We start from the raw sequence: 113,999 nt of genomic DNA on the forward strand, positions 1-113,999 counted from the left end.
AAATATTTTATATACTTTGAAACATGCACATTGTTAAAAATGCACATTGTTATTTAGCCCCATCCAGGCCTGGGTTTCCTAACATATTTATCCTGCTTTTCCCTGGAGCAACCAATTTCCACACACATGCTGCAGATTTTCTGCTTTGCCATTGAACCCATTTCCCAGAACAAGCTGGGCTGGTTCCTGGTTGTCCTTGAAGCATTTCCACACCAGCCCAGGTTTAATGAGCAGATACAACACAAAGGGCTCAGGTTTGCAGGTCAGGGAGTTGCAAACACTTGCATAATGCCGAAGATTTTTTCATGGAATCACAAAAAGTGGAAGGGACCTCAAAAACCACCAAGTTCCAATCCCCCACCATGATCTGCCCAGGTAACACATGCATTTTAAAACCCATCAGGAAGAATACTGAAGTATAAATATTTTTTTCCCTGAACTACAATCTCTCAAAGTTACTCCACGTTAAGGATAAGTAAATGCACACACTGACATGCAAAGCCCTGAGAATATTATTCAAGAAAAGCATCTCTAGGTGAGCCACGGTAGGACACACAGATGACCAAAATGTACATTCAGTGCTGTTCATTGCAGTTTGGAAATCATTTTACATGTTTAAAGTCAATTTGAATATGACTGTAAGGGGCAGCAGTAGCAATTCCCAGCATCTACAGTTTTGTTTTTGTATTTTATTGAATATATTTGGGGAAAGAATTGCCTTCCCTTGCTCCAGCAGGAAATGAGATTAAATGAAACTCACCCTTGCAGAGCACAGCAGAGCAGAAGCCTGGGTGTCAGAAGCCTCGTGTTGGACAGGAGATGGTGCCACCACATTCTCATCAGCAGGGACATCCATCCTGAAAATGAAATTAAATGAAACTCACCCTTACAGAGCAGAGGCCTGGGTGTCACAAGCCTTGTGTTGGACAGGAGATGGTGCCACCACATTCTCATCAGCAGGGACATCCATCCCTCCTGCAGACACTGCCAGGTGTGCACTGCAGGGAATGTGGGACAGCCGGAGAGGGTGGGACAATGCCAAAGTCACCCGTGGAGAGAACAACACAAGCTCTCCAATGCACTGGGCCTCCTCTGGGTGCCTCTTTTGGTGAAAAGACACTTCCTTTCCTCTCCACAAGTCCTGCTTTGCAGGAGCAGCCAGTCCCAGCTGTTTCCTCCAGTGTTTGTTCCACCCAGGGCAGGTCACAGCTCAGCAGGTCCTGGGCAAACAGATGTGCATCCAAAACACCTGCTGGGAAGCAGCTGGAGGCTGGGAAGGAGCTTGGCCACTGCTGGAGGAGCATTCCTCACACCAGGAATTTGTTCTGACCAGCAAATCCAAGCTCCAGGCGTGGGCTGCTGTCTTGGCTGTGTGAGTCAGAAGGCTGGAGTGGCCTAGTTCTAGTAAAAGAGGCACTTTGGGGGTGAAATGTTCAATCTTCTCATCCCTGGAAGGAAATGTCTCATCAAAATTTTATACAGCCTTGGGATCTTGGTGTTTCATCAACAAGGCCTTTCCAGATGCATAAATAAGAAAAGACTAGAATATCACAAATTGCTGGTCCAGAGGAAAACTGAAAAGTAGATTAAAAAAGGAAAAAAAAGAAAATCAAGCATTTACTCAAAATTTATGGACATTTATATACACATTTGGGAGTTTCACCCAACAGCAATACTGTTGCTCTTGCAGGAAATAAAAGTAACTGAGAATTTCCTACATCACTCCTCCTTTTCTCCCTGGGGTATTTCACAACGTGACCTTTGAGCTGAGCTCCTGAATGTGTTTGTGGGATAAGTAGTGCAGGGTGTGGGGGACAGGTCACCTCAGAAGAGGTTTTAGGGACCCTCCTAAACTGAGCATCCATTTATATGGCAACCTTGCATTTCATGGGATGGGAGTTGATGACCCAAGTGTCTTTTCTAGCTTCTTATTTAACAAACTTAGTAAAAGAAATGTTTGCTGTTCTGGGGTTCTTTTTAATTGCCAGGATGAAGCTCTCATATAATAGCGAGGGGATTTTAATTGGCCATAATAATGTAAAAGAAGGTTTGATCTCTTTGTACTCATCATCCACCTCCCTAGTGAAATAACAGATTTTTTTTTTTTTACAAGAGCAATAGACAAAAATTACTGCTGCTAGTGAGGTTTCTTCAGTCTATCTAAACAGAAAGTCCAGTTATACAATGCCCCATCCCTGGAACTGTCCCAGGCCAGGCTGGATGGGGTCCTGAGCACCTGATCTAGTGGGTGGTTTGCCTGCCCATGGCAGGGGGTAGGAACAGCACGAGCTTGATGTCCCTCACAACCCAAACCATTCTGTGATTCCATTAAAAAATGTAATTTTCCAAAATTACAAACTTTTAAGAAAATTACAAGCTTTTAAGAAAAGAGAGATTTGGGCTGTTAAAGTACTCTAGGGTGCCTCAAACACTGCGTTTATTTCTATGCATTATTTTCTATCCTTCCCAAATAGCCTTGAAATTATTTAGATTCCTCTGTTTCTCATGGCCCTGCTTGTTGGGCTAACACAGACTGGTAGAGAGGAATTATCAGCTGCAGGGTGGTTACCCCAACCCAGAAGACAAGAATAACCCAGGCTGCTGTTCATAGAGCCCTTGGGGTGGATTAGGGTGAAATGACACTGAACAATCAGTGTTTGTAAATATCCACATGGAGAGTTTTTAGTAGAAAAATTGAGTTGTGCAGGAAAACAGGTATGGAGCTCTTTGGGTTGTTGTTATCCATAGGAATATGACAACATAAAAGCATAAAAACATCACTTGAGAAAATGTAGAAAAAGGAAGGGATGGGAACAGAAAGATCTCACCACATAAGCCTTGTGATGAGACTTGCTGCAATTTTGGCGAGAGTTGGTCAAAGCCAGTCTGGATCCATGGGGTGGTGAGAGAAATCCCAAAGGAGCGGGGGACAGACAGCCCCAGGACCATTTCTATCACTCAGGTTTAATGGGAATGCCCAGGGAGATTCTCTGGATGATGGAATGCTGTGGATCAGACACTCAGGAACCTTTGACACCTTCTGAGGGGATACAGCTGATACCACCTCATTGCAGCTGAGTCAGCTGTGGCCCAGCAGAGAGGGCAACACCTTCAGGCCATGTGTGGATTTACCACAGCTGGGGACAGAGAATCAGCTCCTGCATGCCAGGGCTCTCCTTTTTCCTTATCTCGTCCATCACCAGCTCTAGTCTGACATGGGCTGAGCTCTGCACCATTCTACAGAGGATGGGATTCAGCCAAAGCATCCCTAGGACATTCATTCTGCACAGTACTGAAAAATGTCAGTTTTACTGAGCACTCCTGCACAAGGTTCTTTGTTCTTGGACCACGGTGTGTCTACAAGGCCAAAGAAGATCTCTAAAAACCATTTGGTCACATAAGAAATTCTATCCTTTCAGATCATTCTGGTTTAATTAAATGAAAAATATATTGTATAAAACATGTGAACTGCTGCTAATGCCATGTACTGAAAAATGCAAAGTCCAAACCCACGAAATATGAGATTAATTAAAATGAAACAGTGCTTTTTCTGAAACTTGCATTTCCCTGTTTCCTACTTCATTTTCATGTTTGCCTTCCCAGCCACGTAGGCTAGAAATGAACCTCTTTTTAAAAGAAAGCTGAGACTCTTACACATTAAATAAGTTCAGCTGACAGAACCCTAAAGAAAATATTCATTACCAGGTGAGCTGTAATAAAATCTCCCATGGCTGGCACAGGCTGTTCTCCAGGCTGGCTCCTGGGAGTGCTGGGTGGCTCCTGGTGCCTGGCTGATCTCCAGCCCTCTGCCAGGTCAAGGCAAACACTGGAGGCTGAGGCAGTGAATAAACCCCATGGATTGGCCTCATTATTGCCTCATTAGTTACCTCATTAGTGCTGCAGGTGATTCGGTTTCTCAGGTAGAGTTCCTCGAAAGCCAAGTATTTGCATTGATCTGTTTTCACAAGATTCTGCTCATTTTGACCCTAAAATAACACATTTCTGTGCTTTTACCATGACAAACACCATTTAAATAAAAAAAATGCCTTTTCTGTTCTAACACCTGAGACTCTCAGGAAATACCAAATCTTTGCTGAGCTAAAGGAGGAGGAAGTGCCAACACAGGAAAATAGAGCAGGCCTTGAATCAATTAGCACCACATGGTTTTATTTAATGCATTTATTATGGTTTCTACTCAAAAGCCAGCCCTTGCCCAGTTACATAAAGCTGTCATTTTCTGGATGGCAGGGCTGGAACTGTCTTTATAAAATCTGATATTATTTTGGTTCATTACTCCAAGAAAAGTTACTCTTTTCTTTTGCTAAGCTCAAGGAAGCAGAATGAGGCTGACACAGATAGTTTGGAAGAAAACAGACATGAATTTAGTAAAACAGTAATTGTATGGGTGAAGTGAAATGTGCAGAGAGACACTGTCACAATTCCAGGTGCCACTGTGTTGAGTTGGACACCATTCATGGAGAAAATGGGACAAAACCACAAATCAAGTGACTTTACAGCTCCTCAGGGAGCAGCACTGGCCAGGGGGCTTAATGTATTAAACCCCAAACTCTAATTTTTATCACTGCTCCTTCCCAGTCCCTCCAGGCAACCTTCTGGAGGGTGGTGGAACTGGTGAGGGATGTGCTGAGTCTGAGAGAGAAATCCTGAATTATCTACCAATTACAGTCTTCTTAAACTCTGAGGAAAATTTTGTTACATAGTAATTTTCTACAGATTAAAAAAAAAATTATATATAAAGCAAATTAACAGCCTTTGACAATTTTATCCAAGGTTTGTAATTTTTAAATATGCTTTTGATCCACACTGAAAGTGGAATCATGTAAATCCTGAGTTACCTACCTTGACACTGGGGAGCTGACACCAATGTACAGCCACAGATTTGTGCCAGCTGGAGATCCAGCCTTGGGGATGTTCCCATATCCTAAGAATATTATAGAGCTCATTGTGTTCCTGCCCTTCTCTTCTTATTTCCTCCAACTCCTCCTTATTTGTCCCAATCTTTCTTGCCACTTCTCTTCCCCCTTTAACACAAATTCCCATAATCAGTTACATCATACTTGTTTTTGAGTTTGTACTGTACCTATAATCTCAGAATATACATTTCCGTATATTTTCTATACCATATACTATATAGATATAGTATATGATATAAAATACATAAAATGCCATACTTCTCTAAACTCTGGCTTATATGGAGAATAAAAGGAATAAAGTCAGATGGTCAGAAATGTTGAAGTTGGGTTTAAAAATTAAAGGAAGAATACACATATTTTAAAAAAAGGAAGAAATCAACATTTGAACACATCCTCCTGAAATCTCCTGTCTCCTTGCTCTGTTTCATGGTCGAACTGTCAAAACCCTCTACAAAATGATCTGTGGATTTACTCTCTTTGCAGAGCTGACATTTTACAGCTGGAAACAAGCACAGAAACAGCAATTTGTGTTGCTGTTGAATATAGGACCAGTTTCACTGATTTCCAAGGTGTTACCCAAGCAATATGTAAGTTTTTGATATAATTTTTATTTAACAAAGAAAAGAAAATTAAAATTAAAATCTGAGCTGAAATCTCTTTTCTAATGAAAAACACCTTCAAGGCCTGACCCCACTCTGCCTCGTGCCTGACAGTGCTACAGACTGAGACCTTGTAATTGAGAAATTGTTTATATAAATTACCACAAAATCACAAATAACTGCAAATAAAGTACTTGAAGTTTCCAACTGTTCAGGACCAGAACCACAACCACAGCCGGAGTTTTGAGTCCATGGTTTCACTCCAAGTTAGTTAAATAGGACATGAGTTAGTTAAACAGAACAGTGGGGTTTTGAGGATATTTTCTTTGGGAATTCCTGCAGTAGTTACTGTGGAATAGCACATAACATAATCACAACCTTCCAAGTGTTAATTGCTCTAAAAAGCAGGATAAAGATTATACTCCTGACATGCAGCCAACTTGGAAATTATCCTCTTATTAAAGCTCTAACCTGAGAAGAAAAAACCTGTGACTCAGGACTCATGAGAACATAAAAAATACAGCAGGATCTTTTCTACTTTTTGTTCCCTCTTTCCTTCAGGGATAACAATAATAGCAATAACAACAACACAGGTTCTACCATTTTTAAAACTGAATATGTTTCCTTGGTTGCATCATAATGACTTTGCTTAGATTGCCTGGACTCAATATGGCACCTTATAATGAGCTTTTTTATTAGTGTTTAAGGTTAACCATCTTAATTTTCTTTCCAATCAGAAAATTGGAGTAATTTTACTTCTTTTTGATGAAAACCCAGATTAAATCGATGGCACATATGTCACTGACTGCAGCACTGTAACACCACAGGATGCTGTGTCACACCATGCGCTTGTTCTCCACAGACAGCACCATCTTCTGCTGGGCACCTCAGAGACTGCAGGGGTCAAACTGAGGAAGGCTTTGGTTCCTTTTCTTAGGGGAAGCAGCCAGGACCAGGATTCCAACCTGCACAGATTGAGGAATGCCACTGAAACCTGTCTGCTGGGCTGAACTTCTTTGTTTTTATTTACTTCACTTAACATATCTGGATGTGCTTTTTATTCCTGGGATAACCTCTGGAAAGCCTAGACTGACTGCAAGCAACAAACCATATTTTATTAATGTACCATGGGTTATCACCAAGAAATGGTAGCAAATTCGGAAAAATCTGTTCTTACTTAAATAAAATAAACAAGCCAGGTTTGAGATTTGCAAAAGCTTTTTAATAATATTTCTGTCTCAGAATGTGCATTTTTTCATCCTGATAGATATGAGGAATAACCTTATGGAAGTTGCTGGAGAAAAATGAATGTAGGGGGAGAAGTAAGGAAAGTAATCTGAAGCAGAAACCACAGCCTGATGGTAAGGGAAAAAAGGAAGTGTCTGCTGTTTCTTGTAAGTGAAATTTCTCTGCTATACTGACATTTTGAGGCTGCAGTTGGAGGTCCTTTGAGAGTAAATATTATTACACAAAGAAAAAGAAATGGTGGGTCCTGACAACACAAGTTGTCAGCAATTTGATTCATTGCCTCAAGTAATTCTTGCATGTAAACAGAAGCCCCCCAAACCCACTCCCACACACTGCTGAAAATGTTCTGTGTTTTGTTTTGTCAGCTGGATGAAAAGCCATGCCACAGTTTGTTTAAAGAAAAAGCTTTTTATTTCACAAAACATACTCCTCAGGAAGCCACCAGAGACCAGCCTGTAGAGCAGAATGTACAACAAACAGATCCAGGGTAATCCTTACCCTGAGAATACCAGGGTAAGCAAAATACATTTTCTAACATAAAAAATCTCTGCCTTCCTTGGACATATTGTGTGATGAAGCCACCATGGATTTACCTTCTGAAATATGAACAGGGATCTTCAAGAAAAGAAAGTTTAATTACTGTTTATCCTCTTGAGTGTGTTCTGGGGGTGTTATTGATTCTCTGTGTTTTTGTATCCACACCAAGAGTGGTTGAATTCAGAGATATTCCCACACAAGGAGAAACATCATGGTGCTTCTTGAAGACCCATGAGAAGGGACTTGTTCATCACAGTCAGCAGCTGACTGAAGACAAAACATGGGAATTATGGAATGGTTTGGGTTGGAAGGGACCTTAAATCCCATCAGTGCCACCCCTGCCATGGGCAGGGACCCCTTCCACTGTCCCAGGCTGCTCCAAGCCCTGTCCAGCCTGGCCTTGGGCACTGCCAGGGATCCAGGGGCAGCCACAGCTGCTCTGGGCACCCTATTCCATTGAAAAACCTCTGCCATTAATGTACTGGTGACATTTTCCGGGTGAATTGTGATGTCTTTGCCTTTAAATGCTCCGTACTCCACATATTTGTGTTCCCATCTTAGTTGGGATCTGCCAGACTCGTTTCAGACTCATCCTTTACTGCTCAGTGGGGAGGGTAAAGAAAAGTTGAAGCAGCCAGAAAGTTCCAGCTCCTCCAAGAGAACAGTAAATAGAACACCCCAACTTGAATTACCCTGTTGGATACTGGGAACATTTTGAATACTTCTGGCTTGGTGTTGTCCCAAAAAGTGGAAATTGTTCAGACGCATTAATTAAAAAAATAGAGAACAATCCATTTCATTTCTAACTGGAGCAGATCAAAAAACATTCTCACATCTATTTTTCTTGTCCAAGTCCCAGACAACATCCCTCAACTTTGTGTTCTTGGTTTTGTGTGACTGAAATCAGACAAAGAGTGAAAAGTGGCCAAATATGGAATAAACATTTTTCAGGGAAGGCGACTTTAAGAGTCAATCCATGATAACTTCCTGTATTGCAGTCTTCTTAAACTCAGAGGAAAATTTTGTTCCATAGTAATTTTCTACAATTTTTTTTAAAGTGATATATAAAGCCATTGAACATCAGTGTTTGACATTTTTATCCAAATTCTGTGATTTTTAAATATGCTTTTGATCCACTCTGAAACTGGAATCATGTGAATAATCTCTTCTTCAATTAACATTTTTTAAATTAAAAATGGGTGTTGCCATTAAATTTTTTTGTTTTTTCTCTCTTTTTTGCAATTGGTTCAAAGCCTGTAAAGGAAACTGCTTGTGGGCTGCATGGGCTTTGTCCCAAGACAGAATTCTGCCAGCTTATCATTCCAGTAAAGAATTCATATTAGAATATAAGGTACAGACAGGCAAAAAGAACTTGATTTTGATGTTTCTGAAGGAAAAAAGTCTTATGACAAGTCATCCAGGCTAAAGAACAATGGCCAGACTGAAAGGAAAAGTTTCTCCCCTGGGTAAAAGCCTAAGTTGGTGAGGATTTGCATGCAGAAGTTTCAAAGCACGCTCATTTTGGTTGGGCTTTTTGGCATAAAAGTCTGAATGTTCTGCAGAGAGATTGAAGTCAGCATCTCACTGAGTCTTTTTCAGCAGAGGTCTTTGCCACCATCTACTGAGGGGATTTTCACTGCCAGGGGAAGCAGGAGATTGCAGTTCAAACACAGCCCTCTGAAAAGGCAGCTGCAATTCCTCCCCTCATTTCTGACTGAACCTGAGATTGATCCATTTTCCCCTCATCTGTGGAAATATCTCCTGACTTCTGTAATTAAAGCATTTTAACCACAGGATGGGAGAGAGAAGAAAACAGAGGCAGATGGGGTAAAATCATTTGCCTAGCCTTTATTCCTTAATTCAGATGGAGACCCTGAGACCTGAGCCCCTTCCAGCACCAAAAGGGGCTGCAAAAGAGCTGGAGAGGGACTTTGGACAGGGGTCTGGTGTGACAGGACACAGGCAATGGCTTCCACTGCCAGAGGGCGGGGATGGATGGGATATTGGGAGAAAAATCCTTCCCTGTGAGGGTGGTGAGGCCCTGGCACAGGTACCCAGAGAGGCTGTGGCTGTCCCTGGATCCCTGGAAGTGTCCCAGGCCAGGTTGGACAGGGCTTGGAGCAACCTGGAATAGTGGAAGGTGTCCCTGCCCATGGCAGGGGTTGAAACTAAATGAGCTTTAAGGTCCCTTCCAGCCCAAACCATTCTGTGATTATATAATTCTATATTATAATACAGATGATACAATTCTATATAATTCCCACCTTCCCATCACAAGTTTCAGCAAGATCCCAGCATTTCTCCCAAACCACATCAAAGCATCTTTCAACCCAACAATGTCAACACACAGCAGAGCCCTCTCCTCCATCAGTGTCACCTCCACAAAGCTCCTGTGCTGGGACAAGCTGTGGGACAACCTGCTTGCTTTTATTCTGCACCTTTGTGACACTAGGGGGGACAAAAATGAACAAGGCAAAAGCCTGGGAATTCCTCTGAGTGCACATGGGGAAATTATCAGGTCTCAGATCAGCACCTCAGTCCTTTGGTATGGGAGAGGAATTGCATGGCATTTCCTGGCATTCCATGGCATTTCCTGGCACCCCATGGCACAGTTGGCTGATAGTGATGACCAGAGCAGCACAAGGTTGACAATGGATATAAAGAACTGTTCCCTGCACATTTCAAAACCTGTGCCACTTAGACAAAAATTGTCACGGAGTGCAAAACTTAGAGTGTAAGGGTTTAGAATGTAGTAATATGTATAAAGCAAGATGGAGGTTTTAGGGTGATGGCTGGTCCTTCTTCTTGACCTTCTTCACCATTTTCTCCATGGGTTTGGGTGATTTTGTGGAATTGATAAAAAAGTCCCCATTGCGGGCATGGGTGGTTGGTTATTGGGTTGAAAGTAAAAATAATTCAGGTGTCATTTCTTAATTGGACAGTTTATCCTTAAAGGGCCTTGTAGAGAGAGAGATGGGGCTCCGTTTTAGTTTGTTAGAGTGACGTGCTGTAGAACTCAGGGTTTGTGAGACTGTAACATAAGATAAGATAAGAACTAATAAACATCTGAGTCCCAACAAGAAATATCATCTTGCACATGTAATCCCAACCCTGCAAAAAAGAAGTTAAGACTCCACAAGGGACACTGCTGTTTTCTCCACCCCCTCTGCCTTTGTGCCTAACCCTACCTGCTGGAAGCAGAAAATTTCCTTTCCCCAATTTGCTCCTTCTAAGTGCCACCATTTTCAGCATGAGTGTTTTAATGTTAATTTGATTTTTGCTTCAGCCTTGCTGTTTTCTTCTTATCCCCTGAACTCCCTAAGCTTTTCATCCTAGCAGGGCTGTTGGATGCTTTGTTTCTGCTGGTAAATCTAAATTATATTCCCTAACCCCATTTGTATGGAAGATTAGTAGCAAAGCATGCTGAGGAGAGGGGGTAAGTCAATCAATGAATTAACCTCCTGGTTGAATGCCACAACATGTGACAGGACAAATGCATCATGGTTTAGAAATGCAAATTTCTACAAGGGGGATTAGTGCAGTTTATAATGACCCAGAATGTTTGCCTTTAAAAAATGATGCCCCAGATGGATTCAGCCTCTGGAGCTCCAGCAATGTGCCTGCCACATGAAAAATGTGCTCCCAGTGAGGAGTGCAGACTCCAGGCTCAGTATTGATTGAAATTTATCAGCATGTTTCACAGGCAGCAGAGGGTTCATCTAGTGCAGACAACTGGCTGAAAACAATGTTTAGTTGCTCCCCAGGGCCGAGCAGAGAGGTGTATGGGCAAAGCTGTGCATGGGGAAAACCAAATCCTTCCTTCCAAGTCATAGAGAAGGGAGATCGCTCCTGAGCCTGAAGGAGCAGCTCTGGCACAGGAGATGTGATTTGTGGCATTGGGAATGTGGAATTGGGAATGTGCAATTGGGAAATCAGCCATGGGACAGCTGGAGTCTGGGAAACTCTGCAGTTCTGCACCTGGGGCAGAGGAGCTGCTGATCCCTGGGGCACCTGGAGGGGCTTCCTGCTCCTTACTGAGGGAAGAACATCCTGTTCCTGTCCTGGCACTCCTGAAGAAGGGACTGCTTAAGAGAATGATGAGTGAGGATCAAAGATTTGCTGTAAATGTCCCCATTTCCCTGGACTGGCCAGCTGGGGCCAGAAACTCTTTCTGAGGATACACAATTCCCTATTTTCCATCATGGATTGTCTCCTGGCATCCCCTTTGGCAGGCTCACACTTTTCCTTTAGCTGTGTTTAAACTGTCCCACAGGTCAATTAAATAAGAAATTAGGTTGAGGGAAAACCTCCAGCTTTCAGGAAAACTCCTTTGGATTTTACTATTCATTAACTGGCACAGACTTATTTCTATTTTAAAATGGAAATTTTGTCAGTTAAATATTTCTGCAACTCAGAAAACATTGACTAAAATGATTCTGGTCTGACTGGAAATAAAGCACTTCATTAAAAAAGCTGCACTCAAGTTCTGCTTTAGAGTGTATGTACCTGTCCCATGTATGAGAAAAACTTCAACCATCTGTGGATATATCAGAGGCAAATGTGACAGAAAATACAAGATAAAACTCATGGTTTAGATTTACACTGAGATGCAGCATCTGGGGATTTAATCTAAATTAAGCTTTTGGAAAGACAGAGCAGAAGGGACAATGACTTTTCTATATTTTCAAAATAATTTCATTAATCAATTAATAATACAATCAAGATTATCTCAATAATTTAGCAACTATTTCTTTCCACTACTTACAATATGGAAAATAAAAATCTGGCATCTTTCTAAAGTCATATTTTCTCGTAGCAAATGCATCTGTAGTTCATGCAGACTAATGGAGTAGACAAAATTGAGATTAAAAACACAGAAGAAAAAGTTAAGCTTGTTATTTAACAACTACATAATAAAAGTTCTTGCTGCTCATATGACACTCACTGTTAAGTATAAAATGTGTTTTAAATTGGGATCTTTCTCCTCACCCTGGAAGTGCTACAGCATGAAGATACTGAACTGAACTCTGCAGAGACATCCATGTTATATACTCCACTCTATTTTGCAGATAGACCCTGAAGAAAGAATTTCTCACTTAGAGGGAGACTAATTATATGACCTTTGCATTTTGAGGATCCATCTGGAGAATTTTAATCACTCAGACAGCATGAATGGTTCAAGTCAGCTCAACTTACAATCAATTACAGCACATAAGCAGTTTTATCATTTGCACAAGCCAGAAAAGAGGCACCTTGATGGAAAAAAATGCTGTTTACATTCATACTGTAATTCACTTCAGATTCATCTTTTCCCTGATTGCAATCAGATCAGGATGCCAGTTCTGATCAATATATAGCAGCAGGGACAATGTTTGGACAAGCTGGGACTGAGAACAAGGATCAAGAAGAAAGGCTTCGATTGATTTTTGGAAAAAAACCCCAAAAAAACAACCAACATTTAGTGGGATATAAAGCACTATGCTCTTTTACACAGCAGTGCAGCGCCATGAAACTCCCAGAGCTGCTTAGTGAAATCATCCTGGTACATCCTCAGAAATACTGTGCCTTTGGACAGAGAAACAGAGCCAGGTGGGAAAGGCAAAGAAGGAGATGGGATGCATAAAGGAGAGGCACTGAGTGGAGAAAGTGCATTGGGATGGCAATAGAAAAGGAATGAAAGGCATCAGTGCAAGTGTTCTGAAATGCTTGTGCTTCCTCAGCTCTGGGGAGGTTTTATATGTGCATTTCTCACAGTCATTAACTGCCATCAGGCTCTGGAGAAGAGCTCTGCATGTTTTTCCATGAACTTGACAGCTGAAGAGCCCAGTAAGATCACTTCTCCCCTTCCAAAATGCAAATTAGATCAGAGATAACTTGATTATCTCTGCAACTTGCAAAGATGTTTTCAGTGCAAACAAGAGGCTCTCAATCTTCACTTTGTTAAGCAGAACAAACGTGAAGTTTCTCATTAGAAGGCATCTCTTCTAGGCTTTAAATTATGTATTGCTTTTTAAAAGTTCTGCTTCATTTCCTTTTCTTTGCAAAACTTACATTTTGCTATGGAACATCACATCATACTGCCAATTCCCATTAAAGTTAGGGCATCAAAACACCACTGAAGATCCTGGCTGAAGAGTTTACAGGTTTTACCAGTGATTGTCACAGTTCTTGTCAATCATCTTTATCTTTTGCCACCTCACATTTGATAATATCCAGCTGTCTCAGCCACGTGGGCTGAGATTCACTGAATTTTAATGTTAAGCTTATTAAAAGATATCGCTGCTATGGCTGCTGCTCAACAAAGGGTTAGTGTGGGCTTTCTGTGCCATTGCTCTGTCAGTAAAGTTGTTTCTTATTAAAACACTGTGAGTGAGGATGTGTACAAGGCAAAGAGCCTTTTACAGCACCAGAAATGCAAAGAAGGTGCATTCTTTAGTTCTGGAGCAGTTCAGTAATTTTCCCTGAAGTACTAACTCAGCCTCTTTTTATTTACAAAGATGAATAGATTTCACTGCTCATTATCAGAGAAGCAAATACTGACTCAGTACTGACTCACAGATAAGAAAATACTGCAAAAGGACAAATCAAATTGTTGGCATTGTTGGGAGTTTCAGACATAGAAACTCTTGCCTTGCTATTGCACTGATGTCAAATATCAGCTTTGGGAAGCACAAGGCAGGTCTGTATCTCCAGACTGAATGAAATGAATATTGCAATATGAAATTGAGCTCTGCTCAGAAATGAGTTATCTCACGTTTGGGGCATGGCAGATCCTTAAACACGGGCTCATGTGGTGTCTTGCTTCCCAGAGGAATCCAAGAGCAAGGGGAATGTATTCCATGATTCCTCTTGGACCACAGGTCATGAATCAATCAATCAAGAACTCATTCTTAAGCTTTTAGTAGAAGATTTTATATATCTGCATATTACCAGCTGGTATTTGCCAGAGGTCCTTTGTTATTTTCTTAAATATGATCAGTTCAGTCACAGGAAAAATTAGGAAAACATTTGGGGGATTTTGTTTCAAGACTTGGTTTTCAACCCAGTATCTGAAGCTGAACAAAACCATTTCCTTTAATTGCAAATCCCCTCCAAGATATTTCATCACACTTTGGACCAACTGACCAGAGCCTGACAAAGAATCTCTGCCTCTCCATGATTTCTCCTTTTTTCTGCTTTTCTACTGAGAACATGAGGAGGCAAGACATAGATACCTACAGATGATCCCTGAAAATTCATGTGGAGGTGATCTAAAAGATTATTTCTTCACCAGCCCACTGTCCCCTTTGCTGTAAGAACTTTCCATAGGACATTACCAAGCTTCTTCCAGCTCTGCCACAACACTGGTGACCTGTGGTGGCCATGGAGCCTGAACATCTTGGCCCCTGGGGAGTCTGTGGGGTGGAAGTCTCTGGGAATACCTGGTGCCAGGTATCTGCATAAATATGGAGACACCAGCAGCAAAAACTGTGGACACTGACAGCCTGGTCAGAGAGAGAAAAAGTCAGATAAACTTTCCCAGGAATTGTTCTGGGGAGTTTTGAGAAGGCTGAGAGAAAGGATTAACCAACCTTGCAGCTGGTGTTTTGAACAGTTGTTTTCTCATAAGATGTTTTACCAAAGGGTGTTTCCTTAATTAGTCAGTCATGTGAGGTGTCTTGATTAAAGGAACAATTAGGTCCACCTATGTCAGAACAGTGTATAAAAAGGAATGGGTTCCTAATAAAATTATTATTATCCTCCTGAAGAGATCTGGACTGTGTCACTCATTCATCAGTTCCTGACTCAACAGTGACAAAAAATTGGGTGGGATATTCCCTGGTACAGAGCACCAAACCTGTTCACATTGCAGGAGATGAGCACTTCCCCTTCCTGAACCAGCAACTTTGATTTGATCAACTTCTGCATCCAAACCTGAAACCAGAAATTTCTGCGATGAGCTTAGGAAAATCTATAGTAGGAATAAAAATTAGTAACACACTGCTGATGTGAAATGCATTATGGTTTTATTTCCAGAGACAGACTCTGCTATCAGATGACAACAGCCATGAGTGAAGCCAGGAGGTGGTTAAAAGCAGCATTTATGGGTAAACATCACCCAGGCCTTCTGCCCCTACTGCTGATCATGTGGGAAACATGCTGGTAGGGCTGGGAGCCTTACAGAAGTTTTATTTCTATATTCCTATATGGGGGAAAATTAAATATTTTTCTGTTGTGACAGCTGCAGAAAATGTTTAGAGTACCCTTTAATTTCCTCCATCGATCAGCTCAGATTGTTTTTAAATGGGGATCTTAGGGGAGCCATATGCTCAGAGACATTCTCAGTACATTGCTCAGTCGAACCCAACTGCACTTGCTCCTTAGCAGGCTAATTTTTCACTGTAATGCTGATTTCTGATGGAGCTTTCCCAGCAGTTGGTGGCCTGCTCATTGTGCAAGGGCCACTTCAGTGAACTCCAAGCTCATGTGGCAGAAGAGCTCTTCCCACTTCCTTCTAATTGCTGCAGACCTCTCCAAATGCCAAGGATGCACACGGGTTGTGAGCAGTGACAATGCACACAGGTTTTCTGCTGCTGAGCAGATCAAAGCAGAAGATTGTTGTGAGGTGCTGTATTCATTATCTGCAGGAAATCTTTCCTTTGTCACAAGACTCATAAACGTGGCTGGATCTGCCTTTTGCTCCCAGAGGGACAATGGGTCCTTCTCACCCCCCACCACCGAGCACTCAGCAAAGTCTGTGAGTTCCCCCCTACCTTCCCCTTTAATCTGTAAGGTTTTCTCAGTGGAATTCAAGCTTTGCAGAATTCAGAATTTGAAGAAGATCCTGCCTCAGATCCCTTTGTGTGCAAAGAGCTGCACCTTTTTTATTTCCAAAAGGAGCAGTTAGCTCTGAGAAGTTGCTGGCATTGAAATGCCACAGTTGTTATGAGAAATAAATACTCACAAATGCCCTTTTTTCTTTTTTTTCTCTGCCCAGCCTTTTATTGCTCATGAAGGAGGCCCTGGAAACAAAAGGAGGGTTAATTGAGATGAGATAAAATGATTAAAATTAGACAAGGATGAAGTTTTTTACAGTGAAGGTGGTGAGGCTCTGGAACAGCTTCCCTCATCCCTGGAAACATTTGGGTTGGATGGGGCTCTGAACAACCTGGTCTGGTGGAAGGAGGATGAAAACAAGATAATTATTCAGGTTCCTTCCAGTGCAAATCACTCTGTGATTCCATAACCTGCTCATTTTCAGGGATGTGCAGTTGGACCCTGTTCCCTGGGCTTTTTTCATGAAAAGGAACAGGTTTCTGCATGAGGCTGAGCCCTCCAGTGCCTGGGAGTTAAAAGGTAGCATCACCTCCAAGGTAGAGGAGAAAGGGTAGCTTTTAAGGCTGATGGAAATGCCAGCACTGGGCATTGCATAAATACCACCTGCTGCATTCTGGGTGTGTGAATCAAGACGGGATCCATTCTGAGTAAGAGACGAAATGTTATATAAAGTGCTGTACCTGGAAGGAAAAAAGGCAAGAACTCTTGTTTCTTTTGCTCTCTGCAGCCTGTAGTAACAGCCCCCAGCATGGGAGATATTTTATAGAACAACATCTGGTTATAAAGTGCAAACAAACCAACAATTTACACAGGGGCATGTGAAAAGGTTTGACATATGGTATTTATTTATGAAATTCAAAGAGCTGCCTGTATTCAGTTTACATTCTAATATTCCCTATGTCCCACAAAGAGACCCCACGTGTAGGCTGAAATAATTTTGCTGTATTCACTCATGATGCTGAGCTAAGTAACCTCTAATTGGCAGACTCAGATTATACAGACATGAATCACAATTTTCCCCATAGAATAGATGGATACAGCAATATTTTCCACAATAAATATCAGCAACAAATTCAGAACTGAGAAAAAAAATTCACTCAATAAAATGCGAAAATCCTGTGGACAGCATTTGCATCAAAACAAATTTCTAGAATACCAACGTATAAAATGCAAGAATTAAAATTATATTGACCACCCAATCCTTAACTTTTAACATTTCTCATAGAGGAATAAGAAGCTGTAAATTTGGAATGAATTGTTATGATAATCCATTTTGATCTACTACATAATACTGGCTAGAAGGAGTGTTTTATTAGGTTATTTCTACAGCAAAATTCACTTTTAAAGACATTCTCCCTTCTCTATCACATCTGTCAGCAGTTGAGCTGTTCCAATAAAGTTTAGCCTTGCTGTTTAAATTCACAGCTCATTTCTGTTCTGCTTTTAATTTGTTTTATCAGTTAGTTTCAGCTACTAGGGCGGACAATTCCATCATTTGCTGAGCCAAAAGGGCCCTCTGCTGTTGGAGACCTACTTCCACCCAGGGGACTTCTAACCCACAGCCAAGAGTCCAGTTGCATAGTACAGAAAAACAAATTTTTAAGCTTTTGGAAGGCAGAATTTCTTATGCTGGCAACCTTCTCGTAGCTGTGTTCTGAAACATTTCTAAAAGCTGTCAAGAGGCGTGTGGGTTGGCATTGCAAACACTGGCATTTCAGCTGCGGTGGGATGCAAAAATGCCTTCTCCCCCATCTCCCTTCCTCAAAGTTTTGAAGTCTCAGATTTCACCTGGAACTTGTTTTTCATCAAACCAATACTGAGAAAAATGGCTCAAGCTGAGATGTTGTGTTTGGTGAGAACCAGGCAGCCACAAGTTGTGGATTTGGCACTCGGAGAGAAGGTCAGTTCTGTGGTGTGTTGGTGCTATTTTGGATTGTGTGTCACAGCATCACCATTCAGAGCAGGAGAAGGACATGAAGTTTTTAAAATGTACAATTAAAGTGCCTGCAAATGCCACCAAAGCTAGAACCAGTCCAAAGGCTGAAGATTTCTGATTGATTTTCACAGCTCTTATTAAAAATGTGTGAAGGGCCCTTTAACAAAAACTCTGCTACTGCAAAGTGGAAGCAATGTGATGGTTGAAACTCCAGGTTTCTGTGATGCCTTGGGAAGGCTGCCCTAGAACAGAGACTAGGCAGAGTTAAAAAATAAAGCAGGGATTTATTCAAAGGATCTCCTCCATGGATCCCCCTTGGGCAGCACCAGAGCCCAGCCAGGGCTGCCCCCAGGATGAACCCAAATGGCCCCAAAATGCACGAGCGCTGCCGGGGTCTCTCCCTGGGCTCAGCTCTGCTCCATGTGCACATTGCAGTTCAGTGTCCAATCCCACTGCAGCCCCTGCAGTCCCACCCTGCTTGTTTTTCTCTCTGCAGCCCACGGGCTTTGTGCTCCTGGGCTGAGATTGGGATCATTTGTCCTTGGTGCCCAGCTGGAGCAGGAATTGTTTTGTCTCCCTGCTCTGTGCACAGAGCTCAGCCTCCCCTCATGTCAACCCAGCCCCACACACTAAAGCAGCCCAGAATGTGAAAAATATAAAAGCTAAAATCTGAGAAATCATCTGTTCGGTGAACATTAGTTGTGAAGGTTTTTTCTATTCTGGCTGCTGCTCCCCTCACCCTCATAGACCTGGATCCCCATGGGCTTTTCCTGGGGCTGCTGAATCCTGCAGAGCAATCCAAGGTGAAAAAACAAGGATCCTTCCTGGTGGGTACAGGGAGTGTCCCCTGACTAGCACAGGCATTTAGGGACATCTCAAGAAAGAAAAGGAGGGAGTGGACCGGGGAACCTGGCTGCAGATACATCATTAAAAACAGTCCTTGGAGAGTAAATTCACTTTGTGGAAGCCAGGACTGGGTCATCTATTCCAGCCAGAATGAAATGCTAATTCTGTCTGCACCAGATTTACAGCTATTTACAGCTGCACGTGCTCCAGCCTGGCAGGATCAGCTCAAACCAGCAGGCCCAGAGCACTCAGCTGTGGCAGCAGTGATGGGGCTCAGCATGAGCCACCTTGGGGCTGGAGAAATGAGCAGGGATGGTCCTGGCAGCTGCTTTTTTATTAATTATAGTGAAAATTTCTGTGCAATCTCTTGTAAATGGATCCATGGAAATTGAGACATCTTCAAGACATTTTCAAGAAGCTGAAATAGGCTCCCCTGAGACAGAGGCTGACCTTGGCTCTGCCACTTTCACCAGTGGCACTGCAGAAATCTCTTTAGAGATTTCTAAAAATCTCTAAATTTTTTTTGAGAGATTTCTAAACCTCTAAAAATTCTAAAAGTGGGCTCTCTGCTTTAGAGGGCCTCCTGCACTAACTGATGCCCAGTTGATCTGAACCTGATCACCAGACCCCTCTCGTCTTTTCCTGATGTTCAAAGGAGATTCCAGAATCATAATCTCTTGACCCAAATCATCACAGCATGTTGATTGCAGCCATGTAATTAATTTTATTAGTGCTCTGGATGTGGTTACCAAATCCCAGTTTGATTCTCTAATTAGCCTGTTTTGTTAATTAATTAGGTTTTTATATCCATACTGTGAGGGTGTTTTCTCTAATAAACTTTTGTTTTAACTGGCCTCACTCATTGGATTTTGACAGAGAATATGGAGGCTACAGACATTTAAAATTACTGCTACAGATTTCCTCTCCCATATTCTTAATTTTATGAAATATAGATTATTGAGGCTCTGGGTGAGGGACATTCCATAGCTTGATTTGTTAACAGCCAATACAGAATTTATGAGGGCAGACACATCATAAGCAGCTCAGTCACCATAAAACATTATTAATTTTAAATTTTATCGCAATGGGTTATTATGCAGTGTATATTACAGTTTTTGTTCTGATTTTGAAACAGGTTTTGGCTCCATATTTGAACACAGCTACTTCTTGGTGACTGCACAATGATGCCCAGGGATTTTAGGGAAAATCAGGATCAGTGAGACAAACACCCCTGGGAATCTCCCAGTCAGCCCTGCCCACATGGTGAGCCCACAATAACATACAAAGAGAAGAAAGAACAGTTTAAAAAAGGAAAAAGTAGATCACCAAATGAAGGAAATGATGGAAACCCAGAGGCCCTCAAAGCAAACAGGGAATCACCCTCCTGCAGCTCCTCTCCCAAGCAGATGCTCCCTGGGCTCACTCACTGCCTGTCTGGGGGATACAGAAACATTTGTCTGGGCATCTAAAAATTCCATTTACAGCTTCAATTAACCCTCCCTCCCTGGGATATGTGCTGGGGGTATCTGGGGACTCAAACAGGTCTGGGCAGGAGGGAGGGCTTGTAGAATTAATATCAATACAAGCCAGAAGCAAGAAACTCCCTGAGAGGGCAGCTACCTGTCCAGAGAGGTGCACTCACACCCTCCTCCTAATTTAGGGTCATCATTTGTAATGAGCTCATTTGCATATTATACTTAAAGGTCAGCTTGGCTGCTGCTGCTGTTTATTTGGTATTATGACCTGCATTTATTTAGAGATGAAACAGGAGCAATTTGAGCTAATCTGTTCTGACCACTATCATGCAAATAGAAGTGGTAATCATTAACTATCCAGAGCCACACAGAAAGAACAGTTAATTAATTGTAGGCACACACACGTATCAACCTTTTATTTTAAAAAGCTGCATGATGACATCAGCCTTTGAGAATGTCAACAGACATTTTAAAAAGTTTCTGCTGCTTTTGTCCAAGAGCATTCAGCTCCCCAGAGCTTCTGGAAAGGGAGTTAAATATCCAATTATAACAATTTTTACCATCCAGATCATGAGCCTATTCTTCAGAATTAGCCTGAATTAATGAAAATTGTGGAGAAAGGAGAAGTTACACATCATTACCAGACACATGTTTTTTTTCCTGGACAAACCCAAATCCCCCACCTCAGTTTTAAACCCTCATTAGCAGCATTTGCAGAGGAGTTCAGGCTGCTCCACACCCACCAGCACAGCTCCTGCTGCATCTCTTCCTGGTGCTTCCTGGGCAATCCCTCTGACATCCCAAAGGACACAGGGATTCATGGCCAGCACCACCAAAAAACCAGTGCTGACACAGCCTGTTATGAGAAGTCTACAAATGCTCTTGGGGTACCAGCCCTAAATTCAGGAACTGTGGAGCTTTTTTGGAAAGTAACTAATCTTCTACCTTTCTTTAAAAACAGAGCTATGTATCATATATGCAGAAATTGGTATTTAAAGTATAACTCAAATTTCTGCACACCAGATTTCTCCATTAGGGAAATGTCATAATTTCAGTGAAAAGTATAAACATTATTTTTTTCACCTCATTTTCTTTGGAAAGTACCTTTTTATTTGAATCAACTATAAACATAACTGGCATTTCAGGTGTTCTTTTTTATTTTTCTTTTGTGGCAAAGGAAAACCATGATTTCGCTCTATCACCAGTTTAACCAGGAAATTTGCAGAGATGAAACCTCAAAAGCTGCCTTAGCAGGAGGGAGGCTCTTGCAATCCCTTTTGTAAACATGCCTGTAAAACTTATCAAAAGTTTACAGGCTGTAGTTTCTTCAAGAAATTACAAAACAGAGTGAGTGCAGGTGATGCTATTGGAAAGATGCCAAGAATTTTCCTATCTTCTCATTAGGATCGTGGAGCACCATTTATAATCAACTTATTAATGGTTACTCTAAATATCAATTTTAAAAAACCCAACAAAACCACAATTATCTGTGTTCAATATACAAACGCACATGAAAGAACAAGTGAATAATGCTAATAAGTCTCCTCAGCTGTATAAAAATGGAGAATAAATAGAGGAAGTGAGTTACAGAAAGTTTAAGCAACACAGGCAGAGTTCAGAGCAACACTCAGAGCTCTGCTATTCCTCAGCTTTCTGTGCTCGTGGTTGGACCTTGTGTTGTTGCAGTGCAAAGAAAGGAAAATATGCAAGAGGCTCTTCTGTGCCTGGGGGAAAGGGAGTAACTTATGGAAAAAAGAAAGTTTTCCTCTCTCTTGAGTCCTAAATCTGATGTTTAAGGAGTGCAGTTGCTGCTTATCTGTTGAAAGATGAACTCACATTTTTGGTTCTCTAGAATGAATAGTTTCCAACAGTTTATAGAAGCACAACACTGTCCACTCTGAAGAGACCACGATCACAGCTGTGCCATTTTAAACCCTTCTTCGTAGCAGAGATATTTATTTTCTGACAAGGAACTGAACGAGACTGACAGAGCAAGCAGAAATGTCTGTCTGTAAAGGCAGTGTTGTCTCAATAGCTGGATGTTTGGGCTGATAATGAAACCTCCTGGGTTTGTAGAAAACCTCCTATTTCTGTAGAAAAACAGCTATTGGAAAAACTGGCACTGAGAACACCAACACTGTAACAAACAGAACCAGAAGCCACACGAAACGATGGCACAGGCATGGAGGCCCAAGCTACAAAATAACTGGGCTGTCTGGAAGGGAATGGGGCCGAAATCCATGGAATCACTAACTGAGATGTCCTGAAGGAAGATTTTTGGGGCTGCTGGAGGCCGGAGCTGGCTGCAGGCCCCGGCACCGCGGGGCAGGGCCGCTGCCGCGCAGGAGCTCTGTAAACAGCGTCTCATTAGAGCTCTCTGAAAGGAAAATCCCTGGGAATTCGAGCTGGGAGTGATGTTTTAGAGCTGGGGGCAATGTTTGCAGCCAGCAGATTTCACATGCCCAGCAGGTCGCAGGAGGGATGAGGTTGGGGCTGGGTTTGAAGCCTGGCTTGTGGTGCTCTCTCTTGATACCTTGAGTTTTCACTTCTAATATTTTTTAATTCTGTGCTGCTTTGGTATGTGGGTCTTGGTTTCACTTAAGGGTGGCAGGCTCCCTTCACAGAGAGGGAGATAAAACAATTTCTTCTCTAGCTGGAGACCAAGGACAAATGATCCCAATCTCAGCCCAGGAGCACAAACCCCGTGGGCTGGAGAGAGAAAAACAAGCAGGATGGGACTTAACAGGCTGGGGCTGTAATTGGACAATTATGTCCAATATGCTAATGAACCAAAACTTATAAAAATGTGAGATCTTGTGACCAAGCTCTCTTTGTCTTCCATCTTGGAGCCATCTGGGCAGGGCCACGACTGTGGCTCTGGTACTGCCAGGGTGTGACCTATGAAGGCTCTTCAATAAATATTCACTTTATTCCCCCTTCACTCCATCTAGCCTCCGTTCCAGCTGCTTAAGGCTGGAACTCTGCTCACTCTGCTGTGGCTGAGGCAGGTGAGCAAAGGCTGGGCCATTCCTGCATCAGGAAGGGCAGAAATACTAAAAAGAATTGAAATACAGGAAGTCGAAGTCTTAGAAATTGCAAGGATTTTTTTTTTCCAGTTTAATGTTTATCTGTGGAATTTGGCTGTCTGTCTGGAATTCACTGTGTCTTGCTTTGCCTTTCGCGACCCTACTGGCTTGTTTTAAGCTTCTGGTGTTTTCCAGGGTATTTTAAACATTGCCTTTTAAGTATTTTTCTCCTTTTGTGGCAGTCTTAAACAAGTAGGCAGGAGGAATTTGCACATGATTGGGCGAAATAGCAAGAAATAAATATTTTCCATTGCAACTACAAGGTTGGTCTCCTCCTGTAAATTATTTATGGAAAAATACACTTAATGCCATTACCCAGATTTTCCAAGATAAAGGAAGATGAAGCTAAGGTTGCTGCACTGCAATCCATTAGTCTGGTATGTGTGATGGATCACAGTCAGAAGCAAACCATGTAGAAAATAGCTGTAAGTGATCCTCCAGCTGGACTTTTGGAGCTTATTTTCCACTACCAAGGTGTGGATACTTCTGGTAGAGCAGAAGAAAACTTTCTAGGCACATAACATCCTTTCCTCCCTGCTGTGTTATTGAGAGGGAAGTTTCCTTCTCCCTTCCCACTTGAGGTGAATATATGTGATTTAAACCAAACGTGCCTCTAAAGCTCCATTCCCAGTGGCGATGTGCTGCCTACATGTCTGGAAGCTCACTCAGGAAGAGCTTTTGGCATTCTGCCCTCCTGCCCAGCCTGTCAGCCTTGCCAGGGCTGTGCAAATCACACGCCAGAGATGTTGGTGCAGTACTTAAAGGAGGCTTACAAAAAAGACAAAAAGTGACTTTTTACAAGGAAAAGTTATGGTAGGACAAGGGGGAACAGTCTCAAACTGACAGAGGGAAGATTTAGATGAGATGTTAGGAAGGAATTGTTCTCTGGGAGGGTGAGGAGGCCCTGGCACAGGGTGCCCAGAGCAGCTGTGGCTGCCCCTGGATCCCTGGAAGTGTCCAAGGCCAGGCTGGACAGGGCTTGGAGCAGCCTGGGACAGTGGAAGGTGTCCCTGCCCATAGCTGGGGATGGAATGAGATGATTTTTGAGGTCCCTTCCAAGCCAAACCATTCCATAGATACTATCATTCTTCTCTGGGGACTCAGTGCCTAGGGCTACTCATCACTCTGAGTTCAGTTTTTCTTCACATCTCCAGTTCCCCTGTCCTAATTGAGTACCTTGGCTCCCTTCCACATCCTCAAATTGTCATTTTTTCAAGACAATTCCTGTGCTGGGGTTGGTCTGCAGCTGTCTGTATGTTGAGAAATCAGCTAGCTAAAGAAAACAGAAAATTGTTAAATTCACCAACACAGTTTTCCATCCCTGGGGTTATTAACTTGGCCGTGTTTTTACTATTCAGCCAATTTTCATAACATGTGATGGGAATTTCTTTGCCATCTTGATTTTTCCATTCAGTTCAAATGAAATCCATCAGGAATTGCAGCATCACTAGAGATGAGGGCACTGCAGATGGACAGACTTCTGGGAAAATGAGCAGACAGACAGCTTGGTGACAGGGCAACACAATGGTACAGACATTTCCAAAGAAACTACTAAATCATTTGTCTTCCATGGGGCTTGAGGGAGAAAAAAATGAAAAAAATTATGCTTCTGTAACAGTTTGGATTTGCTGGCAGTGTTCGAGATGTGTAGGAAGGGTGTGGCATTTTTGTTAAGACCAGTTTTCAAAGCAACTTCTAAAATGTATAAAACATTTTGACCTCACGTGACTGTAATCTCATCTAAAATACATGAAAAGTACCCTTAAAACCTAAAGCTGTCACTCAGCATTAAATAACCAAAATTTGTGATTCCATGATGGAGTTCTCTGGAGAAAGGGGAGTCACATTTTCATTTTTCCTTATTTGCCAGCAGAGGCCTTGGTAACACTCCCTGCAAATGCCTCTTGTGAGGCTCCAGATCTTGGGAGTTTCTGCTGGGATGTTGTCTGAAGTGAATAAAACACAGATGATGAATGCTTTTGAAAATGTTCAGTTACATTTATAAAACACATCCTATTTATTACAGCTCCAAATCACCCGTGAAACAAGATGGGGAAGATAATTATGGGATGGTGTTGGCCTGCACAAACACCAGGCCAGCCTCAGGCTCAGCTCTGCAGATGTCTGTTTGGGATACAGAAGGACAGGGTCGACTGAAGAGGTGTTTAAAATATGTTTTATTGCAAATCAGTCCCATGGAAAGGTGAGATTCTAAGGTTGTTACATCCAAAGCCATCACATTAGAAGCCTGGCACCAGAAGCCATTACAATTCTAGTTACAATGTCTTTTATAAATTTCTTTTCCAATCAGCTACTTCCACAAAGCTTGCTAGCATCTCCATAACCAATTGCTAATTGCTATGTTTTACATATTTATCACAATGTGTCTTTTTCTATCCAATCATAAAACTCTACAGAAACTTATTACTGTATCTTGTACTTTCTATTGTTAAACTCTAAAATCTTCTACTATCTTGCTTAACATATTTGTTCACTTACATGAGGACTATATCTAATTGCTTAAAGCATATTTCTGCTTAAACTACAAATCTTTATTCTTACTTTGTGTCTGTTTCCCTATTATATTCCAAAGTTCCAAGCCTTCTCCAAGGCCTTAGGTCAAACCCTGTATCCATCTCTATCTCTGAGCTTGTGTGCTCGAGGCCTCGGGAGCTCTCAGTGCTTGCATTTCCCACAGATGTCCCATTCCCCAGACTGCCAGCCTTGCAGGAGCTCTGCTGACCTCATTCCCAAGCCACTGCAGATTTGAAATCTCCCGTGATGTGGAGCCCTGAGCCTGTGGTCACTGGGAAACAGAGGAGCCATAAAGCAGGGCACAATCCCAAGCGTGGGGGAGGTCTCCTTAGCAGTATTTGTGTGGAAATCCGGGAAAGTGGCACTGGGAGCCTCCCTGAATCCACCACCCCTCACCATGTGGAGGAGAACCTTGGCCCTTGCTCAGCCTCTGGGCTCAGCCTCTCCCCTGACACACTATGCTGAATATCATAAAATATCAATAAGAGGAGGCCCTTCCCAGGCTAAATGTGTAGGGACCACAGGAAGGAAAGAAAGAGGAGATCATAAGCAATAAAAGCACATAACAGCATCTCTAAAATGCCAGGGAAATGCTGGAATTGCTTCCAACCAGATTTGTTATCAATCCAGTTATGGCAATAAATAGAGAATAAGAAACTCCCTTGTCTAGGTGCTTATCAAAGGAACCAGCAGATCTTCATCCTTTTAGTCAAAAGTGGTTTCCTTCCAAAAATATTATCATTATTTCTGAGATAAAAACCATTTAAGTCCTGATGGATTGTTCTGGAAATTACTCCCCACTCTGCTGACAAGTTTATCTGGCCTCAAGCGAGGCTGAGGTGTTTTGCTTGGACTGAGTTTGCCATAACCAGTAGGAAGCAAACAAAACCATATCTGAACAGCACCATGGGGTGCATTTGGCTAATTTTCAGTATTTCCAAAACCAAATTCAGTAACCTAAATGATAATGACATTCTTTAGGGTAAAACTGTTGGACTCAAGAGTATCCCTAGCACTGTTGATCCCATTAATGAATTGGATATAAAACCACACTGTGAGAAATACACTCTGCCTTAGAGATCTTATATTTTAAACATATAAAGAAGCTTTAGAAAGGGAGATGTTGATATCACAAAAATCTCTTTCAACCTAAGCTGTTCTATGATTTTTGGAAAAAAAATTACTTTAGATAAACTTTAAAGTGCAAGATAATTTTTATATCCTGCTTTTTTGGGCAAAATTAGTGTGATGTCCTGTGTGGAAAAATATATTAGTGCTTTTCAAACAGTGAAACTTTATAATTTATGTTATGCCACCTATTAGCAAGAATCTGCATAGCATTAAAACTTCACTGGGCCTTTAAATCCTATCATTTCACCTCTCAAATAGCCTTGTCCAGCATGCTGGCACAAGCCCTTCTTTAATGGCTACAAGTTAAGTTCAAACAAGTTTATTACACAGCTGTGAAATTACATTGGCATATCTGGTAATGTAAGTCTGACATGAATCTCTGTGTGACAAGTGAAAACTCATTTCATTGCTTTTCTTTCACATTAATTCTTGCATTTTCACTGTTTTCATAAGTGAACAAACTGTGGAAGGTACCTTCAGTATATTGTCAAAATATGTGATTATGAAGATAAAATTAGATCTTTAAATATTGGCTTTAAATATCACTAAATTAATCAGTCTGGGAATTAAGCTATGCAGAGACATTGTTATCATATGAAAATGTTAAATTACATTAAATATTTCTTCACCCAAAGTAATCCCCGCTTGTACCTGAAAGGAATAACTCCTGGCTCTTCTGTCTTTAAAACACCATCTTTAAATACAGAACTTTAAGGACTACTCTCCGATGATGCATTTGCCAGCTCCATCACAGTGAGCATAACAAATATTTCTACACTTATGTGCCATCCTCACTTCCCACTGGACTTTCATCCACGACTTCTCAGGCTACACTCAGGCTGTGGATATTGAAGAAATCCCAGGAAAAAAATGACCTTTCAGACAAACTCCACACTGCACTTCCCTGCTGCTGCCTGGGATGTGTTAAACATGCTGCTCACACTCCACATGGCACATGTGCAGCAATTTCAGTCCAGGAAATACCAGACTGAAATGTGAGAGTCGTTACTTTTTGGGATTCAGCTGTTGGCAGGTAGATGATGTCCACGGGGACTTGCTGGAAGTGGCTGTTTTCATCCAAGTGAACCAAAAAGGGACGTTCCAGACAGGCTGTGAGCACAGCAGGGGAATTTCATCCCATTTTCTCCAACTGTTCCATATAACCACTGTCATCCACTCATCTCTGTTGTCTCACTGCTGTCTCGGTTTTACAGTTAAAATAAAATTTACACATTAAACATGCCCATTTTTGGACAATAAAGACAACTCTAAACCACTGACCAGGGCAGAACTACAGTATTTCCAATGCTGATGAATCAACAAAATACTAACAGTATCAGAAAAGAATAAAATATTAGTTCTCCTTTTTGTAGTGTTAGTATTAGAGAATTAATCCCAAGGCTGCCTCTCCAGTCCCTTTCCTAGTCATAATCCTGCTGGCTTTGGTCCAGCAGTGGCTGCCAAATGCCAGGGCAATGGGATGTTAACACAAAATCTACAGACATTCTAGGGCATGAAGAAATGTAGTTACCATAATAATAAAAAACCCCCAAAAAACTATTACGTTCTTTGCAAAAAATGCCAGAAATTCCTTTTCTGGCTTTGTTTAAGTCACTGGTTAACTCTGCCTTTCTTAAAATTCTGTTTCTTCTCATGTGTTCAGCACAGAAGGAAAAAGTAAAGAAAACTCTGGGAAAGTGTAGGTAGAGAATTTTCATTTCTGCAGCAGAATGGGGCTGATGCAGATGGATCTGATGTAAATATCCCCAAATAATGGTGATGGTGGGTGCAGCCTCTGCTTGGCATTCACAGCATTTGTACCATGAACTGATCCATCACTCTGAGGTGCTCAAAACAGGAAAATCCCACAATTCCATTTCTGGCTTGGAAAAGGGCTCATATAGTGAAAATTATATCAAAGCATGGGGAAGTATAAGAGAACAAGGAACTTTTGTTTCCATGGCAATCTGAGATCCTTCTCCAGACACAAGCACAAAAGCAATATGCTTAATGATTATCTGAAGGTCATGTTGTTCTTAGGAGAAAAAGTTAGGGAGAATGCACTGGGATAAATTCCCCAGCCAGGATGCACACTGCATTTCTAACCAGTTCAAGTAAACAACTGCTGAAGGAAATAATTGCCTTCATTAATGGCATCCGTTTATTTTAAAATCTGCTTGCCCAAAGGGAACAGCAGCCTGCTCAGGATGATATTTGTACTATTATTTGATATGTTCAGAGACCAGTCTTGAGATTCTGGGTATATTTGGTGTTCCTCACCTGGTAAAATAAGTATATTCCCTTTAAAGTTAAATGCATCTTAAGACTGAGTAAAATGTCTCCATGTAAGAGCTTGTTTATGTTTTCAGTAATTTTTTTCTGTGTTAAGAACCACTCTTTTAAGGATTTGGCTTATCAACAAGTGCAAACAGGGCTTTAAATGCCAGGATAGTCAGGGTGAACAGGTGAGCAGAACCTTAGTACCTATATCTGTTACACGTGTAAGAAACAGGCATCACAGAGCCACTAAATGTTCAGTGCAGCTTCCTTTGTACTTCCCAGTGTCATTTTTAGGTTTCCATTTCCTCTGAGATGGTTTGACCTTGTTGACAGTAGGGGTAAATGCTTTATGCAGCAAAGAAAATGACTTTAGAAAGTGTAATTCTCTTTTCTTGCTCCATTGTGTGCTTCATGATTTACTACTGAACTGATGTACAAAGGAACAGAAACTTCACTGGTGTTCAGGAGGAAAGTTATTTTTAGAGTCATTCTGTTGCCAAAGCATATAGAAACCTCATGTGCTACCTCAGAAAGTTACCCTGGAATGGCAAGGAAAACAGAGATGCCTGGTTTTTTGTCTTTTTTTTTTTTCCAACCATGAAGCTTTGCTCCAACTAAAAAAATGATTTTCCAAATGAGAAGTTGCAGGAGTCACTGAGCTGTTTGAGTTAAACCTAAATGTGTGGTCACTGATTGTGGGGTATAAATACAAATCAAGATCATCATAAAGAACTTACAGGTACAATTTTACTTTCTCCTCAGTGAAAAGCATTCCTGAATCTGCACTTTCCCAAGTCATTTAGGTTGGAAAAGATCTCTAAGATCATTAAGTCTATCCATTAACCTGCTAATCCCACACATGTCCCCAAATGCCACATCCACAAAACTTCTAAATCATTCCAGGGATGGGGACTCTAGCACTGCTCTGGGCAGCTCCAATGCTTGTTCACCTTTTCCATGGTGAAATCTCCCTTAATATCCACTCTAAACCTCCCCTGGCAGGTCCAAGGAAGAGCTGGGAGTGCCTCTTTTTACAGAGGTGTTGTTGAAATTAGCCCAGCTTAGAAAGCAAACAATCATCTTCCAAATAAATCCTTCCTGGGAGCAGAGGGGGGGAACCCCACTCATTCACAGACCACAGCATGTTGTATCTCACTGCAGCAGGACAAGCATTTAAAGCAAAGTGTGGGATGACTTCTACACTCTCACTGGCATCGTTTCAGGGAGGGAGGGTGATGCTAGTTACAGCTGTTTTCTACAAAAATCCCAGTTTGTTTTATCTCCTTCCACATCAACGCAGGTTTTTATAAGCTATTCTGATATTTCCCAGGCAAAGAAAAGAAAAAGCCCTTAGGCCCAAAACATCTGAGCCCTCAGTCATCTTAATACTTCTGTGCCAGTCTTAGAAGAAAAACCTCCTTTCCTGTAAGTTGTTTCTAGGATGCTGACAGATAAAAAACATTTTATGGTAAGTAGATCAAAATTGTGCCTAGAGACAGACTTTTGTGTGGTCTCAGCTGGCTGAATTCATGCACATCCCAAAAAGAGAGGTGGGCGTGGAAGGGGAAGCAGTGAATCCATGCCCACACCCACAGAAAGTATTAAAACCCTAAAAAGGAAATACAGGAGAGCTGGTTATTTTCTCAGGTTGATACCCAGGAATAGGTATTGATGAATTAATCTTTCTGAAGGGTAATTCGAGACAGAGAGAAAAGAGGGAGTTATTTGTGGTGACTGCAGGAGGAGCAGCAATGGGTTTAGTGCTGCCTCATGTCCTGCAAAGTTCTTCCCAGTGGAATGCAAAATTTCCCCAAATCACATTCCTCTGGTCTTTAATTAAAGTACACTCAACTTTATATTTCATGAAAATGCTTCTTGTTATCCTTGAAAATGTAAATACTTGTCTCTCTGTCCATCTTTTAAACACCACAGCAAGTTAAATAATGATCTGCAGCTAAAGCTCCTTTAGTCACCAAACAGCCAACTCCTTATTGACGTCATGGAGAAGTTTATTTTTCTACTACTTCTTTAGGTATGGGAATATTCATAATGTTTTCAGAAGATTGGCTGTGCTGCAAATGGCAGCAAAATTAAACACATTTTCTGTAGCTTGTGTTCCACCCTCAGAAATTAGGACCAAGAAGGGAGAGGACTCTGGAAAGGGAAAATGAAGTCAGAATATTTGTGAAATCACTAAGAGGGGATTTCCAGGATATTCAGCCTGCTCCCACACTGCTCCCAGAGGCAGAGGTGACAAAGCCATATATTACAGATAAAAGGGCCTGGAAGTTTCATGGGAAGCAGCTTTTCATCAAATAAAGCTTATGTACATATATAAAATTCAGCAAAGCAGTGAAAAAGAAAAGTACATTTTATTCCTGTTTTAAAACAAAAAAAAATCCTATATTTAAAATAGAAAGGTGCATAGTTTTCAGATTTAAAGGGGGAAAAAAAAAAGTTCAGGATAAAAGTACAGCTGCACTTTTATAAAAGGCGGGACAACAGACACAACAAAATCATTACATTCCTTTTGGGACAGCAACTAAGAAAGCAAGGATGATCATTGCATACATGGGACAGGATCACCCACAGCCTGGAAACCAAATATATAAACATACAGGTACCAAGACATGAAATTATGCTTATTATGGTATTAAAATTATGAGAAACACACCAAAAATGTGAGCACAAAGCCAGAAGAAAGACTGAGGTAGCAGATGTAATACTTTCTCCCAGCTGACTGGACCGTGGCAAGAAATACAATATACATGATGAAAATATAAGCTGGTATTTTCAACACAGGAGTAAGAATTCATATTTCATGTGAGCCAAGTGTTGCACATTTCCTTCAGCACTGAAGGTTATTTTAGAGGTATGAAAAAGATGAAAGATAAGATTTTGCTCTCAGACAAATTGATTTCATTAACAACACTGGCTTGCGTGTGTGTAGCACAAAACATCCTGGTCTGCTGGGAAGATGTTTCAGGGGGAGCAAATAGCAGGACTATCCCAAAAAGTGTGAGAAAAAAGGGCCACAGATGAGCCATGCTCTTCCTGGTTTTCAGCTGGGCAGAATCCAGGGAGCTGCCAACTACTCCAGAAGAAGCCTCTTATAATTTGGCACGTGATATGTGTTGAGATGTATTAGTTATAAATGTAGTTAGATAATATAGATATTAATTATAGATATAGTTGTATTAGTTATAGTTGTATTTCTTATATGGCACATGATATGTGAGTTGTATTAGTTATAAATACAGTCAGTTAGTATAGATATTAGTTATAGTTGTATTAGTTATAGAAAACTTGCTGCAAATTGCTATAAAATAAGGTACTGCAATGTATAAGTTTATCTAAAGTGATATAATTTAAAGTGTATTATTTAGACAATAAACTATAAGTTACTATAAACTAATATAACTATATATACTATACTAACTATATATATAATTACATATATATATTTAAATATATCTATAAACTAAAATGTAGTTTTAGCTCTATAAAATAAAATGAAATTTTGTGTCTATAAACAAAAATACAGTTTTAGATCTACAAGTTATATAGAAATTTTGTTGTCATATGGATGTAAACTGATATAAAGAAGGGGGGGCTGAGATCGATGCTTACTGGAGACAGATCCTACTTTGTGAAAGTTAAAAGGGGGGGAGGGAAAAGCACCGCGGAAGGGAATAACTTCTGTGGATTGAGTTCTTTGTGCCGCTGTCCCGCACCCCCGGTACCCTGCGTGCCCAGTGCCAGCAGGTGACCCCAGCCAGGCTCGGGCTCTGCCTGCCCACCCCTCTCCCGGGGGAGGGAAACGCTCCGGCCGCGGGCTGGGAGGAGAGGGCTGCCTGCCAAGCCGCCTTTCCTTGGAATCAGCGCTGCCTTGGATGAGCTGCGCGCAGGAGGAGCGGGGAGCCCGGGCAGGGAGCGGAGACGGGACACGGCGGCACCGGGAGCTGCGGGCACCCGCCTAAGGGGGAGCGTCCGTCTGTCCGGGTGTCCGTCTGTCCGTGTGTGCGTGTGTCAGAGTGTGTGTGAGTGTCCGTCTGTCCGAGTGTCCGTCTGTCCGAGTGTGCGTGTGCTCGAGTGTCTGACTGTCCGTCTGTCCGAGTGCCCGTCTGTCCGAGTGTCTGACTGTCCGTGTGTCCGTGTGTCTGAGTGTCCGTCTGTCCGAGTGTGCGTGTGCTCGAGTGTCTGACTGTCCGTCTGTCCGAGTGCCCGTCTGTCCGAGTGTCTGACTGTCCGTGTGTCCGTCTGTCCGACTGTCTGCGTGTCCGTCTGTCTGCGTGTCCGTCTGTCCGAGTGCCCGTGTCTCCAACTGTCCGAGTGTCCGTGTCTCCGTGTGTCCGACTGTCCGTGTGTCCGACTCTCCGTGTGTCCGTGTGTCCGGCGGTGCCTCTCTTCTCGCTCCGCGCAGCCCCGTCCCGGCTCGGGCTCCATCCCCGCCGCTCCCGGCGCGCTGTCCCAGCTGCCCAAACTCCCTTTGCCCGCTCCCCGATAAAGCTCCGGGACCCCCGCGGAAGGCAGCCCGTGATGATCGCCCGTGGCCGCTCTGGGCTCGGCCTCGCCCTCTGCGCCTTTGTGCTGGCTCTGCTGGGGGATGTGTCCCGGGCTGTCCCCATGGACGATCAGGATTATTACCTGCAGGAAATTACCAACAGGGACCATTATTACTCCTTTCCATATCCTGGGGAAGAGTTCTTTCCTTTCACGGAGCAGCCCGGAGAGGAAGGACCTGTCCGTGCTGCTGAGACAGAGGAGAAGCCAGGGTTCAAACCGAGCAGGAAGGAGTTAAAACAGAAGAAAAACAGCAAAAAAGGAAAATCCGTTCTTGAAACGCCACCAGGTAACTTTCCACCTTCTCCTCCAGAGTTTGGAGCCTGCTGAATCTCACACTGACTGTAACTTTTAGCATTAATGAATATCCAGTTAATGGCAGTCTTGGTAATAATAACAATAAATGAAGTTGTGGTGATGATGATGACAGCACATTAAGTTTTAATATCCCACAGACACCTGCAGAACTTTTACATTGAAACAATCTCTGCTTGAAAGGGAAAGAGTTAAAGAGTCGGAATGTAGTAACTCTGCTGTACTCTGGCTAGTCTGTGGACTTTTCCTTCTTAATTATTCTTAATTACACTTGGCAACTGGCTTGCTGTGAAAGCTGCTGTTCTATAGGCAAAAGAACAGACAGATTTCATAGTAAAAGGTGATTATACATAGTGACATCTCACCTTATCCCTTGTCACTTCAATCTAAGAGAGGCTTCTGAATTAATTTCACTTCTAAACATATGAATTTCTCTGAAATTTCACTTTTAAGCCCTCCAGAGGAAGATATGTAAACAGAGATCTTCCTGGAAAAGACTAAGCCCTAACAAGCTCAACTTAATTATCGACCAGTTAAGTAAAGAAATTAAACAGCAGCGAAAATGCCTTATAATAAAATGCTCACCCTTAATTCCATTTTCTAAAGTTTGCAGAGACTTGATCAGCTTTTACCACCCACTTGTTCCCATCAACACCTGATTGCACCCCCCCAAAAGAGCAATCCCTTCCTGTGTTCCCTGACTGGTTTGGGATACTTAGGGGTAAGTTTGGTCCATGAAGTTTAGAGTTGTAAAATTTGGGGCCAAATCTCACTCCCCTACAGCTGAACTTCCCTTTACTTCAGGAGGAAACTTCAGGTTAATGACTGGAGCATATGGCACAAAATCTGTGGTTTAGAACCATCAGTACAGCAAAACAGCGTTGTAGAGTGGCTTTAACTTTGTCCAGTGACATCCAGCAGGTAGCGAACAAGATATCTGAAATTTAATGTTAGCAGTAATAGAAATTAATTAGCATTTGTGCAACAAAAATATGGGTGTTTATGCTAATAAATAGTGATAAGAAAGTGTAATTTCTAAATCTGACATTTCTGTAACCATTAGTGGGGCAGGCAACTTGGCTTGTCAGGGTAACTCCAGGCAGAAGTCAAGGGTGGTGGCAGATGCACCTTGTCTGGGGAGCAGAGACACCAAATATCCATGTCCCTGTCTCCTCAGCAGCTTCCCAAGGGGACGACCCTGCCTGGACCATCTCGAGTTCATTATCTCAGTGTGGTCATTGCAGTCTGCATGAGATCTGAGAATATTCTTGTTGCAATGTGTCCTTTGCTTGGTTTTTTAAATTACGGAAAAAGGCTCTGCCTTCCACCTCCACAGACTGAATCGGGTGGATTGACAGGACAAGGGGGAACACTTCCCACTGCCAGAGGACAGGGTTAGATGGGACTTTGGGAAGGAATTGTTCCCTGTGAAGATGGTGGGGCCCTGGCACAGGGTGTCCAGAGCAGCTGGGGCTGCCCCTGGATCCCTGGCAGTGCCCAAGGCCATGTTGGACACTGGGGCTGGGAGCAGCCTGGGACAGTGGAATGGACTGCATGATGTTTTAAGATTCTTTCCAACCCAAACCATTCCACAAATTCATGACCATGGGAAACACTTGGATATTAAAGCTCTAATTAGGTTTTTGATTCCTCATTGTGGTGGAGACAATCGAGATTTCCATCCTGTGGTGGGATGTTCTGTGGCTCATCTCTGCTTTCACCTTCCCTGTTGGCTTTTTCCCAATTTTCCCAGCACTTGGGGGATTCACACTTGCTCCAAACCTAATAGTGAAGGGAAGAGAATCCAATCCATGAGGGCAAAGTTTATTTATCTTTACAGACTGGCATCTTCCTTGCTCCCCACCTGCTGCACTGAGCACAGGGGGAGAGGCTTGTGGTGCACCACCAAAAGCAGCTGGGAATGGCTCAATCCCTCTGGGAATGGCTCAATCCCTCCTTCTGCAGCAAATCTGGGCTCTGGACACAGCTGAGCTTCCAAGCTTTCACCAGCCATGTGCAGTAAGAGGTTTCAAAGCCTCTGAGCTTTTAAAAAAACCTGCCAGAGGTACAACAAGCACCTGATCTCCTCCACCCAACTCCTTCTCCTCGACCCAGGACATGGCTGTTTGACATCAACTCAGCAAACTGGCCTTATTTATCTGGGAGAGTTCAGTGAGTTCCCCTGGGAGCACCTGAACAATTTTAACTGCAAGAGGCATCATACTCTTGAACACCCAGTGAGGAGAAGGGTCACCACTCGTTGCAGATGGGAGTGAAACAGGAGGGTTCCAGCAGGAAGTGTCAGGCAGATTGAACTGCAGTGCTAAAAGTCCTGGCTATAATATTTAAAATTTCTCTTTTCTCCCCACCCAGAGGCAGGCAAGGGCAAGGCCCTGCCAGGGCAGTAAGTCTGATGCTTAGTGTCATGTCCCCATGTCACCAGGAATCACTTTGGAGTGAAGATTTGACAATCTGGCCCTCACAGAAATGTTGAAATATTAATTCATACCTATATTTACTCACATCTGGATGTTAAGAGGCCAGCTGTAAATCATAATAGCAGCTGTCAAACAGATATCAAAAGTAATAATAACCATAAATCTGGCTGGGTAAGAATGAGTCTTCTGCTCACATGTACACAACTGTGTTTATGCATCTCTCCAGAGGTGGAATTAATTTATTGGACATGCAGTAAATACCGAAATTTGGGGTTTGTGAGGCTCACTGGCAGCCAGGACATGTGGGATTAATTAGTTGTAACAAACAATAGCCTGGCTGGGAGCTGGGATGGGGAAGGAGGAGCAATGGGAATGTGTGATGTGCCCTTTGGCTGAGCAGCTGGACCTGATCAACCCCAGCTTTGAATCAAAGTGGGAATCAAACAGAACACTCTCAAGGACATGGCACTAAACAGATGACACACACTCCATTTATTTCAGCTAATTACTGAAGGTGGCCAGGATACAGATATTTGCAGCCTGTGAAATATTAATGTAGAAAGAAATCCAATTGATGCCAGTGGGTTTGCAATTTTTGGTTTAAAATATTAGAATTAATATTTGCAAATCATCAATTCAGGTAAAAGTTGAAAGTATCTATCTGCCTCTTTGCCCTTTAAATTCCTCATAAATTAAGTGGTACTAGGTCATCCTTGGAAGGCAAACAGCTGGATTGACAGGTTTTGTGTATATAAACAGATTTCCATTTTCTAATTCCATCCTTGTTTGTACAGGCCTCTGTCCAAAGCCCATTCAAATCAGTGGAAAGAGTCTTGTTAACATCAATGCTTTTCTTTTATGAGGCTTTTAATAGAGTTTGATACATGGTGCCTCAGCTGCCATCTGTGGGGCAGATCCCTTCAGGGTCTGGGGGTCTGGCTACAGGCAAAAATTCATCATCAAGAGATTTATAGGGCTGAGGTGCCCAATAACCTCCTCAGTGTAGCCCAAATCTGCCACAGTGAAGTTTGTAATTATTTTGATTTGATCTACAAAACTTAAACTTGTAGTTCTTGTAGAGCCATACCTCAGTTCTGAATGTATTTAGAAACTAAAGGAGCGAAGTTTATTTGTATGGCAATGCTCAGAGTGGGGCTTAAAGCACATTTGTTCTGTATTTCACAGATCTCCCAGTCTTTGATCTCTGCACAACCCAACATTTGCCTGTGTTTAGCTGAAATCAGGATTTCCTTTGTCTCATCTCATTTGGTGCTTTCCCCAGGCTTGATGAAACTCCTCACATGAATCAGTGTTTACTTGCCCCATATTTGTTTATTTTTCTGCAGTCTTGCCACCTGTTCAATAATGCAATTCTTAAGGGGTTTGGGTTGTTATTTCCTTTTAATTCCTGTAGTGCATAGGATGGGCCAGGTCTTTCCTGGGACATGTGTGTGAGGAGGAGTCAGTGAGGGAAGGCAAGGAGAGGATAAAATGGACAGTGCAGGCAAACATGGAAATAATCCAGCAGAGAGAATCTGAATTTATAAAAATAGACCAATAGTACTTTAATTGAGATGTTTATCAAGATGATGAAAGCTTGGAGAGAGATCAGTGAGTGAATGAGGAGGGAAAGCTGAATCACAGGGATGTTATTCAGGAAAAACTGGAGATATTTTGGTGCCAGATGGGGGCGAAGATCTGAGGAGTGTGTGAAGTTAAAAACATGACAGGTTTGGGGTGTTACTGGCACTAGAAAGAAGAAATGACAGAGTGACACAGAAGGCATTGAACTGACAGCTGAAAGCACTTGAGACCTGGTCACCAAGATCCAGCAGCACAGAATTTCTCATGTGCTGGGGAAACACCAGTGCTGCTCTTTTCCAGTCCTTTGGTGTCCCCTCTCTTCAACCTTCCTTCTCTGAGCAGCCCAAAGTGGAGCTCTCCTGTGACCTAGAACACAGATTTTAATTTTAAAGCTTTTGCTTTATAATAAGAACTTCTAAGAATGGACTTCCTGGCCCTAGGTGGGTATCCCATGAATTTTAATATGACCTGTATTGCATCCTAATTGCCATATGTGACAAGCAATGTGGCTTTTAATGAGTTTTCTTTCATCTACCAGCCTCTATTTTCTCCTCAGCACTTCTAAAATATGCAGAATAATGTAACGTTCACTGTTCCATTTAAGAGCCCATCCTTTAAAGAATGTCACAACAAAAGAGGGCAAGGGATGACTAAGAATGAATAATGAGCAATACCCTCAAAATTGGCCAAATCTTTTTGATTAGCATCTTTCCTTACCCATGGCTTCAATGAATAATGTAACACGAGAAAGAAAAAAAATGGGAATAAACACATTTGATTATGCCAGAGGAAACCACTTTCAAAGATAATTCTTCCAGCAGCCTTCTCTGAATTCAACCTCATGTTTAAGGTGAGAAAATTGTCTCTTTAAAAACACGTCTTTAAAAAGGGGATGATTTCAGTGAATAGATTTTATTAGTCTCAACGTGAGCCTAGAGCTGTTCCTGAAATGCCAGCAATTATGAGACACTCATTAGCTGAATTCAGTCTTGGGGTTTAATGTTATTATCTGTTCAGTGAGCTGGCTAGACAGGTCAATCCCATGGCTCACAACCAAATTTCACTTATTTCTTTTGGGTTTGGAATGAAGGTTTCTGTCAGCTATGTGAGCTTCAAATCTGTCAGAAAGATGAAGTGGTGGAAGTAGAAGCTGTGGTGCAGAAGAAGTAATTTCCTGATTTTTCAATATCTGACTTGAGATTTTTAAGTCTTGCCCAATTCACTGTGTAAAAAGTAAACTACCAAAAGACTGGTGGTCAGAGCTGGGATTTAAGTGTCATATTCACACAGTGGCTGCTTGTGACTTTGTTGTTATTTTGCAAAGGATGCTCTAGATTTGGTCTTCTTGTCAGGCCTGTGGTGAGGTGATGTCTGTGGGATTATTTGGTCTGTGGAAATATAAATGTGTGCCTTTATCACTGTGTGCCCCAGGAAAATGGGAACAAGTGAAGCTCTGATGTAGTCAAAATTACTTGACTTTAAAAATGCACTTTTAAATTCAGTGCCTGGGGAATGAAATGAGGATGTTCAGAGGAAACTGGCCAGCCCAAAGATGGGTCTCCACCACTGCTGCTGTTTGATTATTTTCCTGATGAGGATTCCTGAACCACAAATTCCTGCATCTTTCAGGGTCAAGCCTTGCTCCAGAGGAGCTTTCTTCTGGCTATTTCAGCTTCAAAAGGTGTTTGGTGGGGTGTTTGCATATCTAATCAAGCAATGAGAAACACCTACATCAAACCATTAGTAAAACACACTGCAATGTTAATTTATTACATTTATAATTTCCTTGTGGCACAGCAAAAGGAGCATTTATGGTTCCATTCCCCTGTGGTTTTAACATCCCAGTGTGAGCAAGAACAGGCTGTTCTGGATGTCTGCTGTGTGCTGGAAGGGATGGAGCACTATCAGACAGGAGCAAGGCTTTTTATTCCTCATGCACGTGCCAGGCAGTGCTAAATCAACTTGGCAGGTGTAAGGGGAAAACTGCTCCTCTTTTCTACCCGCAGCTAAAAATGGCAACAATAAAAAGGTGAGAAGAGCAAGAATAATGAAGAGATGCCAGATGGTGGCTCAGGGAGTCAGAGTGCCTGTGAAGGCATCAGAGTGAGTCTGTGGGTCACTTGAGGTATCTTCAGAGCACTTGGGCTTAGCTGTTAATCCCTCCAGCCCTGCTCTAATTAAATTACAAAGAATGTTCTGGTGAGTCTGCTGATAGATATCTAAAGTCCTCTTTTGGACAAAAAATGCTTCCCTTCTGCTGGGGAACATCCTGGTGTTGTGGAACATCCATTTATTATGGGTTAAATGGAGACAAGGAAAGACAAGGGCTTCATGCCTCATTTGCTCAGTGATTTACATTAAAAAACAGGTTGTAAAGTGATTTTCTGATTCTGGAGAGGTGTTTAAAGGAGCTGTCTTATAAATGGGAATCTACCCCAATACGCTGTGAAGCATATTTTATAATTCATTTCAAAGAATTACATGAGATAATACTGCTTTGTCAGGAGTGGAGAAACTCATTTTACTCTTGGCTTAGGAAGAGTGAGTCTTTTCCCATTCTGACACATGAATGCCCCCCAAACCTGCCCTGCCTGGGCTCTGTGGGGCTGCCTTGCTGGGATTTGACATTGCAGAAAAGTGAAAAAAGGCTGGGAAGCTCCAGAGGACCACAGTGAATTCCAGCAGCTGTGACTCAGGGCTGGAGCTGAGCTGATTCAGGAGTGAAAGCACCCAGATATGGGATTAATCTTCTGGGTTCTTTTTGTGGTTATTTACCTGTAAATATACAGGTCTGTAAATAAGAGTAAGTAATAGAGTTTTGCTCCTGCTTTCATGCAAGCATTAGCAGGATGCTGTAATTGCAAAAGTGCTGCTGCAGCCAACATGCCAAGCAAGGAACACAGTAAAAGCTGTGTCCATGACTTAAACACAGATCACAGTTATATGTCTTTTCTTGCTGCTACAGAGTGTACCAGCTCTTTGGCTTCTAGCTACTGACACAGAAAATATTACTTTCAAAGTGGATAGTGGAAGTGATTAATTGAGGTTTTTTTATGGGGGGGTTAATTGCTTACAGATTTATTTTGTGGTTTACTTTTTTTTTTAATGAATTGCCAGACAGCCTTCATGTGTGACTGTGCATCAGCCTAGGGCTGCTGGTGAATTATTTAAGGTTTGTACCTGGCAAAACTGTTCTCCTACAATTGATGTCATTCCCAAAGACCAAGTGCAACTGAGATCTTCCATGAAGTTTGTAATAAAGAATTATGTGTATATCTAAAGTTATAAACTTAAAAAATGTGGGAATTTTGAAAGTTCTACAGTGGGACTCAGCTGCAGAGTCCTCTCTTCATGTTGATTCTTTCTTTTGGACCTCAGTAGCTCATCCAGACAGTGAATGACCTGGTAGACCTGGATGACCTGGTAGACCTTCCTAAATCTAATTTTCTTGCTCAGGTTATGGAGCTTGAGTGCTTCCTGCAGATTATTTCTTCCTTATTCTCGCATGTATCACAAATTTAGTGGTTTTCTTGTTGCTTCCCCTCATTTTGGCTCTATGGGATTAATCCTTCTGGCCGGGACCTAGAAGAGATCCTGAGGGTGAAGCCCAAATGTCCCTGCTTGTCTTCCAGGAGGTCTGCAGTCCCCACTGTCCCCAGATTTGCTTTTTAGCTGTTCTCTCATTTGAACTTTAGAAGCACAGCAGCCTCCCATTTCAGGGGGGTTATGTTTGAAAGGGGGAGCACAGAGTGAGGCTGAGCATCCCCTTCCTTCTCCACATCCAGGATTTTGGGTAAATGCCAAGCCCATGAACCATCCTGGCGTGCTGGGACAAGGTGTTGCTTGCAGTGGGAGGAAACTGGAACCCATCTTTGTCCCTCTTTCCCAGAAAACAGGGTATTTTTATGGTCTCCCCTTCAAAGATACAACAGTTCATGGTGACAGATTTATGGCTCCTCACATTTTAGGGTGCTCCTAAAACATCTGCCCAAGGAAGGGAACAGTTCTGAGTGTTTTGGAAGAGCTGATCTCAGACCTGGCTGTCAGCACTCCCTGCACCACTGGTACCACCACCCCTTAGGCCAGATTTTGCTCAAACACAAACTTTTTTCCCCTCCCCAAGATTATTTTCAATAGTGTAATGAATTTTCCTCATGTACAAGACAGAAGATGTCTGAAAATAAGGGACCAAATCTCAACCTTCCCTCACTGACTGATAACAGAAACTGCAATTTCAACCAAACAACCTTTCCTATGTGATTGCCTCAAAGTAGAACTTTAGCCCTTGACAACATGATTTTTCTCCTTTTTCCCCTTAATTGCTCATGTACTGAAAAATATTGTTAAAGATTGGACTGGATGATCTTGGAGGTCTTTTCCAACCTGAATGATTCTGTGATTCTGAGCTGCTGAAGGCATTTCAGAACCAGTCAGAATTGTGTTTGTCATCACAGGCTGGATGGGCAGTGCCCTATCCCAGAGGACAGACCCAGCTGTATCCCAGAGTGTGTAGACTGCACTGCCTTTAAATTCCAACCAAAAATTCCAATGAGAGCTCTGCCAGAAGTAAATCTGGGCTATACATGGTCTGTATAGATGGCTGCTGGGGAGGCTGGAGTTTCCCATGGTGAATCTGGAGTGGATTTGGGTTTGTTACAGGATGGGGCTGACCCAAGAAGATGGGGATGCTTTCAGTGCATGTCCCTGGTGCAGGAGGCTTCCCCAGGTGAGGCCAGAGCTTTTAGGCTGCTGGGGAACAGAGGGATGAGGAGAGGAGTAGCCAGGCCCAGCACACACCCCAGATGAAACAAAGAAAACAGTGTGGCAGCTCTCCTATTTTATTAGGAGATATAATACTTATATATATAAAAATATATTATAAGATGTATTATATTATATAAATATTATATAATATAAATATAATATTTATGAGGGGTTATTTTGTTCCTCAGCCTCCTCTGGATAATTCTGGATCCCAGCAGATGTCTGCAGTCCAGAATTCCTGCAGGCTCCCCAGATGAGTGGCTCAGATCTAGACCAGTTCCTTTGCCTTTCATTACATGGAAATGGCAAAAAAGGGACCCCAAAAACCTTGATTCCATCCGGTAGTGGAACAAAGGATTGGGGAATCATACACAGAATCAGAAATGTGAGTGAATCTCTGAGTGTTCTTCCAAAGACCTTTGAAAATGCTGACAGAGGGAGTCCAGGTACTGCAGAAGCCAAGAGATGGATGAAGGGATGAGCCCCAGAGAGGAAAATGGATAAATTCCAATGCAGGAATGAGGGCTGAGGGGTCTGAGGCTGGTAGCAAGTGGAATCCAAAATCCTGCAGACACATCTGATTTGTTCCATAATCCAAATTTGTACTTGGCTTTTTTGGTGCTTGAATGCAAGTCAAATGGCAATCAGACATGGAGATTCCCTGCTGTCTTGCAAGAGGAATAAAATGGGAAACTTTTAAAAATATGGTAAAAAAGTGCTAGTATGGAGTTAGTGCAGATAAAATACCACAGAACTCTTTGAAAAAGTGGACAGAAAATAGCACAGAACTTTTCCTCTGCGAATCTTTCCATATTTCTGCTCATTAATCCTGAATCAGATTTTTTTTCCTTTCCAATTAGGAAGTGGAAAAATGAGGAGTTTTATGCTCAGGGAAGCTTGCCTTGAAGCTTTCCCTATTCCATGGCTTTTCAAGTGCAGAATACCTGTACTTAACAAATACTTTTGGCTCCTGTGGATGGGAAGGAGGCTGGACTCTCCAAGGCAGCACTGGAGTTAATAAGTCCCAAATCATGACCTGAACTTTTCACATTAACACCTTGATGTTTTGCAGTGCAGATGAATCTCTTGGTGACAATATAGGCACTTTTTTTTCCAGGGAAAGGATGTCAAACCTCACTGGGCAACTGATAAAAATTAGATTTTATCTGAATGCAGTCCTGAGCATTCCTCCTTGGGTCCACAGGCTGGGAAATGCATTTCCTTCAGCTTGGATTTTTGGGCTTTTTTTTTTTATTTTTGGGCTTTCAGCCTGGAGCAGGCAGAGATGACTGCAGTCAGTTTTATACTCACTAATAACTCATACTCTAATTCATTTGGAGCTCCTGACACACTTTGCTTTGAACCAGTGAGGCCTCCAGTGTGCTAAATGTGGAGCCTGTGATTATGAGCCTTTGCTGGACCACGGCTGAATTGTTAAACAAAGCAGAAAGATGTTTGGACAGAATGAATTTTGGGAACCGTAGGAAGCTGGAATAGGGAGAAGGGAGCTCTGAACGTCTGGGCTGGAGAGGTGCCCACCCTTGGAGATATTTGTCTGAACCTTGCTTGAACTGCTTTATCTCCTTTGCTCCATAGCTTGGAGCTGGAGTTCCACACCAGCTTCCCAGCTCAAGCTCCAAACCTTCCCTGCAATCCTCCCAGAGATACCCAAAAGCAATGTCCTGCTCAATTTTAGCATTTCTCTTCCTGCAGACAGGAAACTCAGAGCCTTGAGAAAATGCTGTGTGTTCAGAATTTAAAAGGTAATAATCAAGCTTTTAAATCCACAGATTCCTGGTGCTTGCTTGGGCTTGAAGCATTTTAAAACTTATTTATTTCCGTAAGATGACATTTCCATTATTGATTTGAAGGCAGGTAGAGAAGGGGAAGTTGAACAGAAAGACTCTGGTGTGTCCAAATGTCATCTTCACAATGGACACATGAAAGCTAAAAAGTCACCTGAGAGCTGAAACCCTTGGGAAGATGAGCAAAAACTCAGTTTTTGCTGAAATGTGGGAAAGGGAGAGCCTGGCTGCACAGGGGCTTTCTGAGCTCCTTAGGAATCATGCCTTCCTCTAAAATTACTTTGGGGAGGAACTGATTCCCTTTGCAAGCTGGGCTCTGTCCTTAGATTTCCCATGTTCTCCAGTGGGATTCCTGTGCTGCCCTGGAGTTTGTGTCCCCTGAGTGAGCCCAAATGCCAATTACAGATTTCCTCTTCCCAAGGGAAGCCTCTCATGCTCCCCTACAATTCCATCCTCTTTTCTTTTTTTTTTTTCTTTTTTTTTTCCTGGGGCTTGGTTTGGGGTATGGTTGTTCTGGTTGTTGGTTTGTTTTGATATATTTGGTTTTCTTTTTAATAAAAGAGGGTACTCACTCTTCAACCCAGGCCTGGATTTGATTTTCTCAGATCTCAGAGATATAGATATGTTTTGAAATGTTGCTTCTTGATGCTTTGAACTCTTAAATCCTCTGCTCTCAGGGTGCTTCTCAAGGGTGCAACAGCTTGGACATAGTGGGATTTTAAAGGAAACAAGAAAGCTCTGTTATATGAGTTCCTAAATCTTTTGCTTTTCTGCACTTCTGAATATATCCAAAGAACCTCTGGTTATTTTCTGTGTGTACCTGGCCAATTTTTTATCCCTCCACTGAACCAGTTTTCCACTGTTTGGGATTTAAATATATAAGTTACTTCTGACATTTTAGTGCTGTCTTAGAGCTGTGTATCAAAGAATACTCAAGAATTCAAAGAATTCTGTGGATTCAAAGAACATGCAGTCTATCAAATGAATAATCAGTTAAATAAAAAAGAGTAATTAAATGAAAAGCAGACAACCCAACCCAACTTATCTTTTCTTTTTCTCTGCTCTAAAACTTACACACTGATTCCTTTTTAAGGGTTGGGAAGGAGTACAAAGCTTGAGTTCAGGTTTATTGTAGCCACACAACTTTCCTCTGGAATCACTGCCTGAGCAACAGCTCCAGGCACTATGAAAACTTCCATGCCTTTTGAGAAGCATTTGGGTTTATTAATTTGTCTTATTATTTCCTATGAAACAATAACAACAGATGTGATGCTAGAAGGAAGGAAAAAAAAAGTGTGTAAATGTCTAAACTTGCTAGAGCAGCCACACCAGGTCTTCATAAAACTCAGACCTTACACTTTATAAAAGGTTTTAAAAGCAAGCTGGATTGGTTTGAGGTATTTCCTGTCACAGGCTCCTTATATAGGTGGAGTATTTCTCCCAGATGTGCAGCCTGGCAGCGGGCTGGGCAGGGAGGGAGGGCAGGGTGACAGCTCTGAGGGACCCTGGTGCTGCAGCCGAGCCTCCCGTGATGCTCCCAATGCTGCTGCAGGAGAAGGAATGACAATTCCAAGGGAGAGGCTTGGCTTGGCAATCCCAGCCCATCTTTGGGGGTGTTGCTTGTGCATGGAGCTGCGTTTGCAGCTGTGTGTTCAAACTTTCATAGCAGCATGTTGTTGGGAAGATTTCAAATCCAAAGCATGGAAGGATTTCGTCCATCCAAAGGATGAGTTTTTCCCAAGGCAACAGGACTGATGGTCAGGTCAGAAGGATGATCCTCACCCAGGTTTCACTGCCGATATAGACTGCTACTAGTCTGCACTTGGTTGGCAATTAGAGTATTTTTAATAATAAAAATATGAAGGGTGACATCTTAACTCTCAGCTAATGACTAATGACTCTCAGCTCGTGCCTCTTCAGCAGCGTGGCTCTGGAGTTTCCTGGCTTGCATCAGGAGCTAAGTCAGACAGCTCAAGGAGTAAAGAACACACTAGGAAACCCACAACTGAGGAGCCAAGTGTTTCTATGCACATCCATGATTTACTCCTGTTTGAGCTGCACCATCGAAGGAAGTTCACGCGTCTTTTTCAGTGTCATTTTCAGCTCATTTCTGCCTTGTTGAGAAGTAAAAAAATATGGTTTTGTCTGTGCTGGAGTTGAACTGGAATAAAATTTGAATAACATGAAGTGGAACTGACTGGGAAGTTGCTGATTTCAGTCCTTCTCAAGTGTAAATTTAGCACTTGGGAGTGGAGGTGACTGTAGCAGTGGGGATGAAATTTAATGGCTCGTCACTACTAATGAGAACTTCACAGTTTCTCAGGTTTTCCCTGCTCCATGTGTGTGGGGAGGGTGGGAAGGTGAAAGCTGGGTGGTATCAGAGTGGTGCCATTATTTATTCCAGTGGAATTAGGTGTTTCCAGAGGATTTCTCAAGCTGTTCTTGTGTGTCTCAGCCCCAGGTGAGCAGTTCTGACTCTCAGGGTGGAGCATTTACAGCCCCTTTCCTGTGTCCTCCCACTTGTGTAATTCCTTTGGGCCACCTCAAATCCATGGGCTGTTTCCCCCAAAAGCGTGGCTGTGTTGCAGAGTCCTCAAAAACCAGCCAGAATACTCAGTTAATGTGTATTTCTAGGACCAGGAGTTATGGATACTTTCCAGTTTATTTATGTTTAAGGAATTTCATGACTATGCTGTCACTCTGCCCAGTGTACGTTCTATACCAACTATGGATATATTGGATGTATTTACTGCTATATAAAATTCCTACTACAGCTCTCATGGAGGGAGAGGGGAATAAGTGCACCACAAGCCAGTTTTATACTCATAGTTCTTATGTATTTATCCTATTTTTGGTAAAATGCACTCAAATTGTATTGCTAATAGGATTAAACTTGAGCACTTCTAAGATGCCTCATTTATTGAGCCAGGGCTGTATCTTAAGATCAGAGTTATTTCTGTCCTGGTTTTATACTTGTTAATAGTATTCCAAGTTTTAATGTTTATTTTTGATGGCTGCAATTAATGCTCTGAGTGTGGAATCTCTGCTCTTGCAGTACACCTCAGTGACCTGGTATTTTTAGCTATTTCTGGCATGAAGATGTGTTTTTAATGGTAATTTTTGTCCAGTACCCAGCCATTGTGCAAGTGGTCTGTCTCGGTTTTGTTCTCCATTTTTTTGGCTAAGTCTGTTAGTTTGGCTCTGGAAAAAAAAGAATGGTTCTCATTTTTGATGGCTGTACTCAGTTTTGTGGCTTTAGCTGGAATTACAGAAACTCTTCACCCTGTGCTTCAGAAAAAAACATCAGAGGAGGCATTTTAAAATTAATAGCACAGAATTCAGCCTTTGTCAAAGTTCATAATAAAAAGTTAAGAGCTGATACGATATTTTTCAGGCTGGATTCTTTTGGCCACAATAGCAAATATGTTTTCTTCAGAGTGATTAAATTAAATACCCCTGGAGAGAGAGGGGATCTTTGCAGATATGGGCACAAATTGGAGGGTACCTTGTGCCACATCACAAATCCATCCTGTGCCAGGCTGGTGGCAGCAGAAGGCAGCTCAGGGAGTGAATGTGATGTCTGGAGTTTAGATGAAGCTCTTGAGTCTGAAGGCTTGGCCCCAAAACTCCCAGGCACTCTGGAAACTCCTGCCTCCAGCTGTGCCAGCAATAATAGAGGCTCTTCCTGCTAAATGTTTCATTGCATCTCCAGCCAGCCACAACCTGGGCTTGTGAGAGAGCAAAAATGTGAAAAGTTAATGAGAGAAAATGAAGAAGTGCATTTTCTGAATCTCATTTGGTTTCATGTCAGACCTGACCTAAAGAACCCAGAGAATTCTTCATTTATTCTTTATTTCTTTTTAAATCTTCAGCAGCAGTCACAAGTGTAGGTTGCAGTGCTGTGATAAATATTTCCTCCTGAGAGGAGTGCCTGATGTTGAAGACCTCAATGCAGCATTTGGTGCTTGTCCTGGAAAAACATACAGCTTCAGTGCAACATTAGCCAGTAATTAATGTGGTCTTAGGATAGGAAATGTTGGCATCTCCTTAGTTCTTTATTTGATCTTTGGCCTGGGACTGTAATTCAGTGCTTCAACTCCTGTGCAGGGGATTTGTTGTAAGTGCACTTTGCCTGCTTTGCTCTCACAGCGCTCTGGGAATGAGTTTTCCAGAAAAAGTAAATAAAAGCAAAAGGTGTTTGAGGAACTTTCAGCTGCCTCAAGATGCTGCTTCAGATGATCTGGGGTGTAGGATGGCTGGTGGCCTGAATTCAGGTCAGAAAGGAAACTTTTTATTGTTGTTAGCAACCCTTCAGATATGAGCAGAGTCAGAAAAGCTCTCAGACTGAAATCCGTGGACATTTTTCCAGGGAAAAGCTGGGCCAGTGCAAGTGTGGAGTGTGAGTCATGAACATCTGTGGGAATTTCACACTTCCATGATCACATCATCAAAGCAGCAACATTTAGAGACCAAATTTGCACAACCCCCCTCCATGCCCTCATAAATAAATATAAATTAATTATGTAATATACATATATATAACAAATTATTTAGAAAAATGAAAAGTTTACTCCTTGAACTCAGCCCCTGCAAAGGCTGTTCATCACAGAAACATAATCAAAAGACATTTTCAGCAAGCTGAAGGCTGTCAGAAATGTGCTTTTACTGTTACTTCACCTGGCAGGTGCATTGCAATATTGAAGTACTTTGCCTACCTGTGACCTAAGCAGAACTTTAGCCACAGAAATTAGACTGCCTGAGTTCCCATTAAAAGTTTCTGCTGTTGGAAGATGAATTATCAACCACACTCTTCATAGGAAAACATCTAAATATAGCTGCTAGGGCAAAATTTATGATATTGGCCTCATTTAGAAACTTTTGTGCAGGACCATCAAGACATAAGAATAGTGTGAATGCTCTAATGAACATTAAAGTCTTAATTCCCACAAAATATACTCTTATTTGTGTGCTTAATTTACCCATATCTGTAGGTAAATTCACAGTTTTGCCTCTTAATTGCATGTTGAAGTGCTTTGTTTAAACAAGATTTAATCTCCTGGGACAGGAGATTGTCAGATGCACAAAGCTGATATTTCTCCATTTCCAGATCCCAGTATCTCTGCTCAGGAGGAGTTAGACCAGCAGGAATTGAAGAGGATTTCAGGTGTGGCTTTTATGATATGGGCTGAAGAGGAAACATGATGCTTCTCTCTGCCCTTCCATTTGAAAAGCTGAACATATTCCAAACTTGATGGAAAATTCTCCTTAAGTAAAAGAATTGTTTGTCTGCTTTGCCTCTGAAAAAGGAGGACAGAATGATTTCCTAAATGCACCTCTATTAGATACAAGAGCCATAAAGGCAGTCTGGACTTATCTGGCATTCTTTATTTAGACCAGAAGGGAATAAAATAAATGAGTAATTTAGACAACAGAGATGAGCACAAGTGTTTTCCTTGCCTGCTCATACAGCTGTGTGATGGAGAACAGCTGAAATTGCAGCACAGCAGCTGTAATTGTCCTGCAGGAGAGAAGGAAACCACCTGGCTCTGCAAAAGGTGGGGCTTTGAGCAGAGCTTCAATTGAAGATGCTGCAGCAACAGGACAAAGCCATCACGAGAATGAAACTGCTTTCAAATATCCCTCACACTGAGATTGCAAATTGAGCCCCTACCAGCTCAAGGAAGGAGCTCAGCTGCATCTCCAGGTATTGTTCTTGCTGTGGGCAGACCTAGAATAAGAGGTCAATTCAGACTTCAAGAGATGAGGTGGAGACTGAGCTGATTCTCAGGGTGTTTCTCCTGCTGATTTTAAGGGACAGGGATTTCCCCCAGTGCCCAGATACCAGAACTGGCCTGGCTGAGACTCCTGGGGGAAGGATAATTGGCAGTATTGGACCTTGAGATGTGGCCATTTAGCATTGCTGCAGGAAAGCTCACAAGAACACACTTCCACAGACAAATGTTTTTAACTCTGAATCCAAGCCCTGTCTCTTTTTACTGGAATGAATTCATTTGATCCAGACATCCTAGTAATGCTCATTTCTAAAGTGAACACCTATGCATAGCTGCAAATCACACACAAAATCATACTTAAATATGGGCCAGGAGGGAAGAAATGTCCACAACAGCCCCTTCCCTGCACCTTCAAGCTGAAGGTTTGCTTTTTGTCCCTCTAAACCAGAAATGCTGTAGGTGCATTTACTTGTTGAGTTCTTATGTACACAGGACATGTATTTCAATGTCTCAAAGCCACAGCTGAGTTCTCTGTGTTTTATAATGATTAAATTTTCAGCTGGTTAAAGAAACAACCAAATAATTGGGTCATTTCCAGCTGAATCCATTATGCATTAGATTCACACAATCTCTGGTCATTCCTGCTGTCCAATTTCTGTGGCTTCCCCAAGGTTTTTTCAAACTGGCACAGAAAGTATAAAATCATTAAGACAGCCCTACTGATTGGGTGGCAATTTTCATTCTTTCATGAAATATTTCTTCAAGTTAAATGAAATGTATTAAAGCAATATTTTAAAAAGTAAAGGTTTTATTAATGCCGTAAATCAGTTTATTTTCCTGTATGTTTTTCAAAACTGAGCTTCCTGGTTATCTCCAGTAGCTTTAAGAAGCAGGGGACACACACCCCAACAAAATAATTTATCCAAAATTAAATTCTCAGTATGAATCATATTTTTTTTTCCAGTAGTGATATGGTAACCTCAGGTGGCTTTTGTTGTATTACAATGAGTAAATTTGAGGTAATCAGAAGAGGCTATATTGAAAAATTTGTCCCTACCATCTCTGTACATTACAAATTGGTGTTTTGGTCTACATGCTCCTCTCTTCATTCCTTTACTGATGCTGGAATTTGTATGAAGGTGGAAAACATTTATGTTCCTAAAGTGTTAATATTCAAATATTATGGCTATAAATAGAAAACATAATTTTATTTTAAAGCAAAATCAAAATTCTTCTCTTGTGGAAAACTGCATGAATCCCAACATGTAAAATAAATAAATAAATATCTGAAGGTCTTTGAATGCATATCCTGCTGCTCTTCTTTCTCCCATTTTGGGATGTCCACTGGAGAAAGAGGAGCCAACAGTGGAAGAAAGTATTTTCATTAATTTTCAGTCAAGTATTGAAGCAAAATATTCATGTTTTTTTCTTATCAACATAAAAACAATTGATTTGGTTAGTTAGTGAAGTCACAGCTTAAAGTCTAGAGAAAGCAGGTGTTCTTGTATTAATTTGTATGGATAACTGTAAAAATAAATTCCAGGATAGTATTGAATGGATGGTAAAGGTCTTTATGATTTCACTTGGCATATGGTAATGCTTGAGCAGGTTGGGAAAGGAGAGTGTTGGGAGCATTTCAGGGTTTTCATCAGAGTTACCTGTTCTGCCTCGTGTAGTCCCTGTCTGCCCACACAGCCCAATCTTGGTTTTATTGACAGCTCCTGCTAAATTGAGCATTTCCTAATACAGGCCTGGTAATCTGATATATCCACAGACAACACAAGTAATTCATCCTAGAAAAGTGAAGAGCAGTCAAGCACCTTTCTCTGAGATCCATGTGAACATTTATTATTAAGCTTCAATTTCTCTAGAAGCAGAGATAAACACCAGAACACTCTGGGAATTTTTTTCAGCCTGGAAATACCCATCTTGCAGCCTAAATCCACAGGCAACTCAGGAATTCTGCAGTTTTACAGTGAATTAATGACATTTCTCTGAATAAAACTAAACCCACTTCTCAATACTTGCATGGACAGGTGAATGTCACTGAACTGCTCTGACAGGCAGCTGCCAGGCTCAAAAATAGTGCATTTCCTACAGGTTTCATCAAAATGGGGTTTTGCACAGCTGAGGACAGTGGTGGGTAGATGTGGAGTCTTTGCTTCTTTTGTCTGCCAAGGTCGGGGTTAAATGTGCGAAATGATATTTCTTGTTGGGACTCGGATGTTTATTAGTTCTTATCTACATTAGTCTCACAAACCCTGAGTTCTGCAGCACTTCACTAAAAAACTAAAAATGGAACCCTGTCTCTCTCTCTACAAGGCCTTTTAAGGATAAACTGTCCAATTAAGAAATGACACCTCAATTATTTTCACTTTTAACCCAATAACAAACCACCTGTGCCCTGCAATGCAGTCTTTTTTATCCAATTATACAAAACCACCCAAGCCCATGGAGAGGAAGGTGAAGAAGGTGAACAAGGACCTGCCCTAAAACCCCCATCTTGCTTTATATCTATTACTGTATTCTAAACCCTTACACTCTAAGTTTTCCACCCTGTGATATCACACACTTCCATTCAAACTCCACACTTGTGATATCACACATTTCTACCCAAACTCCACACCCACAATCCCAGTTCTCTCATTCCATTTTGGAAGCCTTCTGCACAGCCTCAGGTCAACACAGAGTTCTCCTGGGCGTCGGTGCCTGGCAGCACAGAAAGTCTGAGCCTGTCAGCAGCCAGGGCTCCAAGAGATTGGGACTGTGCCTGTGCATCCCATGGAGCAGGGATGTGACACCTGGGGTAGCTCCAGGAACCTTTGCTGCAGTTTGAGAGCAGAGAAAAGGATGTGAAACACAGACTTTTCACCTTTTATTTTATAACTCCCACAGTACCTGTAGATCTCCCCTTGATTTTGGTAGGAGTAGAATAAACACTGAATTAAATGGTATTTTATGAATGGCGCATGTAAAACCAGCTTGCTTTTATTTTGCAATTCGCCTTTATTTTCAGCTCAGACCTGGCATGGGTAGTTCTGGGTAACTTCTGGGAATTTGAGATTGTTCACGGAGGAATATACCCCAAAGTGCCAAAGCATTCTCAGGATTGCACCATGAGATTTTATTTCCAAACCTGTCTTGAGGACCAAACTTGTTAAAAAATGCAGGCAGTTCCAAACAATGTAATTTACTCCCAGTAGAGATCTGTCAGAGCCTGAGACTTCTTCCACTTGGAGTATGATGAAAGATGCAACACTCTATAAGGAAATGAAATTAAAACAATCAGACAATCAACCCAAAATCCTCCCAGCTATTCCTTACTCTGCCTTTCATTACACATCCTGCTTCTTCTCTGTTTTGGATAATTGAATTGAAAGCTCTTTGAAATGAGGAGCTGTCTACATTTCAGCTCTTATGTAACACTAAGATCACTCTTGGTACTTCAGAGAATAAAATAATTTATACCTTTTGTCTTTACTACTTCTGAAGGAGACATTTGGCCCTGGATTTGTGTGAGAACTTCCTAAGGATGACCAAAGAAACAGCAGCATGAATTGACAGCCTGTCACATTTTTCCTGAAGGGTTTTAGTTTGTTGTGAACTGAGGAGGAGTCTGGGAAATCTCACACATTGGCAGTTTGTGCCTAATAATGCAAAAATCTGCACCTGAAAGTTAAATACAACCTGAAAGTTAAATACAACCATTTCCACTGTCCAGGGCAGAGTCCCCATCCCTGGAGAGATTTAACAGAGGTGGGGATGTGGCACTTGGGGACAACAGTGGTGAATATGGCAGTGCTGAGGGAATGGTTGGAATTGATGATTTTCAAGGGCTTTCCCAACATAAATGATCATTTTATACTTTGATAACCTTGTGACATTTTGGTGAGTGATTAAAAAGCCAAACATTTGTCTGATAATCACAAAACAGATTTTTCCCAACCTCTTATCTCCCAAAGCCAGAGTTCCAAGCACTGCTTTGCTGAAGTAATGGCATTTGCTTTTCTGTCCTCAAGGATGTGCAGAGTTTGGGGCTTAGGGAGATGGTCCTTGGTTCCAAATTGCTCTGTTTGTGTTTAAGCACCACCTCTGCAGAGCTCAGATCTCTCTGGGCTCCCAGACCTCTGGAACAGATGCTATTGTGCAATGGGAGGAACTCTGAGTGAAGTTTCCAGAAGAGATTTTAATTAGAAACATAATTTCATACAGTAGCTTGGAATGAGTACAGGGAGGGGAAAAAAATCCAAGCAAGAGATGAATAAGAAAACACCAAAAAGAAAAACAAAAAGGGTGTTTTAGTCATGAAGAGCACTTGACAGGAAATACTGTGCATATCTGTGAAAACTGAAGAACAGAGCAAGCAGTAATAACTATCTGAGCCCCTGCAAATGGTGTAAATCTGCATTGCCTCATTGATTTTCTGAGAGCTGCCATTCCTCATTGCCCTCAGCACTGCTCTGCTCCTTTATCCCAGCGAGGACCCTGCCAGCTTGGCACTGCCGAAATCCAGAAACTCTCAATACTTGTTTGTTTTGTGTTGTTTTGCTGGGGTCTTTTTTTTTTTTCCTGTTTAATTAAAATTTAATCAATCTTTTGTTTTGTAGATTGCCCTCCACTTGGTCTGGAGACATTAAAAATTACTGACTTCCAGCTCCATGCCTCCACAGCAAAGCGCTACGGCCTCGGGGCCCACCGAGGAAGGCTCAATATTCAGGTAACATCAATTTTTTCTCCTAAGTGGGAGAATGGCTCCAGGTTGTGCTGCTGAATAAAGAGAACCAGTGGATACTTATTGGTTCTGACTGCTTTGTCAGCTCATGTAATTCAAATGAAGGGGAAACACTGGGGTTGGAGGAGGGAGGAAGGTTGATGGATAACCTTTGGGTTCGTGGGCTCGTTGGGAAAATCTCCAGGCTTGGAGTGCAGATCCTGGCTCTGAGCGAGCAGAGGTGGAGGCAGCTCCCTTCCCTGCTCCCTTCACAGCCAGCCTGCAAGGAAGCTCTCACAGCAAGTTGCTTTTTGCCTTTGTTGTCTGCCTGTAGTTAATGACGGTGGTTAATTGAAAGTGTGGTTTCAAGTGAAACCCTTTCCCTAAGGCAGTTTTTTCAGAAGCAGTGATTATACCATCCAAAAAATGCTTCACTTCAGAACTCTCTAACAAACAATCCTGTTTAGCTTCTTTTGTTTCAGATTAAAAATGAGTTTAGGTGCTTTGCAGGACCAAATGCCATTGTCCCATTTCTCATGCTTCTGTTTCCTACTTTATTTTTAAGGCTGTTCTCTGAATTACAGTCTGTCCAGACTGAAATTGGTACTTTACATGATAAAGCACAACACTTAAGGTCATAAACAGGATATCAGCGCTGAGCCAACAGTGAAAGATCTCTTAAGTTTATTTAATTTATCTTTCATTTTAGACCCCTCCTTTGTGTTTCTCCCCAGCTGAAGGGGTTTGGTGCTTAGGGGGCTAAGGCTGGGAGCAGGAGGGGTGAGCTCTAATCAGCAGTGCCACATTCCATGTGGCTCACTCTGGAGGGGGGGTTGATTTTAACCAATCCATTTTTTATTTTTTAACCAATTTTTAAACCACTGTGGCCCTGCACAAATACCTCTCTGAACTTCTCTCTGGGGAAATGCATACCCCTCCTAATTTTTTTTTTTCAGTGTTTGTTTTGACATATTAAAGTTTGTCAGAAAGCTGAGGATACACTTTGGAAAAGGCAGCTCCAAAGGGGAAGTGGCAGGCAGCCAGCACAGAGTGGGAATGGGCCCTTCCTTTCCAATCCAGGTCCATGGGCTTGTGTGCAGGGTGAGATCTCACCTGCAGCCTTCATATTTTTGTCTTGGGAGAGCCCACTGAGGCAGTTTGCTTCTTTACTTGATATTTCTGCTAGGAAAAAACCCCTCATGATCACAGAAATGGAATGCAGATGATATTCAGGGGGGTTCTAGAGGAGTGCTTAGTTATTTTATTACAATCCTGTTTATATAATGGCATAAAACCAAGGACTGTGATGCAAACCTCTGAGTTCTCTTTTGGTTCTGGCTACTTATTTTCATGCTGCTGTTGAAATTCAATTTATTTAAACACAAGACCACACTGGTTTAGACGAGGAGTCCATCCAGTCCTGTCATCACCAGTAGTGTGTTAAAATAAATAGAAAGGTGATAAGTAAATATATAATATATATATAATATATATATAATATATAGAGTGTTTCCAATGGCTGATGTTTCCTCTAAATATAAACTCCAGTGAAGCCAAGGGCACAGTCTTTTACTGGGAAGCAAAGCAGAAGAAAAATGCCACTCAGCTCTTCCTGAAATTTCCCAAAGTTTGGATTAGACCCATTTTTTTTTTACCCCTACTGAAGCTATAGATACAGCAATTCCCTAAACCCCCTCACCACATAGGATTACTACACTGTAAAAAAAAAAAAAAAAAAAAAAAAAAAAAAAAAAAAAAGGCTTGCCTTTATTTTTCTTTAAAACCAGTTTTCTTTGGGTTTAGTTAAAAATGAATAGCACTAAAACTTTTCTAAACCTGGTCCCTGTCACTGGGGTTGCAGTGCGTGAAGATTTCTGAATTTCACTCATATTTAGAGGGAATTTGCTTTAACCAGGGACAGGTGCTGCAGGTGGCTGATGTGCCAGGTGGGTAATGAGGTCCCTGGTGGTTTCCTTTGCTGCTCAGCACAGGAGGTTGCAGCGTGCTGGGAAAGGCAGAAGGCACTGGGGTGGAAGCTGCTGTGTTTTCATGCTGTTCATGAAGGAAAACACTTGGCCAGCTCAGAGACACTGCTGTGCCACTGGAATTCCGTGAACATGTTGTGCTGTGGGGATGGTGACAAGCAGTTTTATGGGCTGCTGCCCCTGTCCAGTGATCTGGATTTCACCACGGAGCTGTCACAATGTTTGTGGGACTCTGGTGCTCCCCCCCAGAATAATACAAAATCCTCTCTCTGCCCAAACTCATCATCTGATGCAAAGTCAGCTGAGAAGCTCAGGGCTCTCCCCAGGTAACTGGCACTGCCTCAATTCTCAGAGAATTTGCAGAATAATTAAGTTTCTCCAAAGCTTTTCAGGGCTTGTTTTGGTTATTTCGTTTTTCCTGTTTAGATTATCTGAAGCACATGAAATGAACCAGTTGCTGTGTGCTTTATTCCAGAGAAGGACAGGCTTAGAATTGGATAAGACTTCACGGGATCTGCTTCTCTTGTGCCCTTGAATTGTGTGGGGCCTGATTTTCCTCCCAGTCCTGCCTGAATGTGGGGATTAAGGTGGGATTTCTCAAGGGCACAAGCCACATTAGTAGAGCCCCATATTTTGGAGATCCAACTGCAATAGTGGTACAACCAGGAGTAATTTAACATCATCAAGAGAAATCAAGGCATAAAATAATATTAATTGAGGCTCTCTGCCTTAGAGGATAAAATTCATTAGTATTTGTCACTTATATGATAATTAATAGTGGATAATTTATCAAACTATGTTTCTTTCCCTTCCTAATTTTCCTGGTTGGAGAAATCCAGATACTGAAGATTACCCAAGTAATAATAAACCAAATAAACCCAGAGCAATCCCATGTCTGCAAACACAGGCATTTGTGTCTAAAGGAGACCTCCCTGTGCCTGAAGGGGCTCCAGGAGAGCTGGAGAGGGACTGGGATAAGGGATGGAGGGACAGGACACAGGGAATGGCTCCCACTGCCAGAGGGCAGGGCTGGATGGGATTTTGGGAAGGAATTGTTTCCTGTGAAGGTGAGGAGGGGCTGGGATGGAATTCCCAGAGCAGCTGTGGCTGCCCCTGGATCTCTGGAAATTTCCAAGGCCAGGCTGGACAGGGCTTGGAGCAGCCTGGGACAGGGAAAGGTGTCCCTGCCATGGCAGGGGTGGCACTGAAGGAGGTGCCTTTAATGTCCCTTCCAACCCATTCCATGGTTCCATGGTTGTCTTTCCACATCTTTGTTCCCTTTGAAAAGCTGCGTTATCAAATCACAGGGAAAAGACAAAATTATTGAAGATTAACTTGCAGCCTGTGTGTTTTAGCTCTTCCCTACTGGCAGTGGTTGCTATAAATACCTGTGATGAGTAATGCTTTTTTTTTTTCCCCCCTCCCAAACTTCCTATGGTAAAATGATTTTTTTTTTAATCATCCTGCTGGGAATGGAAAAGAATTTAAGCAGAGGTGGTTTGATATTTGGTGTATTTTTACTGCTGCTCCAGCTGATTTGTGGCAGAAGACTGGAGTTTCTCTCTTTATTTCAGTACATTTTGGGAGTATCATCTTTCTCCTCATTATAGAATGCTTTTATAACACTGATATTGTGAGCAAGTTTTTATTCTGCCTTGCACACATCTAATTGGGAAGAGAAACATGAATTAAAATGCAAAGTCATAGTATTTGTAAAGGAATTTATAACTTTCATATTATTTTCTGGATACCTAATAAGCAGCTCATTTGGTGTAGCTGAAATACATTTCTCAGCTTTCACATTTGGGAATAACTGATTTGTGAGTGACATAAAAAAATCTCTTTTCCTCTGTCCAAAATGGTTGGATTTTTTTATTTTTTTTTTAATAAGACACTGTATATTGAGAAATATTTTTGCATATGGCTGCAAGTGAAACAAAAACTGAGGTAGACTTGGAGTTATTCTTGAATATTCTGTGAAGAGAAAAAGACTTATCCCTGGCTTCCAATTTTCATGAACTGCTTCAGTCTCCTTCTTATGAAGACAATTTAAGTACCCATGGCATAACTTGAATCTGCTTTTTCCAGTAATTCAATATGGATTTTTAAAATTCAAGTAAAGACCTTACTGAGGAAAGATCTTGACATGTATTATTTGATAGAATACTTGGTGATAACTGTACCCATCTCCTAGGAATGATAATTTTCCCAAATAGATTTAATAGGAAATCTAATTATTAAATAATGACTGAGTCTATAAGTTTTTATTTTCTAGAAACAGTTTTTTGAAGTGGCCATAGGGAAATAAAGCAGCTTCAGAAAAAAAAAAATACATTCGAAGCTTGAGAAGAGAAATTGTAGCATAAATTTCTTAATTTTATTTTCCTTCAGAAACATTTCTAAGAAGAACTTCTCATTATTATTAAACTCCTGTTTTTCACATAGTATTTTGTGCTGATTAGACACAGACACCTGCTTCTTTTTACCCAGTAAAAACCTTTTCTTTTAGCTTCAGAGAAGCTGATATCAGAAAATAAGAGAGCAGGGAGAAGTAGCAATATAGGGTTTGATCTTCTTCCTCTTCTTCTTTTTCCTTTTCTTCTTCTTTTTATTTTGTTTTTATGGTATCTTTGCCCCTATTTAAGGCCAGAGTATTTTAAGCTGTGGATAACTAAAACTTCCCATATTTTATAAGCAACTTAAGCTGAAATTTATTTAAACCCAGTTGAAACCATGGATACTCAAGAATGTAATTTGGGTGTGAAGGTTTTTTATTTTAATAGCACTTTTTCCATATTTTTTCCTCTGCTTTCCATTTCTCATTCCATTATGGAGGAGAGGTTTATTCCCTGATGAGCATCACACCAGTGGGAAATATCCTCAGCTTAAAAAGCACCAGGGATTGGGAGTTAGGGGCACTTACTCTGCAGGAACTGGTGGAATTTCCAGTGTGAAGGGATTAGCAGGATGCTGGTTCAAGGTGCTCTGCAGATCTTAACATTTCCTGGCAAGGTTTTAAAGCCTCAGGCTACTTCAAATTCCATCTTACTTTAAAATGCATTGAAACCTTCTCTTGCCAAGGGTTATAACTCAGGTCAGTGACCATGTTTGTGTTCTCATGTTTTCCCATTGTTCTGCACTCCTTGAAGAATTTATCTCTCATTGTTAACAGGCCTTTTTCTCTGTGTTTTCTTATATGACTTTTATACAAACTTCTCATTAAAATATCAGAGCTAATGCATAGAAGTAGGGGGCTTAATTTAATTTTGATAGATGTAGGAAAACACGTAATTTTTAAGCTGCTTTATCTCAGACCTGAAAATGAGAAAATGAAAAGTTTTAGGAATTGAATCAGTGTCTTGTGTTTTGCAGCACTTCCTTCAGATGCCACACTGGGAAAAGGGATTAACCACTGCATCCTCTCTGAGTTAGAGCCACCTATTTGGGTAGAAAAACTCTGTAAACCTCTTCATTTTCATTTGGGAAATATTTAATGATATCCATTCCTGGAATTACATGGATGGCAATGATAAATCCACATAAATCACAGATGAAATACCACAAAAATACAAGTAGCCTCAGACGACCACATGGCAAAGCTTCTGTGCTCTTTATGGCAGTATCCAGCTTGGTGCCAAACATTTCCTGGGCTTTAGGAGGAAAATAAATCTCTGAATGCTTCAGATGCTATATTTCATTAAATTCTAGTTCAGATTTATTTGGAAAACAGCTTACCCAAAATACCTTCAGCTGTTTGTTTGAAATGCTGGGAAGGCTGTTTGTGATGGGTTTCCCAGCAGAAACTGGGATGCAGATTGGTGCTCAAGCTGGGGAGCAGCCAGATATTCCTGAATTTTTAACCTTTGCCACCCTGGCTATGAAAATTAATAATTCTGGTTCTGGTGGGAAGTAGTGCTACTGTTTCTTTATGCCCAGCACTCTGCTTTGCTGCTTCCAGGGGAAAGAAGATTTTTCTAATGACTGACCATTATTTACATGGGCTGGAGCTGGCTTTTTAGGACTTTCCAAACTCTGCAGACCATGTGGGTAATTTGTTCTGGATAAAGACTGTGGCTCTGGGTTTGTGGCTCTATCAGGCCACAAGAACAGACTGAAACTCTGTTTATCTTTTCTGACTTAAATTCATATGTAAACATTCTTAGTTTTCAAAGGGACTTCCCAGAATTTCCTGCCCTGAGTAAGGAAATATTTTGGTGAGGGCCTCAAGGGTCTTGAAGTGAGGGGGATGAATGATGTGTTCCTTTCTTTCCCCCATGGAAAACCTTCAGTTTCTTAGCTCTGATTTATGGTCAGCTTTGCCTTCTTTTCAGGCAGGTGTTAACGAAAATGATTTTTATGATGGTGCTTGGTGTGCAGGAAGAAATGACCCCTACCAGTGGATTGAAGTAGATGCTCGAAGGCTGACAAAATTCACTGGAGTCATCACCCAGGGAAGGAACTCCCTCTGGTCGTAAGTACCTGACTTTTATCCATGGGACTCTGAGCTTTCTGACCAAGGAGTTCATGTCCTGATGAGCTTTGGTTCTTCAAGAAAAAAAAAAAAAAATTGGAAATGTATTTCCAAATGCTGTGAGACATCAAGTCATTGAATGGGGCAACAGTTATTGTATATAAGGCAAAGTCATTTTATATATATATATATATATAATTAAAAATATAATATAATTATATGTTAAAAATATATTTTATATATAAGGCAACGTCATTATATAAAGATATATATATAAAATAGTAATAATAAATATTTACATATATATATATATAAATAGCAAAGTCATTATAGATGGCATAAAATAGAAGTTTAAGGGTGGCAAACTTCTGTAGACATGATGTACATCTGGACATTTACATTCACCTTGTCATATTTGCTTCTGTTAAACTTCCTCATTCTTGCCCAATATTTAACTTGATTAGCTCAAGTTATAGTTTTGTGCATCTTTTAAATTTAGTTTTAAATAACCATGCCTTTTTGGGATGTCTTAATCCCTAGGTAATCACCAAGTAATTACTGTAATTCCAAAACAACATGATTTTAATGTAAGCAGGTAAAACAGACTTTATAGTTCTCTCTCTCTCTCTCTCTCTCTCTCTCTATATATATATTTACATATATATAATATATGTGAATATATTATTTATATCTATTTATAATTAATTTTATTTAAAATATTACTTAATTACTATCTGCATATAATTATGCATATATATACACAGTATATATATAAAAATATACTATTATTGAGCTTTCTTGCCACTGCTTGCGCTCAAAAATGTCTCATGGCACTGAGAAATAAGTGTTTTGACCAGATTTGTCTGCATTTACTCCTCTGTGACTGTTGTGGAGTGTATATGAGGGATGCAGGAACAGGAGTTGAGGATTTGGGATTTTTTCCTGCTCTTTACATCTTTGTCCGGCCTTTCAATTTGTCACTGAGTCTCACAGCTTTATGTGAGCAGATAATTGCACTTGTGCTGCTGGACCTTTTGCACAAGTGTGTGGGAGATGCACAACCACTCTGAGAGATCCATTCTGTCAGAACTCTCCCTTAGAAAATGAATGTGATGTGTAATTGAAGGTAAACCAGAAAAAATTCCAATATATCTTAGAAAAAGAATATTTTCCTTTCACCAGCTGAATTTTCTGTGAGTTTTTTTTGTTTAATTTCTTTTAAGGTGCTTGTGGGAGTAGGTGCTTCTTTGGCAATAAGGTTTCTATATTTACTCCACATTTTTCTGGGGTAGGTAGGTAACTTTTAAGCTGCTTGTGGGAGTAGGTGCTTATTTGGCAATAAGGTTTCTATATTTACTCCACATTTTTCTGGGGTAGGTAGGTAATTACTGTAGCAAAGCCTTACTCTTTTTATTCATCCTCTTGACATTGCTGTTCCTCTCAACGCCAGAGCTGCACTGCTTCATCCTGTCGTGCTTCTATTTTTAGTTCAGCTCTGTTAGGAGTTTACAGCAGATCTTGACACTCTATTTATAGCTGCTATTCACAGTCATTTTGGGGTTTTGGGGTTTTTTTGAACCATAGAAAGGTTTGGGTTGGAATGTACCTTAAAGATCATTGAGTTTCAACTCCTCTGCCATGGGCAGGGAATTTTGGTTTTGCCTCTTTCCCCATAAAGAATTGGTGGGCAGAGCCCTGAGGGTCTGCAGGAAGAGCAGGATTGGTGCTGGTGCTGTTTTTTTTTTCTTTTTTGAACCATATAAACACCAAATCACAGTGGGGAGAAACAGTCCCCAGAACAGAAGAGGAGTGGGGTGGGAGTTGTTTTGGGGTGGGCAGGTTCCTTTGTGCCTGTTTGCCTCAGAAAGCAAAGGAGACTCACCAGCTTCCTTCCCTGACCCTCAGCTGCTGACAGGGATTGTATCAAAAAGGATTGTTTGTGATAGGAAAGTTTGTACCAAAAGATGCCCTTCTGTTACCTGAGGCACCTTCCCAGCTTTATGAGGCTGTGTAACAAGAAGAGAGTGCTTTCATGACTGATGGAAACATATGCTGGAGAATAATCTTATTGTAGGTATGAGAGCCAAAAAAACACCTCTCTGATCTGTGTTCTATTAGAAGTGAAAACCTGCCAAGCAGGGGAGCCGAGGTAAGATTTTTATTTAGTCCAAAGCCTTGGAGACTTTCCCAGCTTTATATTTTAAAAATAAAAAATCAAGGCACTGAAGGAGCGCTGGCTTATATTAGATATTAGGAAGAAATTCTTTCCTGTGAGGGTGGGAGGCCCTGGCACAGGTTGTTCAGAGAATCTGTGGCTGCCCCTGGATCCCTGGAGATCCAAGGTTGGACACTGGGGCTTGGAGCCACCTGGGACAGTGGAAGGTGTCCCTGCAATGGCAGGGATGGAACAGGATGGGCTTTAAGATCCCTTCCAACCTAAAGCATTCTGTGATTCCATTACACTGGGGTATAGAACCACTAAACCAACTCTTGTTCAATAAAAAGAATCTTTAACAGAATGAAAAAACTGTACTTCACTGGAAGATGTGCCTAGACCACATTTGTACCTGTCCTGGTCCCTGTAGTTTCCTGCTGCTGATCTAATGCGGACATTTAAAATGCCAGGGAAGGCAGGCAAGGACACCCTGCTGAATCCTCTCTCAAATTTGCCTTTCACTGCAAAGCTGTAGCACTTGAGCTCCCAGCAGTGTGGCCTTTGCTCCCCGTGTGTGATGCTGCTGCCAGAGCTCTTTTGCTGCTGCTGGACTCATCCTTTTCCTCCTTTGGGGCAGCTCTGGCTCCTGGAGCTCAGTTTTGTTCATGACCACTCTGGTCAGACACAATCTGCTCACATTCAGCTGTGCTCACTGGGGGTTTCTGGGCTTTCAGTGGACAATGATGAACTGAAGGTTACACTTCACACAATGCAAAGAGCACAAAAATGCTTGGGGTTTCCATTGGCTGTGCACTGGCAGGAGCTGCTCCTGCTCAGCCCTTCCTCTCCTGCTGTTCCCTGTGTGTCTCTGGTGGATTGTGGCTCCCCTGGTCCATGCCAGGCTCGAGACAGGAGAGGAGGAGGAGGAAGAGGCTGAGTTGCAGAAGCAGCTCTTGGAAACAGAGATGACCTGACAGTAGAGAAAGAAACTGAGCCTGGTTTGTAGTGAATACTTGGATTGTTTCATCATTTCCTTTTTGAGGAAAAGCACTTCTGAGTCGAATTTTTTGCTCATCTGTGAATTCTGTGAATCAGATCTTTCTCCTCTCCTTTTTAAGCCTGAAACAAGCGAAAACAGGCTTTGAACAGAAATCCTAGATTTGAGGAGTCCTTCCTTTGACCAGTAAAAGCGAGCACATCAGCTTGAGGGCTGCTGCTGTTCAGGCACCTCAGTCATTCCTGGGAAACCTGAAATCACAGAAAAGTGTTCTTTTGCCACCATAAATGGGCAAATCTGCTGAGATCATCCAGATGATCTGCAGATGATGAATTTCGCAGAAAAAGTGGAGCCCAGCTGCAAGAACCAGGACTTCTTTTTGATTTTTACACTGAAGATATCCAAAAATCAGGAGTGCTACAAGTGCTGGTTAATAGGGATAAAATCCAGTGTCTTGAAAGTGAGCAGGATATCTGTTGCTTTGGGGGAGAAATAATATCTGTAATAATAATATGCAATTCTTAATAATAAGTAATTATTAAATAATAATATATGTATAATAATAAATGAAATAATAATATATGTAATTCTTCATATTGCTGCCAATACACATTCCAGTTTTAGGAACCAAATATCTTTAAAGAACTGTTCAAGGCTGTGGAGTGGGACACTGGAAGCATCACTGTGGAATTGAGCCAGGGATTTAAAGCAATGATGTGGTAGTTTAAAATATGCACTCTCTTGACAGAGGGAAAGAAAGTATTAATCACTCTTAGCAGTTTGGCAGGATTTTGCAAAACAGAGTAAACTTGTTTCCCACAAACCAAATTCCCTTCTGATAATTCAGCATCATCTTTTGTATCAAGAGAAAACCCACATGTCAAAATAGAGTCAGTGTGTGCTGACAGTAATATAAAGCTTCAGGCTGTGTGAAGGCAGAGGATGTTTTGGTTTTCAGGAGAGGATGTAATGTTGCAGTGAGTGAGATGTATTTTCTAAAAATTAACCTTTCAGTCATGGTAAATTGTGAACTATCACTCCACACCATGGAATGACAAAATGACAACAATAAGGAAAAGCATGGATGAAATGATCTGTGCAGAAAGTTGGAGTTCTGCAGCAGAATTAGGGAATTTTTAGAGAAAAATCAAAATAGACTTACTTTCAAGCATGTTCTCTGTTAGACCTTTCAGCTTCATAAAAATATTGAAGATTTTTTGCTTTTATGCAAGCTATTTGTCTTTAGGAAAAAAAATGTAGGGGGAACATCTTAATTTTTCAAGTCTGATTTGGGTAGAAATTATTTCTTGTGTCTTCTAAAATTGCAATAGCTCTTAAAAGGTTTGAGGAGACACCAAATCAGTGGTGCTGCTGGCTGGAAGGAATGACTTCCATGTATTGCCTGGTTCTAAACTGACACCCTTTCAAGCTGGTCACTTATTTTTATTAGTGCTGAAGAAACATTTTAACCAGACGCTGGTGTAGACACCACTGCACACTCCCTACTGTGGCACTTTGATTTCCCTGTGCTGCTCTGAAAGGATAGCAAATAATAAATACCCAGCAGATTGGATTTTGTGTCTGATCATGCTTTTGCTACAGACAAGATCCTTGTGATTGAATAGGGGAATGATTTTGCAATTTTTTTTGGTAATACACCCTCGACCTCAGGCTTCCCTGTGTGCAGTGTAGCTCTCCATGATGCCCCAGCATCCCTTTTGACAATCTGTCCTGAGGGAATTGTAGGTCTGTAACAAGCTGGGCGCCTTCCAGAGATGCAGTTGAGGATAAATTTAGGTCAGTGCAATTTGCCTGCTTGCTTCTAATTTTGGTGGTACAGCGTTCTGCTCTTCAGTCACAAAATGAATGTGCTGCCCCACATTCCAACTTATTGCTGCACTCACTGGCAGTTTCTCAGAAGCTCAGATTTGGGTTTTAGGCTGTGTCTGTGGCAAGGGGGAAACTTCCTTGCTTGCAAGGCAGTAAAAATCAGAGTCACAGAATGATTTAGGTTGGAAAATGCCTCTAAGATCATCAAGTCCAGCACTGCCAGGGTCTTTTCAGCTATTCCTGGTGCTAAGGTCATGGCTTCCTGAAGAGGTAATCACATGAGCATCTTCAGTCTTCCAACAATAGCAGAAGAAGGAGCAGTAATAATCGTTCCAGTGACACTGGGGTAGCATTCAGGAAAGTGGAGTGGATATTCACAGGTATTTTGAGCTGCTGCTACAATCTAAGAGAGCAGAATTTTGTACTGTACACATGAAGGGTCGAAATTCAGCAGTGCAGTGCTGCTTGTGAGAGCAGAGAAGAATAAACTCTAAACCCTGCCCAGCTCACAAGTAGAACAGACAAAGCTGGCTCTGACTCTCAGAGCAGTTCCTCCTGTCCCCTCGTAGAGGCTGTGAAAACACACCCTGGTGAAACTTCAACAAGTGCAGGGGATATGTCTCGATGTTTTATCCAGATCATGTAACAAAACAAGCAGCTGCTGTGTGCAGACTCCAGTAATTCTGGTGCATTAAATCAGTGCAAACTGTTATTTGCCCTGACTGGGTGACAGGACTGCAGAGATGATTACAGCTTTCCCAAAGTCAGCCTCATGGGGTGAATCGTTCCAAATCCATAGAAATCATATCAAGTGTATTGATGTGAGTTACAAAACAACCTGAACTCATTGCAGGAAAAGCTCCCTTGAGATAATAATGTCACAGTTATGTGTTATACTAATGTTTATGATGGGTTTACCTAATAAGTTAGATTTTCTCTTGGCGTGGCTTGGTGAATCCTTCTCATGGGCTTTCATGAGCCAGCCTTTGGCAGCTGCACCTCCAGGGCTCTCCATCTATTTGTTTAGTTTCAGCCCCTGTGCCCTGTTGATTTTCCAGCTCAGTTCTTTCCCCCTGCCCAGGATTTTGGTCACCCTGATGAGCCCTCCCCACTGGGGAGCTGCCTCAGTGACCAGCTGGGGTGATCCTGTGTGGGTGGGGTACTGACAGCACACCCAGGGACAGATTGATGCTTTCACAAGTTTGTTTGACAGAAATGTCAGAGCTGATGCTGTGGTTGTGGCTCTGATTTGTCACGGGGATCCTCTGTCACTCAGTGGCAGGGAGCAGGTCACTGCCACCCCAGGGACAGCTCCTGCCTGGTCACTCTGCACCCCCAGAGGGGGCTGAGGAGGGGACAGAACCTGCCCTGCACGGTGGGGATGCTCAGAAGAGGAAGGAAAGCTTTTTAACCTCCATGGAAGGAACTTGAACTCAAATGAGCCGAATCCTTTTGGAAAAGGAGACTTCCAGTGGGTTTGGGCATCTGCTGCAGCTGATTACTCACCCTTACTCATCACAGCCTGCATTTGTGTCTCTGGCATGTGCACGATGACTTGGTGCAATGAGAGTGGTTGGGGGGGGTCGTGTTGGGGTCATCAGGCTCCTTGTCCCTCCACTTGTGCCCTTCCCAAACCAGTGTCCCTTCTCTGAGTGCCACTTGGCCACCTCTCTGTGGGCTTGGCAGCCCAAGGGGGAGAGCCTACAGCATTGCTGTAAATATTCTCTCAGCTGTGGACACAAGTGGCAGTGTTTGTTTGCTGGTTACTCTCAGGGCTTTTCATTTTCCTGTATTTTAGCATTCATGAAGTGAGGCATTGCCTGGAAAGTCTGGATTTTTCTCCTCAATTACACGACTAATTCACAAAGGTGAGGTAGGCACAAGAAAAAAAAAAAGGATAATTAAGAACACCACAAAAAGATGTTCAGAAGAAAAGGCATCACAGCTTGGTTGTGTTCAGCAGATACAGACGATCTGGTACAGAAAGAATTTCAAACTCATGCAGATCTCATTGCAAAGAGTGGCCCAAAATGAGGGATGTTAAAACCAAAATGTTTGGGGCAGAGGATGTCTCTGAGCTCGGCATTTTCAGGCATTACTGGGTGAATGTACAACAGCAAAAAAAGAAACATCCACAGCTGGCACCAGATTTTATAGAATGTCATAAAATTAATGTAAAGACCTGGCTGTAAGTTGCAGATGTTGGGTTGGAAAGGTATTTGCAACCCCAACTCCTGTTTATTGAGTAAAGCTTTGAAAAATCTGTGCTGAATTCAGTTTCAAGCAAGTGAAATTCTGGCTCGGAGCTTTTCTTCATTGGGCCTCCAAAGAGATGGATTTCACAGCAGTACATTCATTTCAGTCAGCTAGAAGCAATTTTAAAAATTAAACATTCAAAGATTTCAATTATTAAAAAAATACCCTTGCTGGCTAGTCAATCTTCATCTCCTAAATCATATTTATTTTAATTAGTTTGCAAAACTTGCTGGGCTACCTGTGGTTTGCCTGGGCATTTTTTGACTTGGGTGATTTGGAAGCTGTTTGGCAGTGGGTGATTTAAAATTTTATCAGCATAAATATTGTTATGGAATATTAATATTAATGGTTTTACATTTAATTGCATGAGAGTACAAATTAATTTTTCAAGTAGAAAGCCATTTAATTGCCAGCATGCTGATTCTGTTGCATGAGTATCATTTAGCATAAGGCTTGTCCAGCATTTTTTTTGGTATAGAGATTTTGCTATATCAAGTATTTTGGTGTGGCAATTTATTTATTATTGCTGGGTGCACATTTATTTGCCTGACTGGGTCTATTTTATATTAATTTTAGGGGTTTCTATTGCAGATAAATCAGGTTGGCCTGACAGCAGAAGAATAAAATGCTCAGTTGGAGCCAGGTCTGCTGCTCATGGAAGCTCTGCTGGTGTTTGCTGCTCTCATTCCAAGAATGTCAGAGAATCATGGAAGAGTTTTGGTTAGAAGGGACATTAAAAGTCATCCTGCTGCAATCCCCCTGCCATAGGCACCTTCCACTATCCCTGGGTGCTCCAAGCCCCATCCAGCCTGGCCTTGGACACTTCCAGGGATCCAGGGGCAGCCACAGCTGCTCTGGGAAATCCATTCCAGTTCCTCACAGGGAACAATTCCTAATTCCCAATATCCCATCCAGCCCTGCCCTCTGGCAGTGGAGCCATTCCCTGTGTCCTGTCCCTCCATCCCTTGTCCCAGTCCCTCCCCAGCTCTCCTGGAGCCCTTTCAGGCCCTGGAAGTTGCTCTAAGGTCCAGTGCAGAGCCTTCTGCAGGCTGAACACCCCCAGTTCTCTCCTTTCCAGACAGGAAGGTGCTCCATCTCTTCAGTCTCCTTTGTGGCCCATCTCTGCCACTCTGGGCTTGGCTTCTGCTCACCAGCGCCTGAAATCACCTGGGCTTTCCTTGATGTGGGAAAGCACCCTCAGAGATGAGGATCAAAACGTTAGGTTATTTCACTAGTTGCTGGTTAGCTTTCCATTATTGAGAAGCCTGGCCTGAAAATATGACATGCAGCAGGTGCTGCTCAAAGAGAATAAACCCAAACAATTCCAATTCCCAGCTGATCCACTGCCTGCTGGCATCCCTCCTCTGTTTCCCATTCTCCTCAGCTGGGATTCAGCCTTGGGTTCAACACACACAGAGAAAAGTCTGGAAAATGTATCAGGGCAGGCACAGTGGAAGATGTTTTATTGTTGTGGTGCTGCCCATGATCTTTTTGCTCAGTAGCTGATGCCGTGGTTAGATAAGGAAAAGCTGATTATTGGGACAGGAACCTGCCAAAGCTGTAGGAGATCTGCTTTTAATTCTCTGCTTTGATTCAGGTTTACGCTCTCTGTCCCTGGGCAAGTTATTTAATCCTGCAGCTTTTCTTTTTGGATGAAAATGAAAAAGCAGGACATTTCCATGCATCACAAAAGACTGAATTTGAAATTGAAGGTGTTCAAATAAGCTTTGTCTAAGGGCAGTGCATTACAGATAAAAATCAAATAATTAGTAATAATTCAAAGATCCACCACATTAAGTGAATTTGAATCACATTTTGATTTTTGCATTTACTATCTCTGAAAAGAATTCATTAATATTGTCAGTGGATGCTGAGATTTTTCAGATTGGCTGTTTCTGAAGATATAAGGCTGCCATAAATTTTAAAAGGGGTTATTTTAAAGGGATGCAACTGAATCCAAAAGTTCCCTGTCAAATCTGTACCTTGTGATCTTTTTCCAGCATGGAGGAAATTTGTGAGGTGGAACAGGGACTTTGTGGCAGAGGGTGATGGGCTCAGCTCTATAAACCCAGAAAAAATCTGTATTTTTCTCTTAGAAGTGCAGTGATAGGTCTTGAGAGATTTGATATAGTGAAAGCAGAAAAGCTTCTCTGAAACAACAGCAGGGACATCCTGAGTCTAGGAAAACATTACAGCTTTATCTCAGCCTTCCTTAGACAGCTTTATTGTTCAGTGCTGATGGGCCCCAAAGAGATTGGATGTGACAGAAATCCCTGTCTGCAAATCCCAAACCGAGGAGATGGATCTTGGTGTCACCAGCTGATCACACAGACAAAATTCCCCAACAATTCTCCTAGCACAAGGCTTTGCTTCAGCTGCTGTGTTCCTCTGATGGATTGCCACAAAAAAGCTTTAGATTTTTGTGCCTACATGAATAAACCAGGTGTTTCTGGAACTCCTGGATCCTGGGAGATGCTGTTCTTGGAGCACCACACACCCAGCTGCTTCCTGGGGTCAGCAGCCCTCCTGTGCCACAAACAGGTGGGAAAACTGCAGCTCTTGGGAGGATTTAGTGAGTTGGGTGTTCTTGTCTGCTCTGGAGCTGTAGGAGTGTCTGGGATTTGAAGACACTCATTAGGCTTTGCTAGGTTTTTTTTCCAGATCCTCTGACCACAAGAACACACACAGAGCTCCCCTTCCCCAGCATGGGGGATGTGGCTTTGAAGGAGAAGGTGCCATTTCTCAGGGGAGTCTGAATTTACAGGAGCCTTCTTAATATTTTCAGGAGGTGGTTTTATTATGGCATTGGGGGGAAAAAGGGAAAATATTTAAGCCCCTAGAGGCAGCTTTGCATGCACAGCCAGTGAGAGAAGGATCTGATCCCCTGTGATGTTTTTATTCTGCTTTTTCCTCATAGGCAGACAAAGTGAATAGTGTATGGTGTGTACCTTCATACATTGCACTGATTTACCTCATCCATGACCCTCTGAGGTCCCTCTATCCTGCCAGTGTCCAAGACTGGATGCAGCCCATTAGGATTTTAATTGCATTCTGCCTCTCCATAGCACGTTACTTGTTGCCACTCAAGATGGAAAATGTGCAGGACTACTTGTATATGTTTTCCTTTGGGAGAAGTTTGAACTTTTGTAATGGTAGGGAGTGAGAAAATCAAAATATGTTAAATGAAAGTCCCAGCTTAGAAATGTTACTGTGACAGCAACATTTTCTCATGCCAGTAAAGTAATCTTGTTCTTTTAAACATCCTATATGTGCCATGATTTTCTTACAAAAGTCGTGGTTTTATGTGACTTTAGTACTCTGAATTTCTTTGCAAATGTCGAGCAATGAATATGGATGTGTTGTGTTTGCCCTCCCAACTTGATCTGTGCAGTTGAAGTGAAAAAAGCTCTGTAATACTTCAGAAGCAATGATGTTATTTCCTTTGTGGCGTTGCCTCTTTTGGTCCTTTAGCCTGATTTTGAGAGATGATCAAGAATTGTAAAAAAAAAATTATGCAAAGCTCATGCAACCCCCAATAAAATGAGTAAGGAAATTAAAAAAAAAAAAAAAAAGGGCAAAAAGCCCAATATAATTTTATGTGCATTGAATATGTACAGTGCCACAAGCACCCTCCTTCAAACCCAGGAGTTTTGCTCTCAAGCTTATATTTTTCTAGTAATTCAGAAAAAGCTATTTTCCTCCTTTTAGATTTTTGCTGTTGGCCATTTTATAGAATGGTTCAATATCTGATCCAAACCTACTTTTTTCCACTATCCTTGTCCTGGCACTCCATGTCCTTGTCACAAGTCCCTCTCCTTCCCTCTTGTCAGCTCCTTTTTTTGACAGAAGTAAATCAGCCCTTCTTCAACCTAAGTGGGAAGCTGAGGGAAGAAAGTTCTTTGCAAGAGTCAGGAGAAACTTATCCAGCATGCTGAAGTCACTGTTTATTTTGTTGTGTGTCATTTATCATTTTACAGCCAAATTTTAGAGACGCCAGCACGGCACTTCTCAGCTCTGCAGTAAATCTCCTACCCCAGGAGCCCTTCCACTAAAAGGCAGACAATTAGGATTTTCAGAGTGCTGCTCACTTGTTACAGTTGTTTACCAAATACTAAAGTTGTGTGCATTACAAGTGATAGATGTACCCTTCTTTTCATTGCGATAACAAAAAGTTGTCTGCTTGGCAATAGTCAAGATTTTTCCATTTAATCTAACATGAATGGCAAAATCTATTCACTGAAGGAGGCTGGTGAAAGAGTTGCAAAGGACTGGTTTAGTGTCTAAAACAGAGCTGGGTTTGTTCAGTTGCTTTTTTGTTCTGTTTTGTTGGGTTTTTTTTTTCAAAATCTCATTTTTTAACTTTTGGGGGCATTAGTATAGAAGGTCCAGAAGTGATTTTCCAAATCCTACTAAATATTTACCTCGGGTTTTGGGGTTTTTTTGATGTGTGGAAAAGCTCAGTTGTCTGTTTTGTACAAGGCTTGGTTGAACTGGGGCTGATGGTTTTACTCTTGTTCCATCCTTGTCCCTTTTTGGTCTTCATTAAAAGCCTGACTCTCTTTAGTGAGCACATAAAGGCTGATTTGTCCTTTAAATACCGGCACAGTGGGTTCAGTGTGGGTGCGTGTGTTCATAGGTAGTTTGCTATTATTAGCTGATTTTAAAAGAAAAAACAACTCAAAGTTGTATTTGTACAGGGAAAGTTCTTAGGTGTGTCTGTCCTTCCAGGCACTCCTGATCTCCATTTTTTTATGCTCTGCTGCTTCTCCAATACCTGCCCCAAAGTCCCCTGTTCTTCTTTCCAGTGCCAAGAGCTTTCCTAACCCTGGTTTCACTCCCAGCCATGGGACTGTAGCTTAGCTGAGAACCTGTGCTGAAGAAGAGCAGCTCCAGAGCCCTGCTGGTTGCACATAAATATGGAATTTAATCATCCTGGACTGACTTCACAGTACAAATGTTCCTCCAAGCCTCAACTCTCCTCCAAGTCCCTGCCTACTGAAACCAGGTGTTAGGGGAAAAATAAATCACTGCTGCCCTTTCTGAGTAAAAAATAGGAGAGGAGAGTTGGGCATTGCCTTCTCCAGCCTTCTCCTGCCCTGTACACACATTTCCACAGGTAATGCCCCAGCAGTGTGAAACTCCACAGCTTTAATCCAGAACATAGGAAGCAGCGTTTTACATTTCCTCATACTCTTCTTTAGCTGGATCCAGATGAGGCATAACTGAAGTATTTGACTTTTTTAGATGAAAGGGGATTTTGTTGTAAATCAGATGACATTAGAAAAATCAGCCTATTGGGGATTGATCAGGATGTTGTAGGAGTGCAGTAGTCCTGTGATCAATTGTCTCTCTGTCCCTATCTTTTGCTAATAAATACAAGAATAACTGCAGGCACCAGTTATTCTTCTATTGAAAGAAATGGAAATTTTGCTGGTTGAAATTCACAGATGTTTCATCCTTGAGGATTTATTACTTTTTTCCCATCCTCTCCGATAATAACAGCAGAACTAATAAATGTTCTGCAGCTGAAAAGATGATCTTTGAACACTGCATAAATCTGTTCTAGATAAGCCATTTATCTCAAACTCTGCATATAAAAGGAGAGGAGAGCAGCAAGTCTCTCACCCCCTGGAATCCCAGAATATTATCTCACCAGGATTTTGCTTCTGTGTGCTGGGCTTTTTGAACAGTCTGTTGAATCCAGATTGGCATGACTTTGCCAAATGGGATTTCCACTGCTAGCAGCCTTATAAGCTTGATTAGATTAAATAATGTGCAGTCATTCTAAGTTATGAAAAGTAACTTATTTATTCTCTTTTTCAAGGAGTAACTGGGTGACCTCTTACCGAGTGTTGGTGAGCAATGACAGCCACGCGTGGACTGCTGTCAGGAACGAATCTGGAGATGTGGTGAGTAGAACAAAACATGTTTTATGAGGAAGAGCAGAGGTGGGAAAGCAGGGGCTGGTCATGGATTAGTCAGTGGCAGCATCTCTCAGTGGTCCTATTGATTTTAAGAGCAAATCTCAAGGTACAGAATCAGAATTGCCCAGGGGGAATGGGGGGATTGCCATCCTCAAAGAGCAGTTCTGGCCCAGGCCACCACCAGACCGGACCAGAAAGGTGATTTTACATTTCTCTTACCAAAACCACTCCGGGACAGTTTGAAGCACTGACGTTGCCCTTTCCCCCTGTCTGGCCCGGCCAGATTTTTGAAGGGAACAGCGAGAAGGAGATCCCAGTGCTGAACATGCTGCCGGTGCCGCTGGTGGCGCGTTACATCCGCATCAACCCCCGCTCCTGGTTCCAGGAGGGCAGCATCTGCATGAGACTGGAAATCCTGGGCTGCCCCTTGCCAGGTGAGAGCCTTTGTTAATTCGTGTTGCCTGTGGCAAGACTCAAAAATTGCATTTCCTTTGGATAGCTTTGCTTTTGGTATAATATTTTAGTGAGTAGGGTTGTGCAAAAAGAGACAGAAATATCTGCCCGAGCCCACAGACAGTATCAGGATAACTTTTGATATGCAAGCCATAGTATCTGTAGGTGCCTTTATTAAAAAAAACAAGATTTCATAGGTGATCTAACTGTTTTCTAGGGCAATTTGTATGTAAATTATCATGATCCCTTTCTCTCCCCTAAAACTGCATCTTAAAAGGAAAAAAGCAAAAGTGTCAGTATTTGGAAAGGTGATTTTTATTGAGTGCAGCAGTTTTTTACCCTGGATTCTTACTGGCTTTACACCCATCCAGGGCCAGATTATGCTTGCTGTGCTGGAATTTGTTACCCTTCAGCTTCATGGGTCTGTGTCAGTGGGTGAATCTGGGAACACATCCCCACTTTCAGCACTGTCCTGCCGAGTGCTCTTCCAGCTTTTCACAGATCTTGGATTCACATGGAAACAGCATCAGAGCATCCCCCTGGTAGTCATTTATTGAGTTAATTGCCCGCAGTGGCTGATTCAGTATATTCCTGGAAGAAAATACCAGAATCATTCATTGAGAAGCACAATGGGAATGGGGTGTGTTCATTCAAAATGTAATTGGACTGAAGAACTAATAGGTTTTGATAAGTGCTGACCCATCTTTTTAGCTCAGAAAGAGCTGGCATTTCTTTCTCCTTGCTCATTTTGTGCGTCGCACGCGAGGTGCCCGGGACAAAGCTGTTCCTCAGGTTCCAGAGGCTTTTCCATGCATGTTTTCTTCCTCTAGGATGGGACATGTTTTTGCAGCTCCCTCTAAGTGGATTCCTCACCCTTTATCGGTGTCATTTTGCTTATTCCAAATTAAATATCTGGATGGTTTGGCTGTGGGAGCAGCGACTTTGACAGTGCTCATCTAACACTCTGCATTGACTGTGGGACTGGAAGTCAAGGGCTCTTCTTTTCTGACAGGCTTTTTTTTTTCATAAAAATGACCAATCTTCCTAAATTCACCAAAGTTAGGAGGTGGAGCTCTGTTAGTACACACACCTCTAGCCTTTCCAAAGCCCAGGGCGTAGGGAAATGCCCCAACAACTAAAGGAGGGTGGAAGGAAAGAAACCCATTTTTCTTAACTCTGAATTTCTTTTCATGTCTTCTAGACTTGTGATTTCAGGGTTTACGCCTTCATTAATCCCTGAATATATTAAACCATTTGCATTCAGTCTGTGCTCTGTATCTGCTTTCCATCAAGAAGGTTCACGAGGGAGGGTAATAAAGGAATAAGGAGAAAGGATAAAAGAAAAAGAAAAAATGTGAATAAGATTGATATTCTAGGTTAGCACTGTCTGAATGAGATGGAAATGGTTAAAGACAGCTGGAACCATTCCTGTGGGTAGGGCTCTGTCTATAAAACCTGCTGCATGTGCTAGATGCACTAAAAATTGGATAAATCATGATAAAACACTATTTGGACAACTGGAACGAACTTAAAGCAGAATTATATAAGATAATTGCAGTTTTTATCAGTGGAATGCTTATATCTTATCCATAACATACATTTTTGTTGTATCTTAGGCTAGTGTGGACAAACAAGCTTTTCTAGATTGTTACAGTAGCTCTGAAAAAAAGAAAGAAAGAAAAAAAGCTGTGTTGTCCAACTATGTCAGTGCTATCTTTGGGCAACAGAAAGGATTTGCTGTTTCACCAAGAGAAAGACATTTCTCTATGGAGGAAAGATGCCAGAAAATCTTACCTGTAACAACAATCAGTGCTGCCATGTCTCAAAAAAGAGGGCAAAAAGAGGATAAAACCCAAAAATATTTAATTCCCTCTCCACTTTCCAAAAATGCTGGTATTTACATAGATGGAGGCTGACACATACAGTCTTTTGCAATTGCCTCAGAGGGATGGATGTGCCTTCCTTGCCTTCTCTTTCTCAAACCTAAGGAAGGTCAAAATGAAATTGCATGTGATCAAAAGCACCCAGAGATTGGAGAGAGAAAATTAGTTGAGTTCTTCATGAATTTATTTATATTGCAGAGTTTTCAAGGCAAGAGACAATTATTTTAACAGAATAAATTGGTGATGGAATTTAATTTTTAATAGTTCTTATATAGAAAACTATCACTGGTACCATGATCATGCCATTAGTTTGAACCCAAGATAAAAAAAGTATTTTAACAGCTCTGTAATGGAGTGCTGTGTTTTGCAGTGTCTTCAGTCTTATTTTTACTGCTTCTCTCTTAGTGCCAGGCTACCTAGTCAAGTCTAAAGTTCTGTTCATTTTTTGATAAAAATGTGACTTTTTGCAAGTATCTTTCATTACAAATGTCCATGTAAACAGCAGTTCTAAATCCAGCATCTACTTCTGAGAATAAAAGGAGAAAAGAATCAGTTTATAGTTGAAAAATACTATTTCATTGCTGATTTCATGTGTGATGTTAATGCTCATGAGCAATGCTCATGAGGCTGCCATGAAATACATCATGTGGAAAAAAACTTAGGATCACCTGATGTGGCTGCCAGCGGATTTATTTCAAGATTACACATGTGCTGTCTGTGAGATGTTCAATTTAGTGAAGACAAGTCAAATTCACTTAAATTGCATGGAAATTAAAAAAAAAACCCAGTCATTTGCGAAATGGCACATTGGGGTTTTTAAGGCAGTCTAAGGGATTTAAAGCAGAATATTCTTTTTATTAAAAACTTCTCTGAATCCCTTGGATTGCCTTCATTATGCCCTATATTTGGAGCAGCATTCTGAGAAGCTGAAACCTGCTGGGAGCATCAGGGCCTCACTGGCTGAGGTGCTGTAGAGCTGTAATAAGTGAAAATGCCCTTTTTTCATCAACTGCCAAGCAACTGGTCCTTTCTGGTACTTTTTCTGGGCAGTTTTCAGAGCCCTCGTGCTGCAAAGTTGTTGGGCATGAACCCACTCGGAGTTTTGGGATCCTCAGTTCAGGAAGTGATGCCTTGCAAAGGCTGGCCTAGAACAGAGGCTGGGCAGAGTTCCGGAGTAAAGCAGGGATTTACTCAAAGGATCTCCTCCATGGATGCCCCTTGGGCAGCACCAGAGCCCAGCCAGGGCTGCCCCCAGGATGAACCCAAATGGCCCCAAAATGCACGAGCGCTGCCGGGGTCTCTCCCTGGGCTCAGCTCTGCTCCATGTGCACATTGCAGTTCAGTGTCCAATCCCACTGCAGCCCCTGCAGTCCCACCCTGCTTGTTTTTCTCTCTGCAGCCCACGGGCTTTGTGCTCCTGGGCTGAGATTGGGATCATTTGTCCTTGGTGCCCAGCTGGAGCAGGAATTGTTTTGTCTCCCTGCTCTGTGCACAGAGCTCACCATCCCTGATGTGAACCCAGACCCACACACTAAAGCAGCAGAGAATGTGAAAAAGAGAAATGTTAGAACCTGAGGCATCAGAAGGGCATAGAGCTGTTGCAGACCTCAGAGATGATCAGAGGGATGGAGCAGTTCTGCTGTGAGGAAAAGCTGAGGGATTGTCCAGCCTGGAGAGGAGAAGGCCTTGGGGTGATGTAACTGTGGCCTTCCAGGGCCTGAGGGAAGCTACAAAAAAGATGGAGAGAGAGACTTTGGACAAGGGCCTGGAGTGTCAGGACAAGGGAATGGCTTCCTGATGGCAGAGGACAGGGTTAGATGGGATTTTGGGAAGGAATTGTTCCCTGTGAGGGTGGGCAGGCCCTGGCACAGGGTGCCCAGAGCAGCTGTGGCTGCCCCTGGATCCCTGGCAGTGCCCAAGGCCATGGCGGGGGTGGCATGGATGGGATTTAAGGTCCCTTCCAAACCAGACCATTCTGTGTTCCTATGAATCTGTTATTTAACAGCTTTAGTCACTTGTCCATCTTTACAAGAAGAGAAGGATGAAGGGCACAAGGTGCCTCTACCACAAATTTCATTACCTCTACTGGTGATGTACAGACAGAGTAGTGGCAGGAAAAAGCTAATATATCCCTCTGTATAAACATGAGTACCACAGTTTTGCAGGATTTTTTCTCTGTGGAAGACAGAGAGACTTTCTCCAGAATTTCTGTGAATAAATCAGTATATTTCTCTTATAACTCTTCTGTGATTTGAGCTTTTCAGTCTCTCATTCTCAGTTTTATTTTTAAAAAAAATTGCCAAAGTGGACCCATCCAGCTGTGTGCGAGCCTTGTTTGCCTTTCTACATTTTAGTTTTTAATGTTCTAATCTGTATTCCTGCTGCAGCAGAAATCCAGCGATCCCAGCAGGCTGCAGCAGAGCCTGGCAAAGTATGAGTGTTAATTCCCCAGGGAACTGTCAAATTGAGCTCTGTTGTTGAGGAAGGGCCAGAGATACCATCATTCTCACTGCACAGCTTTTTTAAGTTTCCACCAACTCTACAGCATTCACAATCATTCCCATGATATTAGTGTTTGATGTATGGAAAAAGAGCCAGGCTTTGAAAGGCATGGGATTAAAGTATCAGGGAAAAAAATCGGTTGCTGTATATTTTGGCTCATGGGGATACAGAAAACTTTCAACATCCTGGCAGTTTTATGACGTTTATTTTTATATTTTTACAACGTGGACGTATTTTTTCAGTGATGAAGATATTCTGTGGGGCATTGAACACATTGTCTCTTTTGAGAAGAAGTGGGGGTTTTCTTTATGATTTCCATTTCTCATCAGTATATTAATGAGTAATTTCTACAAATTAACATGGGTTTTGATGAGACAAGATTTTTTGGACATTTTTCTGTCATATTTATAGAGCAGCCTTCAGCTGACCTTCCAGCATCTCTGCTGTAGATTAGGAAATGGAAATGGAGACACGGATGGGTCATGTTACTGGGAAGCTTAATGGGACTTGCATGTTTCATTTCATAAATAACTTAAATAGTGCAAAAGATACCCCAAAATTTAGAATTTTATGGGAATATTTTGTGGTTTTTATACCACTAAATACGAAATACGGAAATACGAAACTTAAAAATATTATAAAGTGTTTTGCACTGTTGTGAGTTTTCCATAATTTCAGTGAGGATTTGTTGCTGTGGGATGGTAACTACATATTTTTCCTACTCAGAATTGTTCTTTTTTTTCCCCACTAAAAAAGTCACAGCTGACAGGTGATACTGTTTAAAACCATTTTTTTCTCTAGGGACAATGTATTTTTTTGTTGCAATAAGACAGGATGATATTTAGGCTTTTTCATATTTCGCTTTTCCCCCAATAATTTGAAACCAATGAAGATGATTTTGTGTGAAGGGAAACAATTTTTCATAGAAGCCTGACAGCCACTGGCTTGACAAATGATTACTCAAAATTCCAGACATCCCAGATGTGGCAAGTTAAGGAATGTGTCTGATGTTTTCCAAATAGACTTGTTTGTCTCTGAAAATAAATCATAACAGATTAGGCTAGGAGCACATTTATCAGGAACTTCAAAGCTGAGCCATAACAGTCTTGACCTGTTTGTTTCTGGGTTTTTTCCCAGGTGAAGGGCCTGGAATGTCAAGGAGACAAAAGATTCTTTTCTAACCACATATCCTCCTTTGATACTTAAAATTAACAAACTATAAATAATACCCATAAATAAGTGAATATGTAAATTTTTAGTAACAAACACCTTGGACTTCCACAGGATCTCTTTTGGAAGACAATTAGGAATGCTTAATATGCCAAATTATTCCTTTCCATGTTTTCCAATCAGTGCATGGACTTGGAAAATACTCATCAGGAAAACTAAAATTCCTTACAATAGTAAATTAATCAAGTGGACACAAAGCATTTACTGTGGCTTTTTCCTCTGATTTGATTTTTCTTCCACTCTTTTATCTTGCATCTGACTCATCATTTCCCAATGACTTTTTCCCTCCTCTGCAGCCTAAGGCTGCCTTCTGCTTTTCTGTTGAAGTTTGGGTTTTTGTGCAGAGGAGCTGTCTGGAAAGCTGGTGCCTCCTTGCTTTTGTTTAGATCTGTATGAATTGATTGTGCAGTGATTAGAAATATTTCAAATCAGTTGTTTTTCTGAGTTTTGTTTTTGAAACCTGTTTTAGGTACACACATGACAGTGGAATTCAGATTTCCACGTTTCTTACATGCATTGTGCCAAAGCACTTCTGTATTTGAAATGCCTAAGCATGAGAACACTCCTTTTTTTCTTTTCTCAGACCCAAACAATTATTACCACAGAAGAAATGAAATGACAACCACTGATAATCTGGACTTTAAGCATCACAACTACAAGGAGATGAGGCAGGTAGGCAGAGAAGGATGGTGTGTGATGGAGGGTGGATGGGTGCAGGCTTTTTATCCCTGTGGAATCTGAATTCCACAAAAATTAAAATATTACTTTCATTTAAAAATATTATTAAACTCTGCCTGCAATGTGCTTTTAAAATATTTTCTCTGGTTTCATCTATTAAAAGAAGCAGTCCAATAAAGTCCCAAAGTCTTAATTTGTACATAAATTAACCTGGAAGTGGTGACACTATATGGCAGAGGAAGTATTTTCATATAATGTGCCACTCTTTTTCTTCCATATGTATTTGAGTGGTGAATGGCACAGTGATTTCTCCTTCTAGATTTGACTCTGATTTCGCCATCAGTTTTCTCATCTGTTTCTGTGGGTTTGAATAATCAGAATAAATTCTAGAGTCCAATTCCATATTCACAGTTGTGAAAATCAGCAAAAATTCACCAGAAACACCAGAAAAAAACCTCTGCTAGTACAATTTTAAACCTACCAGCGTTGTTAATTTTGTTCCTATAACTTCAGACAAGTTCTTGGTTTTGTTATTGTTTTTAGTCTTGCTTCATATCACCACAGACACAAGTGTGGGTTTGTCCTGAAGAAATATTTCTGCCCACTTTCTCTTCAAATATAAAGATAATATGTTTGGACTTGATGTGTGTGAATCACTTGCTGTGTGCTGGATTTTCAGTGTATTTATACTGCATGAATCACCACTGGGTTTTATTGAGCAATTGTGTACTGAGTCACACGTTTATTTTGGTAGAGATTTCATGGCCTATATTTCTTAGCACAAAGATTAGATGAGTAGGAACTCAATTGGCATAATTACTGTCAGGAACAATAAAATAAAATGTATTTATGTTGTCGTTGCAGAAAGACAGGTTGGTCAGGTTAGAAATATCTTGGGGAAAAAAAAACCACAGCTTTAAACCAGAGTGTTTTTGCACTCTTCATACCAATAGAAAATCTCTAACTGTGGTTGAGATTTGTAAACTGTGTGCTCTCCCAATAGCTGTTTTCTTCTGTGTCAAAATAGTTAATTTTTTTGGAGCTAATTGGATTTTAATTGCTGATGGGCAGGATATTATGGGTTGCACTGCAACAAGTCTTATATTCCCAAAACTATTCTCAAAACTTCAGTGCAATATAGAATAATAACTTTCAGAGTAAACTTATTATTAAAAATAAACAAACAAACAAACAAAACCAACAACAATCAAAAACATCCCCAACCTCCAAAATATGCATTATTTTCACTTTTCATGGCTTCACCACAAACCATCTTAGAAAAATGCTGTTCTTTGATTTATTATCAATACTGAAGGAGGAGGAGATGGTGTTCCCTGGGCCATGTTTTGGAAGCATCACATTGCATTGCCATAAGTCAAGTATTTGTGAGAGGGACGGATTTTCTCAGTGTCAGGTTATTTTAATAGAACTCTCTGGTTAGGAAGATGAAATTTACAGCTCCAGTGTTCTCCTTGTAAAAGAGCATTCAATATTCCTATTCCAGTCAATGGGAACCCTCAGTGTGTTTTGTGTGCAGGATTGTTTTACAGCCCAAAGTATTTTTTATTTGTTTATTTCTATGTATGTATTTGTGTATATTCATGTGGTACAGGAAGCTGCCACATGTTTGATGTCGATATATGAGTTCAACCTTGTCTTTGAGACAACAAACCAGATCATAGGCGAAATATTGTGCCATTTGTAGGAAATGGGAATGAGAAGATCAAATATGAAATATGTTGATTTTCAGCATTGTATTTCCATTAACTCCACTGCACTACATGTTACCAAAAGAGTCACAGTAAATGTTCCTACAAAGGCTCTAATGCAGGAAAAGTTCTTTGACTCAGAAAATAATCACATGTTTGCAATTAAAGAGATGATGGGAAGTTTGCTGAGGCCAGTACAAATATTTCCACTGAATGTAATGGACTTTGAACTTGGTTCTGGGCATTTTTCTCACTATTAATGAGCATTTCCATACTTTCAACCACTTTTCTAAATTGATGTTCTGGTATCCTGTGAGCACTGGAGTGCCAGGCACGTCAGGAAAGCTTCTGCACGTGGAAGTTTCAGAGTCAGGGGTTTCAGAGGAGCCCTGAGACACAGGCTCACATTCCCCATTCCTCAACTTGTGGAGCTGCATGGATGCAGGGAAATATCAGCCAGCTCAGTTTGCTTCAATTTGCAGAAGGTGTGAGGAGAGAAATTAGTAAACACAGGTCTGAGTCAGTAACATTATTTATACAGTAGGGGTTTAGCCTTTAGCTAAAATAGAACTGCTTTTAATGCAATATCTCTGCTTGCTGGCAGAGTGGAAAAATTCATATTTCTATTGAAATGTGGAAGCATGCAAAATAAATGCATTTCTGTGCACTGACACCCTGGGTCACCTCAAGTCCCTTATCTTGTACTGCCTCACAGAGTGTGGTTGTTTTAATCACTCCCCATTATTTTAATTACTCTCCATAGCATAATGTTTTAAAAATGAGATAGCAGAGCTATAAATTCATGAACTAAAGTTTTTATAACTAAAAAGTAATCAGATAAGCAAATGAAGAGTTGGTGCCACATCCAATTTAGAATGAACCAATTCATCATGGATCTATTTTGATGCTGCATTGTCTAAATATATTCTTCTTTTTCTCTTTTTTTGTTGGCAGCTGATGAAAACTGTGAATAAAATGTGCCCAAATATCACAAGAATTTACAATATTGGAAAAAGCAACCAAGGACTGAAGCTGTATGCAGTTGAGATTTCTGACAACCCAGGAGAACACGAAGTTGGTTAGGATTTTAATCTTAACTAAATCTGTTGAAGGGGTGTTAGGATTTGGCTTTTTTCCCCCTCCTCTTTCTCCATATCTGCACTAATTATCACTGATGGAATTATATTTATGGCAGCAAAGATTCCAAATCTATGTGGGAGGAACCTCAGTGCTGTATTTCTAAATTGGGAAGGGGAGAGTGAGCATAAATAGAGGACATTTTGAATGTGGGATCAAAGTCTTTAATGATCATTCTTCACAGTAATAAAACAAAAATGAACTTTAATACTGGGGGATGGATTTTAGTTATGGGATTGATGTAGCTATGGATAGAAATTTACCTTAATGCATTGGAGCAGGGACAGGTCAAATCTCCAAATAATTTTTTACTCATGAGGTCTGGGGTTCAATTTCCTACCATGATATAATTCTTCAGCACGGAAACTCATTCAGTCCTTGGTCCTTCTCACTGTTATAGTGCCTGGGACAGCAGTTGGAATAAAGGAATTTTGTGTTTTGCTGTATCTATGAATACCCTGATAATGTGTTTAGATTGGTTGGTAGGAAAATTCTCTTCTAGCAAAGTATTTTTCATGTGACTTTTAGACCTTCAAAACTGTTAAAATCTACCTCTAACATGCTGAAGTTGTGAGTATAATTAAAGACCTGTTTAATCAAATAGGGGTTCTAGAAGTTTTACACAGTGGCTTTAGATATCTCTAATACATAAGCCAGTTTTAAAATAGCAACAGAAAGCAATTTATTTCTCCAAAGTGACATTTTCACCTCTCATCTGTGCAGCAGAGACATTTCTCCTCACTCCTTAAATGAAATGTTGCTGATTGACATCGATGCCATTTGACAGAGATTTGATTTGCTGCTCTGACTACAACTCTGCTCTGTGCTTTTTTTCCCTACAGGGGAGCCAGAATTCCACTACATTGCAGGAGCTCATGGGAATGAAGTGCTTGGACGAGAGCTAATCCTTCTGCTAATGCAGTTCATGTGCCAGGAATACCTGGCTGGGAACCCACGCATTGTGCACCTCATCCAGGACACCAGAATCCACCTGCTGCCCTCAGTGAACCCTGATGGATATGACAAGGCCTACAAAGCGGTAATTAGGATGATGAACACATCAAGGAATTCTTTTCTTTCCAGCAGATGAATCAAAAATGCCCCTGTTCTCTTTATTTTCTTCAAAGATCACATTTTGTAAGCGATTGAAACTTAAAAATGAAAGGATGGGCACATCAAAGTAAACACAAACCATCTTGTTTTGTGAAAAAGCTGAAAGAAACAGTATTTGATGTGATGTTGGCTAACAGGAAAATGTACATGAAAGGAGGGTCACAAAGACTGCCAGAGCAAACCATCCTGAGGTGTGCAGAGCCACGGGAACATTATGGAAAATGGAAAATCCATGCAATCTGTTTCTCACGAGAAACCAAGTTCAGCACGTGAAAATTTGCATTCCTCCACAGCTGAAATTTTATAGTGTGCCTTAAAGGAGAGCATGATGTGTTGGGCATCATAATAATTCAGTCTGCATGAAGACAGACACCAGGAAAAATTGTAGGGGCTGGTCAAATGCACTGGAAAATCTTCCAGAGCTGTCTGCAGGAGACTGGAAAGTCAAAATCATAGTCATGGGAGGGAATGTCTGCTGTCTCCATTGAGAGATATATTTTGGCCAAACTCAAGTAAATTTTCATGGGTTTTCCTTCACCTCATTCAAGATTTCATACAAATTTTTTTTGAAGCGCCAATGGTTTAATTCAGTTAATTAAATAATTAATCTTCAATTTCTCTGTATAGAATTACCTCTGGCACATTCCCAAACATTCTGCAGGGGCTCAGAGGTTTCTAGATTCTAAATGACCATTAATTTTTAATTTTCTTTCTTTTTCTTTCTTTCTTTTGTTTTTTTTTTAATTTAAGGGTTCAGAACTGGGGGGCTGGTCTCTAGGACGATGGACTCAGGATGGCATTGACATCAACAATAACTTCCCTGACCTAAACTCTCTGCTCTGGGAGTCAGAAGATCAGAAGAAGAGTAAAAGAAAAGTTCCAAACCATCACATCCCAATCCCTGACTGGTACCTGTCTGAAAATGCCACTGTGAGTAAGGCCAGGAGAGGGGACACAAAGGCTGGGATGTGCTGAGAGAGCGAGATTTACATTTCTCAAGAAATTAATAACCTGGGAGTGAAGTTCCATACCTGATCTAAGTCAATAATTTCCTTTATGTCAGTGGAAATAAAAATGCACCACAAAAGCCCCATTTCCCCCCAGGATTTAGAGGCAGATCTTGAGGAAGAAACTGTTTCCTAGAGGATTTTCTTTTCCATCAGCTATTGCAAGAACCTGGAGGACTCAATCCCCAACTTTTAGGCAGCAAGGTAGACAAGGAAAAGCACAGCATGAGCTCAGCCATGTGAATCCGGCTTCTCCCAAGTTTTGTGGCATAAATGAGCTCTTTGAAAACTCACTCACAGATTTGTCCTCGGATTTTCTTACTTGCTCTTACTTGAAATGTATTCTTACCTTGAATCATCAGGCATATGCAAACCCAGTGCTGTGCCTTCTGTTAAAGTTGTTTATTGGATTGTAGTGCCAGAAATTTAACTTATTTTGGCCTGACCTTTGAATTATAATGACATCTATTAATAGCAGCTTCACTGTGGCAGTTTTTAGTACTTTAAAATCACACAATCATGGATTAGTTACAGTTTAAAGGGGCCTCTGGAGATCAATCCAAGGGAGGGTCACCTGGAGCAGGTGACACAGGAACACATGCAGTTGAGTTTGGAATGTTTCCAGAGAGGGAGACTCCATGACGTCCCTGAGCAGCTGTTCCAGTGCTCTGCCACCCTCATGGAAAAGTTTGAGTTGAAACTTCCTGTGTTTTAATTTATGTCCTTTATTTCTATATTTACAATCCCTTATTTTGTAAACAAAGAGGGGAAGCAATGTCACCATCTGACACCTCTGTCAGTTCCTGCTCTTGGCCTCACTCCACATAGAAGTTCCTGTTCCATAAATTGCTGATGTGAAGGTTTTGTTAGTTCTTACGGGATGTCTGTGACCTCCCACGGATGGCTGACAAGCACCATAATTTAAAGAAGGCCTTCTCCTTGCCCACATCCCTTCTGCTGGCCCCTCACGCTCAGGAACTCCTGATCCTGCTCTCCCTTTGAAGCAGCACGATGCAATTTCCACGCCGAACCAGATCTGCTGTCACTTTTCCTCCCAGGTGGCGGTGGAGACGCGGGCAATCATCGCCTGGATGGAAAAAATCCCTTTTGTGCTGGGTGGCAACCTGCAGGGGGGAGAGCTGGTGGTGGCCTATCCCTACGACATGGTGAGGTCCATGTGGAAAACCCAGGATTACACGCCCACCCCGGACGACCACGTGTTCCGCTGGCTGGCCTACTCCTATGCCTCCACGCACCGCCTGATGACGGATGCCAGGAGGAGAGCCTGCCACACTGAGGACTTCCAGAAGGAGGATGGCACTGTGAACGGAGCCTCGTGGCACACCGTGGCTGGAAGTAAGTGGTGGAAGCTCCAATTAGTGTTACCTTGCTAATTAGGGGAAAGCCAGCGCTGCCTGGTGTAGGTTCCAGCAGCAGTGGTGGTAAAATGTGTGTTCTAAAAGGAATATTTCCAGATGTCATTACTGTCATTAATACCCGGTGACTGCTTCTTTTGCAGCCAAGTTTTCCAAAAATGCACATGCAGAACATTAGCTTTAAGAGCCCTGTGCACTCAAGATAGTTTGTCAGGAAGAAACCAACCCAGGCCAAGCCCCCACACAAGGTGACAAGAAGAAAACTGCTGCCAAGCGCCACAGCCAGTGTCAGAGCTGAAGCAGGGGCTTCAGGGAGAGATTCCAGTGGCTCTCAGATAAGGAAATCCTGATTGCAGCCTCCTGCTGACTGAGCTCAGCCTCAGATCAGCCCTCACTCACATTCACTGGGAGCTGCAATGAAGTGCCATAAAAAGCTACTGTGTGCCTGCTGCTCTCCTATTTCTAGAACACCTGGATGTCCTTACACTTAAATTTTGCATGGGCTCTACAGTCCTTCCTGCTGCCAGGATAAATCACAGCCTGCATCAATCTCCACACACCCAAGCCTGTCACCCTGTTAAGCAGCACAGAGGGGAAGCCATGGCCTGTGGTGTGGCCAAAACCTCGATTTCCAGGAAAGCCCAATTAGAAATCCATTTTTAACAGCATTAGGCACATTTGCCTTTGCTCAAAATCCGTGTGTTTTTCTAAGTGCATCAGTCAAGCAACATATTCCCTGAAATTAGGATATGAGACAGGCATCTGCCACCAGTGGGCTGACAACAGGAACAGCACTGATGGCAAACAGATGCAGGCCAGTGTCTCTGAAACCCAGGTTTAGCTGAACCTGGCTCATGTTTGGAACTTGCAGGTACTTCCACTGCATAAACATTTTGGGATTTTGGACATGGCTTTTATGGCTTTTCTGTTGGCCCATGTGGAGTTGGTGCTGGCCAGCTTTTAAAGGCAACAGTCAAGAATTAGCTTTTCAAATATTTTTTCAGGAGGTTAAAAAGTCTTGGGTGAGTTTGGGGGGAAATCTTGAACTCTTAGGTCTGACAGTACCCATGCATTTCTGCAGATCCTAAAGCATTCTCTGAGAGCTAACCTGACCACTTAATTATCTAATTTATGAATTTAATTTTCTTAAGTGCTACAAGAAACATCATTATGAATCAATCCAGAAAAGATGACATTGGCCTTGTCACTAACAGCTGTCACACTCAGTTCCATTAGTAAAGATGGACAATATAGATGCTGAATATTACCCTGATTTCTTAGGACCAATTACATTTTGGATTTGTTTCATCTGATTTCCTTTATTTCTTGATGATGTTTTAATTATGATTTATGTCCTGCTCTGTTACATGATGGTAAGGTCTCCAAAAAAGTGCTTGCAGAAGCTCTCCCACCCATCTTTTTGTGTGGGTGGCATCTCCTCATTGTACCACACCTTGAAACTGCCCCCTCCTCAGCCATCTGCTTCCTTGCAGTGGTCCTGCACAGAAACTTCTCACTGCTCATGCCATGGGAAAATTTAAATGGGATTGTTCTAATTTCATTTCAGTCCTCATGCCTTTAAAACCCAGCCATGATATTTCCTGCACATTATTTTGACTGCAGTGAATGCAAGTTCTCCAGCAATTTTACATATGAAGTTTTTGCACTGGATGAACTGCACAAAGGCAAAAAAAGGACTGATTTGATTTTATTTCCTGTGTTTTTGAGGCTGGATTTGCATGTGCAGGCACTAGGAAAGAGTCACTCTTGGCAACGCAAAGCCGTTTTCTTAAATACATGTATTAAAACTGAGCAATTGGTGTGTATGGCAAAACATTTCACAGCAGATTAATCAGAATGTTATACAGTATGTGAGGGGAAAATAATTGTGGCTGTTTCTCAAGTGGAGGGTAAGAACATTTATGCAGAGTAGCATATGCCACTGGCTGATGTTTAGGTTTCCCCCATCAACAAAAGTGAAAAGTTTAACATCTGTATTATATAATCCTCCTGCTCTGCTTCCAGAAGGCACTGAGGGCTCATTAAATACTTGACTACTGCTCTGTGCTAATTGGACAGGAACAGGGATTTTGATTTAACTCTTCTTGGGCAGAAGCACTTGGTGAATGCAACGCCTGCTAATCTTTGCTATTTAAAACATAACAATTAATGACCATTGACAAATATATTTTAAAATATTTTCTTATTAGAAGTGCAGGTGGAACAAGAAATGAAGCTCACATAATTTCTTCCTCTAGTGTTCATGTTCTGTATCTCATTATCTGTGAGAATTGAGAACTATTAAGGAGGAAAAATAATAGTGAGAAACAGGAGAGAAACCTGGAGGATGGAAATGTTTGAGCTCTGTATGTAAAGACAGCCCTCCTTAGTGCTCCTGACCTTTGCAAAGGTTACAGTGGTCTCTGTAATGCAGAATTAAACTGCAGCTCCTCAGAGACTGGAGGTTCCTGGGGCTTGATTAGGACATATTTCTGGTGGAAATATGCAGAGCAACAGTGCAGAGCAACAGTGCAGATCCCAGTGTTCTGCAGCACCGTGACAGGGAGAAAAGAGATCCCTTCATTTCTTACAAACTGCAGACACCATATGTAACATAAAAGAATTATTACTGCCTTGATTTTTCTGGCTTTTCTATCTGTTAGATTACTCAGGGAGGAAAACAGACTGAGGAACTATTTCACCAGCTGCTCTGATAAATCACTTTTACATAACAACCCCTGTGAGCACATAGCTATGTGTCCTGGCATTCAGGGTTCTATCAAATGGGAATTCTGTGAATTGGGTAAAAAACTGCACCTCCCTGACACCCAACACAGACAATTCAATTTCCACTCAGGGCACCCATAAAGGAGACCTGCTCCGTGGGGAATGTCCAGGATTAGAAATGTTTAGGGCTTAAAAAAGCACCATTTTTTCTTGTAGAGAGAGACCTTTTTCCTGTTTGTATCCCCATCTTCTCCATCAACAGAATCCCAGAAGGGTTTGGGTTGGAAGGGTCCTTAAAGCCCATGGAGTTTCACCCGTGCTTGAAGCAACTTTTCACAATCCCAGATTGCTCCAGGCCTTGTTGTCTTGGTTTGAGAAGACAGGTGTCTGCTGAAGAAGGCAGGAGCCTCCCCTGAAATGGAAAATGTGAATTCCCTCCCTCTGAATTATTATAATTTTGAAACTAAGGGGCTCTCAGGAAAAATATGGGAGCAAGAATAACAGTTCTTTACTAGGGAAGAAAATAAAAATAAAATTTATAGATGGAAAATAGAATACACAGCTCCAGGCACATCTTGCAACCCAGGACCTGTCCAAGCTGACTTTTAGCACTCTGATGCTTTGTTACAAAACATTTGGCATTTCTAAAAACTTCTTGGCCACCCAAATCTGCAGGCTAAGCCAGCTGGATGAATACCCAATTTGTGTTTACAGAAGTTACATTAGTTTGCTTAAAAACTCAGATCCGATCAATAGATTAAAAAGGCCATGAAGTTGTTCCCTTTTTCCCCAATATTGGCAGGCATCAATGACTTCAGCTACCTGCACACAAACTGCTTTGAGCTCTCCATCTATGTTGGCTGTGACAAATACCCCCACGAGAGCGAGCTGCCAGAGGAGTGGGAAAACAACCGCGAGTCCCTGATTGTTTTTATGGAACAGGTATTCACCTGGTGTTTTTGTTTGGATTTAGATGTTTATTAGTTTTTATTCATATTACAGTTTTATAAGTTCTGAGTTTTATGGTATTTTATTACTCAACTAAAAAATGGAGTTGTATTTTTATAAGGTTTTTTAAGGTTAAATTGTCTGGTTAAGAAATTATATGTAAATTATTTCGATTTTTAACTTAATGAATTAATTGTGGTTTTTTTCTTTTATGGTATCTTATTACTCAATTGAAAAATTGAGTTCTATTTTTATAAGTTTTTTTAAGGTTAAATTGTCTGGTTAAGAAATTATATGTAAATTATTTCGATTTTTAACTTAATGAATTAATTGTGGTTTTTTTATGTGCACTTTTTAATTTAATTATATAATACTACTTACATTTATTAAGAAGAAGGTGAGGAAGAAGGTAAAGAAGAAGGATTACTTTCTGTTTTAAAACTTTTATTTTGTTTTATATATATTATTATATTATAAAACTTTAAGTTTTCTAGTCTGTGATATTATACACTTTTATTTAAACTACACACTTAAAATTTTAGTTTTATTATTTAATTTTGGAATTTTTTAATGGTTTTAGATGGTTTTAAATATAGTGGTTTTTTGGGGGTCAGTGCCTCACAGTACAGAGAGTCTAAAATTTTTAGCAACTAGGGTTCCAACGCCTACTGTTTTTCCTGCATGACTAATTATGTGGTTATTGGTATTTTTGATAGACATAGCACTTCAGCCAGGCTGGTTTGACTTCAGGGAATAAAGTAATGAAGCTTCTGAAAATGTGGTGTGGGTGCTGAGCTTGCCAGAAAGGGCTGCTGGAAAAAGACCCCAATATTGTGTCTGCTGCTTCATCTGTATCTTGAATTTGATGCCTCAGGAATTCTAACAAAATTCACAAACTGATTCACAAGTTAATGCCTGAAGGGCTTCTACAGGGTTAATAATGATGTTCCACAATGTTGTGAGCCATAAAGCAGGAATATAAAAATAGAATTCACTTATGGAATTACAGATTCATTGTAAGTTCCTAGGAATGCTACTGTTCTTTGCTGCACAATCTTTATTTGTTGTTTTTTGGAGTTTTTTTATTCTCTTCCCAGGTCCATCGTGGCATCAAAGGCATTGTGAAAGATGTTCATGGAAAGGGAATCCCAAATGCTGTTATTTCAGTGGAAGGCGTTAACCATGACATTCGCACAGGTAAAAAAAAAAACGAATAAAAATACAAAACATCAGTGAAAAATAACAGATTTGTGGTTTAAAAACAAACCCACCAAACCATGTTCCTAAGTACCACGTCCACATGTGTTTTGAATGCTAATTTTATGGGGTTTTATCTCATTACTGGTGTTCTGTGCTCTTCATTTGCTGCCCCTTCCATGTGCTTTGCCACTGAGGTACAGAGTGAGGCAGATTTGGACACATAAACTGATTTGAGGCCATGGAAAGTAGAGCTTTGTGACTTCCAAATCTTTAAAGTTTGCCACAAGAGGTGATCTGAGCCAATAATGAATTTTGGAATATCTAACTTAGTTTATGATTAATTTCAGTGCTACTGTGTCTCCATTGTGAAAGAAAGCACTGAATGACAGGTTCTTAATTAGGCAATAATGATTCTGCCTTAAATATTTCAAAATGGGACCTCTGGGAAACGACAGTGGGAATTAAAGTAATCAGCTATTTTTCCTGTCTTGGAAGCCTTGGTAGTGCTGAAAGTCTGCCATAAAGTGTGGGTTGCATTACTCTGTTAACAAAATTAATGTACTGCTCTGAGTTAATGCAATATGTGATTAATCTACAGCTCTCTGTACTCTGGATTGTCATGTGAAAAAAAAAATAAAGTTCAATAAATGTGCAAGATCCCAAAACCCACCTTGTAGCACTCTGGGAATCTTGCAGCTATTTACATCTTGACTTATTGCTGAGCCTCTATGGCTCAAGGCCATCTGCTCTTGTTAGTAAAAATAAAAGTACTTATTTCATTCCCTTTAATTTTTCTTTTTAATGAGACGTTTAAGCTCACACTCCGGAATCACTGTGGAGATGGGAACATAAAAGTTCTATCTTGTTTCATATTATCCAGATAACAATACACGTCTCATTAGTCCCTGAAACTAGAGGATTTATGCTGGAGCCAAAAAGCTAAAATGACATGTATAACTCCAGAGAAAGAAGGCAAATTGTCAGCAGTCTTCTTTCATTTATACCTTTTAAAATGAAAAATGTGCCCATTTAAACCTCTGAGTTGCCTTGATGTAAAAATAGGCCAAGCAGGAGAAGAATTATGGCCACTATCTCTATTCACAAAAGTTTTGTTTCAAGTGAGCAGAGCTCTGCTGTTCCGGTGCTGCATTAACGTGGTCAGCTGCCCCGCAGAGCCAGACACAAGTTGCCTGTAAAAGCTCTGTAATAACATTTAAAGGTTTGAGAAAATTCCTTTGCTTCTTCCTGTGGACTGAAATAAAAGCAGATTGGTTTGGCTTTCTGCTGGATACAATATCCCTGATGGAAGGAGAGGGATGCTGACATTCTGCTAACACCAATAATGGGCTAATTGAAGGCATTGATTCCAAGAGCAAGAGCTTTGTGGGGAATTATTCCATTTTCCCTCAATGCAGATGTAACTATTGATTAAGTCTGAATGATTCCATGTTGTTACAGTCAGATTTGGGCTGGATTCTGTGAGAAAACCTCTCCAAAAAGAGTTCAGTTGGGTGCACAAATGCACCTTTCCTCCTCCATGGTGCCAAGGCAGTTTTGGGGATTGCTTCCTGTAATTTGGGAAACAACAAAATGAATATTGATGGAGAAGTGTGCAGTTTCTTCCTGGTGAAACACTTCTGTGTCACAGCCAGACTTCAAAGACAGATGCTCCTGTGTGGTTTTTGAACCAAAGTGTAATTAATTTAATTTCACACAGTGTCCAGAGAAATTTTTATTAATATCTTGGTAAGTTTGCAGTTTTTTCAGTATACTTTATGCACCAAAACCCAAGGATTTTGAAGTAGCATTTAGTAATACTTAATATATTAAATATATTTATCTATTAAATATTTATTTAATTAGTCCAAGCTAAGCATAATTCTGGTATTACAACTCTCCAGCCTCATTCCTGGCTGCCTGGTCCATACAGAAAAGTTGAGTTTAAGTTGTTACCTGCTTTGGCTTTGCAGCACTATGGCCAGGTTTCTTGGGGAGTTTTTGTTGGTAAAAAAGAATTAGAAAGATTTTTATAATGTATTTTAATCAGTGCAGTTGGCACATTTAAATTTAAAAATTGCTTTTGCACTTTTACAATTGCTTAATTGTAACTAAGGCCTGTCCTATCAGGCTCAAAGGACATTTCTCTTAATTGCAGAATTTATGGAGTAGTCTGACATATTAAATTCATAGCAATGCTATCTTTGTCCTGTAATGCATTGTTATTTTATCTAAGCAGACATGGCAATCCTTTTCCAGCCCCAGTAGGTGGGTATGGATGCAGTCTGCCTCCAGCCTGCTCCCACTGGAACCTATTATTTCAGCAAACCTATTATTTACTAAATTTATCTGTGTTTTTAATTGTGTTTCTTTTTGCCATCTGTTCTGAAATATTTTTTTTTTACTGGATTTAATCTGATTTTCAAAAAAACCCCAACCTTTTAGCTTGGTATTAAATTCTGGGCACTGACAGCTGACAGAAATACTCCTGTCTGCTTGCTTCTAAATGGAAAGCAGGAAAAGTGCATCCTGCTGAAGGCTTAATGCCCAGCTTTGCAATAATTCCCAGTGGGGTGTGAATGTGTAGGTTTATTCCTGGCCCTGTGTGGGGTTGTGATGAACTGACTGCTAAATGTGTCAGGAAAATGTGGGTCAGGTTTGCAGTCCTGGGGCTAAAGCCAGGCTGGGAGCAGGGATGTGATCACAGCCACACACAAGGGGATCCAGAGCCCTCTGCCTGCCCCGGGGATTGCCAGAGCATTTACAGCCAAAAATGAGCCCTTGGGGATAAATACGAGGAATTTGGGCAGATTTGTGGTTTGGCCTTTTGTTCAGCTTCCAACAGACCCAGTGGTGAGGGAGAACTGAATAAAGAGCCTCTCTTAGAGCCTTTCCTAAAAACGCCCGAGTCATGAGGAACAGAAAATGTGGACCTTATTATCACCCCAAATGTGGTCAAGTTGACTTAAAAACCCCCTGATCATATTGGGATGTAAGAATGGACCTGATCAGGGACAATTCTGGCACACTCAGAGGCTGTGCTATCAGGGTACAGTCAATATTGCCATTTGTTAATGCTTGCTGTTTGCAAACAGATTTTTTATTTTACCAAACCCTAAATTAAAACACTGTTTCTTTAAACAGAGGCTGACCAGCCTGGTCCTTCCCCAAATAAAATATTTTTATGCAAATCACCTTCAGTTTTGTTCCACTCTGCACTGCCAGTGAGCCCAGGCTGGTGTTAGTAAGGCTGTCAGGTCTCATCAGTGCTAAAAAACCCCAACCCCTCCTCATGCAGGAGATGTTCCATTTCTATTTTTATATGGAATTGCATATTTGAATATGTATTTTCATTCACAGGGAGTTTCTCCAGGACAGAGTGCAAAACTAATTTTAGGTAATAGTTTTTCCCCTTTTTCAATTCACAGCTAAGAATACTCAGTGGTTAAAATGATATTTAAAAGAAGCCTAAAACGATGCTGATGCACATATGGGTACATAAAATGGGTATATCTGAGATCATTCGTGGGGAAAAAGAAGAAATAAAAAACTCCTGATTCAATGAGGTGTTAAAATACATTTTTAGGAGTAGTTTAGTTGATTGCAGGAGCTTGGTTTCTGCATTTACATTTAACCAGGTGGTTAAATGTCCTGGTGAATTTACTTTGCAGGAAAATCAGTGTAATAAACCCCAATGTAAGACTTAATAGAAGGGAATATTTACCTACACATGAAAGTGAGTTGGTATTATGTATTCATACACTTTTCCTAACAAATAGCACCAAAATCTGTGTCCTGGCAGTCTGATCATGGTTGTGTGATGTGGATATTTCACTTGGGCTCCTCTGGATCCCTCAGTTAGGATTAGTTTGGGAAAGGTCTTTTCTACCCCATGGGAATCACCAGATTTTGCCTCAGGCCTTTCCAACTGCCAAAAAGCTACAGCTGGTTTGGAGCCTTTTTGCATTGTTTGAGGTGTGTTTTTCTCTAGGGTTGGCAGGATGAGGAGGGGTATTTGTGGTGGGGGCAGCCCCTTGGACACCCTCCTGGTGTGAGGATGGAGGATTTTACCTGTGGTGTCATCTTACCCATGGCTAAGGACTTCTCCTGGGGATGCTGCAGGGCTGGGAGTTGGACTCGATGGTCCTTGTGGGTCCCTTCCAATTCAGCTTATCCCATGTGATTCTGTGTCCTCATCTAATGGGATCACGTTGCACCAGGAAAGGTGTGGATGCAAATTTCTTCATGGGAAGGGTTTTAAAGAACTGGAGCAGGCTGCCCAGGAATGTGGTGGAGTCCCCATCTTTGGAAGTGGTCTAAAAATCTGGCTATGGCCCGTGAGGACATGGTTGGGTGGTCAACATGATGGTGATGGTTAGACTTGAGGATCTTAGAGATGTTTTCCAACCTCAGCAATTCTGTGACTTTACAAACACCACTATCCTCAAGGAGAAAGGACCAAAATCCTGAAAACCATCTTTTCTCCCCCATCTTTTCTGCCCCACCAGGAGCTGACGGGGATTACTGGCGTCTCCTCAACCCGGGCGAGTACGTGGTGGGCGTCAAGGCCGAGGGCTACACCACGGCCACCAAGACCTGCGAGGTGGGCTACGACATGGGGGCCACCCAGTGCGACTTCACCATCTCCAAGACCAACCTGGCGAGGATCAAGGAGATCATGAGGAAGTTTGGGAAGCAGCCCCTCAGCCTGTCGGCGCGCCGGCTGCGGCAGCGGGCGCGGCGGTGGCAGCGGCTGTAGGGCTCGGCGCCAGCTCTGCTTCTCTCAGCCTGGCTGTAGTCGTAGTGAGAGTTACATAGCCCGTCTCTTCATGCCTTTTTCTCTGCACGAGGCCTTTCTGTTTGTGGAGCTGGATGGATGCTCAAGGGGTTCTCATTTTTGGTGGGAAAAGAATTGGAAATGGAGTTCAAGTCGAACCGAAAGGAGCCCCCGGTTGAGGGGAGAGACAAGGAGAATAGAGGAAGGTGATTTGAGTTGAGCTGGAATGAAGTGTTTTGCTTGTTGGGTTGTTTAGTCCTTTGTCAATCTGTTTTCTTTAAAAATTGAAGAGAAAGGATAAAAAACAACAACAACAAAGAGATAATTATAAAGGAGAAGTGTTCTGAATGAAAAATTGAAAAATGTATCTAAAGTACGAAATTGGTATATTTTTGCAACTCAGAAAAGTTTTGACACTCTTTATGTTTTATTTTCATATGGGAGGAAAAGCTGAGAGGCGACAACTTCTGTTTAATGTGATTAAAACTTGTGTCAGGATTTCTCTCTTTCTCTGAAAGTTCCCCTTTTGATAAGCACTATATTCAGGAAAAAAGCCTGCAGTGAATAACCCACCTTTGCTTTCCTGCTTGGGTTGTTTAGATTTAAGGATGCTTTGTGCTGCCAGAGTTTAATGCCAGGAGTGTTTTCTCCTCTGGCTTTTTAAGGCTGCAGTTTTACTCTATGAACTAAACCTGACAAAAGGTTTTGGGATCAGGACCACTGGGGTGTGTCATTTCTTCCCTGATGTGGGAGAAGGACCTGAACAAAGCTTTTCCTGAGGATACAGCCACTTGTGTCATGCGTGAGAGGAGAGGCTTAGTCACTGAGAGGTGCTTAATTCACAAACCCTCTGATACCATCTTTTTCTTTAATTTTTGACCTGGCTTGAAGTGCCTTTTGTGCTCCTGCACATCTCATGCCACTCTCTTCTGTGACATGCACGGGGTTCTGGGCTTCTCTTGCTGCTGCTTTTTTGCTCCTGTGCCTCTTTGGGAGCAGGAGTTGTGCTTTATTGTTGGCTTTTGAGTAATAAAATTGTACAGCAGGACAGGATTGAGGTTCAGGAAAGATGCAGAGCACATCTAGGAAAGAATCAACACTGGGCAAAATGCCAGCTGATGAAAATACGACTTTGCTCCATTAGCTTCAATGTTATGACCTAAATTATACCTAAAAAAACAGAGTCAGCTGCATGATTTTAGCCAGTCTGTGGCTAAATAAACATCTCTGCAGACTGCAGCATACTCTTCCAAATACAATTCTGTTCTAAACATTTTGATTGCTATTTACAGTTTTTGCCAGTTTGATAGGATTCTTTGAAACTGAGGAAAAAATAAAGCATGAGCAGAAAAGTTATTGTAAAAATAACATGTTCCATCTGTATTAATTATTTTTTTATTGTCAAGGAATGAAGGAAACACATAAAAGGTAAAAGACTGAAGAATGAAAAACATAATCTAGAGCCCTTGCATAGTAAATAATCACATTCCTAAATTTCTTAGGCAATTTCAGCTCTTTCTTGTTCTGCAGATACCATTAAATAAAAGCAAAGGCTCCAATAAAACAGAAGAGTGCACTTTTAATTCTCTGTGACTGAAATTATGGAACTTCTCCAAGTCAGTATAATTTCAATTAAGTAACAGAAGTAAACAACTCATCCAACCATTCCATCATGTGGAATTATATTTTACTAATTTCGCCCTCTTTGCACCCTTACAGCATCCTGTATGCCATATATTTTTGTATAGCAAATATAACTGCAGTTTGTCAAGAAGGGATTTTTTTCTTGAGAGGTGGGAAGGGATTAATGATATCTTTGTGCAGGTAACAAAGTGAAATAATTTTGGAGTGTGGAGTAATGAGAGCAGACAATTTGTTTGCAGTTAAATTTGTTGTGGTCACTGGCGTATGTAGATTTTATGACTATCATGGTAGATGAAGAGCACACAAGATTTTTTTGGGGTTATGAATGGAGTTCTTTGGGTGGATTCTCTCTGGAGTCCCACAAAGGCAACTTTGTGGGTGGCTGGAATGCACTGGCAGAAGTGGAACAAAATAGCCACATTTAAATGGGATTGAAGGTGGAAACCACTGCTTTAGTCCTGGCAGGTGAGGTCCTTCTACCTTGAGATAATGGTGTGAGAGTTTAACTTTACAAACCTTGAGGTTCCTGTGCTTTGTTCTCAGAACTGAGGTTCTTCCTATGAGAAATTATTTTTCATTTGATCGGAAGGAATGGATTTGGTGGGGAATTCTTGGACATCTGTTGGCTAAGACTGGATGGACTCTGACTGCTGAAGCCTCAGGTGCTGGTGACAGTGGCTTTGGTGCTCTTTCCTGGCTGTCACTAGTGCTTACACGAGTTTGGGCACAGCAGAACTGGGACTAATGCAGGTGACCTTACTCCATTTTAGTCCAGGCGTTCCTAAATAAATGGCCTAATAGCTGTCAAGTGGACTTGTCTGTGCAATTATTTTGTCCAGCACTGGAAAACACTCGGGCTCCAAGGAGTTTTACCAGGAATATCAGATGTGTGAATACCTTGTGCTGTTTATGCCTGCCCTGGATGTAATGATGGCAGACTGATGTGTGCCCTATTTACTGCTGTAGTTATGCACTTGGGAGTTAAAATGTTCCTTTCCTTTGAAATACACAACACCATTATTTACCTTCAGACACATCCAAGCCACGAACCAGTAAATCTGGATACCAATGTTTTCTATTTAGCTGCATTTTCCACCTCTTTAGAACAGGTAATTTTTTTCTAAAGTCTGTGCTTTAAATCTCTTTTCCTTTTAGTGTTGTAGGAAAACAGACAGCCCTGCAGAGATGCCAAGAAATAAAACTTGAGGGTGGATTCAGCCCTTTTGTAATTACAGATCTATTTGAACACCTTATAACAGTTCTCTTATGTGAGAACTTTGCTAAATCTTGATCATCCCTGATATAAAAGAAAAAAATACAATCCCTTCCAAGTAATAAGAAATTCAGCTGCACAACCTCACCCACACAGGAAAGGTTAAACAAATGAAAGGTTAAAACAGAAGATACTCCATTCTGCTTGATAATGCCAACCATCAGTCATCTGCTCCCATGCAGAGCCCTGACAATCATAAAACACAGTGGGAGCTGCCTGGCTTCTCCTTAACTATCCCTGTCAGGTTATCCAGCTGCTCATTTTTATTGGTTTCATTATCATCTGGGTTTTTCTCATCCAGCCTGATAACCACAAGTGCAGTGACATCTCAAAAACAGCTCTCAGTAGCTGCAAATCCCAGACTGGTTTGGGTTGGGAGGATCTTAAAATCCATCTCATTCCACCCCTGCCATGGCAGGGGCACCTTCCACAATCCCAGGTTGCTCCAAGTCCTGTCCAGCCTGGCCTTGGACACTTCCAGGGATGGGTGAGTCAGGCTGGGAATCCACAGAAACAATATCAGTTTATACATGTTGGTAGGCATGTGGTGTCATTTGGTAATCTCTAATCCAAGTTTAATTTACTGGCAGCAGAAGGGTTTTAGGAATTTCTGAGTATGGGTTTTACCAGGAGGTTGAGCTTTGTGTGGGTAAAACACTGATGAAAATGAATGTGAACGAAATAATTGTCTGTGCTAGTTAGGAAATACATTTTTTCATTGGATATTTTAAGATGTCACATATTTTCAGCTTCTGTCACCATCTACTTTCCCTTCTCTTATCCATGTATAGTTGTGGGTTTTTCCTCTAACTTCAGCTCATTATTCTCACAGAATCTGGGACATGTCCCCAAAGTGGATTTCAGCAGTGAGTGACAGAGAGCCAGCCAGATTTCCTTGTCTCTTTTGTCACTGTGGCAGGTGCTTGACCTTTATGAGAAACACCAAAACAGAGATGAATTTGAAACAGAACATAAGTGGATTCACACCAATTCTTCCACTAGTTAACCTTTAAAAACTGCCATGCCATACCTTTGCTGTGGATCTGGAAAAGCCCAAATTTGGAGATTTTTTTACCTTTTGTTTTGTCGCCAGGCTCTGAGTGAATTTAGGGAGCAACCCTAAGCGTGAGAGGGAAGTGTAAAAGCACAGATAAATTGAATTGTGGTGGCATCACCTCGTGCTGCAGGACAGCCAGCTCTGTGCACACCTTCCAGCCCTCCAGCCAGAGCCCAGGGAAGCTCTGCTGCTTCCCACTCCTTGAGAACACAACATTTCAAAGCTCTTTTCCTCTCCTACTGCAGCAGCTGCACACCTGGAGAAGGAATCAGTGATTCTTACCCTCGATTTAATGGGTACTTTTGTGACCACTTTTGGCTGTGCTGCTTTGTGTTATCATAGAGACAAACAGGATTTTTTGGCTCTTTCCAGTCCTTAATAAACAGCTGTGAATCCTCTTAGCTTCAGGTGATTATCTTCTAGAAGTTTTAGTGTTTTCCTCTGTTGTCTCCTTAATATTCCAAGTTTAAATCATATCTGTACACTTAATTTGAAGTGTTTACTGGTCTTTAATTGCTTTTTGAAGGTCATTAAACTTCAGATGACATTTTTGTATTTCACTGTAATGTTGTAAGATTTTTTAGCAGAAAAATTTGCATTCAATGAAGCCATAACAGTGAATGCAATCTTGTCACTAAATAACCATTCTCTGCAGTCTTCCATTGTTAAATCAACATTTTGCAGCATCCATGGTCACTTTATAGCTAGGTGATGTTTATAAATCCACCAAGTCCACACTGAGATTTGCAGAACAATTTGTTGATCATTTTGTGGCTTCTCTGTCCTCTTAACCTGACAAGAGACTCAATTTGATTTTGATGGAGATTACAGTTTCCATTAACATTTTAAACATTGCTCACATGCTTGAGTTTAATTATCATCTCATGAGTTTAATGAAAAAAGTTAAAATGAGTTTTTCTCATTAGGCACATAAAGGATATTTATGCATTTTTATACATTTCACAAATTTCAGACTCAACAATTTTTGGTGGAACCTTTCAACTTAATAGGTAAATGAGTGCTTTCATCAGTAAAAAATGAAAATAATTGGATTTTTGACAGCTTGTAAAAAAACTCCAGGCAGTGAACACAGAGGTACTTTACAGGTACATATTTTTAATATTTAATCTGCCTTTTCAGGAGTTTGAGTGCCTTTGTTCACATGCTGGGTGTCACATTCAGAGGTGTTAAATCCACCTTCCCCTCGCTGGAGTTTGGTGATTTCCACAGGTTGGATTAACCAATATCCCACAGTTTTCTGCTCTTTACTCAACTGATCTTCAGACCAGACCCCTTTCAAGCACTTGCATCTCCCAGGGGAAGGTCCCTGGAGCATGGCTGGGATGCCAGCAGAGAGCACTTGGATTTTCACATCACAGCAGCACTTTTGAAAGTGATTTTTCCACCAAAACACCACAAAAGAGTATTGCACTGTGTATTCTGAAACATTGGTGGTGTTTAGAGAAAACAGTAACAATTCCCACCTATTATTACACTAAGTAATCTCAACCACCTGATATTTTAATTATTCTAGTCATTAGCTCTCTCCCTTAATTGGCAGCAGCTGCTTTCTAAAATTCAATACATCACTTATGTCAACAGCCCAATCATTCTTATTAGCTCTGCTGTCCCAAAAGCAACAATTAAAGCATTCAGAGTAAACTGCCATTTAAAGATTAAATATTCATCCAGCCTTATTGTCAGCAAGTAAAAATATGAGAAATGGAATTACTTTCTGTGGTTTAGTCGTGACAGAAATTCAATACCTGGGTTAATAAGGAGCAATGGCAGCATAATCTCACTTAACCAAACCAGGGGGGTTTAAATCTGAGATCTGTTTCTTGCCACAAAGATCTGGATCTGGTTCCATGGCCTCAGTGTAAAAAGTGGTAACATCACATTGCTATTTATTACAGTTTTGTGAGCCCTGGAACTCTCGGGTGAATGGAATCATTAATTTGGGTTTGGCTCAGCTCAGGGATCATCTCCTGACTCCAGGGTTGTCCTCACAAGTAGAACAGGTGAATTTACAGAATACTTGGGAGAGGAATGGGAAGTGAAAGGAAAAACTGACTCTGTTTCTATGATCCACCCTGTATCTGCCTTATTTTTCTATGTTTGGCTAATGAAGGGCAGCTGGAGCCACTGTAATGAACATAATGATTTCTGGGAACATCCAAACCCCAATGATTGCACCGAAGGACCAAGATAATCAATCAACAGCTCCACCAGAGAGACATAAGCTGTTAAATCTCCTTATTCAGTTCAATTCTAAAGAGCTTTGTTACTGCTGGCTGCTGTATAGTCCTTTTAAAATACTAAAACAAATTCCTTGAGTGTTACAACTTGGAGAGTTTTTCTTCAGAGGTATTTACCTACTTTTACTTACACACTTTCTGTGACTTTTGCCCTACAAAGGTCATCAAGGACCAGCTTGATGACTCTGAATCACTGTAAATTTGGGTACTGAAGTTCTTGTCCTCCCTCACTCAGTGCACCCTCAGCACTGTGTGCAGAACATATCTGATTTGGAGAAAATCCAGCTTTTTAAAATCTGTTTCTCACTAATGAAAGTGTCCATAGAAATGAATTGCTGATTTCCATCTCAGCTGCAGAAGTAATGTGTCATTCTTAAAGCAGTATGAGTCTCCAGAGAGTACTTTTCAGATTATCACAGTCTTTAGATGTATTATTAAGACCTTGACTGCTGCGTGATTGATTTAATATAAATATAAATCAATAGAGGTTCCCTAGAACTCATCCCTGTCTTCTGCAGGCAACTTGGTAGATTTTTGGGAAATGAGACCAGAAAAAGTGTGAGATTGGCGGGGAGAAGCAGACCCTCTATTACAGAGGGAAAACTGAAAGGTGGAAAAGAAGATTCCAGTTGAAGTCTTCTAGTCCTCTACTTTTCCTGAATGGATTTCCTTTTCCTGCATTTTCAAATAGTCCCTGTTCCTGAAGCAGCCACTGAGGTGAACAACAAAGGACATCATAAGTGGTGGCATTTCCAGATTGCCAGTCCAAGCCAGAGAGTTCAGAAGCAGATGGTGGCAAATTATATTTCAGCAAAAGCTGATAACGAGTTTATCATCAAACAGAAAATTACTCTGAAATTTGGGATCTGGCAGAAAGCTGAGTGGGGTTTTTTTCACACTAAAGGACTTCAAAGCAGATAAAAGCTCAGGGTAGGAAATGGGATGGTCAGAGCAGCATTCCTTCACTGAGTTTTTGATTTGACAATCAGCTGTTGATTGAACAGTTGAGGATGTTGAAAACACCTATTTCCAATTTAAAATAACATAAATGCCTGTTATTAGAAAGAAAAATATAAACTCTGGAGGGGCAGGAAGGAGCAAATCAGGGTGTTAAAAATGAAGTAGAAATGAATCTCTGTGACCTACACCAGCACTGGGGTCTGTGTTTGTGTGAGCACACAAGAAATGAGAGGGCAGGCAGCCCTCAGGGGCAACAGCACTGCAGAGCTGCCAATTGTTCCACATTAGAAACCCCAAATTGTACAAATGCAGCCTTAATATAGTAACAGTCAGAGCAGTGTAGGTGTCCCCAGTGTTTATCTGCTTCCCTGATTGCATCTCCTTGAATTTCAGTGAGCCTAAGAGCTCAGGATGTAAAATAGTGGTTATAACATCCCTCCCACCATCCAAAAAAAGAAAAGAGGAGAAAAGAAAACAAAACAGAATCCCCACCCTGCTGATGAAACTCCAGAATATCCTGTGACTTCTGTATCTGAAAATGTTACCTTGAAATATTTGGGAATTTGCCACAGTTCATGCCAAGTTGTAAAGAAACTTGAGAGAGGAAACAGATTCTCATCTGCTGAAACCATACAAAGGCTGCTGATGTCAAGATAAAACTGCCCAGCCCCTTTGGCACTGCATTTGGTAGTCTTCCTTATCAGCATCCCAAAGCTTGCCAAGAGTCACTGTTTATCTGATTCCCACTGGGAAAGTAGGAGGATTTTCTACATCAAAGTTCATGACCCATCCACACCTCGATGTTCATAAAAGGTCCAGCACATTGTGGGTGCTGCTGGAAACAAACCACTAATAAAAATGTAATTTGAGGTATATTCTTAAATTTATGGAGCCTTTCATGTAAGAGAATTGTTCAGGCTGGAGAAGCCCTCTGAGGTCTCTGAGTCCAACCATTCCTCCTGTCAAGGCTGTGTCCCCATCTCCCCAAGTACCACATCTACAGAGCTTTAAATCCTTCCGGGGATGGGGGCTCCAGCACTGTCCTGGGCAGCTGTGCCAGGCCTGGACAAACCTCTCCATGAAGGAATTTGTCCCAAAATCCACCCTGAGCTGCCCTGGCCCAGCCTGAGGCCGTTCCCTCTGCTCCTGTCCCTGTTCCCTGGAGCACAGCCCGACCCCCCGGCTGTCCCCTCCTGGCAGGAGCTGTGCAGAGCCACAAGGGTCCCCTGAGCCTCCTTGGCTCCAGGCTCAGCCCCTTCCCAGCTCCCTCAGCCCCTCCTGGGGCTCCAGACCCTTCCCCAGCTCCGTTCTCTTCCCTGGACATGCTCCAGCCCCTCCGTGTCCTTCTTGTAATGAAGCACCCAGAACTGGACAAGGATTTGAGGACCCTCAGCAGCCCCAGCACAGGGGACAGGCACTGCCCTGGTTCTGAGGCCACAGCAGGGACAATAATATTTTTTTTTAATTGCTCTAGTACCTCAGTGCTCTGTTGACAGGGCTGCTGGTTAGCACTGGGGCTGTTCATGTTGCACTGCTGCTCTGTGCACACGTGAATTAAAGATTAGAGATCCGATAACCTCCTGAAGATCAGGCATTGCCACCAGCCAAGGTGATCCCCACAAAGTGCCCCTTGGCATTCCAGACACAGTTTGTCACGTCAGCTCTCTGTAAGCAACAGTGGTGCCCCTCTGGCCCCAAATACCTGAAATATCTTGGATAACTCCAGTGACTCAGCAGCTCTCTAACCCTTCAAACAGGCAGGGGGTAATTTGTGAGCAAACAGACCTAAATTCTATCAGCTGTTCACAACAAATAATTTGAACATCTCTGTGTGTGCAGTCAAAGCAGATCATCTTAATGTGAAAATGATGGCAAGAATGGAATCAGTTTAATAGGATGATGAAGAGCTCTGGGCTCCTGGGGAAAGCAGTGCAGCAGTGTGTGCACCTGCATCCATTAAAAGGAGCCAAATATAGGGAATAATGAGCTGCAACTCACCAGCCCATCTGTGGGGCATGGGAAGAGCTTGTGGGAACTGGGATGGACAGGGAAAAGAGAAAATACAGTGTAGGACAGCCTGGGATGGTGTAATGAAGCTCACATGGGGCCACACTGGATATTTGCCTCCCTCCTAAAACTGATGGAGGTTTTGGAACACACATGGAATTTGGGTTATGGAGGAAGAAAAAGTAAAATTAGAAAGGCACAGGTAGTGGTGCCTTGTGAAAGCTGCTCTAGAACAGAGGCTGGGCAGAGCTAAAGAATAAAGCAGGGATTTACTCAAAGGATCTCCTCCATGGATCCCCCTTGGGCAGCACCAGAGCCCAGCCAGGGCTGCCCCCAGGATGAACCCAAATGGCCCCAAAATGCACGAGCGCTGCCGGGGTCTCTCCCTGGGCTCAGCTCTGCTCCATGTGCACATTGCAGTTCAGTGTCCAATCCCACTGCAGCCCCTGCAGTCCCATCCTGCTTGTTTTTCTCTCTGCAGCCCACGGGGTTTGTGCTCCTGGGCTGAGATTGGGATCATTTGTCCTTGGTGCCCAGCTGGAGCAGGAATTGTTTTGTCTCCCTGCTCTGTGCACAGAGCTCAGCATCCCTGATGTGAACCCAGACCCACACACTAAAGCAGCACAGAATGTGAAAAATAGAAAAGCTAAACCTGAGGCATCAGTAGTATGTATGTCACCTAATCAACTCCATCTACTCTGCCCCTTTTTACCATAACAAGAACATGCCTCAGTCCCTGGAAAGAATCTCTGAACACTGGCCAAAAAATAGAGGAGAAAACAATCCAAAGTAACTACAAGTTCTTCTGAGATGATCTCACTGCCCATGTATATTCATTGTTTGCTGCTAGGCAGAAGCAGTCTTTCAGTCCTCTTGAAGAAGTGGGGATTATAATTACAAAATACTAATATCTTCTATAAAATTAATTGATCAATTTTTAACAGATAATAGATTTTATTGCCTTTGTAGTATTCCTTCGGAGGAATATGTTTGTAAAGGCCATACATATTTATAGGTGCTACAAATATAGAAGTATATAAATATGAAAAAATGCATAGATATATATTCCTTTCCTCTTCTTTCTTTTGCATTGCAAAGAAGGGACAAATTATGAGAAAAAATATCTGTAACAAACCCACCCAGGCTGCAATTGCTGTGTTAAAGCTACCAAGGTCACGGGAGAAGATGATGTTTTATGTGATTACCAGTGACAAATATCAACACTAATGTGAGTTTATTGACAAGCACAATGGTAGAGATGGCCAGGACAGCGAGGCACAGGCCCTGCAGTACACAGAAACTGAGAAAGTGATTTCTCCTCTAATAAAGGATGCTGGTATGTCCCTCCTGGGTTGGATTTATGTCCTTGAATTATCTGGCAGCACTTCTTTACATGGAACATCTACCTGCTGCTAAACACACCATTATTTAAGGAATGGTGTGAGTTCATCATCATTTACATTTTTCTTTAGATTCAGATACCATCTGCTGCTCTGTTTTCTTTTGCCTAATGTCACAGTCATAAGCATGTAATTACCATACTCCTACTCATTTTTTTTCATGTTCTTATTCATTTCAAGCTTAATTTCAGTCAGTTTTTGTCCTTAGCTTTCTTAAACCCTGCAATTATTAGGAGACAGTTAATGGGATCAACAGCAACGTTTCATGCTGCAAGGATAAATTTTGAAATGGATTAAATGAGGACAGATGACAAAGCACTGAAAGCAATCTTTAGATCAGAAAAAAATGGAAGGAAAAGTAGCCTTCCACAAACTAACAAATGATGATTTTTTAAAAACTCTAAATCTCAGGGGTTTTTCTTAGTCATAAAACAAGAATTTGCAACCCTGAGAAAGTATAGGTCTTTGTAAATATTAATGGGGGAAAGTGCAACCCTGGCTCTACTCTTCTGCCCAAGTTCAGAAAAAAGCTCAGCATGGATCAGTCCTGACCCTCAGAGTCCTGCCAGGTTTGCTGTTTGTCTCTGGGTTATTCTGTAGCCTAAAGGGGGTATAGAAGGGAGGGGGACACTGCATACAGGCAGCTGGTGACAGGACAAGGGGCAGTACCACCCTGCCAGGGAACAATTCCTAATTCCCAATATCCCATCCATCCCTGCCCTCTGGCAGTGGGAGCCATTCCCTGTGTCCTGTCCCTCCATCCCTTGTCCCCAGTCCCTCTCCTGGAGCTCCTTCAGGCCCTGGAAGGGCTCTGAGCTCTCCCTGGATCTTCTCCTCTCCAGGTGAGCACCCCCAGCTCTCCCATATCAAAGGTGCTCCATCCCTCTGCTCAAAATGGATATTTCTGTGATGTTTGCACAGCATATTCCAGCACACCCACTGGAAAACAGTCTGTGCAAGCCCACAAAGAGATGTAATGTCACTTTAGGTCAGCTGCTTGTCACCAGATGTCCCAGGGGCCACTGAATGTCTCCCACCCTTTTCCCTTCAGTGGTCTCTTGGGCCCCTGGTGCTGTGCTGGGATTTGCTGAGCTGCTCCAGTGCCAGGGACCAGAGTGGCTCAGGGACACACCTGAGCTCTTTATTTTGTGTTGGGACTCCTGCAGCTCTGGCTGGGCTCCTCTTCTGCACAGCACGTGCTACTAAGTACAAAAGATTAAATAAATATTGGCTTTGTTGGAGGTGCTGGGACGTGACCACTGTCTTGCTGGCATTGCAGCTGCTTTCCTCCCAGAGTCAGGCCAGCAAAAGTTGGCATGAGGCTTTTAACTTGGTTCTAGCATGATGCTGGTAAAAGAAAAACGTTATGTAATGATGTGGATGGTAAGTCCTTTGAAACTGCACTTCCTTGCATTTTCCAGGGTAATTATTCTGTCTCTGTTCTAAATCTCCAGGCGAAACTTTCCAGGAATTAATATTCCTTTGCATTTGCCTTTGTACTGTGAAAGACAATATTTAGGTCCTTCCTAAGGGATGGGGAAAAAAAGTTGTAATGGAGACTAGAGCAAAATAAAACCTCCCACAGATTCAGAGAGGGAACAGCATCCCAGAATCTCTCACATGGTGTTAGCAGCTTTCCTCTGCCTGTTTGTTGGAGCCTGGAGCCCAGGATGGAGCTGTGATCCTGGAAAATGCCTTCCCCCTGTGTGAGAACACCACTGTTGTACTGAGGCTTGCACAGCCAGCTTCTCCTTTCAAAGATAGCAGTGAAATCTTTGGATTTGGAGCCTGATTTGTGCCTTGCTCTCAGGACGAATTAAAAGTGGCTGCAGGCTGAATGTGAATAAATTATTTACCTCAGCCAGCCCTGCCAGCCTTTGTGAGAGCAGGGGGTTAATCTGTGGAGATTCCTATTAATGTGTGCCTGGCAGGGAGGTGGGGCATGCACAGGGAAAGGTGGGGAAAACAGTTATTTTAAATAATGGGGGGAAATGGGAATAAAAGATGCAGCACAATGTAATCGTGTTGGTTAAATCAGAAATTATTTGATGTCTGAGAATTTTCAGCTCTTCTGGGATCTCTTCTGCTTTTCTACAGTGGAGATTTAACACCTGGATGGGAAGCAAAAGAGCCCTTAAGAGGCCTAATCTGTGCACTGGAGTGGAATTTAATCTTCAGCTCAAATCTGTCTGGAGATCACAGGGAGAAGACTGGAAATGTTGCTGATTCCAGGGAGTGGAAGGTCAGGGGTTCTGGAATGAGGTGACCTTTAAGGCCCACCCCAATCCAAACCATTCTGTGATTCTATGCTGCTAATGAAATTCATTATTAATTATTTAATTGTTAATGATGAATCCCTGTAAATCAGTAAAACCCATTTGGGACCAAGAATTTGGACTTTACATGGGCAATGAAAGACTCTGCTCTCTGAGGACCAGAATTTTGCCCTGTGCAGGGTGCAAACCACTTGGGTGGTGTTGAGGAAGTCTTCAGCCCTTCTGTGGGAACTCTGAGTGGGGGAGGATGTTCAGGGAGCAGGAGAAGGAAGCCACTCAACCTTGGTTTCACACCAGGCCTGAAACCTGCTCAAGATGTCAGGGAAGAACTCAGCTTAAGTAGAATCACATGTACCAAGGCTAAACATATATCCAAGATTAAACATAAGCATTGTGTATTCAGATTCTCCACTTCTTCCACTTGGTCATATTGGAATGAAGTAATATTCCATTGCAATGGACTTTGTTGCTGTTTTCCAAAAAATGGGAGGGACTGACCAGGTCATAGCATTGCAATGACACCACAGGCTTGACTTTTGCAACAATGAAGTGAAACAGGCGTTTTAAAACATTAATTTTATATGAAAAAATAGCTCATGCCAAGTCATTTGTCATAATCACATTTCATTAACAGTAAAGTTAACAAAATCACAATATACAGATTCAGTATGTATTTATTTATATATGTCACTTTGTATTAACCATTAACTCTATGTAATAAAAATATATTACAACATTTGATATGTATCCACGAAGCACAAGCCATTGTAAACAGAACAGACAGCACAGGCCCCATTATTCAAAATCTGAACTCAGGACTAATAATTATTTCGTTGTATTCCTTTAAACTGTAGACACAGAGGATTTTATGTGTTTGCCTTTGCATTAATGGATTTGTTTCTCTGGAATATCTCTTAGGAGACTCTCAGAGTTTATCATTCCTGGGACCCTAAAATCCATGTTAACTCATGGCACTCTTAAGTGTGTTGTCATTACAAAGAGGTCTGTGCATCCCTTTATCCATGCAACTTAGAAAGGTTTCATTTATATTCCCATTTCCCCCCCTAAATAAATAGCCCCTGCAATTTCACCCCATTGTTATACAAAAAAAAAAGTTAAATGCAATAAATTATAGTGGTATATTTATAATAATATAATCAAACATGCCCTATCTACAGCAGCTGTTAATGTTATTTCATAACTATCTTCCTTCAGACTGGCTCTAGGTGCTTTTAGAAATAGGAAACCATCTATTTTTTCAATATTTGCAAAACAAAATAAATACTTTAAATACACTGACTGAACTTTTTATACCTCTCATGATATGAATGGACCTTACTCACCCAAGCAACCCCACAGTCCTTGCAGCAAGGAGTTGTAAAACCAGCTCCTAATGACTTTTTTAAAAATCAAATAATCTTCTAATAGTCTAATCTAGGGACAAAAGTTTATATCCAACTGTATCTGGAAGGATAAGTAATAGGTTACATTCTGCAGGAATTCAGAAGGGAACGATTAGTGATTGCCAAATATATGGAAATTTTAATCCTAAAATAATCTTCAAAACTGAAAACGCTGTGAAAAAAAAATCCAAGGATTAGAAAAATGCCCTGTGTATAAATAAAGTTAATCAAGGCACCTCTTAGTTACCTATTTCTATGTTCCAAGGCAATATGTGATAATAGTTTTCAAATGTCTTATCTGGGAAGCCCTATGGTTTCTGCTATAAAAAGACCCATTCTTTAGTCTGGCTGATGCAGGTAGCTTTATTTTACTATTTTTTAAATGAGGCTGGGCACAAAGCAAAGAGAACTCTTCCCCAACCTTGTCACATGTTTGCTGTGTGACCCTGAGGGCACCGAGCATTTCACTGACTTTTTCCTCACAAAAGTCACTCAATTAATGAGATTTCTTCCTTTGTGGTTTTTTTTTCCCCCCTCTGTTGGTCGTTGATCCCATTAGCAAAACAGGAGGAGGATTTACCTGTCTGTGCACAGGGGTTTAGTGGTCAGGAGGTAAATTAAAACACTTTGGTATCTGACAGGGCTTTTTGGAGTTTTTGTTCGAGAGCTCAGAGTGCAATGCAGAGCAGGACAGTGGGATGGGCAGAGGGGGGAGGGCTGCAGCCAGTTCTGCACCATGGACCTGCTGCACTCCCACTAAAACCTCACTGGGATGCTCTGGGATTGCATTAAAAAACACTGGATCCAAATCCCAAGGGAATGGGGACTTCTGATTTTTTTTTTTCTCTTTGCATGACTTTTAAAAAACATTTGTTTTAAAGCTCTGATTACAGAACTACAGTGACTAGAAAACAGAAAGATGGAGAGGAACTTTGGACCAGAGCAAGGACAGGACAAAGGGAAATGGATTGAAACTGTCTGAGATTTAGATGGGATTTTGGGAAGGAATTTTTCCCTGGGAGGGTGGGCAGCCCTGGCACAGGGTGCCCAGAGCAGCTGGGGCTGCCCCTGGATCCCTGGCAGTGCCCAAGGCCAGGCTGGACAGGGCTTGGAGCACCTGGGACAGTGGAAGGTGTCCCTGCCATGGCTGGGGTGGCACTGGATGGGATTTAAGCTCCCTTCCAACCCAAAACCCCTCCATGATTCTCTGACTCAGTAATAATTCCAGATGGAAATCCTTTCCCTAACATGACTTTTGTGTGTAAATAATCAGCCATATGGACTTGTGCCTTTGGGTATATTGAAACCATGTGAAATAGCAAATTTCTTCAACAACAAAAAAAAGTTATTTTACTCCTCAGTTGCCACCCCTGCTGTCACACCCCTGATGCTTTTGCTTCTTGGCACACACATTTCTGAAGGGCACTTGCAGCCTGTAGGGCTAATCCTCCTCCTTAGAAATATAGACATACAATGACAAACTTCAGCTCGTAGATCAGCAGTATTTGCTTAAAAACCAACAATCCTAAATACATATTTACACCAAACACACCAGGAGTACAGGTAAGCAGCTGACATTTTACAAAGACTGCAGCAGCTCTTTTCTCTGTGTAAACTTTTATACCCTCCCAACAGGGACAGCTGCCTTTTGGAGCAGGATGGTTTTCCTAAAAAAAAAATACTTCACCCATCGAAAATTTTCACTATATTGAATACTGAAAGCACAAGAAGCAAATCAAAACCAAATAGATTTAAGGCTACAATGTCGTTGTTCTCACTTATTCAGGTCTGGGCAGGTTACAAAGACATAATCCCTGATTCTGCAGACACAAAAGCCTGTGCTCAGCCCTCACAATCCAGCAAAGCAAACACCCAGTGACTCTGGGTCAGGATCTAACTGAGCTTTCCCTGACTTTCAGAGTCAAGTAACAAAGAGCTGACAGAGCTGTGAACTCTCTGTCTTTGCTTTTAAGCTTTGTTTAATCAGAAGAACACTGAGTGTGGGGATAAGACAGTTCTAACAGCAGTGA

General features: G+C 41.5%; 1 protein-coding gene across 1 annotated transcript; it reads left to right on the forward strand.

The window, feature by feature from the left end:
* Positions 1–33,601: 33,601 nt before the first annotated feature.
* CPXM2 (carboxypeptidase X, M14 family member 2) lies at positions 33,602–100,133 on the forward strand. Its single transcript, XM_039704350.1, has 13 exons — positions 33,602–34,276; positions 55,233–55,342; positions 61,653–61,792; positions 74,855–74,939; positions 75,238–75,388; positions 81,606–81,694; positions 84,364–84,487; positions 85,389–85,585; positions 86,410–86,589; positions 87,725–88,022; positions 91,572–91,711; positions 92,815–92,914; positions 97,423–100,133. The coding sequence occupies exons 1-13, from the start codon at positions 33,964–33,966 to the stop codon at positions 97,671–97,673; spliced, it is 2,178 nt and encodes a 725-aa protein (XP_039560284.1). The 5' UTR covers positions 33,602–33,963; the 3' UTR covers positions 97,674–100,133.
* Positions 100,134–113,999: the final 13,866 nt, after the last annotated feature.

Source organism: Passer montanus, unplaced genomic scaffold (genome assembly GCF_014805655.1).
Source record: "Passer montanus isolate IOZ18808 unplaced genomic scaffold, ASM1480565v1 scaffold172, whole genome shotgun sequence".
Classification (NCBI taxonomy): domain Eukaryota; kingdom Metazoa; phylum Chordata; class Aves; order Passeriformes; family Passeridae; genus Passer; species Passer montanus.

Excerpts from the sequence above, each read along its gene's own strand:
- CPXM2 (XM_039704350.1), top strand. The coding sequence starts at position 33,964 with ATGATCGCCCGTGGCCGCTCTGGGCTCGGCCTCGCCCTCTGCGCCTTT. Across the intron at positions 75,389-81,605 it reads CCTGGGCTGCCCCTTGCCAG|ACCCAAACAATTATTACCAC; the intron begins GTGAGAGCCTTT and ends TTCTTTTCTCAG. Across the intron at positions 88,023-91,571 it reads GTGGCACACCGTGGCTGGAA|GCATCAATGACTTCAGCTAC; the intron begins GTAAGTGGTGGA and ends CAATATTGGCAG.